Source organism: Channa argus, chromosome 11 (genome assembly GCF_033026475.1).
Source record: "Channa argus isolate prfri chromosome 11, Channa argus male v1.0, whole genome shotgun sequence".
Lineage (NCBI taxonomy): Eukaryota > Metazoa > Chordata > Actinopteri > Anabantiformes > Channidae > Channa > Channa argus.
Genome location: NC_090207.1, coordinates 21,457,314 through 21,571,588, shown reverse-complemented (window position 1 = coordinate 21,571,588; position 114,275 = coordinate 21,457,314). Strand labels below are relative to the sequence as shown.

The window sequence follows — 114,275 nt, the reverse complement described above, 5'->3', positions numbered from 1 at the left end:
CACAATCGTCTCAGTGACCTTGATGCAGTTTGTGGCAAATGTTTATGTTTATGCTACAACATTATGCATATTGAGCAGGGCGAATTTAAATAGAGGACACAGTGTTTTTCTTTTAGAAAAAAAAACAGGCCTGTGTATTTGTGAGTTGCTGTTACCAAAGTTTAAACACATTTTAATTATTTACTTTTTGAATTTTGCATATTATCATTCCTGCTTAGTGAAAGTTGGCATTGTGCCAAAAAGAAACTATTTTACTTTTAAAGATACAACAAGGCCATCGTTTAAATTCTAACAACACCTAAAGGAGGACATTGTGTATTCTCCTAGAAAAGCAAGGACACAAAGTTAGTTTTTTAAATTTGGATAAAGTATCAAATAAACACACTACTACCAAAGACAAAAGGTTGATTAAAACCTATTTTGATCGCTCACTCCGCTGTTAAATTTAGTCCTGCAATGAGCTGGATGTGAGTGATCTGTTGACTTCTGGCTGTCCTTGCTTAATAGCATCTTGTCTGAATGCATTCTCTCTTTCCTGGCCATGTCAGCCTCTTGTGAACCAACAGTAGAGAGCAGATTTAACTGATGAGAATGCTCCGTGCACTAAAATCACTGGAGTGTAGCAAACTAATCAGTATCCAACACAGCACGATTGTGTTTTACAGTGGTTTCTGTCCACTTTGGCACCAGGTCTTCTCTCCTTCCTACCTGTGTTTACTGCATGGGTAAGGACCTGCTACTCTCAATTTAAAGTAGCAGCAATCCATATTTTTATCTCAACACCAGATAAAGTGGCTAGGTATAGCACGAAAGTTGCCACTCATGGTGATACAGAAATGAAACTTTTGTGAACATTCACTGAGGAAGAGCTTGTCCCTCTAAAACTCTGCTGGGAAGCCATGTTAAAATACTGTCCCCTCCTCTCTATCACGCTGTCAAATCCTGTCATGTTCTTTAAGTCAATGAGTTTGCTCAGCCATTCTTTACATTTGTCTGTGTATAGATTATAGACTGCCATAGGGATGATGTTTCTTTGTTGCCCAACACAGTACGTAGGATCTTCTGTGTCCCTCAACAAAAAGCCAGTGGAATTTTTCCATTTGCAGTTCAAGGTTGCAAAAAGTAAGCTGCATACCAAACAGAAGTTTATGATGCTTTTCTGTTTATTTCAGCATGATAATTTTCACAGATAGATGCCAATTAAATGGCAGAAATACAATCACCACAATGAAAGCCATAAACAAACTACGCCTTGGTTGTATGAATTCATCCTCACTATTACTAAACTTCCAATTTGTAATTTCTTAACACACTTTCTACAAAAGTGTTTATTCGTGATACACAGTACCTTGTGATTGTGAGTTATAATCAAACAAGAATATAATCAGGGACTACTGAATAGCTGAGTCTCCATGTTCAGCATGTTGATGTTTAATGTTCCTGACAACCTCTCTAGTCACTTGTTAGCAACCACTAACATGTAAAATAAAAAAAAAAAGTGGGATGATTAAGGATGATTTTATGTCATAGAAAAGAAAGTGAAAATCTCTTGACCTTGCATTACCTACAAACCCTATTTTAGGCATTTAACCAAAAACCCACTCAAAAAACCTGTAGACTTCGGGAGGAAGTAACCCAAAATGCAAACATGACAATTTCTAGGTTTTAGGTCTCATTTCAACAGAACTCTACTTCACTAAGTAAACATTTCTTACACTTTATTCTGCTCTGTTTATTGAAATTTGTGAGACTGTGGAGCAGTTTGGCATCTTTGTATTTATTGTTTTTACAGCTTAACTGGATTGAGTTAGCACATAGTGGTAAACAAAGGACCAGAGTAGTTTTCTTAGGTGTTGGTGGAGATGAAAGCAGAGCCACAACAACATGCAGTGCATTCATCAGTCCTCTGAAAACACAGTTACAGATGAATATTGTTACATATGTGCTTAATGCATAAATAAGTAACATTTTGTTAACGTTTTCACCAGCTTTGGAAATAGCTAAAAGAAAATTCAGCAAACAAAAGAATAAAACTTTAGTCAAATATTTATAGGTCACAGGCAACATGGGGGTAAAGAGGTGCTGCCTCACGGCTAGAGGGTCAGCTGTAGCCTTTCTGTGGGGAGTTTGGTTGTTCCAGACCTGCTTGTTTCGTCCAGGTACTCCGGTTTCCTCCCACAGTCCAAAGACATGCATGTTAGGTTAATTGGTGACTCTAAATTGATCGTAGGTGTGAGTCTAAATGCTTGTGTATTTGTGTATCTCTATCTGTTTTGGCCCTGAGATAGACTGGATACATGTCCAGGGGATACGCTGCCTCTCCCCAAGTGACAGTCACCAGCCACCAGCCACCAGCGTCCCTAAACAGGATAAGTAGGGCAAATGTGATTAAAGTAAATTTAGAGGTCATCTGTCATAAACACACTGCTATATGGCTTGAATATACAGTGCAGTTACTGTGAAACCTACTACTTTGTTTTCCAAAAGTGCAAATCTAAGAGATTCTACATGGCTGCACTAGACACATTTCCAACAACAGATGCATATGGCTCTATCCTGTCTGTGTCCTCCTGCTGAATCAAGTGGCTTATGTAGAAACACTTAGTGGGATGACTAAGGTGCAGCTGGCAGTGACCCAGGTTAATATGGTTAAAACACTTGAGTGCCAGTGTCTGCAGTCACAGAGCCACATGGGGTGCTGAATACAGAAAGCAGAACAGAAGTCTTCAGAGAGTCTTATGAAGGAACGCAGGGGGCAGTGATACTGTAGCTGCTGTATAAGCAGCGGTGCACAGTGGCTGAGGTGGCTGTAACAGTGATTTCCCCACAGTCTGACTGTTTCTGCAGAGCCTGAATCAAATCAGCAGCTTTCGTAAAGGGACTTGTGCAGCAGGAATCCTAATTAAAAACAGCATACAAAGCCAATTATTTGAAATGCACTTGTCATATAGAGCTGAGAAACAAGGGAGCTGAAGGACTGGAGAGGAAACAAATAAAAAAACAGGTGATGAGAGGAGTTGCAGAGTGTGACTGGGATCATAATTCATTAAAATCTTTGTTAAAACCGCATTTATGGCACTGACTTTGCAGAATGTATGGACCACCAACCCCTCCTGTGCTCTTCAGCACGTTAAGTGTGTTGTAGAAATGATGAGGTCATGCTCTTTGAAAAGCAACGCTCAACCCCACAGTGCACTGCTCCTCTCCCGCTCTAAGACTGGTATCCAAGAGGATTAAAAATAAAAGCTCTTAAATCTGCACTCAGAAAACCAGAATTGATTTCATATTGAAGCGCCGCACCATCAGGGCTTTTAAAGAGGTTTTAGAATATTCTCGATCATGTTCATGTACCAGATGTCCTTTGACCAAGAACTGTGCAGTCTATAAAGGTTTTTTACAGTCACAGCTGCCATCTGGTTAGAGCGAAACAAATTGAGTATATAGCTAAGATCCTCTGGTGGGCGTCAAGTGGGATCAAAGTGCTCTGGGCAGCCTGTGCTACGTCTGGGCTTGCTTAATCAAGTAAAAGTGCACAGTGAGACTGAATATCTTTGTATATCTTTGTGTATCTTTACTTGAGTCATAATTCATTTTGAAGTAGAGATAAGAAGCAGGAGCAGTGGGAGGTTACAGTATAGTAGGGATGCGTAGATGAGCAGAATCAGAAATCTATCCTGTTCACTGTGTATTTCTTAAAGGTGTGTGTTTTTAGCTGTTTAGTCAAGGATGTGGGCTGCATTTGGAGTTTTCTTTTTTTTTTCGAAAAAAAATAAAAAGAACTTCTGTTGTACATGTAGTTAAAATGGAAATTTAAATGAACGCTCTCTCTCTTCCTGGAGGGTTTAATTAAAAATAGGTCATTTATTTGGTGCAGGATATGTTTGTTGTAGCTCTAATATGATGGAGCTGAAACTCTGGCCAAGCATGTGATTGATGAAGTGATGATTGGGCCCTGAGTTGGACCATGCATGTGTGCAGGAGCATTTGCATAACCTATACTGTATGCAAAGTGTTTGTAAAGCATAAAAGTATGTTATTTCACCCTCAGAGGTGAAATAGAAAATGTTAACCTACCCATTACGGATCAAATCGAAAAAAACATGTGTTAACACATCTTTGCACACATTTTCACAGTTCACTGGCTGATACAGGAAGGGGGGGGGGGGGGGGGCTGCGTGTGTTCTGCTCTCATAGTCGTGCTGTTTATTTTATCCTGTGAGCCCAATACAGCTCCTGAATATTCATGATTGTGCCTCTCAACGTCAGGACGCAGCGGAGGCTCTTCCTCTCCCTGACAGAGAGCGGAGAAGCTGAGAGCAGAGACAGCATGCCAGAGCATCGCTCCCACCGACACCGAGCATCGACATCGTTTGACAGCATTTGAGGGCAAATCTGCTCTCAACTCGCCCTGCTCTGCGCCGCCGACACGGGAAACAACGATCGACTGACGGAAGCCAAAACACACACAGAGTGTGAGAGAGAGAGAGAGACAGAGCGAGAGAGAGAGAAAAAGAGAGAGAGAGAGTGTAAAAACGCCGCCTTGCTTTTGGAGCTTGCACATCAGCTCCTCGGGTTCATATTTGCAGAGCGGGACGGGGTCGAGTGACCACAGCGCCTTTGAATAAGGAGATGCCACAGCAGAGCAGCAATTGCCGGGAGATGCTTCGACATCAGCGGGTATTGCAGTGCGCTTCCTGTGATATGGACGAGACATATTGGGGCTAAGGAAGTGGCGACTTATCACGGTGTGGAGAAGAGATGTTTTGCAACTGCCGTAGGCTCCGCAAGAGAGGATGAATGTCCACCGTGGCGTCATTTGTCGCTTGTAACATGTAGCTCGAACGACGGGCAGAGGGTGTGCAGCTGTTTCTCGGCTAGTGAAGCACGGAGGAGCCTCACTCACCAGCAGGAGTCGAGCACCCAGGACGCCAGCAACCTTTCCCACCTTGAACTTCTCTGTGACGGCTCTGATGCCCCGGCTAAGCGGCGAGCGGAGCCTCCTGAGCTGTCCGTGGTGCTGAACGGATCCGTCAGCTGCTCGGGTCTCCACGACTTGACCTCCCCAACACCGAGCGGAAAATCGCCCTCCTGCTACACACTGCAAGGTGGCAAAGCAGGCCAACACACAAGGACAGCTGCTGGGCTTGACTGAGTCAGCCAGACAATATTCTCTTTCATGGCTGTGGCACGCAAAATCAAAACTTTGCTGACCGTTAACATTTTGGTGTTTGTGGGGATTATCCTGTTCTCGGTGTACTGCAGGATCCAGGACCGATCCGAAGAGCTCATCCAGATAGGGCGTCTTTCCGACCAGAGGCTGCGAGCCAGGAATGGCAAAGTTTCCAACTTGGTGGACAGACAGTCTATTCTGCAGAGACTGGAGAGGCTGGAGGATGTGGTCTACAATCAGTTAAACGGTAAACTCAGCACACTGACTAAACCCATGACCTACCAGTAAAAAGATAAATACCAAAAACATATCTTATAAACAATTTAAGACAACCCTCCATAATCATCTAGAAAAGTCCATTATGGCATGTGAAATCCCAGAGGCGCGTTAGTGAGTGACTTATCTAGGACCTGAAGCATGACTCATGCTTATTTTCCTGTCACCCTGTGGTCTAACCACTTTTGCAAAGCTGAGAAAAAGCAGCCAATTTTGCACATGAAACAATGCCAAGCATGTGGGGAAGTGAGGCTCTGCTGTCTCTTTAGCTCTAATCCTGCTTGTTAAGAAGCTAATGAAGCGGAGTGATGTATTACAGTGCAATACTTGCTCGGTGCTTATGCCCTTTGTGTTGCTAGACTTTACTGGGCTGTTACTTTAACAGCCTATCAGACTGTAACACCTCTAACCCATAATTGACTTGTTGTTAACTTCACATAAAGTTATACCTTAGAATCTCACTTGGAGAAAAGTCTGTGTCTCAGCAGCAGCAACGGCAGCAGCAGCAGCTCGTGTCATTTCACTGGAGGCGTCACTGCTGAAACATATCAGATTTAACAAGCTGTCGGAGTTTTGAAGGAGATTCTAATGTAAAAGCTCAATAATGGTCTGACAGACTTGTATTTGTCACGTGGCCATTAGACTGTGGGGCTGGTTTAATCTTTAGCAGAGCAGCAATCCTTAAAATCAAGTTATGTATCGTATGATATCATCATTTTTTGGCTAATCCAAACAATTACACCTCATGATAAAGATACTGTCTAGCATTTAATTGCCAGTGGGGGTTTTTTTCCACACAGAAGCTTGAAAAGATTGATTTAAAATCAGTACATTACAGGTTTTTACATCATCATTAAGGGTAAATAACATTGCAGCTTTATGTCAAAAGTCCTTTTCACATCACAACAAGCATCATCCTCCCACAAGATTACATCATATTCACTGTTTCCACACATATATAAATATGTATTACATTATGTAGTCAAACTTTAACTGCCTTCTTAGATAATAGGTTGCTCATCAGAAGTCTTGTTTGTCTGATAACTAAATAGTCCCAAATAAATAAAATGTATATTACAAGAACAATCTGAAAACATTTCCAGAAATATTAATAATTGTGGTTCCACTAGTCAATTAACTCACAATGAAATGATCTCACACTACTGTGACTGATTTGGTGGTGAACATGGTGGTATGGCGGTTTGACAGTGCCACAAAATTGCTTCGCTACATTACAGCAAAATCAGATCATCTTGCATCTGCAAGGGGGTTTGACAGACTTGCTGACGAATACCAATAACTCAGATTATTTCATCAGGTGCTAAATTTGAGCTTTTTGCAAAGTAGAAACTGGCATTTTAAATTTGAAACATCTTGTCATCAGGACCAGAAAATGAGAAATGAGCATTGTCCCCCCACGTATGATGATGAAACATGTTGTCAGAGTTACTGATTGATTTCTCATTTATCAGTAAAGTCGAGCTCTATTCACTAATTTACTGATCTCTCCCAGGACATTCTCACTTTACCATCTTTCTAAGTTACAGGCTACAGCAGCTCAAGATCATGGGGGACTGTGAGGAATGGGGTCTCTACAGGAGGAGGAAATTTCGGCTTGTGTTGTTATATTTCATTCTCATTCTGACGTGACAGACCTTTGAGTGTTTGCTCAACAGTCAGTAGTTGAGGACTTTTTACAGCTTCATGGCCCCAAAAACGGTGCGACTGGGGATTTTTTTTTTTTTCTGCCTGATCTTGTTATTATGCTTTGGCAGCTCTTTGAGGGTCACTCTGTCACTTTGAGTTATACTTGGCATCTGGCATCCAGCCATCAGGCATTGCATTTCAAAAGGAACAATGCATCCTTTCAGTCACTTAGCTTTATATATAAACAATGCAGCTAAGCACGTCAACCACGTACAGTGTTACTGCTGCGGGGCAGGAACTCATTGTGTCTGCAAAAGGCCATCGACTTAGTGAAAACTATTTGTGAGATAATACAATGAGGTAGTCTCAGCTGGAAGTGTATATAAACTATGTCAATGCCTCATGACAGTTTTAAAAGGCTGAATGTAAAACATGAATCTTAATTTTATATGGTAGAGTATAATTCATACATGACTTTTTCTCCACGTGGCTCATTCTCTTTTAGATATACACAATTATACAGCTGTTTTTTTTAAGCCAACATGGCATAAGCCTCATAAATTATTCTCAAAAGGACTCCCCTTTTTCAACACAGTCGAATTCAAGGAGCTGGGACACAATTTGCAGGTCTTTCACAAGCGAAGAGAGTAATAGTCAATTATGGCCCAAAAAGTGGAACAAGCCGCAGCTTCACAAACTAAGTGCAAAGCTGGCGCAGTTTCTCATCTTTCAGTTAACATAACGGCATTAATGAATAAAAGCCTCCTGTACGTACACGTGCGTTTCAAGAAGCTCTTTGTAAGTAATCGTGAGGATGTTACATTCAGTGTCAGAATGTGCCGCAGAATTTGAAATCGAGCCTCATAAGCATTTGCTCAATTTATTATTTTCGTAAACGCAGTTTTTATAAATCACTTGTTCAACATGCATGACAAATTCTAAATTGCAATTTGCAAACAATGACTATGGGCACAAATCTCTTCCTATGAATTTCAGCTCCGAAACAGAAAAAGGAATTAATTGCAGTTGCACCATATTTTTTCCTTGACAGATGCAATGTGTACCCAGGAGTGCACACAGGCTGGAAACGTTTGCTGCCTGTCACAATCCCTGCATGATTTGTCTTGTGCTCTTTAATGGCATACTTAATCATATCCTCAGATTCCCGGTCACTGCTCCTTTTTCTGAATCATGCGCCGACCACAAATTGTATTCTGTGACCATTGGGAATAACGATGGTGAGAGGAGGACTTAGTGCGCCAATAACTATTACCATGTCCGGTAGCAACATGAAGTAATTGCCTATTCCCTCTGCTGTTTATTGCTTACCAATGGCATGCTATGGGAGCTGCAGCAAGGTCCAATTAGATTTAAAGGACATAAACAAGTCAGAGAATTCCTCTTTTACGGTCATCTGATGGATGGTCACCAGATCCGGAGCAACAAAATACAAGTCAAGCTTTATCTGTGGCGCATTCTGTGTAGAAATGAGCAATATGAGGGTTTTCAGCCGTGCTGCTCTGCTGTGGATGCCACTGTCTTTGGGTAATCAGATGACAGGGCTTTAAGCTTGTTAACAAGCTTATGAAGCAGCATTTTGACCTTAAGTAGTGAATTAGAACCAGCAAATACCTCCTCACTGGTATCTACCTGCTGAAGCCCTGTGAGCCCTGACAGGTCTAAATGAACAAAATACACAAGATTAGCTGCCATCATTGAGCTACAGAGATAAATAGAAATACCTCGCCATATTTTTGTTTCATTAATTGGTTGCAAACACTGTTCTATAGTGACTTAGGTTTCATATTTCCAGCTTCTTGATTGCTGAGAAAAAGTCTTGGGATGTAAGGGGACACTACATCCCCATTAAATGAGTTTGCCATTTTGGATTGAAAAGTTGTGTTTAGCTGATTTCTCTGGCCGCAACCAACCGATGTTAAAATGGGCTTCACTTTCCAGGCTAATCCATATCTGGTGATATGGACTAACAAATTTCTCTTGCTCACTTTGTTAAATTACAGACAATAGCTTTCTACAATGATCTGCAAACGCCCATCGTGTCCTAAAGTCTGAGTGTGGCTGTCACATAATCCCCCTCCCTCTTGCCACTGGGTACATTGCTCTGCTCCTCACATGGTAGAGTACTTTCTAAAAATACTTTTAATGTAGGGCCCAGCTAGAAACCTATAGTGTGTACTACAGTCATTGTCAGAATGAGTATTGTCTCTCGAGCATTCTTACTTGTATTTTCAAGTCATTCATTATAATACTGCAAGTCTTGGAATAAGCACTGACAAATGGGTTTAGTAAACTTACAGTAATGCTACAGGTAAGTCCGGTTAGCCAAGCATAGCAGTGTTTGCAGCCTGTAGAAGACCAACGCACCTCACATTGTTGTAGTTGTATTTTTGGTTTTGGATACAGTAAAAAAGAACACTGCGATAAAAATAGCAATTCATCACTCAATACTGCTTTAAAATATCAATAAATTAACAGACCCTCTCAAACTTAAGTTGGCTTCAGTTCCGATGAAACTGCCTGACTTCTCTTCAGATTTCCTATCTTTGAATTTAAAGCTAATTACAAAACAAAAACATTATTTTTCTATGCAGCTGAACTGCAATCACAAATCAAATTTTCCATGGGACATAATTGCATCTGCACTATTTTCTAAGTACAAAATAAGACCATGGCAATTACCATAAATTGCAGTTGAAAATTTCTCTAACCTTAACCAAAGTGCTTTTGGTGCGTAAACATAACCACACACATGACTTTGGAGTCTGTAGTGTGACAGAACCACCACCTACCCCAAGCTACTCGGTCCCTTTTCATTATTAACTATAGTGCTTAACTTATCACAGTATAAAAAAACAACCACAGGTTGCATCAAACACAATCATGATTTAATTCTATTTGCTACAGAAATGTAATCTAATGCAATCAGTTCAGTACTTCAGTGGTGCATGTCACATTGATCTAATTGTTTTGCAACTTACTCTTACACTGAAGCTTTTGTCATCAGCCATGCATGTCACTCCTGGCCTTCTCCCAGTGCGTAGGTGCTGATGGGATGGCACCCTCACAGGCCCAGCTGCAGCAGCAGATATGCTTCTTATCTATGATGCCCAATTACGGCTAAGAAACCAATGCTGTTTATGTGCTAAGCCTGCTGGGGCAAAGACATGATGAGAATGTCACACTCTCTCTCTTCCATGCTGACACATACTTGATGCTCTGACTGTATCTTAATGATACACATTGCAGTGTGCTTATATGTTGTTGTGCGCTGTGTAATGGCGGCAGCTGCAGGGACAACCGCATGACAGCACCATGACGCCTGCTGAAATTAAATATATTCCAATAATGATATGTAGATGAGGTGCCGGTCGACCAAACAGTCTCAGAAATAGATAAGAATCAATTCTGCTCAGCCTCGAGAAATCATGGTAATGAATTCAGCGGCTCACCTGACAATCAGCAGCCACAGACAATAATGGCAATTTCAGATGGAGCGAGTTTTTTGTTGGCCTAGAGTCATGCGGTGATTACATTACCGACATTAATGATGATTTCATTTTCATTTCATCAATGAAAATGCAGCATATAGGCCACTATGCCAAACTAGAATATTAATGATGTATGACTGTGATGATTTTCATTGCTTTTCTTAATCCATATTTTTATTCAAATGTTGACAAAATGGAAAAAAGAATTTTAAACGTCTTTAACCAAGGTTGTAATCAGGCAGTCATAGCAACCACCAATAAATATAGCGATTGATTTTTTTGAGCTGTGAATCATAGCACATTATTTGTCAATAGTACCACTGTTTCATTTGCTTACCTATATGTTTTGGAGATGATAACAACCATGGAAAGCTTTGCTGAAAATAATAACATGGTCCTTAATAGCTTCATTTAACCAAATACAACACTTACAAATGCAATACTTTTATATTAAAAAAAAAAACATGGACAAAACTTGGCCCTTAAGGATAAAAGACCTTCAGTGTTTGTGCCTGTATGCTTGGTGTATATGCGTAATCGTGCAAGTTCTTTGAAGGATTTAAATTTAGCAAAACAACAAGTCAGTTCATTGTTTAGAGATAATTTAATGTTCGTGTGCTTGCAATTTTCTAATTAGAGTTTTTGGCCAGAAAGTTTATGTGAGAATAAAACAACAAAAACAACAAACAACAACAACAAATCTGCCAGTTGCTGTAATTAGTGGCAGTTCTAGAATAAATGCAGCTCCTATGCCAGCTCTTAATATTTCATAAACTTGTTTTTGGCTTTGGATGCTTTCAACCTCTAGAAGTAGTTACTGCATTTTTTCTTCTTCTTGAAATGTTCTGTAAATCCCCCACGTTTCCCTCACCATCAATATTTAAAACACCCCTGCATCACTTTGGACACACGTAAATCCACTCGTTCCCCTAAATCATTTATTAAAAATGGGGTCATCTTTGAATTTGAGACTCTATCTTACAAAGGCCAATTCAGACACATGCCGAAGGTTGATACATAATTTATTGCAGTTATGAGTGTAATGCATCACGTCAGAGGAGTTTGGACAAATGAGGAACGAGCCGTGACACAGACGTACACTCAGACACAATGAGATTCAAATTGGCGTCTGACATTGTGAGGATTCCCATCCAGCTGACGCTTTGTATGGATATAAAGCCTGAGTGGAGGAAGCAGATGTTGGACTGTAATTGCCTTGCAGTGAGATGATGAAAGTGCTATGGTGCTGTTTGGAGTGTGAACTCGTATCGGAACTAGTAAATGAACAAATACTTTACGGGAATTACTTGGACATTTTAGAATCAGGCAGTCAAATTCCGCAGGTCTGCTACAGTGTGTGTTTAACATTCATTAGGTCTTTGCCTTAACCTTAGTCACAGCAGTATGGTGAGCAGTGTGGGTTCTTGGTCAGTGTCTTAACATAACAGCCAACTTTCCAATTGCCTTTATACAACATGTCCCACTGGATCATGTGTACATACATTTTTAACACACGCAGCCACAGAGGGAATAGTGAATAGCTTTTAATCCTCACAATATGCAGCATTCACGGTCCAGTTCATCCTTTCAAGATATGTATTAAAAGCTTCTACTTTTGTCTGTAAGTAGTCCATTGGTAGATAAAAAAAAAAAAAGAAAATGTGGAAAAGTAGCGTTTGGGTTGATAAAAATAAAGCATGTCAAATGTTTTGTATGACTTTCTTGTTTCTTCTAAATATACAAGAGATAAGGCAAAAGGGAGAAAAAATAAAAAAATAAATCAAAGCCAGGCAGAGCAGTTTAACTACCTCAAATTACCTACCAGCCATTATCAAAATCGTTTTTTGGAATCAGCAGCTACATAATAACACATCCCTGCAAGAGATCTTTAAAACTTTACATTTAAAGCCTCTAAACAACATCAATTTGCTGGAGCAGTTTTTTTTTTTTTTAAACCACAAAAACAAACTCCATTATGAGAACGTTTATTTGGGACCTTTAAACTATATTCAAGTGCTACACATGGACAGCAATGCATCAGATTTTCACCTCTTATTCTGGAAGTATCCATAGCAGCAGCATCACTTCATAAAAGAAAATAGCACAGTGACCAGAAAACAAAGCTGCTTCCAAGACTCATGCAGAGACAGAGGGGCCCTCCAGACATAAGTCTCCGGCGCTGAGGGTATCTGTGTTATTGTGTGACATGAGCTGCTATGCCAGATGGCAAGTAAGTGACATGAAGCCCGCCCATACTTTTCAAAATGCCACCACATTGCCTGGTGCAAGGCATTGCCCTGGTGCAGGACATGCTAAATCCCTCTCGCGGGAGGGTTTGCAGCCATTCAGCTTGAATTACAAATCTTCAGTAGCACCCAAAGATTTGAGGCCATCCAAATATGGTGATTACTCCGCACTTCCTGCAGGGGTGAAGCTGAGAGCTGAGCTCTTCATTGGTATGCGCTGTTTACTTACTGTCTGTGTGCCCATCTGTTGATATGGAGAACAGACGCAGCTCGATTTTTGTGTGGAGGCCACACTGAAAACTTGGCTCGCATAACAATTATCTGACATTATCCTGCAGTTTCATGGAATTTTAAGTAGTCAAACAAAAGTCAAAGTTGGCAGAGAAAGATAATATGAAGAAGAAGACTGACAGCATTTAATTTTAAAACAAACTTTTCCAAACTCTGTAATGTGGAGGGGCTGTAACTAAATAATCAAAAATGGAGAAGGGGGGTCAAAAACCAAGCCATAGAATATTTGTGTCACAGACTATAAGGATTAATTTTTTACGATCATCTCTGTATTTCCACTGTGGCAGTGGGACTATTAGCTGTGAATTTAAGGAAACAGTAGATGTGGATCTTTTTAGTTTTAGAGGATTTTAACATTGTCCCTCTAGTGCACCATTTTTGTTCAATGTTCTTTATCATCACAAAAGTAAAGCTGAAGATACAGCATCACATGAAGGTAACCTACAATTTAATGCTTTTTCAGCAGAATCCAAATTGGTTTTACTAATAGCTAAAGTGAAAATATTCTGGTGCTGAAGGCTCTCGCCAGCCACAGAAGTGCCGTCAGTGCCCTGTTCTTTAATTCATTAACGGTGCTTATAGACTTACTATTCATTTAAAGTCTCTTGGTTTGAAACTTAAGAGCAACTGGATTGTTCAGTAAACACCAGCACCATTTAGCATAATTTTGCCAATTGCTAATTCTGTTCTTAATGTGCAAACTGGGCTGTTTAAAAGTTATTGTTCCATTAACATATAAAGCTTGAAATGGTTGAGCAGCTATTCAAGATGGTGTTTTTCTGCATCGAGGGAAGAGTGTATGCTAAACATTAATAGCCCTGGAGATGGTCTTGCTTATTAAAATTGACCTCCCCCACCCAATTGTTTTTTTACAGTCCCTTAGTGCTCTAAAGCTACGAATAGGGTTTTTTTCCCTCCAGGTTTTTTTTCTTTTTCTTTTTTGACACTGAACTTCATTTTTCTATTTCCCTTTTTGAAAATGTCACTGTCACAGCACCAAAGTGATGGCCTGTTAAATCACAGCCATGAGTCATTTTAATGAGAGCAGAGGGATATTTTAAAGTCTGACACATTAAATCTGGTGCTGAATTTAAGTTATAGTAGACTAAAGCAGCCTTACATGGTGGAGCTAACCTTGGATTAGCTCCTATTCTCCAATAAGCACGCAGACTGGTGATCTGGACACTTTTCTGGATTTTTGGGGGAATTAAAAAAACCCTGCATTCAACAAGAACTATGTAAATATTCTCATCATGGTGGTGCTCAGACTGCTTCATGATGCTTCTGTAATTTGGATTTGGATTAGAGGGTGAGTGTAACATCTGGTGACTCCCTGTTGGACTAAAGGTCTCTGTGTTTTTAAAACCATTTGACCAGTTTAATTTAAACTACATGGCAGTGATGCAATATAAGCATTTTTGTTAGGAGTGATTGTCTCAATCAAAAGGATTATTTCTTCTCTTAATGAGTTGCTTTGGTATTTTCGTCGGTATTTTGATAGCAACAGGTATTACCGGTTATGACAATTTTATTTAAACATATGTGTTGTATTACTCAATTTAAAGTGATTTGTTATTTATTACGGAAAATATACAGATGAGTGACAATTTTAGAAACATGTGTTTCTCAACTCAAACATATAAGTTAGCATAAAACCTACAAAAATTAAATTATAACTTTATATTTTGAAATATTATTTTTAGAAAATAAAATGAAATACTATTTTACTATTAACTCTTAAAAAATGTACTTTTAATGTTGAAAGCTTCACATGAGAATGTCATACACTCACACAAAAAATCTTCCAATCGATTGTTGATTGACAGGTCATTCATTTATTTGATTAGCTTAAACGTTGACAATACATTAAGATTGTGTGACTATTTATTTATTTATTTAGTATATATATATTTTTTTGTCCTTTCGGCTTATCCCGTGAGTTCAGGTCGCCACAGCAGATCATTGTCCGCATGTTGATTTGGCACTGTTTTTACGCCAGATGCCCTTCCTGACGCAACCCTCCCCAATTTCTACCGGGCTTGGACCGGCACTGCACAGCCAGGGAGGGGAAGGGGCTGTTAGGGGTTCAGTGTCTTGCCCAGAGACACTTTGACATATAGCCGGGACCGGGGTTCGAGCCACTGACCCTGTGGTCCATGAACGACTGCCTTATCAATGAAAGCTAAAGACGCCCCTTTATTAAGATTTTGTGACAATAATTTGATTAAATATTTAATGACAGATCCATAATTTCTTTGTTCTTCAATGTTCACTGCAGTGAACTACAGAGTTTACAAGAGACTACTGAACAACTGAGGAAGTGATTCTTGACACAGCCCAGGACTTATTTTCATAATCCTTACAGTGTAAATATCCCAAGGAAATTTCATTCGAGGCCAGGTATAATCATAATCCCTCTCTTGGTGGATTTCTGTCAGTTTTTCTTTCAGTCCTGACAATTTCAGCCCCGCTCTTCTGTTTGTGACTTACAGTTGTGCTCTTAACTGTAAATTCTCTCTGCTCTCTATTGTTGGCACCTGTACCGGTTTGTTTCTCAGCTTCTGCTCTGCTCAGCTCTGTGATTGCTGTGGGTCTTTTGCAGCTTTTTCACTGACAAACAGTGTATAAATGGCGTTGGATGAGCCCGGTGTACAGCAGCTTACAGACCCGTAAGCTGCTGTACACCAGTCTCCTTGTGCTGGTAGAGAATGCCAATCAGCTGCCCCTCTGCATGGCCTCTCGTCTCACCTGTCTCTCCTTGTTCTCCGTAAATATGTCTGCCTCGACACATGGCCACATACATCTGTGTGACTGTCATTCTGCTGTTTTCTCTGAAGGTTTGGCAAAGCCCATGGGACTGGTGGAGGGGCCTGGAGGCCTTGGCCAGGGGGGTGCTGCTGCCACTCTAGGAGGGGACAGTCGTGATGGTGAGGGGAAGTATGAAGAGTATGGCTACAATGCTCAACTCAGTGACCGCATCTCCCTGGACAGGAGCATCCCAGACTACAGGCCTAAAAAGTATGCACATCTTATGTTTCTTCTCATTTTCTGACACGTACATTATCCCTTCAACTACAGCAGTTGATGGGCTGTATTTTGTTAAAGACAATGTACAGAAGGACAGTTTGGACTGGAAATTGTCATTATCAGCAAGCATACCGTGTTCTTCCATTCTTAATTTAGTTTAATTTTGCTTCATTGGTGAATCTCTACAGTATTTACAAAACCAAAAGCAGACTGCTAGTACACTTTGTGGTATTGAAGATTTTTGGATCTTATAAAGAAAAACACAGAAAAGGTCAAAAGTGCACGGCACATGCACGATTTTGTGATGCTTTTAAAAAGAAGTCTGAAGAGATTCCAAGGGTGAAGAAAAGCTGGTGAATTGTGGAAAAATAAGTATTTTAACCATCTCTTCCCTTTAGGAAACATAAACAGATCAAACATTGGAGTGAATGGTTGCAATCCAACAAAGAACTGTCTGTATGCATGCAGTGAGGTTTTTCTACGGATGTTAGGGACAGATTGGCGATGGATGTCATAAAATTGTCGCAAAATGGAAACCAGAAGAGTGTACTTTATGAGTTTTGATTTCGGGTGCTGTCTATTTTCCTCATTCTAATTCATCATTATTCTGGTCCTCATATGGAAACACTTATAGTTTATAAAGGTTAGTTTTCCTATTAAGCACAAAAATGCAAATACCACCCTTGTATGTGTAATGGCTGCCGGTGGGGGACATTTCTGTTCACCCGGTGGTTTATGGTATTCATTTTGTACTGGCTACTCTCAGTTTCCCAGTGGCACATGGCATGTTGTAAATTTGTTCAAACCCCAAATGACCTGTGCCAGAGAACAGTGCACTGTAGCAATGCAAACACATTCAGTTTTTGCTAAAACACAATTTAAATTTAAAGTACACTTCTGTCATGTTTGGCATTTATTTCACAATGGTCGGCAACGTTGCTGTCAGCATTGCTGTCAGCATTTTCACTGGCTGATGACTGTGAAGAATTAGTTTTGTAACCCCCTTGGTGTTGTGTAGAAAAGTCTTTTTGTGCTCCAGCCTCCAGGACGAAATGCACATGAATATATAAAACATGCAGAGTTGTCAACTATTACTCCTCTTCTCAGCGCCTGCTTCACCTCTGTATCTCATTGAAGAGATGATTTGAAAAGACCATCACAAGCCGCACCCTATGGGTCACAAGATTGACAAGAATAGCAAACAAATGTTTATTTCCCAAAAGACAAGTTTCTGTAAGAGTTGTTTAGATTCTTTTTGTTTCTCATTAATCTACACTTAGTACCTCATCATGACAAAGTAAACAGAGAATTTTAGAAATGCCTGTAAATGTATTCATAATAACAATTTTTCCATTAAGGAAAATCATTAAAACCAAACAGCTTCGCTGCATTCCCAGGGAAAAACTGTACTGCTTTACTGAAGTCTGAAATTTTTCCTTAAACTGCCTAAGAAGACGTTTCAGATCTATTAGAAGTGTATAAAAACAAGTTACAAGTTTTCAATTAAGTTTAACTAAATCAAGAGAAACAAAGATAATTATCCTTTAGAATTTTATAGTGGATGTAAAGGGTTTTATTACATTTTCAAGGACATGTGTTATGCATTTGTTCATTGACAACAGTCCTACAATAGGTTACCACAAGGACGCCTCTTGTCACCTCCTTTTGTCTCTTGACTCTTACTACTCAGCTTATAATGGTACCTCGTGAAACTCCCTGTTCACAAGCCATTCTTACTTGTTGTTTGAAGGTTTTCATATCCTTCTTCTGTCTCATTGCCTAATTCCACTTATTCCATGCTTTTCTCTGTTGTCAATCCAGTTCAGTCAGTTCGGCCACAATATATCTCGGGGCCTTGGCCAAGGAGAATCAGAGAAAAGTAAAGTACTGTAGACCCCCCAAATCCCAGCATGAAAGGACATGGACAAGATTATGATTTTAGTTGAACTATGTTATAATGCTGCAAAAAAGAATCTTGAATTGCTTTATTGTTTTATGAAAGAGACACCCATCTGCAGCTTCAACGGTCCTTTTAAAGTAATTTTTATATTTAGAAAGTCAACTATAGCTGTGATACAGTGACTGCTGTGTTAGATGGATTGGAGAGCAGGGTAATCACGGCTGCCAGTGGCATTTACATTACACTGAACAATGGCGACAAGAAGGGATACTGAGAGGAAATCTGATGGCTGAGAGAGCTTTCTGAAGGCTTTAGTGGGGATAAAAATTCATTTCATTCATGCGGCTTTGTTCCCAGCTCTTTTTTACGCCCAGAAAAATTAGGCAAGAGTGTAACGAGGAGGAGAAGTGTGAGTAAAGAAACCCTTGATAAACCAGCTGAGAGTGCCTCTGGAATAGTAGGGTTTTGGGAAATGTTCTTTTTATTCAACAAATTCAACAACAATGGGATGTAAAACAATGGCTAGTTGGGGGTTTGGTAAAGTAGTTGTTGCTTGTTTTAAATAGAGTCGACTTTGTTGTGTGTGGCTTTACTGCTAGTTTGATGGGTTGTAACTAGATTTTGCAGGATTGTCTTTTTACACTCTGTGCCAGACAGTAGGACTCCTTCTACCTCCTGTCTGATACAATGTGTATGTTTCGGAGATATATAATAGTGAACATTCATTTACACAATGAAACCCAAACTTTTACGCCTGACACATGACTGTAACTGCCAGCGTTGGTGTGGCACTAGTCAGCACTAAATTGAATGGCAAGTTATCAATAAGTGTCAGACCATGGATATGGTTTGTATGCCACCTACTACCTACTGGTATAGTTAATTATTAACAGGACCTGTGGGAAATTGGCCACATCTAAAGGCCATAGAAAATAAGAAACGTGCCAGAGTGGCTTTTTTGACTGAGGCTTTTATGGGTAGGAAGTTGGGGGGGATGGAGGTCAACAAAACATTGGTTTGTGACCCAATTGTTAGTCAATGTTGTTATTTTCAACTTATATCATTGTTGTGTCTGTCGTTTAATTCTACCCCTGTCATTTTTGGGGACAGCCTAAGCAGAGTGACTTGTCTGCAACTTTACAGCTCCATGAGCAGCAGACTGCAGTGCACTGTGTGTTCTCACACCTGTCCATCAAGGTCAGCCTACATTTTCCAAACTGACTCCTATACACCACATTGAAACACCACATTGTAACTGTGCTTTTACATGACGGGTGTATGGTCCTAATCTCTTTCATGAGAGAATATCAATCATCACATAGTGGATGAAGCAGTCAGTCATTTGTATGTCCCCCTGCAGCTTAACACGACGTCATTTGTCATCAAAATAATCCAGTCAAGCCAGTTGGTTACCTGTCAGTTTGCATGACCGGAGCAGAAATAAAAGACAATCTATTCATTTGTGTTTAGAACAAAATTAACTAAACCCATGTAAAAGTGTCTCACGTGAGAACCACTTTGTTAGTGTTTTTGTAACCAGAATTTCTACTGGGTATTTGAATAGCATTCTTAAGTAGTGCATATGTGTCATAGTGTCATACATGAGGTGGACAGATAGTCCATTCTCTGCTCTTGCATCTCTGTGACTGTCACATTCCCCATGACCATTTGTTTCTGAAAGAACAAGTTTTAGCATCTACATTCACACCCAACTATCCCCACTTTATTGCTATCACAGTGCAGCACTGTTTTTTTGACACACTGCTGACAGCTACTGACCCTTGTTATCTTTGTGTCTGCTGTTACTGTATTTCCGACAACAGGACTTGAAGCCTTGCGGTGTGGGTCTTCTTTTTTACTCTTCACATTTTTAAAAGTGAAACTTGTGCACAAACCAGGCAAGAGTTTGAAGAACATAGCATGAGGTCTGTGCAAGCAAATCTCACAGAAAACAAGTAATAACAAATTAAGGTAAGAGTATGAAAATGCCCTTGCACAAAGTCCACTGCTGCTGCAATCCTATGCCTCATACAGTAGAAAGGACACTTGTACTTATTTCATTTCTAATTCTGATACAGTAATGACGTCCTGTGGGCAAAAGGTGACTGCGGCACTGCAGAAGTGAGGTAAAATGCAGGAATCGGGCACCTTCTTTCTAATGGGCTTTTAATTGAACGGGAGTCATTGAGCAGAAAGGACTGTGATGACTACAGGGAAGCAAAGTCTAACTGCATGACTGAATGATCTGCACATCCTCAAGTCTCTCTCTTTTTTCCAAACCTGTCTGTGTGCAGCAAAACCAGTTCATAATAATTATAGCCGTGATTGTCTCCCACACAAAAACCTGTAATCCCTATTCACTCTCTGCTAGCTTGTATTTTTTCTTTTGCCCTTCACTTCTGTGACATTCTTAACTGAGATACCAAGGGACTTACGTAGGCTTTATATTATGGTGACTCTGAGCCTGCCATTCTGTGTCCTTGAGAGGCTTAGGTACAATAACAGCTCTCTGGGCCGTGAAGAGAAAAACAATAAAAGCAGACAAGCTGGTAAGATTACCGATGCCCACAAACCAAACAGAAAGGTTTTAAATGTTACTCGTGTCACTCATAAATAGAAAATTTCAATTCAAGGCATCAGACCTGTTTTGCACCCTCCAATTCCCCTCCTGCAAGTGGATTCCTATTCAATTACTTCTAATCTCACCTCTATCTCTCTAGTCACTTTGCTGAAGATCTCATTTTTATTTTGTTAAAATTGTAGTTAAACCTACAACTATATTGAAGCAGCTGCTTTGTTTCCCTGAGGACCCTTCGACTCGTGTTTGTCTGCCTGTGGGAGGGCGATAACCAGAAAGGGAGGCTTACCTCCACTCCTAAGCGATTCTGCAGAATGGGGATCGAGAGGTCTCAGCAGTGCAGGAGCTCGCACTGCAAATTGTTGCTCTTTCCAGTTCTAAGGTTTATCTCCTGGATGGGGTATTGGGTGGGGCGGAGAAATGACAAGGCAAACGATCATCTTTTCCAGAGAAGCGTGTGCGGATTGGAAAGTTGCTTTGGTGTTGCTGGCACTGCGTGGGTTACGAGAGGTTAATGTGAAATTTCACAGCAAATAAGAGCAACCAGCAGGGAAAAAGTCAGAGGGAGCGGCTGGGGCTGCAGGCTGGTGGAGGAGGAGAAAGGGGGAGGTGTGATAGGAATAGATCTTAATCTGGCGCTCTGTTACTGTCAAAGCTTTTTCCAGGTCAAATTATGAACGCTGGCCAGTGAGCTCAGTCCCATTACAAACAGATGAGTCGATCGCTCATCCTGTTACGGCTTTACAAGGCTTCCCTGCTGCTGAAGACAGGTATAAATTTAAGGTTGAACGATGCCCTAAATTGGATCCAGTAACTAGGGCAATGGAACTACAATATCACTTTACGATCTTGACACTGAAATCCAGCTTTGCGCTACATCTCAACTAGAAGTGATGAGGCTGCCTTCCCCCCCTGACATCCCCAAGATATTACTCTGGTAATATTCATTAAACACAGCCTCTCTCCCGCCATATAACGGAACAGGAGTGAAATATACATTACTTTGTTTTGCACAGATGCCATGCTATGGCTGTGTCTCTGCAAAGGAGTGCCACAGAGCAAAAGATAAAAAATAAAAAAATCCCAAACTCACTGCCAGATTTGTCATTGTATTTATAGACCTGGCATGGCTGATTGAGAGAGGCAATAGAGAGAGCTGTGAGAGGGAACAAAGGAGTTGCTGAGGGAGAGCATAAATGCAGGGAAGGACTGAAATGATACAGCGGAGAGGTTATCAATCAAAACACTTGTGCATTTACCCTTAAGAATAGAGAGCAGGAGCGCAGCTTAAAGTATAGATGTACAGACATACACAGCATGCTTCATCATAAACACTCTCCGTGGTTTAGTTTCCCTTTTATTACTTCTGCTGTCAAATGCGTGTGGGCTGCAGTAATGGAAGTGACTGATAACAGCGCGTGAAATTAAGCTATCCCAGTCCAGAACACCAAGCACTATATGCAGCTCATTGTCATTCCCGTGCATGAATAGATCCTGTTTGGTTACTGTCATGTAATAAATTACACGAATAAAGTTGAGTGCTCCCCACTTACCTGAAGTTTTTTCCACATATGATGACGAACTCTGCACTGTTGCTGTAGGATACAGAGAGCCACATTATATCGAGCTTACTGTTAGAAAGCATATTTCTGCCATATAAGAAATAAATAATGCTGGGGAAACCTGTGTTACTAAGGTCAACTGAATATTTAGGCCAAATGATCATCATCTGATAATATGCAAGGTTTATTCCCAGTCAACATGATTTTAGCTGTAACTGTCTTTACAAATGGCAAGTTGATCAATGTGACAATCATTAACATTTTGACATGGACAGTGGATCACAGGACATGCCTCCAAAATGTAATTATTGTACAATTAAATCCACAGATGTTGTAGCCACCATAGCAGCTTTAATTAACAAACAAATCTCGGCCGTTGTCCAGCTATAACTATGGAAGGTCAAATGTTTTTCGTATAAATGTAATGTTTATAATAACCTAATACAGTAAGTGAAAAACACTATTTTCTCACCAATTTCAAAACTTCAGTAGCTATTAGCTGTGACATTGTTAGGTTCTGTCGGTTTCAACAAGTTAGGGTTTGTAAAAAAGTCATTTTAGAAAAAAAAGTCAGTCTTACACCCGACTCAAACTTCAGACTCCTGTGGGAAACTCCTGTATTTTATTATAGATCCAACCTCCTTGTGACAACCTTTTGAGGCTCTAAATATTACAGAATTATGTGTACTACAGCTGCTAGCTGCCACCAAACTGTAATATGTGTCTTTCTCTAGTACAAACAACCTGTAGTGGTTATTAATAGGACAACAGTCCTGTCAGTTTACGACACACACATTACAGCGCGGCGTGGTAAGCTAAGTGTCATCAGTTCAATATTAATATCCTGCTTGCTGTGAGACAACCACTGATCCATTGGAACACCTTGCGGCAACAGTGTGCTTTTATGAAATAAGTTGAGAAATTAGGTAAAAACAGACAGCTAAAACTGCATGGGATTGTGGCAGGTGAAGTTCTACTTGTCTCTCATATGGTTAAATGTGCATAGTCACGAAAGTAAGGTGACGGGAAATCGTAAAATTCGTTTTAGAAAACCTTCTTACTTACATTTCTATTGCAATACCCAAAGCATTTACTATATAATTCCACAAGAAAATTATGATAGATGCCATCTGTTGTGTCTTCCTACATAATTGCTAGTTCCTTTCTTGCCAGTTCCCATTGTTGAAAGGTGAGAACTTGCCAAACATGCCTGCCACACACACACACACACACAAACACACACAGATTCTGTCACACAAACCAGTGGTTGTGGAGTATGAGGAGGGTTCCAGTGGATGGAGAGAGGAGGATGTAACTTTAGAACCGTGCTGGGCTCCATCTGCTGTGTGGCCGCCCCCCTGCGGCCTGACCCAGTGGATGCTGCTGACTCAAGCTGACAACCCAGTTCACTGGGATATCAGAGCACTGAGCACCAGTAGAGTTCAGATGGTTCACAGCAAGGATGGAAAATGAGCTAACATGCAGCTTTTGAACAAAACATGTTCAAGGTAGCATTGGCACACAAGCCTTTCTACTTCAATACGAACACTACTAAGTGTATAGCTACGAATATGATATCATAGAGAGAAAAAACCTATAGGTTACATTAACATTAAAGCTGAGTTTTGAAATTGTTATATGCTACAATAAATACATTTAGTGACTTGTCATTTTTGATTGTATGCAACATCACGATTGCTTAGTCTTATTATGTGAAAACAAGGATGCTCTTTTCTGTAGCTAATTCATGATTTATGATGATGAGACAGTGCACTTTTCAATGAAGAGCAGATTATTAAAAGTGAATTTCTGCCTCACACATTGCCTTTATCGTCTTTAATAATCTGGAAAATGATGTGAGACTGATGCACCCTGACAAATCAATATATCATGTCACTTCAGTATGTTTTGTTTTGAAAAAGACTAACAGAGCTAAACATAGTTTACTGAAGCTAAATGGAATTGATAGGTCTGTTTACACTGTAGTTGACTTGTGTCAATTTGATATTCTAACTCAGTGTCAGTGGTTTATTATAGGGAAAATCTCGTGTAAATAATTCAACCACAACTATTATAATAGCCACCTCATTAACCCCACTTAATGGCATATCACTGCTGAATAACACATTTGAACATTTGAAAACGAGGGAAAACAAAGGAAGATGTGAGTCAGGTTTTTGTCAGCTCTTGGGTTCAGAGCTTAATAGAAGCTGTGTGAAAAGATTCTCAAGATTTTGTGTGTGTGTTTGTATGTGTGTGTGTGTGTGTGAGTGTTTGTGTGTGTGTGTTAACAGTTGCCATAGGAATCAGCAAAATGACTTTGTCCAGTCAACACTGTTATTTCTGATTTCAAAGTCACAGCATGTCTCTGAGAAAATACCGTATTTTACTGGAAATGACAGCGAAGGTTGACAGACTTGAGAACAAAGATTATCAACAGTGGAGGAGGTACAAGGTTGTGACTGAGGGTGTGAGCGACACAGACAGACCAAGTCAACATTTCAAGTCAATTAATTCATTGTATTAATTGAATCAGTAAAGTTGACAATGTAAAGGATTTTATATCTATATTGCATATATATATATATATATATATATATATATATATATGTGTGTGTGTGTGTGTGTGTGTGTGTGTGTGTGTGTGTGTGTGTGTAGTGATCTGGCCCACTTCCTGTTCTGGACTTTTGCTTTGTAGACCTTTTTTCCACTTCCTGTTCCCTGTTCATTTCATCCAGCTTCACTACTCATCACTACTCCTAATTGTTTACACCTGTTCCCCTGACTATTTAAGTCCAGCCTTGCCACCAGTTCCCCTTTCAGATCGTCTGCATTTCTACTGAGACTTTCTAGCCCTCATCGTTCCTATCTATGGTAAATGGTCTGCACTTATATAGTGCTTTTCTACCTATTGGCACTCAAAGCACTTTACACTGCTTCTTATTCATACTCACATTCATACATCGATGGGGGAGGTGCTATGCAGCTGGCCAACATTCACCGGGAGCAACTAAGTTGGTGAACCACAAACTGCGAGATTGATGGGCAACCGCTCTACCTTCCTGCGCCACAGTCGCCCACTATCTATGATTCGGACCACTCTACGTTTATCGACCTGACTCTGCCTGTCCCCCCTTTTGTAAGTAACCGCTTCCTATTGACTCTACTGTTATCTGTGCATGTGGAATCAAGATTATCTCGAGCCCTTGAAACCACATGATTGTAAGGAGAAGATTTATCATGTCATGTCTATGTTTTAATGATGCCATGGTCATGTTTTTACCAAGCTATGTGATTATCTGACTAATACTTTATACGGAGCTCAGACAAGTATCCATCATGTGTTCAAGTATTCCATGGTTACCTGTATTAAGTATCAAGGACTTCACCAAGTAAATATTCACTGGAAGTATTCTCGTGTATACCAATGGTAGGAACCAAGTTTATGTCACGTAAGAGAATGGAATCCAGAGCAAAGACTATTGCACCAGCACCCTGTATCACTAAAGGGATTTTGTAGTTTTTGATAATGTGTCCTCTCTCATAGGCTGGATTTCAGCACCACCTAGTGAGTCGGAGGACTTGCAACATCTCCATCCTGCTTTGCCAACTATATTTTATAATAAACTTTCTATAAACCAAGGGATTGTGTCAAGCGCCTTATTGGGTCCAACCCTAAAACTAGTTTTCAACACAGTTGGCCAAGTATCAGAACTTGAGAGCAGACCGCAAGGTTCAATATTTGAGCAGAGCCCAGAAAGAAATGTGATGTGTAGTAACACCAGTGGAGATGCTCTGTCCCCACTGCTGTTCTGCATAGGGCAGAACCCCGTCGACCAGATCAACATAAATAGTTACGGATATCGACTATGGAATAAAGCAACCATCAGCAACCTCCTCTACATGGATGACCTCAAGCTGTGTTCCAGGTTTATGCCAGTGAATGAGACATCGACTCACTGATCCATACCACCAGGATATACAGCTACGACATAGGAATGTCATTCGGTTTGGATACAAATGGATAAGTAGAACTGTACTACCAGAAGACAAGATAGCAGATATTGAGGATAGACAAAGTACCTTGGGATCCCACAGGCAATTGGTAACCATGAAGAGGCCACAAGGAAAGTGGCTACTACCAAGTACCTACAACGAGTAAGGCAAGTCCCGATTAGTCAGCTGAATGGGAAGAACCAGGTGAAAAAGAAGTCCAGGTGATTAACACCTACAAAATCGCTGGCATAATAAGCTGGCCAAAAGAGGAGATGGAGGCCACTGACTTCAAGACAAGGAAGCTCCTTACAGTGCATGCAGGGTTCTACCCCAAATCCAGCATCCTGAGACTGTACAGTAAGCAGAAGCAAGGAGGCCGTAGATTAGTGAACATCAGAGCCACTAGCAAGGATGGAAAAAACAAGATCTATGAATACATCAGGAAGATGACCCCATGTGAGGATGTGCTTATAAATACCCCAGGCAGCAGATACCAGAGGAGCAAGGGAAAGAGCAGGTATCCTCATGGAAGGACAAACCCCTACAACCCCTGTCAGAAAAAAAGAAGTGACTGATACTGAGAAATCCTACCAGTGGCTGGATAAAGATGAGGACGGTGAAGGCACAAGTGGTACCGTTGGTAATAGGAGCACTGGGGGCTCTTACCACCAAACTGGGAGAGCGGTTCCAGCAGATTCCAGGATCAACATCTGAGATCTCTGTCCAGAAGTGTGCATTCCTAGGAAGAGCTAAGACACTGCGGAGGACCCTCAAGCTCCCAAGCGTCCCAGCACCCGAGCTTTAAGGAAGGAATAAGACCGCCCCCAAAAATAAGGGGCAAGTGGGGATTTAATTAAAAAAAAATAATTGTATATAAATTAAAAGGATTTCAATTATAGATACTGTACATGTACCAAAGAAATTAACATGGAGTCCACATATGAAAGCAAGAGAAGGCGGCAGAGAGACCAAGACAGATGGTGAGGGGTGGGGGGGGGAATAGAGGCTGAGCAGGAAAAAGAGGACACAAACACATTTATAGCACACATCCCAGTTTTAAGTAATTCTCTGGTTTTACTCAGATTTCAGCTTGTTTACTCATATTTCAGTGCATACAACTCTGTTGAAGTTGAAGATTGTCAGACCCAGGGATTTTTAACTTCTCCACATTTATTCCTTTCCTAATCAGAGTATCATAATAAAGAAGTCTAAAATCACTTGGGTTTTGCTGAATTCAGCATTTTGTCTGCATTTAGTTCCTTTATCTTAACGTTTGTAATTGAGAACAACTGTGACTCTCCTCGGTACATTTACTGTCAGTTTGGGTATAAACTACACTAATGGCTTGTCTAATTGATTGTAGCTTCCCCTCAGGATTGGTGAATATGTTCAATAATATGTCCAATCCTGTTTTAAAAACTTTGGTTCACGGATACAGACCTGCAAAACATCAACTATTAACTCTACTTTGTGTTTTGTGACAGCCCACATTAACTGGAAAAATAAGATTTCACACTAATAACCTAAAACATAAATGTGTTAGGTTAGCCTATATGGTTGGCTGCCACAGTCTTTTTAAACATTTTGAAAAGCAAGAAAATCAGTCAACAATGCAAATATTAAGTGATACGGTCAATATATCAATACTCATATTCATTGCTTTGTCATATGACCTCTGTCACATGGGTTTTGGTAACGATAGGCAACAGAAAATTGTTTGACAATGGCCTTGAAATCTAATCTTCTGTTGGAAAGTCCCCTGCTTTGTCCCTTTGTCCCCCTGCCTCCTCCTTACAAACCTTTCTGTCTTTAAGCACTACGTGACAGTATCATGTTTGCTACTGATGTCACAACATATATTATACAATACATAAGCTATGGATCGATTTTTACAGCAGGTGAGTCTAGAGAATATATATTTTTTATATTATTATTCACCAGTTTCACAGATTCGTATGTGCCCTATCTATGTAATATATGCTTTTTATCTGAAACCCAGGCAACAGCTTATAAAAGTTCTAAATTTAACTAAAGAAATCCTGGTTGTGTGCATAGGCTTAATCATGATGCTACAGAAACCTATGCTCAAATGTTAATATACTTCAGTTTTAACCACACTAAATAATGAGCAATCAAAAACACTGAAGAAATACATTTAACATTACATGTATTATACTTCAATTAAATTCAAGGTTAAGTATTTAAGTTTTACACATTTTCTCGTTTTTTTATACACTAACCATTCTTTGTTACTTTTATAACAAAGTAATGATTTGTGTTAGCTGACTGTGCATTGTTATTATGTTAGATTTAGGTTTAAGTTTGCATCCCCTTACATGCTATTATAAAATAAGGTGGTCCAAACAATGTGTATAAGAAAGGCATAGCAGAATATTGAAAATTAAATTAGCTTGCATCATTCTTGATAAAATTGTTTTACTGTTTTTGCCATTTTGAAATAATGAGGATGCACATTTTGACCCATACTGTATAGTAGGGTATTGCTACTGTACCAAAGTCTTCTGATCTTGAACCTGAAACCTGAGTAATACATTCTTTTTCTCACTCTAGAAAAGTGTACTTTCTGCTCAATGTGTGATTTCAGCAGTAGTCACAGTACAGTATAGAACATCAAGGTCTGAGAGCTGCAGCTTTATCATCAAATGAAATTGGGCCTTCAATTGAAATATGAGGAGGGTGCTATTTTTGCCTTAGAGCACATAGAATAAAAGTGATTCAGGATGCATCCCTTTGTTTTTGAAAAGAAATGTAAGGCTGTGCACCATGGGAATACACTGGCAATGTGACACCAAATGTTTTACTAAACTTTTAGACAGATAAAAAGCATCAGGCATGAGGCAGATTTCTCAGTACATCCTCCTAATAGACGTCCTTTGGACTTTTCTAACGTGTATCTGGTTTGCAAGTTGCCAGTTGCAGGGCCATGTCACTGCACGTGCCCAGTGGCACACCTAAACACAGGGCAGCGATTGTTAATGTTATGAGTTACAGCTTTGATTTTTCTCCAAAATGTCTGCTGTGAGAAAAGGTGTGTGCTGCTTCTGTGAAAATGAGCTGAGGGTAACACTGAGGTCCTTGAAGTGGCTCCAGGAATCCTTGATGAGGTATCAGTGAACCATGAGGGAGTTCCTAGGGACCATAAAGGGATTTCCTAAAGAGTTTGTAATGAGGAGATTTCAGAGACGTTTTAGAAAACTCCAGGATGTATCCATAGAATAACTAATTCGTGTTTTACACATTGACTATACTAAAGTTTGTTTTACCATCTGTATAATGCCTGTGGGCTTTAAGAGCAGCTGCTTAGCTTACCTTAGCATTAAGACTGGAAACAGGAACAAGCTCACAGGTGTTGGATTTTCAACAGATTTCATTTAGATATTTCATCTGTTTTCACTCTGTAATCTACACTAATCTTCTGGTTGTTCACCTAATTTTAACAGACAAATTAAGAGTCGTATCAATTTTTTTTAATTTAACGCGTAGTAAGAGTGCGTGTGTGCGCTGTATGTACGCTCAACTGTGTCATCTAACTGCTGAAGTGAGAAGCTTGCATAGGATGTGCTCTTCACATTGGACAAGATGCAGTTCAGAAAATGTAAATTGATTTTCCTGTGGCCAAAGATGTATTACATTTATCTTCACAGATGTAAGCAGCTGACATACCCAGAAGACCTTCCTCAGATCTCTGTGGTCTTCATCTTTGTGAATGAGGCTCTGTCTGTGATCCTGAGGTCTGTCCACAGTGTGGTCAACCACACGCCGGCACACCTGCTCAAAGAGATCATCTTGGTGGACGACAACAGTGACAGCGGTAAGGCCTTTGGCTCAGCACCTTAAAACTGACTTTATTTTCATTGTTTAATTGTTCCCCGTCTGCATGTGTATCCTCTCTGACTTTAAATCATAAAACCTACCTCATCTGCAGTTTATCACTGTCCGACGCTTTGGGTTTGCTTATTCAGCTGAGACAGTCCTGCTATTTATCATGTTTTGTCTTCCCTGGTGGTATGTCAACTAAATCATCATACACAAATGGGGTATTTTTGGACTCCTGGTACTGACTATAGTTTCTCTTCATGTTTTCATATGTACACGTGTGTTTGTTTTTGTGTCTTAAAGGATACCTTCACTGATATTGAACTTCTTCTAGTTCTAGTTTGGGTATTAAATATATATGTGAATGCCATTCAACTTTCCTTTGACTTCCCTACATTAGAAGATCTCTATACTTGTAGTTGAAAAATGCCTCCATATGACATCACTAAAAAGCAACCTACAGTTCAGATGATGTCATCTTGTTGCCCACACGCAGGAGTTTGTAATCATAGCCAATCTGCTTTTCCAGATATCCCCCAGATGACATCACCCAAACTCCTAATGATGTGAAACTCCTCTGGGTGATGTCATCTAGAGGAGTCTTTCAGCTAGAAGCACAGAAGCATTTTAATAGGGAAGTCAGACGGAAGTTAAAAAACATTAATGTACATTTACACCTGAACTAAAGTTATAGAAAGCAAATTGTAAATTGGTGAAGTCGCCCTATAAGTTGGAAAGATGGAGAAACCCTGGGGGTGGAAAGAGAAAGGGAAGGATATGTCTTGTCCTTTTCTAAATGGCTGTGTACTAGTGTCTCCATGACAATTTGGGCAAATGCCTCAGTTGCTTCCGAACCATGACGCCCACAGCAGCTGACAATGCTTGGTTCTGTATCATAAAAGCTTTCCTGTTTGGAGAGGGAGGGACAATGAGCTAGATTCCAGACGACACATGGCCCTCCTTCACTTGGCACAGAGAAACATTTCTGCTTCCCTCAGGCTGGAAGAGGAAAAGGGTGCATAAATAACATACTGAAAGAAGGCCGAGCAGGAGTCGCTTCTGGCACATCACCTCTAAGGCTCCAACTGCCTCCCATTAAACAGTGAACCGATAAAAACCAGTTAACAGATTAAACCGGGTGGCGACCCTATAATCTCATTGTATCGTTGTCAGTCTGACAGTCCTATTTTCAACGTGATACAATATTTTCTGACGGAATTAAATTTGATTTCCTTTAACTACTTCTCAGGTCCATAAATTTGTATTGTTGTAAAGGTGTATTAGACAGTGAAATGTGTTGCTAATAGTAACAAAAGAGAAACAGGATAGTAGGGCCCTACTCCATCTCCTTGTTGATACAGTATGATCCATCACATGCTGAACCTTTGTTGACGTAGTTAAAATAATAAACGCATAGAGAACAATACGTGGCCAAACAGATCCAAGATTAAAATGAGTAATGCTTGATGTTCTAATCCTGGATCAGATTATCTGGTTATGTTTGTTTTACAAACCCTCTTCAGAATTGGATTAGAAAAGTTCCATTTTTTTCATCTAATTTCACCTGAGCTCTGAAGAAGACAATCTTCAGATGTACAAAAAATGGCAAAAGATGGCACAATGGACCAGCACCTTGTTGGATTTATGCCATGAAGGCAGTTCTGAAGAAAAAAAAACTACTAGCAAAGTGATAAAATGTATTTTCTGGCTTGAGGTTAGTGTAGTTTGCCCCTACTGCAAACTGTAATGAATGATAACGTTAAAAGCACTGGCCACGGTTTTGACAGATATAAAGAGACAAGATATTTTCCTCAAATTAGGTTAAAACTGAAGCTTAAAGGATGCTGAATATTGGATTTATTTTTTCCAGGGTGTCACGAACAAATGAATGAACATGATGAAGGTAACACACCTGCCACATTATAGTCACATTAGAAAGTCAACAGTAACTGTTCAAAAAATAAATTAATTAATGCAGGTTTAACCATTTGCAAAACAGTAAAGCCAACATAAACTGCTCATCAAAAAAGATTACTGAACAATTTTTTTTGTTTTTGTATTAAGTAACTGGCTTGGTTAGCAAATGACACAGTAACTGCCTGATATCATTTGTGAATCACAAAGTTGGCATTCCATTCCCACTAATTAAACCTTGGAGATTCATTCAGTTTGCCACAATAACACTTCAGGCATGGAATCACATCAGAGCTGTCTCCACCCAGAAAAAGTGGCAAATTCAAACTGATGTTCAAGCCTCATCTTAACAAAAAAAACAACAACCAAAAAAAAAAAAAACAGAAAGCTGAACTCATTTTGCAGCTGGTGCCTCTGTCGATTCTTTGGTAACCTTTGCTGTAAAAGCATCAGAGTGGCAGCTAACATTTAAGGTGCTGTGTGTGGTTCACTCACATCTTTTAATGCCTGCTTACTTAGTGCATCCTTGATGAAAGGTCACTATCTGCAAACCAAAGGACACAAAAGTGGCTTTTACTCTGTGTTTATCAGTGATGATAATTTGTGCAGATGTGTTAGCTGTTTCTTGGGATCTGCTCTGCTTTGACGTTAGACAATTAACATGCAGACTGGACTGCTTGACCTTTTCAGGATGGCTCCGTCTGTCCCCTTTCATTTAAACAGAGCTCAGTGAGATGAGTGGATGTACAGTCACACTCACTCCTGGCATAATGAATCATGCACAGGAAGGATGTTTGTCACTGCAACACATTTCTTTTGGGACAGCCGGTGACATTTATTGGTGACTGAGGGGCTTTATTCACAGCAATGGTTCCAGAGCAGTCCGAACTTAATTCCCATTCCCCTTGATGAGCTGTAAGATGACTCCAGCTCACTGTTGTTCAACATGTTAGCAGCAAGGAAAGACTTAATGAGGCCTACCAGATTTCATTCCAGCAAATACCACCACAAATTGATAACTTAATGATTCATATAATGGAAACAGGATATAAACTAAGGACCAGCTAAGTACAATCTTAATTTCAAGTAGAAGTGAATTACTTTAAACTTGGAGTGCATTAAATTTGATTTGAGCTTCCGAACGGAGGCTTTGCTCATTGACACAATTCAAATTGGCAAAAACTTAAAACTTTCCGTATAGGGTAACGGCATCACAGTTAACACGTCGAAAGCAATGAAGAGGGTCAAAAAAATATGCAGAGAAGATAAAAACTGTTTAATTCATGTTAGAAAGTGCAATGTATCACTGAGGGTTGTTTTCATAATTCGTCTGCCAGTGATTCAGAGAAAACCAAGCTGAGCTGAATTTTAAATAAGTGGCTATAACGATGTTAAGAGTAGGTTAAGGGTGGAGGAGTCCGAAAATATGAGCCAATTTACCATTGTGCTCTCTCCAATAAATGTGTGAGAGGTGCATCACCTCTATATTGCTGACATGCAGCTTCACAGATTATTTCTGCACAGGTCTAATGCCCAACATTTCCCACTTACTGATCAGTGAAGGGCATATACATTGTTATTCCTTTAACACCAGGAGCAGCGGTACCATTTTACTTTGGCTACAATTTTTTTTTTTCTTTTTCTTTAAATAGTCAATGAACATAACATTACCCGTAGTGATTCAGTTTGTTCAATAACATCACTGCTTTTAATCAATCAAAGCAATCGATTTCAGACCTGTTTTTTCTTTAACATTGTCTGCATTCATAAAGCCATTACTAAGATAACGTGGGCTGTGGGTTGTGTATCAAAAATCCACCTATTGTGGAAGGATGTAATTCAAGCTTTGCAATACTTATGTTAATTCTAAGACAGGTTTAAATGTTCTATAACCGTCTACTTCTATCCATAACACAGTAGATTCCATATTCTTTTAAGTAACCCCTGCACTCGATGTTGCTCAGTCTACAGTATTCACGTTCAGTTCTCAATATGATAATTTGTTATTTATCCTCTGCCATGTTCCACTGCCAGTCTTTAAAATGTATTCCCTTCTCTATAACTCTCCTCCCATGGATGCAGTCCAGTGTTTTATTTGTTAGGATCAAAGGGGAGGCCCATAACTTTTCTTCCTCCTAGCAAAGCCCTGTAATTATTACACACTAATAGCTTTTATCATATTGTAGCTGCAGGGGAGGTGCCGATGATAGCGTCCGATTGCACAGGTTTGAAATCCTTAACAGTGCAAGTAAAAGCAAACTGCAAAGGTTTTTGGTCCCTCAAAGAGTTGCAATGCAGCTTTAGACCCCCATCTGGATGGGAATTCAGTGAAGAATGAACCTTAATATTTATGAGATACTTTATGTGACATTAATACTAAATGTGTAACGTCAGCTCATTTGTAGCCAGTCACTCTGAATTTCTCGTACAGAAAATTACAAAGAAAAGTTTGATGAGTCCATGTCTCTGTGGATGGAGTGCTGTATTTTAGGATCTTTATTTAATGTGTATTAAGTTACATTAATGCTTCTTTTTTTTTTTATTATTCTTATGGTGGAACATAATATAACATTACCATCATTTAAAACCTGAGGTTCCTTCAAAATTCAGTAAGGGAATTATTTGCACAATGTACTTAAAATACTGTAACAGCAGAGGTAATTTAAACAGAACAAAAAAATGTTTATATTCTTACCTGATTTATTATTTCATTATTGATACTATTGCATCACTGTCAGCTTGACCAGAGCAAAATGGTTCAAAGGTTCACAGAGAGAAACTGGCAACACAATTAAATTCCCTTTGACCTTGGTGTCATCTTTGATTCAGAACTAAATTTAAAGGCTCATGTGGGGCCTGCTACATGCCTGCTACATGCCTGCTATTCATTTATTTACATATAATTTATTTTTATGTTCCTTTCTTTCATTTTCTTTTGTCATCTTTCTCATCTTTTATTCATCTTTGTTTTTATCTATATTATTATCTAAAGGAATCTTTATTCTCTTGTAATAATGTATCATTAATTACAATGTTTCATTTATTGTGATCTTTTTTTATCTTTTATTTGTGTCCATTGGTATCACTGTCTTATAGTCTTATACTTATTTCTTATTCCACTTGTTTGCTCTGCCTTGTTTATAACTTCTTTATTTGCTTGATTTATTTTTGATCTCTCTTGTTCTGTGTTTGTAATTATTATCACAGTTCTGAATGTTTTTATCTTTTATTGTCTTTGCTTGGTACACCTTTCTTTAATTTTCAATCATCTGCAAAACATTTGCAAGAGGAGAACAGTGCATGAAAAGATGCAGATTTTAATCTTCTGTATACTTACAGTCAAAATGCTGTAATCCTAAATCACTGAGCTGCACTGCTGTCCATTTGTTGATGTTAAACTTGCTGTATTAGCACTGAAACCCACTGAAATAGGACGTATAACCCACCCACAGTCAAAGACAGAAACCAAGTTTCTATGACTCAGTGGGTGTTTTAATTTGGTGTCAAATTCTCACACTTGTTTACGTCTACGGTCAACGCTTCCAAATTCACTCACTCTGCAGCAGTCACCACAATGTGTTAAGCTTCTGCTAGAAAAAGACTTCTGACAATCCTTCCACCCGCTGTGTTTCCTCAGTCACACAGACAGGGGATTAGACTGCCATGTTTCTTACTTTCACTGGCAGATTTATTTTCAAAGTCACAAGCTAGGTGTGGATCCGGCTCAGATCCGGTGTGCCACAAGCATCCTTATTAATCTCTTCCTCAGAAAGTGGCACGCTCAGCAGTAACCCAGAGGAGAAGCTCAAACAACCATCTATCCTCCAACAGAGCACAGACAGCAATTTGAGCAACTGGCTGTTTACCTGGCGCTCTTTGTTTCCATTGATGAGAGCCAGCCTCATGTGTTAGAAAAGAGAAGCAGAGATGTTACAATCCAGCTGGAACAAAGAAGCCGGTAGTAAAACGCATTAGCTACTGACACCATATAGCAACCTGTATAAGTATTGTAACCGTGAGCATTGTCTCATGAAGACTACTGAAATAAATGCAGCTTTTCTTTATTTATCCTCACTTTTTCTATTTAAAAAACAGAGTGTTTATCTTGCTACTCATAGCAGTTTTGTATCATTCTAAATGAAGCTGTCATTGTGTGCATAATGTTGACAGTTACCATTAACTTTGGGTAGTAACATGTTAAGATGTTACAGTAATGTGACCACCACACTGAGGGTCAGCTTGTTCCGACAACTTTGGTCCCTCTGAGCTCATAGACTGGTATCATAGTCTTTGACATGAAGAGTTCATCACTGGAAGATAGGACAAGGCCATTATTTATAACCGAGTGAGCAGCCGCACTGTCAGCCTCCCACAGCTAACCAAACCTAAGCTAAGCAGTTTGGGCACTGACAGGGTAAAACTGTGCATATAAGCGCAGGCCATGTAATCTCCAGGATATGCTGCCCATCACATGAGACTGTGATGCAGGTGGACATCTGAAATGCTTTACAGTGTTGCTTCACAGTCCCCCCTTCGCACACACATTCATGGCAGCAGCAGTTATGCAAAAAGTTCACTTTGACCCATCAGGAGCACATTAGGGTTCACAGTCTATAGCTGTGGATGTAGATGTATAGGATAGCTCAACATATGAACATGAAAGAACTGGGAATTGCACTACTGACCCCGAGGTTCAATTAATCACACAAACTGAAGTCACCTTAATATAAAGTATCTACAGTATAGTGGAAACATTAGTTTGGTTTTTGAAGTACTACTCAGAAAACTCATGTTGTGATTTTATTTTATTTTGTTTTTTTTATACCAGATGTTGCTTATTTGTCCTGCTCTTTAAACTGTGCATGGTTAGCTTGACACAGAAGATGAGGGAGGATGACTAGTTTCAATTAAAGAAGTGAGATTTCCAGTATCTCAGAAATATTCTTTACATGTTGTGTGTGTACTTAGTGGGCTTGCTAATGCTAATGCCATTTGAAACTGTGCATGCAGGAATCAGTGGGATGTGTTAAGGTTGTAGGGGATCCCTGCAACCTTGTGGCTGTAAGCAACGCTAACAGCTAGACAGCCTTTAAACTATAGGTTGGGTGTTTGGTAAATCGAAGGTATTGTTCTCCTGTTCCTGTGTGGGTGTAGAAATTTTTTTGTGATGAAGCTGTCTTGAGTGACAAGAGTATTGTTAAGTTGCTGTTAGGTAAATATTAAAGTACTAGATAATTAAGAAGTAAGTAGATTTTTTTTTTTTTTTTTTTGTCAAATAATTTATTCCACTTTTTAATTCCCTTTTAAATTTTAGTTAAAAATAATCAATGAATAAAATAAGATATTGTTATTATTGTTTTTTTTTGTTTGTTTGTTTTTGTCCATCTGGCTCATCCTGTGAGTTCAGGGTCGCCACAGCGTATCATTGTCTGCATGTTGATTTGCCCGTTTTTACGCCGGATGCCCTTCCTGACGCGACCCTCCCCAATTTCTACCGGGCCTGAACTGGCACTGCACAGCTGGGGATGGGAAAAGGCTGTTGGGGGTTCAGTGTCTTGCCCAGAGATACTTCGACATGTAGCTGGGATTGGGGATCAAACCACTGACCCTGTGGTCTGTGGACGACTGCCTTTACCAACTGAGCTGCTTATTGTTTGATAAACCAAAACTATACAACATCACTCTGTATTATCTTGGAGACTCATTATCTTCTCTCACAGCTGCCTGGAACTGTCTCATGCTGGCACTTGGAGGTTATGTAAAGGAGCATTCTCTCTAATCTGCCCTTTTTAGTTGAGCTGAAATTCAACCTGGACCAATATGTGAACAAACGCTACCCAGGCTTGGTAAAGATCGTGAGGAACAGCAAGCGGGAGGGCCTGATCCGAGCCAGAATACACGGATGGAACGCGGCCACAGCTCCTGTCGTCGGCTTCTTTGATGCCCACGTGGAGTTCAACACTGGCTGGTAAGAAAAGCTCTTGTTCTACATGCAGAGGTCCAAGCTGTTTCTTTGTCCTTTCTCACCTTTGTCTTTTTGGTTTGCTTTTTAGGTTTTTAGTACAGAGGGATGTCATGTAAAATGATTACAGTTGACATATGCAGTTCACCCTAAGCATTATGATGCTCTGCCAGGCCAGTTTTAACTGTGACAGCACTTTTCAGCAATATGACCCTTATTATAATCAAGGATTTATTGTTAAGGCCTTTTTTCTGTCTCTTGTATCTCCTTTAACATTGTAATAGGCTTTGGTTGTGTGAAATAGAAGGACCTGATAATACGACCTGTTCAGCAAATACACACTTTGAACAAGATCGAGAGACAAACTCTGTGAAAGGAGAGAGGGAGTGTAAATAAAGAGGAAGCTCAAATATTCAGCATTTTTACATTATTTTTCTTGCAGGCTTTTGGCTTATTTTGTAATATGAAATTACTTCTGGGAGTCTCAGTCCAATGTCTGTCTGATGCTTAAGTTTACCAGCAAGAAAGTCACTCAAATAGATGTAATTGGCACCTAATTTGAGCCTGTCATGCTGTCAGTGTTTGAAGATGAAGTGTAGCTTTTGTTCCCTGTGAAGCTGCCTAGGAGGCAAGAGAGGGGGTGGGGGTAGGGGACAAGGAAAGATGAAGCAAGAAGTAGAAGAGGACGGATGGAGGAGCCCAGAGACACATTTCGGTCATAAATTGCTTCCAGCATCCCTGAATGCAGTTGAGCCGTTTTGGCTGACTTGATGCTGAGGTTGTCAACACACACTGTATATTCACATTGCTCTGATTGACACAGTTTGCCCCAAATGTCATGCAGTTATGGTCATAATTCAGTCAATTCTGAACTATAATTATGGGACATTAACAAGTTATGTCCCATGTCTGTTGAGAATAAATGTCCTAAAATCTGTTCAGATTTAATGAAAAGAACTGTACAGTAACTCAAGGCTCAGCCCATAATCATCAGGTTCAGATGTTTTCCTCCGGTTGTTTTCTAGCTTGTGTTGTCTGGACAATGTAAAGAAAATCTAAATTGCAGGATGACTTTCCATAAGGCTTTTTTTTGGCTAAAAAATGCAGTGTATATACAGAAAATGAAACCAATTTTACACATTCCAACAACCCATGAAGGCCTTGAAATGAATACAGCCAGAAAACAATACTGGTGACTTGAAAACAGGGTCCTGTTACAAAGCTCGCTTTGTGATGAATCAATCCATCAAACTTTGTTTGTGCAACTCCAAGTGCTCTACAGATGACATGCAAAATATATAATATAGAACATTGTGAAAGTAATGCACAAATAAATAATATGGAATAGAATATTTAAAATGATTTTAATCTAATTAAAACAGATTTAGTAAAGTAAGGGGGTATATAATAACAAAAAAACAACTAAAAGTTAAAATATTAAATACAAAAATAAGATAAAATACATAATATGAAACAAGAACACAGTAAAATAATACGATGAATAAAACATGAGTAGAAGGAATAGATTCATAAATGATACTACTCAAATACTAGGCTAGAAATGTAAATTTTGAAAAAAAAAAAATAAAACGTATTAGCTGATATAGTATACAGTATAAAAAGCTCACCGTGTCTACCTTGTTTTAAAAGTATGGCATTCTGTAAAAGCAGAAAAAGTCAGGGTGAGCTTGACCCTGCTTAGAAAATAAAACAAGCATAAACACACTTTTGTGGATTAGTCACCCACCAACCACAGTAACCTTGTGACCCTTGCAGAAGGATGATTTGATTTGTCTTGATATTTGCCTCTTTGCAGGCTGTTCCGTAACATGAATATGATCTGCAGGTCTTGAAACTGTGTGCGGCCGGCTGCCCAGACAACAGGCAGCACTCGGGTAGAAAGGTGCATTACTGATGATAATTGATACTTTGGTGGTTCTCTCGTCTGTTTCCTCATGTTCAAGCTCAAATAAAAGATGTACCTTTCATGTCCCACATAACCTATTCACTTTCCATAGATTTCCTCCTTGTCAGGTCTTGTGCTCCCCCCCAAACACACTCTGTTTCAACACCTGAGGCTTTGTCTGCAGATTTCCTGAGTCTTAAAATCAGTTCACCTCCTCACCTCGCTCCACCCCACTCTGATCCTCCTGCCTTTGTTTTGTGTGTACGTGTGTGTGTATTTGGTGCTTCTGCTTTGCTTTGTGTGAGGTTTTATTTGTAGGAGTGGAGGAAAACTTGAACACAATCTCTGTGATTTCACTACAAGTAGATGTTGGGTAAAAGGATGTACAGTAACAGCGGTGGGGAAGACTGGCATCTACAAGAAGTATGTTGTGTTGCTTAGATTTTTTTTGTGTGTGTGAGTTCATCTGTTATCCTCTGTGTGTCTGCAAGCATTCAGTGCTGCTTCTCCGTTCAGAGATTCAGTTGCGATATCTACACCATCTATTTGTTGGAATGGAAGAAGCTCCCTATTTATCACAATATGATTATTCACCATGGCACATACAGTGATAAGTGAGATGGATGGTTTCTGTAGAGGTTGTGGTGACTCTCCCACGGTGACCTTGTGCACACTGCCTTTGCATACTAAGCCAGAGACAATTCAGCAATCTTTCAGCTACAGCACTGCGGTTCATTGGCATGGCGTTTCCCCTTGGGGTGCTATGCATTTGCAGCTGAAATGTATTGCTGGTTCATATTACTATTAAAGCAAACATAATTCCATCATACTGGATATTGCACTTGACAGCAGTTTCCCATACTCACATCATGTTGGTTTACGTAGCATTGAGAAGCAAGTGGTTTTCATTATAGAAGTGACAGGATTATATTTTCACAGCTTTGATCTAGTTTAATATGAGGATATATATGAGGAAATATTTGCCTATCATTGATGCAGTATTGCATCGGCCAAATGTTCACAATGAATCTCCTCTAAAGCTTTATATCCATATGTCTTTGAGACACAGAATGTCCATTCTGCTACAAACATGACCAGTTTCCTGCCACATAACCTGTAAATAAACAGGATTAATAGCAGGAAATGGGTGCATGTAGTAATTAGGGCTGACTGTATGCCACACTTCAACCACAAGGCTGAACAGGGAGGAACAGGGAAATTGATATTTATTTGGTTTTTGAAGCCCCTGCACAGTTGCAATCTTAGGTTATTAACGATTAATCATTAGCAGTGCAGCAGCTGCTCCCTGCTGAGTGTGTGCTGGAGATAAGATTGTCATTATGGGGAGATTGTAATGAAATGCATGCTTCAGAAAGCAGCACTTTGATGAATGTTGAATGCTCCACTGCTATGTGTCCTGGTGAGTTTATCTAAGAATAAGACAAACTGGTGGAATTAAGAAAAGTAAGAAATGGATAAAACCAACCTCCGCCTCCTGTAATTATAGGATTGTCGCAGCCAAGTTTCACATCACTTTCTTTGTTAATATCAAGAAGCTGTTTCTGCTTATTCTGCTTATTCTGCCATGCAGGTGCAGTGGTATTATATTACATTCAATAGTACATAAATTTCAGGGAAGGCTGAAGAAGTTTTTTTTTTTTTTTAGCAAAAGTATATCATGTCTTCAGTCTTTCATACTATGTCTCGCAGTGGCTTAGTGCTTATATCTGTCTGGAAACATGAAGAGAGGCTGCAGTCATACTGTGTGCTTCACAGAGCACAGCCCAGGCAGACCTCCAAAACCACAGAAAAGACAGAGATTTATGCCATCTTTACATTTGTATCATACCCACCACATTCTGAGGAAATGCATTTAGAATCTCTATGGAATCTAATGTTGTATTGTAGGAACCTTTTCCAGTTCATGCTTCTGTATTCCACTTCTTCAAAAAAAGCCCTGATGCTGTAATGAATTGAAATGCTGCGTGGGTACCCTCACTTTCTATGGATTCCACATTTTTTTAATAGAAGGTAGCAGACCAGCTAATATTATATATGCATTCAACATGCACGTCTGAGCTGCTCTGTGAAACAGACAAGCAGGATTCACATTTAGAGATTTAATGTGCTTAAAAATGGCTAGAGGCTCTGCAGAGATATAGCTACCTATTTATAATATAGATAGATATATAGTATATATCTCAAACAGAATTTATTTTAAAATAAGATGTGTCCATGTTTATCATGGCATACAAATAGTATGTTGATGTTTGGTCATGTGTTTAAGTTTATCAGTATTTTGTACACATATTTATTATATATGATACTCACACAAATACCCCAGTTATCTGTGTGTATATATAAATGACATCCATTGCAACTGATGTCTGTATTCAATTAAAATTTTACTGCACAGGATTGTTTGGCTCTAACTTAAAAATAGTTTAAATATGTTATATTTATTGCACAACATGTTTATGCATATGTCCCCAAACTCAACTGTGGTCACCATCCCCACTGTACATTTGTGGTATTTAGCTTTCTAATTGCAGGTTTAGTAAGAAAGAATAAATTGCATCATGGGCAAATATATCATTCTCAAAATCAAAGTCGTTTTACAATTTTCGCAAATTATACTGTATGTGTATATTGTTTGTGGCTCCTGAGAGAGCTGTAAAGGATAAAAAAAACAAAAAAAAATACATCAGAGGAAACAACTCTCCATACCAGCAGGTGGCAGTAGTCTAGTTTCACCATTCAAAAAGGAAAAGCAGATGATAGGACCTCTCCTAAATCATGCTGATTAGCTGCTCTCTAGTTTCTTCACGTCATTGTGAAAATGTGCTTGCACTGGAATGTTTGGATGAGGTAGAGATATAAAAATGATTCATCAGGAGACTTTGTGCTCTCTTTACGTTGCTTTAGTCACCTATATAAAACGGTCAATCACTGTCCTCCCTCAACAGTGGTGTGTGCAACTGATTCAACACACTAAATTGGTTGAAAAAGGACGGAGCCACAACTACTGCCAATGTGCAGGAAACGCCGCAACAACTCACCAACCTCTGGTCACTGGCTGACAGCCGACATTCAGACAAAGTACAATTTGAGATGGGCAAATTGATCCTGATCAGTGATACCACAGAAGCTTTGGATCGGTTAAGTTTCAGAGAGTTAAATATCATCATGATCATTCCCAGTTTGAGATGAATTAACCTGGATGTTTGGATACAGGTCAGACAGAGAGTGAGACAACATTTGAGGCTGCAATGTTAAGTCATACAATTTGGAATTTTCCAGTGGTATTTATCCCAGATTACAGGGTGAAATGTCATCTAATTTCACAACATACTCAAGAGCAGGAGGCGTGCAGAAAACGTACAAAATTAGTTTACTAACATATACCAGTCTTAAATGTAAAGGCGGAATAAACAGTACCCTGGTAACGTGCAATGTTTGAATTTTAAGTCAGTTTAAGCATATAAAAGTAGGTAAATAAATCAAGCACTTATTAGAAGGGCTCACTGCAGGGAGAATCCACACCAATCTCCAAGAAACACCAACCACACATGGTAAAAAGAACCCAGCAACACTGCAAACTTGGATTATATACTTCAACTCCCTAGTATTGTGTATGTCCACCACTCAGTGTTACAACATGCAAAGAAGAGGGGGTAAGGATGTGGCGTGCTCCCCACAGTTCCTTCCATGATTCTACAAAAGGATAGAAATAGAATTATTAACACTGCAAGTACAGCTTACACAGTTAAAAGCAATAAAACTAAACAATAAAAACAAACAAAAATATAATTTATTCAATGTAGAGAAAGTTAAAAAAAAAATACACATTCGTTTAAAACAATGTTCAGCTGGATCCAAGCTTCAGCATAAGCAGAACAGCCAACTGGATTTGTGTCCTTCTCAAAGGCTTTTTGGCCTGGGGCATGGGACAGGACTGGCTCATTGCAGACTTAGGAGCTTGACATGGCTCCACACAGCAACACACCCGAAGACCAGAGAGTTCAAACGGCCATTTAGCAAATGCAGCCAGAGAACGGCTCCTACAATTTGCAGTGTGCCAACATCAAACAGTCTTGCCAGGCTCAAACAAAGAGATTGGAAGTTAGACACACCTGCCTTAAGAAAGGCAGCCCTACCTCCCTGAAGGCCCTGCACAGCAATGGGCAGTGCTTTCTGTGCTCTATGGACTACTACCCTTCGCACTTGTAACGCACTAATCTGCTTGTTTAATTCTGCAAATTGTACATATCCAGATATGAAGATCTGTCAAAATACCAGTGATTGTGAGAGACAAGTACTCAGGGTTAAATCCAAAGGGGTCCTACTTCACTTTAATGCACAGTAACACAATTGTCAATATGTATTCACAATTTTGGATGAGTCACTCCTGGAAGGAGAAAAATCCTATTGCAATGTAGAATGGAGTATGATTGCGAAAGATGTGGATGAATAACCCTCTCAGTGTTGTGCAGAAGAAATGGCAGATACAGGAAGTGGAACGACACAGGCTCATCTGTCAAAACCACACGTGCCCTCATTTCCAGAGCGTCTCTATCTTATCAGCCTCATGTATCCCTGAGGAGCTGCTGGCTGGCTCTGGGGTGGCTTGGGGGTTCTCAAGGACTTAGGGGAGATGAATGGTTCAGAGGAGACAGTAAGGCAGAAAAAAAGTGTAGAGGTAACCACGTCAAATTAACCACATCACGAACTCTACATTCAACAATCCAGCAAGCAAAGGGCCTATTGCAGCATACTGTGCACTATTTGTTGGCCTTCAGACCGATAGGTTTAGGACTGACTCAGTAAAAAAACTGTTTGTCTGATGGCTCTGACACATCAAAGGATTTCAAGAAGAAATAACACAGAAAAGAAATCACTCAGACCACAAAGTTATTTTGACTGTCAGATCTATTCTATTGTTTTGCATCAAAGAGAATATGAGACATGAACGATGTCACGTCGGTGCACGGGTGATGTGACGAGGATGTAGTGCAATGTCAATACGACTGATGCCTGCTTTTCATACACTTTGATTTGTTTCAATATTTATTTTTCATGTACACTAATCAACCAGCTAGTTCATGTGTTGTGTGTGTCATATCTGAGAGTTTAGTTCTTTTTAGTGGCACCGAATTTACTGAAGTCGAAACAGGTGTTTTCATTGACAGAGAGAATACTGATCTTTGGGTTAATCACAGTCAGCAGTCGCCCACCTTTGAGATGAGGATAGAGGATAGTCTTTGTTAGTGTGGAAGCTCTTCAGTCTTAAATCTCTAGGGTAAAATTTGTTATGACACAGGCTTTGGGAATGAGAAAGATGGGAAAGCTTTGCATAATTATAGATGTATTAAGAAAGCTGGATATGGTGCCACCACCCAGTTATTCCAGTGCCCAGTCCCAGTACTGCACTGAAGGAAAAACTGTATTACACAAACAAGCAATATACAAGAAACTTTTGAAATATGAGGGGCTTCTGTCTAGCCACTCTGCCATGAAGCCCAGATTGGTGGAGGGCTGCAGTAATGGTTGTCCTTCTGGAACTTTGTCCCATCTCCACACAGGATTCTGGAGCTCAGTCAGAGGGACCATCGGGTTCTTGGTCACTCTTACTATAACCCTTCTTAACCAATTTCTCAGTTTGGCTGGGTGAACAGGTCTTAGAGGAGTCAAGCTTCTGCCAAACTTCCACTGTGCTCTTGAGAACCTGTAGTGCAGCAGTAATTGTTGCAGCCTTCCCCAAATCTGCACCTTGCATTAATACTGTTTCTGAGCTCTGCAGGCAGTTCCTTTGACCTCATGGCGGTAGCTGTTTCAGCTGTAATGCTTTCTGTAGAGAGGTGTGTGTCCTTCCAAATCATTTCCAATCAATTTAATTTACCACAGGTGAACTATAGTCAAGATGCTGAAACATCAATCAAGAGAAATGGGGGGCACCAGAGCTACATTTCAAGTGTTGTTTCAAGAGTCTGGACACTTGGGCCTTTTTATTTTTCAGTATTTCCTTTTCAATAAATATACAGAGACATTTCTAAAACTCTGTTTTCACTTTGTCATTATGGGATACTGAATGTAGATTAAGAGGAAGAAATTTAATTTTATTAACTGTAGTATCAGGCTGCAACATACCAAATATTTAAAACGTAATAGGGATCGATAACTTTGTGAATGCACTGTACCTTCTACTGTTTTTATTCGCCCACCTCTTTGCCCACAATTTAAAAAGAAAAGTCCTAAATGTGCTTTGGAGTAAAGACAGAAGAAGCCATCTGCCAGTCTGTCAGAATGGAAGCTGTACTACATTACTGTACCAACCACTCTCAAGTTGTCATTATATGACAGCTTTTTCTAAGTACTGCATCCTATTTTACTGCCATCATCCCATGTAGTTCAATTTGGTTCCATTCCCTCTGTACTTTCTGTTCTCTACCTTCATGTGATAAGTAGTAATTTTGCTTCTGTAAGATAAATGGCTTCTACTTTTTGGAGAGAAGTATACTGCGGGTGAAGACAGAGAAAAAAAGCTGGAGTGTGAGAGTAATCTTGAAGGATACATTTATCATTGTATAATTGCAGCATTTTTTTAATTTAGAAGTTCAATGTGTGAGATGTGAGGAATTGAGCATATCAAGGGTTGATTCGAAGTGGAGATCATCTCTTGGCATAAGGAAGATTAGACAAATGTAGCCCGTGCCAGCAGGAATTCAGTTTCACTCTGTACAATATGGATCCACGAGGAGGGGGTTTCTGTAGAATAGGGGGTTTAGGTGTGGCATAGATGAAAAACCATTCCAGTCACCAAAAGGCACCAAAAACCTGGATTATTTTGTCTTGTGTACATGGAATGTCTAATTTTTGTTGTTTTGTAAGATTAAGAAAAAAAAAAAAGGTTTGGTCTGTGTTGGTGCAAATTAATAGTGGGGAATAAAGTCCTTAGAATGTGTGGTTAAGAAAAACTATCTTAGTAATTGTTAAATACAAATGTAATTTTTTTTTAGGTTTCTGCATCTTAAGGTCTTTGTTTAAAGGAAACAGGTGGTAATATTCCATAAAGAACTCCACCTACTTCTCCAGCCTACAACATTCTTCATAATAACAAACTGTAACACGTTGCCCATGTTGCAACAGTGTGGCTTACTAATGGGAATTTAATGATTTTGGCTCGATGGAGCTCTGTCGTACAGAGGGTTAACCAATAGCAATGTCTAGCTTTACATTTAAAGTCCGTGACACACCAAGCCACCAGTAGAAGTCCTTGGTCTTCTGTTCCCCTTTGTGAGGCAACACAACAGTCAGTCTTTGAGGTTGACCTGGTGTGTCCCTGACTTAATACTTTTTAGTTAGATCAATTAACTGCTTAAAGACCCACCACCATTTTGTCTGTGACTAGTATGGGGTAAGGTACAGTCATTTAATGCAGCCTTTCTTAAGCATCTCTAGGGTAACTGCTGAGCTTTAATCTATGTAGGTATATTATTGAATTTTGGACAGTCAGGGGAGCTCAGTACTTATCAAACATGACCACATACATGTATGAAGACTTCCTCCTTTTACTGAACTCAAAGATCGATAACCAAATTCTCTTCTGTCAGAGTAATCATCACAATGCTGGTTTCTTTATTGTAGGTGGTATAGATCTATAAGAAAAAGTGCTGATCTGTAGCATCGACTGTAGAAATGTAGTTTTAACTTAATGTTTTATTCTACCCAACTACTACAAGATTTTCTTACTGTAACTACTTCCATTCTTGTCAATATTCATATTTTATAGAATTACTTTAAAAATAATATTGTCTTGAAATCTATGACAGTTACTAGATTACAGCAGTCACTTTCAAACCTGTTTATGATTTTTCCTTAGTGACTTATGACTTATGAGGTCTCCTGACTATGTTTAACTTTCCACAGGCCAAAGATTCAGTGCTAAAATGAACTAAGACATAGGATTTTATTTAAGTGTTAAAGTTGGGACAGAGGAGTTTATTGTTCAGTTGAGTTTCTTGTAAATTGCCCTATTAAGAGCCACTCTTAGCCTAGAGAAATTTTGTGAATGTGTCCCTGTGATTTTCTCTAAAACACTGAATGTCAGCCAAATCTGCCCCAGAGCTAATGCCATGAAATGAAGACTGTATTGTGTAAGAAACAACCCACCACACGATGGAAAAAAACAAAATTTTTCCCAGGATCACACCAAACCTCCCTTTTCAATCTGAATGTGTTTTTATTATCAGATTTATCTCTTATCAAGTCACTCACGAGTTTAAGTGTCACATTTTTTACCGTTTTGTTTTCTTGAGCAGGAGATAAAAATTTGATATGATAGGATTTGTTGTTCAGGTTGAAATTCACTTTTGCATTTCCTTCACATTATAGATAGTGGAGGGAAGGAGGATCCTGGCAATTGTTTGGAGTGTTGACTAAAAGCTGATTCAGCAGACTGCATCTTTGCTGAAAGCTCATGTAAATGTAGCACAGGAGTGGAAGTACAGACGATACTTTTCTGCTCAGTATGTTTCAGTAGATATATTCTGCACAGAGTTTCCTGTAAACCACATTCACAGCTCTTCAAATCATTCATATTACCAGGTCCTTTTGGACTAGATTTGTTGCAACAGTATTACAATAATAATACTTGAAACCTCAACAGGACAGAATAATGATATGCCCAACTTTAGATTTTGCACTGTAAAAGTCTCGTCTTTCTTTTTCAGCTTTTGCCGCTGTGCATGATTGATTTAAATTCTGCTCTTAACTCCTGTCTCTTCTCTTATGCAAAGGGCTGAACCTATACTGACCCGGATGAAGGAGGATCACACCCGCATCATTCTGCCCGCCATAGACAACATCAAGTACAACACCTTCGAGGTGCAGCAGTACGCTAATGCCGCCCACGGCTACAACTGGGGGCTTTGGTGTATGTACATCATTCCTCCGCAGGAGTGGCTGGACAAGGGCGATGAGACAGCCCCTATCAGGTGAGGGCCTAGGTGTCCATTATAGATGAGGATGTTTGATGAAATATGGATAGCCTTGGGAAATGACTTATTCATGTGTAGAGCCATCAAACTGAGGTTCTCCGTAGACCAGCGTGCCCCCCAAACACACAAAAAAGCCTCCACCTAGTAAGCTGTCTAATTACCATGATGAATATCTTCATTTTGATGCAGGATCACAAGGCCATGGTGATGTGGTGTCATTAGTGTAATTATGTGTTGAATATGAGGAGGGCTTTCCATTATACAGTAGCATGCTGATTGGAGCACCGGTTTATATTATGTTTCTGTATAGTTCAAGAATTGACTATGTGTGTCCTTGCTAAAGTCTAACTGAATTTTAATACACGGAGAAGTCTGACAGTTTGTACAAACTCTACCGGTGGAGAACAGTGTTTCGACACAACTTTGTGCGGTGATATAAACACACAGTCCACAACAATGACATACTGGATGCTGTTGGATCAGTCAGAATGCACATCAAGGCTCAGCAACAAAGATACAGGGAGACCACAGAAAGTGGACAGTGTTCAAAAGCGGCAAGACCTGCAAAAATTGATGTGATGCTTATTTATTTATATATTTATTTATTCATTTATGCTCACTGGTACTATTCTGTATCTTTGGCTGGACTTCAGTATAGAATACATATGAGGCAATTATGAGCAAAAAGCCCAGAAACAAAACAGATAATTATAGTATGGACTGTGTGTGCTGTGGTGTTTTCCTGTCCAATAAAATGTCCTTTAACTACACAGTGTAGCTTCCTGCAGGTGGAGGGTTCACTCTCCTAGTTCTCCCTGAGCTCAGATCCCTCTGATGAAATGCATAAAAGAACATCAGTGGAGGAAACAAATTCATGCTACTGAAGTGTCATATGCTTTGGCTGGTTGATAACTCTTAAAGAACTAATTGAATGATTCAGATGCTGTCTAAAGGAACTGTTTTAATTTACTGTGATAAAACTGGGCCCAGTGCAGGAGTCATGTGTACAAGGTCAAGCCTTGGCTACTGGGGCAGGAAGAAGCTCAGTTGCTGAATTGTAGATTTGGCTATTGGTCTTGTTGAACTGTCACTGCAGTTATAAATCTTGAATTCATACCTGAAGATAAAACACGAAAGGTTTCAAACCATAATGCTTCTTTTAAAATATTTCAAATGCAAATTCAAAATTCAGAAGCTGAACTGTAGCCCAACAATGGTGCACAGTCAGTATGTTCAGGGCTCTGAAACCCTTCAGCATGTTTAGGAACAATGAATAGTTTAAACGAATATTGCAACATATTTTATTCACTGTCCACAAAAGTGTCAGGGTCAGTGTCAGAACGGCAGCTGCCGTCGGCCTTCTCTTGTCCACATTTAAGCGATGCAGAAACGAAAGAGATGTGTCGTCAACACAAGCCATCTTTTTAAACGAAATCGTGTCTATTACAAGAATCACGAAGAACAATGTCCTGATAAAGACAAGCAGTTAAGTGAAGGAAAGGCCAAAAGTTTTCAGACAAGTGAGATGTACACATGCAAACTCACTTTTACACAATTAACTGGCTTAAACATAAAAAAAAAATAATTTTCAAGTTTGATAAGCACAAATGAGATACAACAAGACAAAGGAGAAGCATAGAAAGCATAAACAAACAAACATATATACTGTAGAATCCTGGTGGAGGACAAGCCACAGGCTAATGGAAACTCAAACTTTATGTATGTTTTGAGGTTGATGCTCTAAAAGAGACCCCCAAGTCCTTTGCCACTGAAGCCATTTGGACAATTGTGTAAAGTTAAATTTGTTGGATTGTATCATTTAAAGCCTCAACTGCTGCAGTTTATCCAACTTCCAGACATGTAACATACTGATGCCTACTGCCAGAACGTCTAATATCCCAAACTGCCTTGAGCTAAAACATTCATTCAACATACTGTCTGATTTTGACCATGGGCAACAAAAACTGAATTCCAAACCAGAGTTTCATTACCTCGCTTTGTCCAGCAAAGGCGAAGCAATAACAGTTTTATTTGATACAGGGTGACTCATAAAACAAACAATGGGATGAACGTTCATGCTGTGGACCTAAATATTGGATGTCTTATCAAAGCTCCATAAACACTATGTATTACTCAGTATCAGCTGCTAGGCTTAAGATAGCAGAAAGATAAGACAACGGCTTCAGAAACTGCAGAGCTGGTTCATGTTTTCCTATTGACACTTTGCTGCGAATGGACAGATCGCCTCAAGGGCTGGCTGAAGTGTGCCGGCTGTGCGGCTTGCTATTGGAAATCATTCTCCCACTTGTTTCTTAAAGGTTTCTTCCCCATCAACAACAGAGCCATTCAGAGTCACGACTCAAAGCCTTTTCTGTCTGTTAGCACACATTCAGCAACAAAGCGAGCAAAAGGGTACAAGAAGACACAAAACTGCCATATTCAGAGCTCTGGGGATTACAGTCATTTTTGGGAATAGACAACAGAGTGATTTTGAGGGGAACTACAGCATCTGTTAAAAGGACAGATTAGCACAATAGTGGAAATGGCCACCATGGGGTTTTGAAACAACAAGATTCTTACATGGAAAACCTTCTAGGTAATTGTACTGTACCGTAATTGTAACGGTTTGCACTTAAAAGAAACTGCTTTTGCATAAGGGATCCAGTTTAAGCAAAGGCATGAAGAAGCAACATTTCTGATGTGGTATGTTTGAGGCAGATGCAGTAATGTAATGTACTACTTGTAATGAGGTTTCATCTAAATCGGTAAGTCTCTTATTAAGAACTGAAGGTTTGCATAGCAACCACATATGTCATGAAACTACCAAAAATATGAGACAGTGACAACACTCCAGTTTAGAAACTGCTAAATAAAATATCAGGCATGACATTCCATATAAATAGAAGCCTTCACGAATAAACTGTTCAAAACTGTTTATAGTTATTTTCAAATTCTTGCTGTATAAACCAACTTTTGGAGAAAAAAGGGCATTATTTAAAAAGATTACATGTAGAATGAATATAATGAATGTTTCTGCATTCCTCTCATAACTACATTAATACTAGCTGCCATTTAGGTGTCATTGTAGAACATGACAGACATTCCTTTACTGCTGGACAGCACAGGTGTGTAATTTCAATAGATGTCTGGTGGCCTGAGGGCACTCTTTCATGAAATATTTCGTATACAGACATTTCAGCTGGAAGCCTTGAGGCTATCATACAGTTTTTAATATAAGACTTCAGACAAGCTGGTCAGTTTAACGTTTTTCTACGTTTATTTTACATTCGGCCAAAGTATCATCAGATGTTCTATACTGCATCATGCAAGCAAATCATCTGGGGGTCCTACATTAAGGGGTGTGAGGGGCAGACTGCCCTGCAGACTGACCATCTGTACACTAAAAATAACTATATTCAAATGAGAAAGTTAAGAGGGAGATTGCACCATCAATCTGTGATGTCTTAGGCAGCCCAGAAGTTATATATGTGATCCCCTTGTTTTGGGTTTTTTTGCTGTGCATGCTTTTACTCACGTTGACAAAGCTTAAAGACGTAGTCTGTGTGCAGTGCATGTAAGTGATGATGATGGTTTCGTAGTGACAGTGAGAAAGCAAAGGCTTACTGTGTCATTTACATGTAGAAAAAAGCGTCTGGTGTCTCTGTTTTGTGTTTCACAAATAAATGATTGCAGGGTCACACAGAGTAGACTCTGAGGCTGCACTGCATCAAAATCAATGGAGAAACTGCTATCTATGTCTACTATGATTCATCTTTCTATGTGGGATTGTTTAATGTTTGTAACTCTTGAAAAGTGATTGTAACTCTTGAAAAGTGAAGTGGATGTTTTTTTTTTCTTTTCTTTTTTTCATTTTTAGAGGAAAAGTTTCTAATTATTTTTTAATTGGCTTTAGTTTATTGGCTCCACTAAGGGAATTATTATTTCATGCCTTAATTTTGCATGTTTGATAACCTTGCAGAACAGACAAATGAGCCACAAAACTTTGCTTTAATTTGTGCCCTTTTATTCTTCCACTCAACATTACCAAAACATAACGCACTATAGCTCCAGCTATTGCTGTAGCTTCATTGTGAGAATTTTTCTTTTACAACATTATACCTTACCTTGTGTTGAAAGCCTCGGAAACATAAATAATGTGATCAGCCAGAAGTTTCAGCTTCATCATCACAGGCGCCTAACTTAAGGTGCTGAGTCTGTACTTAAACAAAGAAATGCTGTTTACATTGCCAGGAAGCTGATTCTAAAGGGAACACTCAAAGAGCTGCACAAAGTTTGAGCTGCACAGAAAGGCAAGGTAGGTCACCTGTCAAGAGAGGAGAAAAGATGAGGTGAATGGGGCTGAGTCTGTACTGTGTCTGTCTTTTTATCTGCACAGCCAGTACAAATAATGGCACTTGAAAGCCTACCTGACACTAGCTTATAATTTAAACAAGACTGTAAGAGGCAATGTGAGGCTATAAGACTATGTAAGTCAGCAAGCTTGACTAAATTTACAACTTGTTTATTTTTGCAGTGTGGAATAAATGTGTTTAGGGTAATCAGCAAAAAGAGCACCAAGTGCTGAAAGACAGCTAAATGATGAGAGTGAAACGTCACTAATGAATTGTTACTGAAGTGATATATATTACAGCTTTCTATTAGTAATGACCCTGAAGTAAACGGCTAGTGTAGCTAAACATACTGTAATAAAAGTCAGTTGACGTACATGTAAAACGTTGCAACGAACAGTTTACCACCCTTATATTCATATGAGATATAATATAAAGTAAAGATTATTCTCAGCAAAAGGGTGGGAAGACATCTGTGGAAAAATGTTAATGGTTTAAGTGGATTTGCATCTTTTCCGTCATAGGAATTTTATTTTGATATTCATCCAAGATTTAAAATAACACTGCTGTGATGATCCACACAGTGTTTTATGTATATGGGATCTAAACCTAAAAGCACCTTTCTTTTTGGCTCACACACTCTATGGCTCAATGTACTGTCTTAATAAAGAGTCCATTAATCATACTGCAGATTCCACTTTGACTAAAAAATGAAGTGGCTGACACACATTATCTTCATTTGTGCATATTTGTGATATTATATGGAGAAGTTCTTCATGAGTCATCTCTCAGAGAAAAAAGAAAGAAAGAAAGAATGAATAAAGCTACACACTGGTCACTTAGGATAAAAAAGAAGCTCTGTATGAGTGCTTTTTAGTATGAGTGGGTGGGGTGAAGGGGGGGCTTTGTCCCAAAGCACTTAAGACCTGACCAAATGGTACTGAAAAGCAGCCCTGGGGGGACAGCAGCTAAAGTGGGACCAATTTTAGTAGAGGTGGAATATAATCACTTCCTTTAACAACAACACTCTGTTGCTCTCACTTTACCAAATTACCTTGACTTTTTTAAGTATTTGTAGGTTTTTCCACTTAAACACTAGCAAAGCGTACAGTAACGTGTGAGATTTCCACTCAAAATGCCTTTATAGATTGTTCTACTGGATAGGGATTAGGGTATTGGTGTTTTAAAGCTGTGCTACAACTTGGCATCTTCAAATGGCGACAAGAGATTCCCTGGAAATCTCGAAACCCTCCCGCATCATTTTGATTGGATAGAAGATAGTTCAGTGTCAGTTACTGTGGCTGCAAACTGGGCAGATTAAACATTCAAATCGGTCTCGAAGGAAAGCACAACAGAATACCGAGAAGCAGATGCAAAAACTGCAGTTACAGCTGCAGTGTTTCTTCCTCATCATATTACCATATTGACTATATCTTAACCTTGTGTGCAGCATGTACAGTCCATTATAGAGCAATAGAAACAGACAAGAGTCTCTCCATGCTGTGCACATGCATTATCCACACTTTCAGCAAACTCAAAATCGCATTTTATCTGCAGTAAATGAGCTCTTCCTCCCTGCTAAGTGGTTCAAAGATGCTTCGTTTCATCCCAGCTTCTCAAAGCATAAGTATGTGCTTGCAAGTTTCTAAATCAGAAAGCAAAACCAATATTATACGCTATGGACATTTACATTAAGTTGATTTATTGGTCAGTGATAAGACTATACACTAAAACGTTTCAAAATTGTTCAGAAAACCTTACAAAACTTGCAATGCCTTCTATGGTGATTGCATTGGATATTTTTGCATTCTCTACATGTGTATAAAAGTTAGAGCCTTGATAATAACATTCATTAGATGCTGTCTGTCTCTGCTCATCCAGAACTCCAGCAATGATTGGCTGCTCCTTCGTGGTTGATCGGGAATACTTTGGTGAGATTGGTCTGCTGGATCCTGGCATGGAGGTCTATGGAGGCGAGAACATCGAGTTGGGCATGCGGGTAAGGAAGGAGCCACAGATTATTATGCATGCTGCTGTTAAAACGAATTCAAATTAGAAGGAGAGTTTGATAAATAACTTGAAATGTAGACTTTTTTTTTCTTTTTTAAACTGAATTAAAAGTCACTGTGTTAAGCTGAAGATGAAATTGCTCACAGAATTGCTGCAAGGGAAGTTGGTTTTTAATGAGGCATTCCTTCAAAGCTGAAGGGCTTTGTGTGCCGTTGTACACCAGGAAAGCCACACAAAAAGCTATAATTACAAATTCAATATTTGAGGGGGTAATATTTAGCCCTAGTTGGAATGATTTGTGAAATCTATATTCAGACTTTGGAACAGCTTATGATGAGGTTTTTTAAGTTTTCCAGCCAGAGGGATACAGCTTCAGATACAAAACCCAGGGGCATCAACAGAAGCCATGATTAAACTTTGCAAAGTTTCTTAGATGGGAGTGGGGAAGAAAAAAAATCCCCTTAATGCAAATCTTCAGCAACCCAAAGGCTCTAAAGCCTGTATACGGAAAATGTAAATCTCTTTCGCTGCTGCTTTGAGTTGAATTTAACGCTTCATGTGAGCGAAAGGCTTGTTGAAGAATTGGTTAGCGTTTAAATTCAGAAAATGTTTCTCTCCAGCCGAGTGGAACCATTCTGAATCTAAACGCACTCCTTGGGCTTATTGGAATGAGAAATGCTTAAAAGATCCCACTCCTTCATTTAACGTCGTGCCCACATCCATTTCAAAATCTCAAGACGGCTTCAACGACACCTCTGAAGTGTCAGCTATCTTTTAAAAAAGCACTTGAACGGAGAATGGATGTTGGTTTACAGATTTCTGCAGTGCTTTATTGAAGCCAGGGACATTTATAGACGTTGATTTCAGAGCGTCTCATTATTGCGCATAGAGTGGCTTTGCCCCCACATCAGTAGCATGTTTTTTTTTTTTTTTTTTTTTTGGACAATAATGACAAAAAAAAAATCATGTGTCTATATCTGATAGTTATTTTTTTATCATAGAGCAATAACTCATTGTAATGTATCATGTGGCAACTGCCAACAGCCTCCCCCAAGGTTACACAGTGTTTTCTCATTCTGCAGAGCGGCTTATATGTAGCTAACAAACCGTGCAACAGAGTTAGACGAGGTTCGTGGGGGAGATCAATGCAGCTACAGCAGCTAAATAAAGTTAGAACAACTCTATTGAACTGTGTGATATAGTGCAACAGCAAACTGCTTTTGGCTCTCACACGCACAAGGTCCTCATTGACTCAATGTCTTCGACTATGAATATTTACGGTTTTTGTTTGATTCACAAAGTAAAGAGAATATGCCACACTGTCTGTGAACATAATGCAGCGCAAATGCAATTACCGCTCCTCCTGTTTGGCCTGTCCGTGTGGAAATGAAACACATGCCACAGTGCATGTACAAGCCTGAATAGATCTGCAGTCAACAGCCAGCTTCCACCATTCATATTACACAGGCGCTAATGGAATGGAGATGGGCTTCTGGCGAGTGGATGGCAATTACTCCTCTAAGGCTACTGTGGCTCGGGAAGCTCATTGTAGTGCCGGCTGAGGAGTTGCCATTTGGGATCGGCTTGATTGACAAGAACATGTTTAACAATTAGCCAGGGCAGCTCACAATAGCTGAGCCTGTCCAGGATCATCTGGCTACAGGGGGCTGATGAAAGGCAGGGTTCACACAGAAAGGTTATGGCATATTTATAATTTACTGTCCAAGCTTTGGCTTCTACAGCTTGCTCTGGGTAAAACGCTCACAGCATCCAAAGAACTGTTCTCTTTTGTAAGCAGGTAGGATGCTAGGATGTGAAGTGTGTAGCACTGCATGTTGTGTTGTTTCCAGGAGAAAGGGAATACAATAAAGGAAAGGCACAGGAAGATAAATCACAGGTCTCACTGCAGTTTTCTGTTTGTTCTGGTATGTAATAATTTATAGAGTTAGATCAGTAAATGAAAAGAAATGAACAGAGAAGGGAATAAAACTGCAAAGACAAAGGGAACGGATATGTGAAGATGCTCTGCAGCAATGATAGATAAATTATTAGTCCCAAAATTACATAGATCTATAGATTGACATCTGAATAGACAGAAGGCTTCATAGCCATTACAACACTAAATAGAATCAACTGGATGTAGTCAGACTGCAATTAAAATGTCTTTTGCCCCGTTTGCCAACATCCCTGCAGTTTGATACTGTATCTTCAGCTTTGTAAATGATTGTAAATGGCATGTCTGAACAAGAACATCCCGCTTATGACTAGGCCCCGTTTGCAAACAGAGAAAAATGGTTGGGGACAGAAATCATGAATTCTGCCAGGAGTGTCAATATGAGTTTATCTTGTAATGTGTCTCCCACCCCTCCTGTTTTGCTGAGTCTTTGCTGATATAGCATCTCAGTAGACCACAACAGTGCTTTTATTTCCATGCGGTGGGCATGGGTATTATACTGTGTTAACTCTGTCCACAAATACGCCTGTGCATACACACACACACACACACACAGGCACACACACCTTTGGTACACCTTGCTAGTACCCAGTTCGACCCCTTTTTGCTTTCTCATTTCTTCATGGCATAGATTCAACAAGGGGGTGATGACACTCCTAAGAGGTTTGGTTCTATACTGATGTGGTAGCATCACACAGTTGCTGCAGATTTGTCAGCTATGCATGCAGGATTTAAATAGTCTCTTCCACCATATCCCAATAGGGCTCTATTGAATTGAGATCTGGTGACTGTAGAGGCCATTCGAGCATAGTGAACAAATGTTCGTGTTGATACAAGGCAGGATGGGTGTATGTTTTCATGTTGTTTACAACAAATTCTGACAATAATTGAGATTCATCAGACCAGCCTGTCTCGCACCAACAAACATGCCAAGATTAAATCACTTAAATTAAGTCACTTATATTTCTTTCCTGTTCTGATGATTGACAGATGTTTAGAAAGTATTACGTCTTTTGGAAACATCTGTTCTTCTTCAGGTCTCTACCCAAATATTTTAAGTGGTTAAGTCTGCGCCCAAGTTGAACCAGTCAAGGGGAACATTTAAAACAACCTTAGACTTCATACACACTGGATGAGGAGTTTTTAAAGAACACCAGCAGTCTTCTTATTCCTGCTGCCGAGAAACTCTCACCCCACCATAACATGATGCTGCCACCTCCATGTTTCACTCAAGAGATACAGTAATATTAACCAGATGAACAGATGCTTGGTGTTTCGCCAGAGTTCAGCCCAAAGAGTTTAAATGTGGGTCATCGGAGCAGAGAATCTTTGTCCTCATGCACTTAGAGTCCTTTAGAGAGGACAGAGGCTTCTGTCTAACGACTCTACCATAAAGATCTTATTGATGGAGGGTTACCGAGATGGTTGCCTTCTGCCAGGTTCTCCCATCTCTGCAGAGAGATTTTTACGTTATGTTATGTTTTTTCCCTGACCTAGGTCTTTTTGTCATGTTTGGCCAGACGGGCATCCCTGCCACAGACATTGGTGATTCAAGAATTCTTCCATTTCACAATTGCTGAAGCCACTGTTCTCCTAGCAGCAATATAAGCCTTAGAAATTGTTCTTATACAGTCATCTGTGCCTCAGCACAAAATGGTACTGATGGTCTATACAGAACCATTGCAGAAAATACAGAAAAATAGACAAAAGTGAAGAGGTCTGAATATTGTCAATGCCAGCACTGTTTATGCTAGCTATATATATATATATATATATATATATATATATATATATATATATATATATATATATATATATATCAGTTCTACTATTAACTAAAAAACTTCTCTATAGACTCTGATACATCAATTAGTCATATTGGTCAATTAGTCAAATTAGTCATATTGGTCTTATTTAAGTAAAAACAATACTTTGCAAGAATTTCTTAACATGTGACACTGTGTGTTACAAAGAGATGATAAACTAATACATATTCTAGTCCCTTTGCAATGTTACAATTACAACAATTTTATCAAAGCAATTCAACATGCAACTATTTTTTAGACTAGCCTGGGTATGTGCTCACTTGGCCATCATGAAACTATGCAATCCACTTTATGAAATCGGACTCATTTTCATAACAGTCCAATCAGTCAGTCCATGAAACTCAAGTGTGATCTCATGGGGTGGCCTGCTTGTCTCGATGACATTTATTAAACTCACCAGAAACTCCTTTCAGAAGTAATGAACCAAAAAATTATTCTATTTTTTTTTTCTTTGAAGTCCTGTCTCTATAACCACCTGGGCTGGGCCTCGAGGCATCTGGTCATAATCTCTCAGAAGTGAGGAGAATGTAGCTAATTAAAGTCTAGCGGTACCAGCAGCTAGATGGGAGTGGGAAATAATTACACTTCACGTGGTCCTCCCTGCATCCCAAGCAGATGACAGTTTATAATACAGTTCACTAACATTATTATTTTTGGTTTTGATATGTATTTATTTAGATCTTTTGTTTTATCATAAATTGTATCGCTATAGATAATTCACACATATTAATAGTATAGTGGTTTTTGAGCAAAGGTTTCCACAAGTGGAGGGATGTGAGGCAAATACTTGTGAGGTGAATGAAGATGATACATGCAGGTGTCCAGAAGAAAAGTTATTTATTACCATAGTAATTATTGACCTAAACACGGGACCAATAAGTTGGAGCTGCAGTGGCTGTGACACACACCATGAATCACTTCAGGGGGTTTAAGACCCTTAGTGCTTTATCATAACTCTGTTAAATCTCACATACATATTTTAGATTCTGTGAGACCCTCCCACGTCATTCAGACGGTCATTGAAAAGAAATGTCCAAAACTGTCTACAAAGAGATGCTTCTTCTAACAAAAGTGCCTGAGGATTAAGTTGAAGTTTTTTTCAGTATTAAAGTGATCCAGGGAGATTTCTTTGTACATACAGGGCTGCACTTCAAACAGGAATTCCTAACTGCTGAGGTGGTATAGTTTTAATAGTGCTAATTTATCAAAATGTAAACAAATAAATCAGGCTCACGGTGTAGCTCACCGCTAACTTTGTGACTCCAAGCAACACAACAAATCAAAACCCCAATCCTCCAACCTCTGTGGCATAAAAAAGATTTTTTATTTTATTTATGTATTTGTTGTATTCATGTTATTTACCTGTTTTTACTTTTTACCTACAGTGTGTAGGATGCATCAGTTATTGTAACAGTCACCAGACATTAAGCCCAGAGGCCCACGTTATGCTGTAGTGTTATTCTGCCCACTACTCTTATATCACAGTCCATCTACTTTTGTCAGATCACAATGTTTCTTTATGAAAGAAAAAGAAAAAACTCAGTAGGCATTATTTCTGGCGTCACAATAACAGGTGCTGCTTCAAAGTGGCTAGTGGTGCAGTCAGATGTTGCTTTTAGTTTATTCTGAGAACATCTGCCCCACTGATACAAATTCCAAACCTGGACACCTCAACACACTTGCTTAACCACACAAGCCATCTGGATTTGTAGATACAAATGGATTCAAAGAAAGCTGGCACACACCAGATGTTTTAGTTTGTTAAAGGACAGCAGTGCATTTTATTGTCATAGTACTCTTATACTACATTATTGATTGATTAATTTGTGCTCTAACTTGAATATTTCTTGTTGCCCCTTCCACAATTGTGCAAGAAAGAAATTAAACATGACATTTTGAGCTGGTGAAAAGGATTTGTGTGCCAATGGTAATGGATTTAAATACAAGTCTGGTTCAGTGGGTAGTGGTTGCTTTCCTTCAGTGTCATGTTTTAAATGCATTTTGGTCTGATCTGTGTGTTGTGATAGTTACTACGGCACACACTCCCACACACACACTACAAGAAACACAGCCTTTTCTTTTCAGAGATAGACTTAAATTAACCCAGACAAAAGCTTTAGTAATGTTATATTGATGAACTTTGACTAACACTGTGGCTGCTACTAGTTAGTGGGAACTTTGTGTAAGAGTTCTGTAAGCCAATGGTAGGGGCTGACACTGATCCTGTACAAGAATTAATACAGGAAATCTTAATGTCACTTGCAGGCTACAGTGAGTTATCATGGGCTGCTGTGATAAGGCCTAAGCAATGAACTTACTGATAAGCTTAGTTCCTTTGGGAACAGTAACGCTCTCTTTCTACTCATAATATAACCCACCTCTCATACAGATCAGAACAGCCAGCAAAACCTAGTGTTTCCCTTGGACTCCTCTTAGCTGCAGCCATCACAAGACTCATCACAAGACTCATCCACAGAGAAAGCAGTCACCTTGAAGAGGGCAGGGACGTCGTTATGAGGCAGAATTAGGCCCCGGCCATCTGTGGACAGCAGCCATTCTGGCAGCTTTAAAATCACCAGCGTGCCCATGTCCATCAAGCAATAAATGACAAGGGACGCTGACCATATGTGGGTCCTTTCCAAAACACTGAGTCATTCCAAAGATGAGAACAAATCTTAGGCCTCTGAGGATCTCTGATATTACGCTTTAGCAAATGGTAGTAGAAAAATGTGGGCATTTACTGGACAGTTGCCATACAGTGGAATACTGTGGGAGGTATTGACAAGCTTGTACAGTAGTATAATTTATTGACTACATACTGGGTTGTAGGGTTTTTCCTCTGTGATCACAGAATAAGGAAACACATCCAAATAGCTGCTGGGTAAATAGCAGTTCCAGTCCTATAGTAAGATGTTCTGGTAGCCCTGGTCTGGACATTATTTCAGTCTGTCTTTTGTATTGACCACTTTACCTGGGCATACTGTCTCTGGTGTACAACTAAATTATTCTTGAGTGCCACAACATGGGAGGAACTATCTTCTCCATCAATATATACTGTGTAAAGATAACAATAGCATTGGATATTGATTGAGCATTTGTCTTTTTCAATGCCTGCATTATTTAGAGGCTGAATCAATCTGATAAGGCTTAATGGACTCAGGTTTACTTACCCCATGGTTCATTACTGCATGTTGCAGTCTGCATCCATCTCGGGGTGGAGAGACAAGTGAGAATAGATGCAGCTGTAAGACAACTGTGTACAAGACTCAGATCAGTTATTGTTTCAGAGGAATTACTGCAGCTATTGAACCACTCACTGTCAGCATATTGTATGGTAAAGGGAAGCATCTCTACATAGGCTTTGTGATGATGTGAAATTTATCGTGGGATTTGCATTCAATCAACATGACATATCAAAACATGTTCATGAGTTAGATTTATCCACCATGTGAGCCTCTGCATAGATCATTCAGGACTTCTGTTGTCTTGTTATTACTGCAGTTGCTAAACCAGGCTATATATCTGTAATGTACACCCCACAGACTATGTGGAAAAGCCTGCGTTATATTTACAATTTAACAATGACATGTAGTCTGAAATGGCTGTGAAGGATGACACGACTTCCGGAGCATCTGCATACCTCTGAGAATTGCTGCTTTGGTGTTCAGGGCCAGAGGAATAAGTAATTAGACAGACCTTGTCAGCTTGCCTATTATCCATGTGAATCATAAACTTCATTAAAAACCTCTTTCCCGAGTGACTGCAGATACTCCCACTTTAATTTAAGCACATTTTGACAAGGTAATTAAGATATTTTCAGATGATTTGTGCATTTCACATCCTTGTGCTTTTCAAGACAATTGAATTTTATGGAGAAGCATCACATGCTCTCTCTCTGGACAGTATCATCACCAGGAAATACAGCAACACTTAACAAGCACAGATTGGCTCGTCTTATTCATTATCTGAGCATTAGTTAATCAGTTCACGTAATTGCCTCTGTTGGATGTCCCAGGCAGCCTGAAAACTTGAAATGATCTGAAAAGACCCAAGTGTTTGAAGAGCACTAGTTCGCACTGATTTGGCCGCACCAGCAAATCGGCAGGCATATCAAAGACCAAGGGCAGCAACTGGATGGAATAAGCTTTTGACAGGCACGGTTAAAAAGGCCTCGGCATCTCTGCATCAGCATCTCTTCATCCTCCGGCTATAGTCTGGATGAATGAGGAGAAGAGGCAGGAAAAGAAAGACTTTAAATGAAGTGAAGGGATATGGGGAGTGGCTCACATACAGACTTAATGGAGGAGGGAGCCTTCAGTTTCCAACGCTTTCAAACATTTTTCATCATCACACAAGGTATGAGAGGAAAGGAGGGGGAAGAAATGAGCATGGCACTCCTCAACCACTGGAGGAACTACATTTTAAATTCACATATTCCAAAATAGAATCATACTGTATACTGCAGTTATAATATAAGTTGTTTACAGCAATGGAAATACACAAAACTCCTCACCAAAAATAGTACGAAATCTCAGGAAATAGACTTACTTGCTTTGTGGCTTAACATTAATTTGCAACATTGATATTGTACCGTAAACATGAAGGTACTGTCAGCAGCAAAGACAAACCTTTGTTAATAAGGGGTTAGTAACCACTGTAAATCCTCATTTAGGCTGCATCACATCGGTCAAATGTGGAGTGTGTTAAATAGGAGCTCAGGTTCAGGCTTTGTGTCATCTAACACACGGACATCACAGTGACTGAGAGGTTCAAGTTATACTTTGCTAGGGGTTCCTATTTCCACCACCGCTAAAACATGAGAAAGAAAAACACCTTTTACAGAATGACTGGTTAAAACTTCTTTAATAAATAATACATTGTTGATATTCGGTCCTAATTAGCTGGCTTGTTTTTCTTTTGTTAAAAATGTGAATTTATTATTTATGGTAATTAGAGGCCCCCATTTGCTCTTTTGCTGATGGAGGTTGATAAGTCATAAATTATCAGTTTACATTTAATTCTTTAAATGCCAGTGTGAAATGAAAGCGCTGTGCTTTATCACATAAGAGTGCTTCAGATTCTTTCAGTTACAATTCATGAGATAAAAAACAAATGGCATCTCAATTACTGTTAGAAATGGATTGATGTCATGAGACTAAAAGCGTGTAGCACAGATTAGAGTGTTTGTCCTTCACGTTATATTGTGCCCTCTGTATTTCACCGTTAATACTCTTCATACTCACAGAACAGCTTTGAAAAATGACTCGATACCATGTGATATTCACAGCTTTCACATCGGGAAATTAGTGTTGGCGTGAATAAACATTGCATACTGCAGATATTGACACCAGAGCTCCGTGCGTATTTAATATATGTTGCTTTTTCTGTCTTCTGTCTTCTGTCAGTACTGGATGTTTCAACACATGACAGTGCTCTTAGGCCATGTCCACGCTGTCCCATAAAATCACTCGATACTTGCCATAATGTGTTAATGTCTTTCTATCTATGACCTTTATAAAGGATAACAAGATATATATAAACACTGTATGCAGTCTGCTTGGCTTGCACCCTCAATCAGCATTTCCTGGCACTTCTTGAAAACGGGTGAGACATTGGGGATATTATGCAACAAAACAACACCCCCTTGGGTATAGAGATTGCAGAGTGGCAAGCCTTTCAATTAAAAACAGCAACATGTAAAAATCCCTAGACACAACTGAATCCACACAATTCATTATCTCAAATGGATACAGCAAGTCTATGGATGGCTTTCCTCCAGGTTAATTATGAAAATTCCCGTGTGACTTTGGAGGACATCCTCTGACCTGAGTCTGCGTAAATCAGTCTAACTTCACTCTTGACACTGTACTTAAAGCGTTTTTTGTTTTTGAGTCTTCAGCTCACCAGCCTGGCGCCAACACAACATTGAATAGGAACTTTGTTTACATGAACGTAAAACTGCCATAATCAATAATTTCATACAAAGAAAGGATCAAATGACCAAATGCAATACGCTATCGCCCATTGTGACAAATCCATTATGCTTTGGTTCACTGTCACAATCAGACCCGGCAGACAACTGTTTTCAGCAGAGAGGCCCTCATAAATCCCCTGCACACTCTCTGCCAAGCACTGAGTGCAGATAGACAAAGTTACCAAGTCAGTGGTAAACAAAATTGAGCATTTTGCAACTAAAGAGCTTGAAAACTAAAGAGCTGGATTTCAGAGCTGTGAGGAGATTGGGAGTATTGAGATTACTTTCATGCTGTGTTCATGCTGTGTTATTTTAAATAAATGCAAAATGTTCCCAATATTCCCCTTATAAGACAGAAATATGCCAATGTTCTGCCAGTGTACTGTAGCATAAAAGTTGATGGATGCAGATTTATGGAGGTACTTTTGGAGACTGTCTAACTGTAAAATACTATATCACTATCCTGTATACTATAGGAAGTTTGTAACAGCTGTGCTAAGTGACCAAAAGTTGCGTATTACTAGTTTGTGACGTTTAGCAGCTGTAGTGAACATAAAAATGTCATGGAAATGTTAAGCGGGAGGAAGTTGGGGTAGATTGATGGGTCAACAAAGGACAACACTTTCCCACAGGAGAACAGAGTTTTAGTCACGTGTGAAACTACTGCTACTGCTGTTGTTGTGACACTACCTGTGTTTCTTTGTTCAATTTTCAAGATCAGATTCTGTACCTAAATTAAGAGATTTTTTATGTCTCTGTGCTTACTTAATCCAACCTCCATGTTCACACAGATGAAATCCAGTTTTTGGCTGTTTAGAGCGAATATTTGTGTTACACCATCTTTGTGTCCTTGTAAGAGACAGTGAAACCAAAAGGGTACATTTCCTATTGGTTGTATGAGAAGGCTGGAACAAGCAACCTAAATGGGCCTAACAACTGATCAGAGAACATTTTGTACAGTTTCTAGCTTTTGAAATCTATTTATGAAATCTTTAGATCCTGGGAGAAACATCATGACTGCAGCTACAAAAGAAATAATAAGAAGAAATAATTTTTTGATGTGTAGGTGGTTTTATGCAAGTTTACCAAAAGTGAAAAATACTTTATAGTTACATGCTCATAATTTGTGCCATATACAAAAGGAGCATGTACCGTATGCATGTACAGTATATTCATTTGTAGGTGTGCTGCTTTGCTATTTGATAATACCATAATTCTCAGCCCTAATAATGAAGTATTAAAGTCTATAATTGTTTGTGAAGGACTGGCCATCCCCTGGCATTCTACACAAATGCTTGTTGGACAGCTGAAAACAATGGTTTGCCTGTGGTACTCAAGTACCAGGACTGAGAGCTGTCGGATTATTGCCTTAGCACATTAGATTCTGAAGGTAGCACTCACACTCTCAGATGGCAATCTGCATTAGTTTTTAAATGTTACTTAAGAACATTGAAGATATATATATTATTTTATGTATTTGTGGTGAAATTATTTCTAGTGTTTCTTTGTGTGTTAGAGTAGAAACAAAGCCTTCACAGAGTTTCCTAAAGTTTCTACAATCACAAGGCACCAACCAGCTGAGAGGAATAACAAATAAATGTAGCTGCTTGAAAGTAAAGCGATGAGTTATATGAAGTTAATTCCCAGTGTTCTGCCAACAGTGAAGTAATGACACACTAGTAATTATCTTTTGCTCCATATGGAGAAGAACAAATGAACAGAGCAATTAATGCAATTTTATAGTGTTTTGTGAAGGCACATAATGAGAAGGTAGACTGGCAGTCAATTAATGCCACCCAGTGAACTGGAGAGGCTGCGGCATTTCTCTTTTACTTTAGGTGCTCTTTTGATAAACGGTGAACAGCTCTCAAAGTTTGTGACCAGAATGATAAAAGGTCTGTTCAAATTATTACATATTGTATTAGTTGTTCTGATTAGTGTGCAGGTTTGACAGCTGTGGCTCAGGAGATAGATGGTCCACTAAGTGCAGGGTCAGCAGTTTGACGTACATCTCCCCTGGGCTACATGTTGAAGTGTCTTTAGGCAAGACACCAAACCCCAACTTGCTCGTTTTGTGCGCATATAATGTATTACGTTGAAAATGCTTTAGATAAAAGCATCTGTCAAATTACTAAATGTAAATCAATTGATGCAAAATGTATTTCTATTGATATTTCTGCAGCAAGATCAATAACATTCTCCAGTATTGTGACTCCAAGACATCAATAATCTTATGTGTGTGATTGTCCGTTAGCTGAAGCATATAGAGCAGTAACACCGATGTCACGTACAGCAAATGAGGCGTGCACATGCTAAAACATGTAGGAAATAATGGTACCCTGGTACTGCAGTGTCTTCTTCTTTTTGAATCGATGAATACGCCCCCCATGAATCACTAGGGCCTTCAGTGAAAAGCAAAGTAGGACCAGACAGACTTTCTCCCCACATATCTTCACAGCAATGCAAATACATTAGCTGACACAAGTGGAGATGAACTCTGGTTGACCCCAGGCTATTACAACACTCATTTGGCCACATCTCAAGTTTCTGTTTGTTACTGAAAGATCATTTTCATCCAATCTAGTGACCTCAGTACATACTTTCATCATCTCAACCTTGATTAGTAGCTGCTCAATGGCTATTTCGTCTTTGCCCTGTTTTCCATTTCGACCACTGATGGAGAAAAAGCCTAATTGGTAATGTCAGCCTTGGAGTTCCAGTAGTGGCTCCACTGGTGGGATTGAAAATAAGGGGCTATTTTCAAGGGTCTTAACAGAGCCAGAATACTCCAACAGAAGTGCTTTTTGGATCATCAAACAGCGCCTGAAATCTCCTCCCTCCACGCCTTTGTGATGTTGAAATTGGAGAGGAGGCAGCGTCCAACCATTTCTGTCACTTTCCAAGACCAGCTGTCTGACATTTACTTCTAGCAGCCATTAGCCATCTGTGCAGAAGAGAGAAAGTAAGCTTGGATTGAACCTATATCTGAAACCTTTCATTCTTTACACAGTCTATTGCTTTTTGTGTGCACTTTGCTGCAACAAATGCTTTGTCTGGTCAAAGGCCTAGGATTCCTTGCAGCATCAATATTTTCATTCACATTTCATTTCATTCTCCAGGTGTCCAACCATGCAGAACTGAACTTTATGCCTGCTCGTGGCACGCTAGTTGGAAAAGGTGCTACGAATCAATTAAGTGTGAAGTTAGCAGCAGTTGACCTGACTTGGTTTAAGATCACCTGCAAAGAAAATTTACTTTGGATGCACAAATGATCACTGATTATTATTGTTTTACATGTTATTTCAGAGTTTTCATGACCCATACTAAATGCTTTTCACCCAGAGTATTTTTTCATGGAAATGGACAAGATGTTAAACCCAAAGCCTGTCTGAATGCCTGTCAGCCTCTTTGTGCTCCATTTTCCCAGTTTATTGATTGTACTGTGCAATGGCGCTGATGGAAATCTGTTTACTGCTGTTAATAGCTTTTATGCATTTTATGGCTTATGTTTTCTGTAGCCCCGTGGAGCCTGTCATGCAAATGGTCGGGCTGCAATTAACTAACTACATGTACAGAGACAATTAAATTAAATTAGCAATTACATTACCACTACATCAAAGTGCTCTGTGTTAAGTGCTTCCTCTTAATGATGCAGGCTGCAATTTTATGAAGGGTCAGTGCTAAATGGACTTCACAAAAACGCAGTCCTGAGGACCTGTGTGTGGGATGTCATAAGAAGATGAAGATTAAAACAATCTTATTTGGTATTTAGATTGGATAATTTCCATAATATTACATATTTAAAGGCACCGTGTTTAACTGCAGCATTGGGATTGTTTTTGAAGCTGTCTCCCCCTGTGCTTGCTTGTTTACAACCTTTCGTATTTTTTTTAAAGATCTCTATTCGTACATAAGCCAAACCTTTATTATCCATGGAAATGGACTTTGTTGTATGCCTATGTATTTACATTTAAATTAAAACATGTATTTCAATTCTACTAGGAGTAGCACATAACCAACCCAGTTGGCTTATTTTAACGATTTCACTTTTATTTCAGGAAAGTCATTAAGAGAGGTGCTTTTAACATTGTTTTTACATGTACTTCAGTATGAACACAAAAGCCAAAGCGTGTCCTTTATTTCAAGGGGGAACATATCTGACATTTGGTCTGGTTTGTTTTATTAATGCTTTGACTAAAGATCTGGTTATGAAGATACAGACACACACACACACACACAATCTGCTGCGCACCACCTGTTTTTCCCTCAAGAAGTCAGATTGGTGATTTGCTCCCATCCTGAAAAAGGTCACATTATCACTGATGATCCACAGAGATATAGTTTAGTTCCTGCAGATGTTTTTCTAGCAGGTTGTTTGATGTTAAATTGAGGACAGAGTTATCACCACCTTCCTCCATTTTCACCTCATCACGCATATCTCTTCACTGAGAAAATAAAGGTTATATTTTAACATGGTGTTATCTTATACACCCAAATGCCCCTTCTTCTTCGTTGCATTTTTCACATGTGCAGGAAAACAGTAAAATATATTCTGAAAACATTGTTCAGTACAATGAGGTGTCTACAAGACCAAATTGTGAATGTACAAATTTAATACCATTATATGTGGTTTAGATTCACAATAATGCTGCATTAAAATTATATTTTCTGAAGTTGATTTCATTTGGATCACAGGGTCTACTTATAAAGACAAATGTGTTTGTAAATTCAAAAATCTGCACCGTGATTTAGCTTGACTCTCCTGGATGCTACTGTATTTTATCATCTTACTGATATGTGACGGGCTATGTTTAGATGCCTGCTATGTCTGAATTGCCTCCTTTTTTCAAAAACTCTTCATTTACCAGTATGAATGTTTGGATAACCAAATTTCAGAAGGTCTTGCTGAAAGATAGAAATTACTTTTCAGTAACATGGTGAGCAGAGGCATTTGCCAGCAGGCAAGGCAAACACTTGCTTGGGGCCCCAGGCCAGTAGGGGGCCCCCGAGGAATGACAAAAGTTAAACTAAGTACAGCACTGTTCCCAATGACACCACCAGTCGCAGACCTCCTTAAGAGGGCCCCGACTCTCACCCCGTTGCAAGTAGCGCATGAATCACTGTAATCAAACAGGTCTAATGACACAATGAAAACCAGATGACGTAAATTAAGAGGAGTTATCCTTCCGGGAGAGATAAAAAAGCAAGATAGTTGTAAGTAGAGCAGTGGAGATAATAATAATAATAAATGCTGCTAGTGTAGCTGTAATTATGTTGAAGAGTCACCAGAAGTCAACTTGTTAGCTTAGCTAGAAGGCTGCAAATAATCCACTAACTCGGACAATACTGTCTTTTTCGCAACAATTTCTTTGATGCCAAGAAATTTGAAAAAGTGTACTATAAATCATTATGTTGTATTACTGTGCATTATTGTGCTGTGGGCTATTGTGTGCATTCTATTGTATTTTCCATATCTGAAGCATAGCGGTTTTATGATGCATACATTTTGCCTAGGGCCCCAACAGACTCTAGGATCGACACTGATGGTAACCATGCTTTCACTTCGCATTATACCGTCCACATTTCAACAAAGATGACCCCTGCAGCGTGTTGACATTTTCCTTAGTGTCCTTTAGGTATTGTTTACTGTTCAGATACAATATAACAGTTAAAATATAGATACACTACTTCTTTCAACCATTTACCTGCCACCTAGGATGTAATGTTTTTGGTTCCAGTGATCTATACATGTGAGGCTCTCCAGATTGTAGCAGGGATATGACAAGCACATAATCAGTCACACTAATCACACTGATAGATATTGACAGTCAAGGTAAACACCATAAAATAAAGCCTATAAAGCTGGCTCACAGACAGTCTCCCAGACTCTCCAGAGGTAAACTGGGAGCTTAGCATGTAAATAGGAAGCTACAGGAGCTTGTTTTAATCGGCCATGTTTTCAGAGCTGATACTCATTTGGAATAGTTCCTGTTCTTATGCAAAACCAACCAAATTGCAGATGATAAAAAATTTTGCTTTTTTGATGATCTCATGTTGTGAGATTTAATCAGAGCAAATTTATAATTATTAGGATGATTACAGCCACACCACCCATCACTATTATCAACTGTGTGGCTGGTACAAAACCAATGATGTGCAGTGGAGTCTATCTCCAGTAATAAAGGAAAAACATTTGACACTTAATATAAATGCTTTGTTTTGTACATTGTGTGTTTACACATCAATATAAATGAGATTTTTTTTTCCTGCTGCTTTTGTTGAGTGACACTACAGCCTGATGTAAAGAAACTACAGACTGCTTTGCTATCCTAGTTAGCTATTAGGGTTTCTGACCTTCTGGAAATAGTGGTTAAGAAAATATTGATCTTCAATTTGCTTTTAGTACAGCCAATGTGCTAACTACAATTACACATATACACATTTTCAATTATCCATGAGTGCCCTCATGTATACACAAGCACTTAACACCCCGAGTTACTTATACACATACACACTATTGATTTCAAACAGGAAACCTGGATAAAGAAAGAAAGACGGCATTACACAGAGCCGACTTTTATAAAAAAGGTTATAAGTAGAATCTGCAAGGACTTAAGACTAACCATTAAAGTGCTGTTGCACATACACCCACATAAATGCACCAATGATGAAGGCTATTCCGAAAAAAAAACAGCACTTGTCACAAGCAGCACCAAAGCGGGTAATATCTACTCCAAAGTACTAATGGATTTTTAGGCCAGGGTCACTGTGGATCATCAGCAGTGAAGATGAGGGGTCAGGCAGTCAATACATGTGTTTAAGCTCAGGTCAACCTGTGAACTACAGTCCAAGCCCAGCTGAGACATTAAAGTGTTTCGGAGTAAAAGAGAATAACTCAGGGCAGATGCCTCACATGCTTTTATTAATGTTCAATTAAACACAAGCTTTCATACACCCTTGAGCATTACAGAAACATGTAAATTATGATAATTGGGACTTGGGTAAATGTTTGATAGTGTCTCATTTCCATGAATACTGCACACTTGGCCATATGGCTCAAGGCTTACAGCTTCAAACTCCTTGCCTGCTCACAGAAACACGAGTGGATACAACTTCCTCTGGTGAGTTAATGTGCTTTTTTTGTTAGCAAATGCTTTGCTTGCCTGAAGACAGCAGGTAACCCAACTGAATTAAAGCCCATATGTTTGTAATATGCAGTAAGCTAGGCCTATTTATTACATAACACTTTAAAGAAAAGTAATACGCATAATATTGAATGGGAAGTTTTTACTGAGTAATTCCTGAATGTCTCTGACTTTGAGCTACTATGTTAATGTACATATTGATGAACTGACATTAAGTTATTACAGACAGTATGTTTCCCATTTTCAACAAATCACTTTTAAATGCTAAAATCTCCTGTGAACTAACATTTCCTGTTTACCAAAGCCTGGTGTAGCAGTCTTATTCGTCTATGTTATAATGTCCCATTGTTGTCCAAACACTATTAAAAAGACATCAGTGGGTCACATTGTTTGCCTCAGTTGTTCTTCCTTCATTACAATGAACGAAGGACACTGTAGTTTATTTTGAGGCAGTCCCACATCCATAGTGCCACTGCCAGAAATATTCACTAGAACACCAAATGTGCATTAACCTTGGAACAAATCCATAAAACCACAGTTGTTTGCACTGCAGGATTTTTTGCTTTTGGTCATTCTCCATTTGTTTTTGCGACATGGGAGTCGTTTCCAGAGAAACCAACACTATGCTTAGAATCATGTTGAATCATAAATGTTGTCCTGAATGACCAAAGAAATCTGTGCCTCATACTCAAAAGCCAGTTAGTGTGTCAGTCATAGCCAGTTGTACAGCACAATCGTGATTTGATTCTGACAACCTAGATTTAATCCTCCTAGCTTGGATTGGAATTACTAATAGATATTTTAGCCAAAACATTGCAACATTTCTAAAAGGCAATTTTGGAGTCTCCAAATTCATTACCACCTTGGTATCCATCAAGACAAACAGGAAAATATTTTTACTATTTTCTTTCTTAGCAAACGTTCTGCATTTGTTTTTTTTTCGGCTGTAACTCTGCTGTGTTTTCATTTTACCAGGCACATCTGCAGGCACACATTTCCGTTAAAAACAAACCAAAAAATTAGGCATGTTTAGTTATTGCAGCTTCAGTTCCAATGCTTAAAATTTGTCAGGCTGTCCTCAGGTAAAGTATGATAATGTCATTTTTTTGTAACAGCAGCCAAATTGACCAAAAGATACAGTACATATGAAAATATTTAGCAGCTATAGTGAAAAAAAAAATTCACATCGTATTAAGACCCTCAAAAGTCCGTCAAGAGGAGGTTAGGATAGTTGGATGGGTCACAAAAACAAAGGACCTTCATACAGGAGTCTGGAGTTTTTGTCCAATTTTTGTGCACTGGGATACTACTGTTGTAAACTACTATTGTAATGTATGTCGTATGTAATGTATTGTATGTCATGTGACATCTTCATTTTGTGCCTAAACCTAATTTGTCTTTCTGACTAACCTCAACCAAATCTCTACATTTGCAGTTTTATTTTAGCAGTTCTAATTGTTTAGGGAGAAAAATCACCAGCTGGCATTTCAGCCCAGCCTTATTTCTGAGGCTTCAAATACAGACACCTTGTCAAGTCCTTTGGTGTTACATATTGAAAATAAACTTACCCCATTGCATCCGTATGAGAGGGACAGGGCTGTCAGTCAAGTGCATTAGAAATCCCAGTGTGTCAATATTTGATGGCTAAAGCAACGACTTAGAGCTGGTCAGGGTGGTTGGCTGGTACAACAAGACACAGGACTTTCCCACAGGAGACCATGGTTCAACTTCTGGATGAGACATTATCCACTTTAATGATGATTGTTCCACTACATTACAGACATCTATGTTACAGTAAGGAAATAAATTTTCACTGCACTGTATGTAGATTTTAAATATTTTATATTAACTTAAATTTAAAATGATTTTTTTACTGCCTAACCCTGTTGTGTTTGTGCATAAGGTCAGTCAAACCTGAATGTTACCACGGCTGTAACAGACCATTCCTTCCATGATGAGAGGTTCACAAGGTGGGCACCATTGTTCCTGTGGTGTCAAATAGTGGCGCTCCTGGGATGTCCAATAGTGACGCCAAAGGACATAACAAATGTCCATATTTGATGTCTCAGGAAGCGTCATTATCTGCGGCTGTGAGATGCGAATGCGTTGCCCATTTTGGTGCCAAAAGGTTTCACTTTCAACAGACACTTGCCTCTCGTTGCAGTGGCCCTTTTTCAGCAAATGGTTCTATTGGTTGTGAGCAGGCAGCGACAAATTAACTTTCTGGATGTAAAATAGTAACTGTTGTAATCTGCTTCTTGATGAAACATCAGAGAGAACCAAATCATCTTCAGAGCATTTGCATTTAGCAGACATGTTTAGTAGTTTGTTAAAATACTCACTAATCACAGAAACACCTGCAACCAGCATGACAAGTTTGTATTTGTTGTTCAATAAAACTCTTCTAACGTGATCAGAAGAATAAAATTGAACACTAAACTACCAAATCACTCCAGACATGCTTTTTGTGAGTGTGGTATGTCCTTCAACAGAAGCTGTGCTTGAATGTGTACCATTAAATAAACATGCCTTACCTCGTCTCTGGACTTGAATATTGTCCTTTGTGTGTGTGTGTGTGTGTGTAGGGGAATGTGTGATGAGGAATGGAGGGGTTCTTTTTAGGTTCAGTGAGAAGTTAATGGATCAGTACATCTGTTACGGATTGTGGCGATAATCATTAAGAAACTGTGGGTGGTGGAAGAGCTGCAGTTTGTACAGCTGGAAGGACATTACCATATGCTGTGGCATTCTGATGGTGTTGCCTGTATCTAACTGCTGGGCCACTTTCCGACAGCATGGCATAGATTTGCTAATTTGCATACTGTATATGAATGAGGATGTTGTTTCGCAGAGTTTTTGAAATTCAAATCTTTTGCCGCATTGTGAGAAATGACTGTTTTACTAACATATGACTGCCTGTCACTATTTTTTTACTTTTGGTATGTTGGTTGAGTGTCACAACATCCATCAGTCCACGATCAATCAATAATGTTTGCTGTGACTGATGTTTTTCAAAATGACCTATGTTCACAGCCTGGTTTTATATATCAAACCTCCTGTCATACACACAGCACTCAAACTATCAGGGTTTTGTGGTTGTCATAGGCAACTCTCAGGACTTTTGTATTAATGGGTCATAGGCTTTCACAGCTGTTTATCACAAACCATTTCACTTGCTTCAGCAGACAACAGTGGACAGCAACAGTTACAGTAACCGTATCATCACACACGTGCATTTCATAATAATGAAAGAGTAGCGAACCTAAAGGAGATGTTGTAGTGTTAAAGTAAATTATTTATTTCGTTCTTTAATTGTGTAATAGTCATTGAGATATTTATAATGAATATTATGCTAAATTATGTTAGGAATCATGATTAAAGGAGGTTTGTTAATGGCATTTTAACATGCTCTCAATAGTAACATGATATGAATATCTTTATATTTTTATGCTTAAATTCCTGCATCTGCATTTCAGAATCAGTGGCAAGTCATTAAAATGTTAAGTGGGTTCCCTTAAAGGTGCGACTTCACCAATTTTCAACTTGCTCTCTAGGGATTTAATTTAGGGTGTAAATGTACATTAATGCTTTTAAACGTCCCTCTGACTCCACTATGTTAAAATATTTCTCTGCTTCTAGCTGAAAAAATCCTCTAGGTGATATCACCTATATGATAACTCTATTATATCCATAAATAACAAAAATGGTAGAAATAACAAAATATAGAAAATCACTGGCCTCATCTTTTAGGTGATTTTTTTCAGATGGAATCGTGTGCTAACAATTCATGCTTGTGGCAGAAACAGCCTTGATATTTCCAAAGACACTTCTAAAGCCATGCTTACAGCAGAATCTCCTTTGAAATTCTGATGGTCAATGTGGTGCAAAGCCTCATGTTAACGTCATTTTCATGAATACATTGCTTTTGTTTTTCACTAATAGGCCCATGTGGACTTTTTTTTTCTGGTGATGTAATGCTTAAAGTTAACTGAGTCTGATTTAAATACACACGTGTTGGCAGTAAATAAGAAAGTGCCCGATTTCCACCAAGACAGAGGACATAAAGCCTCCTCCCCACTGTGTTTATTTAAAAAGAGCTCTGTGAAGAAATTCCTGTGGAATTGAATCAGATTCTCTTTTTCATGTCGCTTTGTTAGGTGTGGCAGTGTGGAGGAAGCATGGAAGTCCTGCCATGTGCCAGAGTGGCCCACATTGAGCGCACCAAGAAACCCTACAACAATGACATAGATTACTACGCAAAGCGCAATGCCCTGAGGGCTGCTGAGGTGTGGATGGATGAATACAAATCCCACGTCTACATGGCTTGGAACATTCCCATGAATGTAAGTTCTTCTCCATCTTACTCTAGATTCCTACTCTATCTCGTTCAATCCCTAAGCTCCTTTTTTTTTCTCTTCCCTTCTCACTTGCTTATTCAGACATGCAGCTTGGGAGACATTAGTCAGTAGAAATTCAAAATTCAGATTTCATCCCACTTGACCTTCACACTGGCAGCAGAGCACAGGCAGAGCATGGAAACCGTTGGAGTCTCATTCCAAACAGATGAGAGCAACAGAACAACCATATTTCTAATCAGTCTATTTTCATACACATTCATTTAGCTTAATTACTTTCAAGGATCTTTTGAGATGGGCTGGAAAATAATAAACAGCTACTCTCATTATTAAAGAGAATATTGAAGTCTAATTGCCTCTTCTGCAAAGCAGAATGAGATGATTGTCAGTGAAGGACGTCAGTGTAGGACTCCGAACACCATTCAAAAACAGCTCGCTGCTGCTCATGACAAAATTATGCATGCAGTCACACACAGGTCTGATGTGCTGCGAACACCAGCATGTCACCCAAAAATCTGGCATAAACATAATTACATGCGAATTCACTAAGTGTACGTGTAAAGTGGCAACTGGGGAAAGGTTGTGACTGTTTTTTTTTTTTGTGTGTGTGTGTGTGTGTGTGAGAGGACATGTTGGAAAGTGGGGGGGGGCATCTTTGACAAACTATCCAATCAGGCCACATCCCTTCTCCACTATAATTACAAACACAGTGGCATGGCACATTATTACCCCAGCTGTCCCGTGGTGCAGAGTTATTTTGTGTACAGTACAAAGACCTAACGCTACGATTATTCCATCTACCTCCTTCCTTCTACTGCAAACCCACCAAACACACAATCACATTCTTGTGATTCTTGTTATTGTCTGAGGTACCTGCTGAGAGCACAATTACTTTGGTGGGGGACGGCTTTATGATTCCCCACAGTGGCTAGCCCCAAGTCCAAATACCAAACAAACTCACTGAAATTGAATGCATTTGTTGGGAAAAAATTGGATAGTTCCAACTAGAATTCATTATTAGCAGATGTTGAATGCGAGTTCAGCAGCTGGCTGTAGACTCCCAGCAGAGAGGGGAAACTGATGAGCAGCATTTTCCTGGAAACACTGTCTGGCAATGAAACAACTATGATATGAGTGTGTGCTTGTGTGTCTTTCTTCGGTTGTGTGGACTATTTTAGTTTGAAACCATTTTGCGTTGTGAGGACTTTCTGATCTTTCCGGTCTTTAAAATCATACCTTAAGGTTAAGATGTAGTTTTTGTGCCAGAGAACAGGGGCTGGAGTTAGGCATGTGTTTATGATGTTAAAGGTTAAGGTAGGTGCCTGGGAGATGCATTATGTTAATGAGTCTCAAAACTATAGAAAGACAAGTGTGTGCCTTTGTATCAGTCTCTATTGGAAGTTTTTTTTTTTTTGCTAAAATGTTCATGCAGTTTTTACATAGTTATGCACATTTCATTTGAGTGTTTCACTGTATATGCGCATATTAATGTGGACTTTGCGTGTGCGTGTCTGTGTGCATGTGTGTATCATCAGGATTAGGCTTCTGTGCCAGGCATCCTCCTATCAATCTGGAGAGCCCCCTCCATGTTGCAGGCAGGGCCGTGAGGGCTCATAATTAAGCAGCTGATTAGAATTTGCTCAGCACAGATCATGTTTAATGAAAGAACAATGAAAGTCCCCCATGACGGGCACATCTATCTCTTAACTAAATGCTTGATGCGTCCTCTGAGCACCTAAACACTCTTCCATCTTCCATTACTTAAGCAGCTCCTACTCTCACTTGGTTCTTAAGTAAAGTGCCCGCTGGCTAAGAATGTTTCTTTGTCTTTGTTTTGTCCCACTTGCTGACAGAACCCGGGGGTTGATTTTGGAGATGTCTCAGAGCGCTTGGCCTTAAGGAAGAGGCTGCAGTGTCGGAGTTTCCGCTGGTACCTTGAACATGTCTACCCAGAGATGCGAATCTACAACAACACCATCACATACGGCGAGGTGAGAAAGATACTTGCTAAGTATTATTGAAACTATATCTTCATTTTGCTCATCATCATCTGTAATTCTATTAGAGAGCGGTGGTTTATAGAGAATGCATAGTGAGAGCGAGAGCTAATTTGATTCCATAGATAAATACAGAAAGAGAGAGGTAGTAAAAATGTATTAATTTGTGAGTGATGCATTAGGAGAATTTTACTGTAACTGTCTTTATTGAAAAGCATTCGTCTGTGACAGAGATGTCAGCCACTAGCTGATATTGTATCTTCTTTAAGGCAGATACACAGTTAATGACTTGAGAGCTGATTATGACTATGATTCGGATGTGATGACTAGTCAGACCTCATAGGTTCAGGTCTACTCCAGTCTGGAGAAAGTTGTGAAGCGTCTCTGGGTAGATCCTAGTCTTAACACTCAGGGGCTTCCAGTCTTTCTCACAGGTCTTTTAAAAGAAGTTTAGTATTTATTCAAAAATGATCCAGAATCTCCATCCAGGATCTGACTGCTGCTCTCAGCTTATTTCAGCGCAAATTGCACTATATATAAAAAGTGAAAGATGACCTGCGCATTGTTTTGGCGCAAAAACAAATTTGCAAGTATTTGCAACTACCTTCAGAAATATTTTGTCTTTACTGACCATTCATTAAATGTTTTTTTCCGCAGTTTACTCCGTCATCAGGTATCTGCACTTTCCAGACAGTCAAAGACTAGAAGTCTGTGAAGTGTGAACTATCCATTCTTTGAAAGTCTTTACCAGTCTTCATGTGTGAACCCAGCTCTTATTAATCCAAAATTCTTTTTCAAGGATTCAGACAGATAGGTGTGGATAAATCGTCACAATACATAGCTTCCCTTTCAAAGTTTTTTAAAGAAAAGAAATATGAATTCACTGTAACTGCTCAAAGGTTAAGGTGTGTTGTTGCTATAGCGATGCAGCATCACTACACAGGATTAGGTGCAATTACCTCATAATGAGTTTTAATTAAATACATAGTTTTCCATTCCAACGTGATTGTTTTGGGCTTGGCTGTGCACCCAACACAGTGGGGGAAGAAAACATTATTATGACATGTTGAGGAACTGAACACACCCCAGGGTCAGACACTTTTTTGAGAAACACCATTTTTCTCATGTCAATTTAAACAATGAAAAACAAATGTATATCAACAAAGAATGCTCTCCATTGCACACAATTAAATTCAGAATACATAAAAATTGACCTTTAGATTAATCAAATTTGTGCAAATTTACTGTCGCCTGCTTTGGCTCTGGCACACCACCAGAATTTCTGTGAGCGGCACCTGCTTAAGTCGGAAATCAGTTACCTTGTGTAGCCACACAGACGCCACAGCAGAAGTGACTCTCATCTGTCACTAGCCATCAGCACCACGCTCAGCCATGCTGACCAGACCAGCCAAGCAAAACCGTCCCTGACAACAGCGCGATAGATATATCACAACCTGGAAGCCATACGCCTTCAAACCACAGAGAAGCGAATCTCATGGTTAATGCACACCACCATCTGGAGGTCTGGATAAGAGGGAGAGACAGGGCTGGAAATGGTTACTGCATCAGCCAGTATCCTATGGTCATCATTTGTGTGAAGATATAAGACTGAACAGGCCACAACAAATCTGGTGGTAAGAAGCCAGTGTAATATGGACATAGGAGTGTTCCATTTAATAAACTAGACATATGGAGCAGCCAGTAATCAGGAATCACTTTTTGAAAAGTGGGAGAAACAGTGTCCTAATATGCACAAGGATCTGATATTTGCTCGTAGTGTGAGTTAACAAACAAACAGTGGGAATAGTAAACTGTCTCATTTTGTTGTTTCACAGCCTAAAAGGAAAACACTAAGCTTCCAGCTTGATTTACTCAATGCAGATTACAACATACAATTGAAAGAAACTAGTAACTGTAAGAAAATCTATAAAGACTATAGACTGGAAAACTGCTCCCGCTTTAATACTTTTAGGAAGCACCTTTTGCTTTAATGTGTTTGGATTCTAGCCTTGAGTGTGTTTAGATACTTTTCTGCCAACTTTGCAGTCCTTGATGGCGTTATGTTTGCCCACGGTTTCTTACAGAACTGTCTATAAATTGGACGGTGACCACTGGCGGACTGCAGTCTTCAGGTCTTTCCATAGATTTTTAGTAGGAATTAAGTCCGGGCTCTGACTAGGCAATGTGAGGACATTCACCTTTTTTTCCTTTAGGTAATATATGGTCCATTTGGCTTTTTGCTTTGGGTCACTATCATGTTGAAAGGTCTTCTCCCTATCTTTAGAGGCCAGTTGGTTTTCCTCAAAAATTTGATTGCACTTGGTCTCATCTATTTTTCTTTCTATTTCCGGTCCCTGTTGTAATGTAACATTCTCTGAATAGGATGCCACCACCTCAGTGCTTTGTCGTGGGTGTGGCATTCTTAGGATGGTCGTATTGTCTTTCTCCCAGACTATACAAGATTGTTCCACTGTATCGAGGCCAAAGAGTTTAATTTTGGTCTCATCTGGCCGTACTAAACGTCTTCTGCCTCCTAATTATAGACTTAACTGTGCTCCTAATAATGGAGAATGGTAAATTGTCTGTACTTATATAGCGCTTTTCTACCTATTTGCACTCAAAGCGCTTTACACTGCTTCTTTTTCACCCATTCACACTCATACACTGATCGGGGAGCTGCTATGCAGCTGGCCAACACTCACCAGGAGCAACTAAGTTGGGGTTCAGTGTCTTGCTCAAGGACACTTCGACATGTGACTGGAGGAGGTGGGGATTGAACCAACAACTGTGAGATTGGTGGCTTTTGTACCCATCTCTTGACTTGTGCCTTTTCACAATTTGTCTCTGAGCTCTTTTGAAAGATCCTTGCCACCAGACATTGACATTAATACCTGCCACACGAGTAATTCTGGCAGCAACAGAGACACTCACGTAGGGATGCGCCTCTTCCAAATTAGGTTATTTCTTGATGAATTATTTTTCATGGGCTACTGAAGCTGTCTTCTTTCTAGACCGACATCACTGAAAATGACAGCAACGACTACCCAACTATGAAATCATAATGCTTTATAGAAAGCAATCTTCAGGGATGTCCTCATGGCCACTTACTGATCTGCCATCTACTGTAAAGTTCAACCATCTTCTCTCATCATCTCTTCCTCATTTTAAGGAACATTATCTCATGTTTTTTCTTTCAGGTAAGGAATAGCAAAGCCAGTGGCTACTGCCTGGACCAAGGCTCTGAGGACGATGATAAAGCCATACTCTACCCATGCCACGGCATGTCCTCCCAGGTCAGAGCACGCCTACCTACACCTGTGTGTTCCTGTTCACTGCTGTGTTCATCAAGCTCATCAGACAATTAGTCATTGATTAATTATATTCTTCAGAGAGGCAGTGTATTGAGTTGATTATCCCAAAATAACAGTGTTATTTTCTACATGACGTTTACCGGTGAGAGATATTATTGTTCAAATAGATGCTCGTGCTTAAACTAAAAAAACAAGACATTCTGCATTTTACTACTTGATGATTCTCTTCAAGATCATGTCTTGTAATTACTGTCCTCTTCAAACCCCACAGAAATAAATATAACATTGTATTTAATAAGTAGTGGTAGCAAAAACACTATAATGAGAAGTATGTTTTCCTAATTGCTTCTCATATACAGAATTATTCTGTAGACTCCCACACACATATTCTCACTAAAGCACTCGAGTGAACAGCTAAAATACACCCAAAGCACAACATAATACTAAACACTAGTCTATTTATGAAGTATTCATAATAAATTGTGAATACTGTGAATTATACATCTATATTCAGGATTTAAATAAAAAGAAATACAAGTACATTGCCCATAAAGCTGGAATAAAATATTGTTTACCTCTTCTCATGAAATTATTGTGACAATGTGATTAATTCTTGATAGATGCAGTGTGCAGTATATCTTCTCAAAACTTCATTGATCAACCTCTTCCAAACACATCACAGTAAAAATTTAAACACAATTAACTTTTGAGAAAAAGAGGAATGTGTCTGAAAACAAAATTATTCCAGCTTTATGGCCAACTGTGTATTTTTACTTAATGAAGGTGCATTGACCCCTAAACAAGCTTTGGAGGTTGAGTAGTTGATAGATGTCATGCTCGTGTTGTGCTCCTTCGTGTATGTGGAGACCTGAGCTGTGCCATCGAAGGACAACACCAGTGCACAATGCTCTATGGGTCCAAATGCACTATATGAACAAATAAGGTTTTTTTCAGGTTCTGTGCCTCAGAGCAACTTTAATAGGAATGAATGGGTGCCATGTTTCTATTCTGTATTGAGTTCTTTTTAATACATCCTTGCAGATACACTGTTAACTGGCTTATTAGCATGCTAACAACATATTAAAAAGCCCGTAATATGCATAAATTAGGGTTGATGTTTTATTCAGGGGCTCTGCTGAAATAAGGGTATTTGATTTTCTATTTTTAAAAGTGCTTATCTATCTTATAATTGCTCTTTATGCAACAACTAATCTAATCAAATGAGTGAAACTTGTTTAGGTTTGTGTCAGCTCCTTTGTCTTTATAACCCCCTAAAGCAAACCAAGGCAAAAAAAAACTCAAATAAATACAGTTATTAAAAGTAAAGGAAAGAATTCCCATCCATCCATCCATTGTGTGCAACTGCTGGGGGCCAGAGCCTATTCCAGCTGTCACTGGGCGACAGGGGGTGTACACCCTGGACAGGCCACAGGTCTATCTCAGGGTCAACACAAAGAGACATACACAGACAGACAATCTAGAGTTATAAAATGTATTTAAATATAAAGTGTTATCCTCATACTACCAGCATAACATCCTCTTTTATTCCCCAAAGCAGGAGCTGATTTAGCTCAAAAAATATTTGTCTGCCAACTATTAGGTTTTATGAATAGGTAGTGTACAGTGGTTATATGGCAGATAGATGTGAACGAGTGTCACTAAATATTGCAAGATCTAACCACATTATTTTCACTTATTAAACATGTATTCCAGAAATGTATCAAAGAGAGTTATGGAAACCTTCATCTTGATTAGATGAATTTGACTTCAAGTGAACTAATACTGTGGGAAAAAGAAAGTAACCACACATATCTGTCTAATAATGTATCATTACCTCTCACACTGCAAAAAAGGGGGGGTGAGTTCCTTTTCCACAACATTTCATGAATTGAAATGTTGAGAAAAATCTGGGACACACAAAAAATTGAGAATTCACATGGACTATTGTTACAATACAGAGAATGCCGTATCATATACTGTAATTTTGCATTACATACATAGTAAAACAAAAATATAAGACTATCGGCAGTTTCATATTACAAGGAACCAAACTTTCATGCTGCTTCATCTTGGGTTTAAATGCGTTTAAAAGTTTCCATTGCTTAATAACACTGAGACGAGACTAAAGTTCTACAATAAGGTAACAGCATGCTGTGAGTGTTCTACTATAAATGGTATAAATGAGCTGTGTGATTTCCAGTCGCTTTATCTGCTCGGTAGGAAACACTGAGAAACTGGGGCACTCCTAGGTGAAAGTGCATGTAACAATATTAATATGCAGCTGGATGCTGCTGCTGATTAAAGAAAAGAACATCAACACTCAGCATAACCTTTACTTGAATAGATACCAGGACAAAGGAGGGGGTGATCTGGGGGGGTGATCTGTTTTTCTTTTTTTGTATACTTATTTTTCTTTTGAGGAGTGAAACAAAAGCTAATTCTGAAGACAAATAATGCAATCATGTGTCTTACAATTTCCAACTTTCCTAACTGCCTCTCTTGCTGGTGAGTGACATGTTCATTATCTATTGAGTGAGGGAGTATTAATAGAAGGCCAGCACGGGCCTCTCCTTTTTTCTCCTACAATGAGCGCTCAGTGGGGGCCAGTAATGTAAAGCTCCACTGGCTCTTTTAATCCTGATCACTGGGGGAAATAAACAAATGGAGATGGATTTTGTGTCTTTGTATCATTAGATTACAGCGATGATGGACGTTACCGTAAGCTAGCTGAATTCAATTTCATGGGACATGCGCATTTCTTTTTACCATTGCTCCTTTTACTTATAAAAAAATATAATTGCCATGAATTAATCTTTTTTTGTGCTTCTGAGGGATGAGTCTGTCTTTGCCATCTCAGTGGAAATATAAATTCTAGGTAATACCAACCATAGTACAGTTAACTTTGCATCCCTTTGCTTGGAAATGGCAAAAAGTGTAAGATATTTTTTAAACATAATATCTAATGCACATTAAGCTATTACAAATGTTTTTATTCATCATCAGAAGAAAAAGTCAGTGTATAAAAAGATTATACCATCATAAAAGCTTGCATGCCTGGGTAGGACATGGTAAAACATTTTCCCTATTCTTTTTAAACCATTCCTGTTCTGATACTGGGCTGCTTTCAGTCTTTCTTCTGTTTTATGCAGAGTTCCAGTGCTTGATGTAGATATACACCCGCGAAATATCAGGAAATCTTCGCCAAGTTTGACTGTAGGAATGGTGTCCCTCTCCTCATAGGCAGATTTTTTGGTTTTGGACCTTGCATCTTCGCCACTGCATGCTTCCTCTTTATGCCTGCATTGCTGGCATTCCCCTTTGGCCACACCCATTCACACATCCTAATATATTCGCTCTCCCCAAGTATTTAAACCCACTTTCAGTCTGTCATTGTTACACCATTGTTTATTAAGCCACTTGTGCTGCTTGCTGTCAACTCTGGTAATATGGAGTCCACGTTGCTCTGCCCTTTAGAGGCAGTGACTGTATACTTTTGATTTAGTTTGAGGTTTAACCTTTTGTATTTGCCTTGTTTCAACCCTAAGAGTATTTTTTTGTTTGTTTGTTTTGACTTTCTTCCTTACCCAGTGTCTTGGGTTTGTTGTTTCCAAGAGTTACATATGTACAGCCTTTGTTTGAAGAGATGGTTAATGGAGAATCATTGAACTATTCACCAGCCATAAAGATCTCTGTGTATTAACTCTGGGAAGCTTGTTTTAAAGCCTTTTTACTCATCTACCTATTCAAGTTTGCACTTGAATTAATTTATCTAAATGTTACAGTACAATGTGGCCAACCCAGGCCCAGGCTGAAATCCTCAGAAAATACAGTTGACTATTGAAAATGTGACCTCTCAGTTGCCTCCCACCACTGGAGGGGTACAATAGTCAGCCTGAATCTTCTGCTTTTCTCACGCAGTGGTTGTTGATTTTCACCCTGCAGGCCTCCTCATTCCCCACTGTGTAGACTTGAGTGGCTTACATTATCTTGTTGTTTACAGGTCACACACATTTGTGGGAAACAGCAGAGTGGGACAGCTAGTCAAAGGTGTGTAGGTCTGTTAAGTCTTATTTAGAGGCCACAAGGAGGGTGTTTGAAAGCAGTGTGGTTGACAAGGTGCCATCAAGAGTCTGAAGGAATATGCAATGGCATTCTGGACAATCTCATCATGATATAAATGGTATAATGATGCCTTGTTTAATGAATTTTATCAAGGATTGTGCCCATCTCTGAAAAATGAGCTCACTGCTCAAGACCTATCTGTGGACCTGCAGAGACATGTTGCCCTTGCAAGCAGATTCCCTCAATTATAAAGTAAGGTTGTTGTTTTCTTTGTTGACCATTACTATAAAGCCTCGTTTACGCAAGTCTCTTTCCCGATCTCCTCCGGACTTTCTCTGGAGTCTGTTGTGAAATGCAAATGTCCAAGTGTTTACATGTGTAAAACAAAAACTCTGACCAATGTCTGGATCCACTTTATTCCACTGCTCAATTTATCGTTATGGAAGTTATGCCTTGAAAACAGCTGAAGCTGTGCCGCAACATATGTTCCGACTTTGCAGCTTTCACAGAGGTCCTCAGTTCTCATCAGCATTTTTAAAAAAAAGTTTTGTCATTTGCTTGTCATTGTCATTTTCCTTATTTTACAATAACTATATCTTTGTAGTATTATAGACGGCAAATGTGGCCTAGAAAAAGAGAAGGAGCGATCAGTAAAGCTCAGTTGGTCATCGAAGATGACCCCCAGAGTGCAAACAGGAAGATCTGGTTGTTCAGTGTCAAAGGCTGCAGACATATCTAGTGGGATTTGAATGTCTTTAGTGAAAAAAATGGCAAAGTCATGATTTTATTTATTTTTTTGATGGATGGGGGATGATGATGACAACCTTGTCCTGGTATCTTTCAGTTTTTGCTTTGGTGATGCTGTGAGTAAAAAGATGCAAGCAGGGTTTGATATTTAGCAAGACTAGATGGGGGCCTTGGACTTGTGCCACTTCTTCTCAGCACTCCTGAGCATGTTGCGTTGTTCACAGATCAGGTCAGTGAGCTAGGGATTACAACAGAGGGACAGCCAGATTTTGAAGACAAGGTACAAAGACTTTTCAAACAGGTTGAAAGTGTGATGCAGAAGCTGTCAGTGGCTGTGCCAATTTTAAAGAGAGAGAGGACCTTTGGTGAGGGTAGGGTTGTAGAGAGAAAGAAAACAGATCAGGACGAGGAAACCTGAGGTGGCTGCACTACATTACAAGTAAGGAAGAATTAAGTGAAGGTCTTGGAAGAAAGACTGAGCTGAATAAAGAAGTGATCCAGGAAATGCAGAGGAGTGACTGAGATATTGTTTGTGATGCAGTTCTGGTTAAGAATGAGATCCAGGTGGTTGCCAACTTTGTGGTCTATAGGAGTGGGGACCAGTCTCAGATCATATTCAGCAGTGCAAGCGTTTTAACAGCCCGAGGTTTGTCTAGGTGGATGTTCATGTCTGAGGATAATGAGAGGAGTGCTGTCTTCATGCAAGTGTGAAACCAGTATTTCAAGCTCATCAGAGAAATTCTCCAGCTGGCCCGCTGGTTGTTAGATCACACTCACACGTGTGTAGACTATAACTGGTATAGTAATCCTGATGGCATGAATGATGAGAGTCTCCAATGATGAGACACTATTGAGGTGAGGTAGGGTAAAAATTCCAGGTGTCAGTAATGAGAAGTCGAATCCTACATCTCCATCCTGTTGGGCCAGAAGTGTGAGAAAACGTAAAATTAGTGGAGAGTGCAGCTGGGGTGGCCATGTTTTGGAGGTTGAGCTTGGTCTATAAGTGCCAGTAGGTGAACTACAGACTATGTAGCAAAAGCTGAAATTGAATCAGTCTTGTTGACTGCAGACTGGCAGTTCCACAGAGCAAAAAAAAAAAAAATAGGTAGGAGTGGAAGTGATCTGGGCGGTGTGCAGGTGGGGGAAGTGTCATGTGTTATGAGTTATGTCATTTCAACATTAGAAGATCCTGTATAATAGAGGAGGAAAATTTGTGTTTCAATTACAAATGCAAACAGCAAGCAGTAGTCTGTTAAAATAGATAATGTTCCTCCTTGGATATTCTTTGTCTGTTCAAGAAATTTCTATTTTCATGCCATCAGTTAATATGGATGATCAATAGCCTATATAAAAGATATAGGCTATATTTCAAACTGGTCTTGGACTATGTGGATATATGCAAGTGCACATACTATTTTTGACCATGTAGGTGTAGCAGCAAAAAGTGCAAAAGGACCGCTTTAGGGTGAAAACACATCAGAGTGTAGTGGTTACTACACTCCCAGCCTGATTTCATGGCTCTGAATCTTGTGTCAAAATGAAGCTCAACATCAGCAACCCAATGATAGATGTGCAGAATATCTCAGGGGCAGTGGCTCAAACTTTTAAAAAAGGCATTAATCAGTGAAAGGCTACTTTAAAATATTTATACATTATACATTAAATAATGACATCTAGAAATACTTAGAGACATAATTATCTCCCTGATAGATGTTGTAAACAGAGTGTGGCCTCTGTTTTCCTAAAGATGTAATGTCAGAGTTCAGCCAAAGGCAATTTCTTTTCAATTTTCCACAGGCCATTTTGTAGTGTCTCTGCCTGATTGGCCATTTTCCTGTCATCACAGAACATGTTTGTGCTAGTGTGGGAGAAGAAGCATGGCTTAGCTATGTTTATGTTGATTAGGTGCAGCAGTGCTCATTTTGGTCAAAAAGCCAACGTACGCAGGTTCAGTTTCCAGATGACTCAATAAGAGACTTCATCTGACCCGTAATTAGTTAAAGGTCCAGATCTGTGGCTGGCCAGTAAAGCAAAAGCTTGGGGAGAAAATACCATCAGAACCCACAATGGCAAGATGTAAAAAATCCAAAACAAAAATTAAAACACACTGGTGGCAGAAATAATGGGTGTGTTAATGAGATTGGTTTGCTTGTCTTACATTGTCTTACAAGTATTTCATTTGTTGTTAACAAATATCACACGTGCTCCTGAGAAATCTACTGTATTCAGAGCACAGCAAAAGAGACCCCCTTTCCACCGTATTACCAATAACTGACTGAGCACACATTTGTTGTGCTGCCACATAAATAGAGCGCTCAGACAAAAGCAGAAATATAGTAAGTATTATCCTTGTTGCATTTCCATCTGCAAGTAATCCTAGCTACAGTACTGTATGTATGGTGCATTCAGGTGCATGGTGCTGATAGACATGTGCATGCTAAGGTAGCCACCTAAGTTCCCCTATATGTCTTCTTGAGGAGTTGGAGGGTCATTCAGATTCCGATGATACATTATACTGCTGTGTTGTCACGTGTCTTCTCCCGAGGTCCAAAGCTTAGCCCTTTGTAAGACATCAGCCATAATCTGTAACCTAAACTTTATAGGTGGGTGAGGTACTAGTAAGGTAGACATGTGGAGATTACCTCCCAGTGAAATTTCCAAACGCTATTTTATTTACTTTGTCACAGCGTTCCACCATTAATGAGCTAATTAAGGAACTCATGATTAGCTTGACCTCCAAAGTGGCTGAAAAACTTTTACAGTGGCAGCAAAGCAATAGAGCGTCTAATGTTGCTGCACAGGTTAATTGGCTTGGCAGAATCATTTCCTTGTGTTATTATTTGTTATGGTCTCATTTTATATGTATTAGCATATAAAAGGCTGTCAGACTTAGCTGTAAACAGGTATCAGTGGGGTTTATATGGGGTCTTTCTTGTGACCAGTTACACCGTGGGTGAATCTACTTAAAAATTATAACCCCAAATCATGCAGAACAGCCATATAACATGTTTTTGATCAAACAGCCTGAAACAATGACCTTGACAAACAATAGCACACTTTCACTGCATTCTGTGGACTGTATTAATTTGAAACATGATTGTGTGAACATCTAACAAAGAATTTTTACCAGCATCCCTCTGAGTGGCTTAACCACCAACACTGAACCTTGTGAAACACACAATTTGGTGCATCATTGTTTTCCTCTTTGTTCCAAGCGCCACTTACTGCAGCTCTAGTTTCCTGCCATGTTCTAAAATCAGATTAGCAGGATTTTTACATATTATAAGTGATTCACAACCATGCTCAAACAGGGAATGTCCAATACAATATTAGATGTGTATACTATGAAATGTGACGATTAAATTTATTTACTGGTTTGTAAAGATGTGGCCAACGTTTGTAATGGGGCCAAGATTTGCTTGACTTTGATCTTATTTTTATAATCAAACCTCCAGAAAATGTTTCCATATTTTAAGAAAAAACGAAATGTTGCATTGTTGATAAAACTGTTTGAATAGAATCACATGTTTCTATTACCTTAAATCTTGCAGGATCTTGAAAAACATAACATAACATACCCCTATGTTTTCTTAGTAAGTAGTGTGTATGTGTTTTAGAGTATTTGTATATGTGTGCCTCCCCTCAAAGCAGGGCTGCTGTCATACCGAAGACCTCCCTATCTTTTGCATCTCATTTTTCAGAGCATCACTCCCATAAATAATAAATGCAGTCTCTACTGTATCCTTAAGTAATGGATACGTATTATCACAGAGGCTTTCATGTGCAGGATTAAACAGTGAGGGATCAAGTTTTGGTTTAATACTCCATCCTTAATAATAGGTAGTACACATTGGTGTCTGTGCAGTGTTGTACACTGGAATAGTCAGTAAATGTCATCCATCCATCCATTATCTGTAACTGATTATCCAGTTCAGGGTCACAGGGGGCCTGGAGACTATCCCTGTTGTCATTGGGCAAGAGGCAGGGTACACCCTGGACAGGTCACCAGTCTATCTCAGGGCCAACACAGAGAGACATACACAGACAGTCAACCATTCACATACACACATATGGGAAGTTAGTGTCATCAAGCACCAAAGCTCTAAACTAGGACAGAAGATATACTCAACAAACGCAGGACATGGCGTCCTACTAGAAGACGACATGTTTCTCACCTGCGCACTCTCATCCAGACCACTTTGTCATCAGCCTCTTTTTGTCTTGCCCTGTGGAACTGCCAGTCTGCAGTGAACAAGGTCGGCTTCATTCCAGCTTTTGCTACACAGTCAGCTGTTCACCTGATTGCACTTACAGAAACCTGGATCATGCCCCACCTGCACTCTCTGCCAATTTTTCATTCTCTCACACTCCTCGCTCATCAGGTCGGGGGGGTGGGACTGGACTTCTCATCAATGATACCTGGAAGTTTTCCCCAACAGCACCCCTCAACAATCTGTCATCTCTGGAATATCATACCGTTCAGATCACAGCACCGATTACAGTCCAGGTGATTGTGATATATCAACCACCGGGCCAGCTTCTGCAATGAACTGGACATGTTGCTGTCCCACTTCCCTGAAGATGGCACTCCTCTCATCGTCATGGGAGACATGAACATCCACCTGGACAAACCACAGGCGGCTGACACGTTTGCTCTTCTAAACACGTTTGACCTGAGTCTGGTCTCCACTCCTCCGACCCACAAAGCTGGGAACAACCTCAAACTAATCATCGCCTGGAACTGTACCACAGACAACATCTTGGTCACTCCTCTGCATTTATTGGATCATTTCTTCATTCAACTCACAGTCTTCATCCCTAGACTTTCGCAGTCTCCCACCACACTCCGCAACTCTGCCCCCAACACAGGCCCTCTCCATCCTCGATGCAGATGCAGCCACGGACAGCCTCTGCAATACACTTTCATCGTGTCTGGATTGTCTCTCTCGTCCCTCAGCTTCTACTCAGTGGCTCACCGAATGGATCCGTGAACAATGCACCACCCTCAGTAGTGCTGAGAGGAAGTGACGCAAATCCAAGACTCCATCTGCCCTTGCTGAGTATCAGGATCTGCTTGGATCTGCTTGTCACCAGGGCAAAGATCGAATACTACCAGGAGAAGCTTAGCAACACCTCGGACACCAGAAAGCTGTTCTCCAGTTTCAAGTCACTCATCTACCCACCTCCACCTTCGCCATCTACCTCTCTCACTGCTGACAACTTTGCCAACTTCTTTACCAATAAGGTGGCAGCCATCAGCTCCAAGTTCTCTCCTCATTTTTAATCAGCCAAAAAGGACCCATGTCACACCACTCCTCAGATGTCTACACTGGCTTCATGTAGCTGCTCGGATCAGGTTCAAAGCTCTGTCTATTGCTTACAGGGGGGTTAACTCAACAGCTCCTGCTTACCTCAACTCACCCATTCAAGTCTACAATCCTTCCTGCCCGCTGCGGTCTGCCAATGAACGACGTCTGGTGGTCCCAGCACCGCACAGAAGACACCAAGCAAAACTTTTTAGCACAAGGATCCCATGATGGTGGAACGAGCTACCAAACTCTGCACGCTCAACAGACTCACTCCCAATATTCAAAAAACTGCTGAAAACAGAACTGTTCTGCATCTTCCTATGCTCTTAAATCTAATAATAAAAAAAAAAAACTTCCTTTCTGATCTTTCTTGCACTTGCATCTTGTGAAATGTGAACACTTTTCTGATAGGACATTGCTTTGATGTTTTTTCCTTGACTTAGATTTTTGCTTGCTATGTACCTCACTTGTAAGTTGTTTGGATAAAAGCGTCTGCTAAATGACTAAATGTAAATGTAAATGTAAATTAATCTAACAAGGTTTGATATTCAGCAGGAAAGTAGATGTTCTATGTTAAGTAAATTCAGTCATGAATTTAAATCTAGTAGGTTTTCATATTTACAAATAAATGGCCTCCGCAAAACACAATATTTATATATTACATGTACATGTATGTTTTGCTTCGTCAGAAAAAAATATGAAATATTACTTTTCAAAATTGACGGCATTACATTTTTCCCATGCTGACCACTGCCCAACCCGTACCAGATGGTATTAAAGTTGTGGCAGATTAAGCAGATTTGGAAAGTACTTATCAGACCATACTTACGGCTCAGGAAATCTTCTATAGACATGTGATAGAGAGCAAAATCTGGTGGACACATTTTAAATACAGGGAAAGTCTCTCCAGGGAGGATGGTCAGAGTAGACAGCTGTTTTCCTTCCCACTTCCAATTAACGGTTTATTTTTTTTACTTATGTATTTAAAACCTAAATAAATTGTGGCTCTGTGTTCACCGTGTAACCTCTTTTATTTTGTAATAGTAACAGCAGTGGCTGGGTGCATATCCGCATGATCAGAACTTGCTGAACCTCTCGGTTGATTTCACTTTTGCATTGCGTAATGACATAACCTAGGTCACAACTGAACCATAATAACGGCCTACTAAGAGCTGATACTGGAATGATGTGATTCTTTCCCTAATTAGTGTAGGATGCAATTAAAATACATAATATCAGTCAAAACAGCTTATTAAATTTTACAGTGGCTAAAAGTAAAGCTAAACATCAGTTTGTATTGTAATCTTAAAACTGTGGAAGACTACAAATAATTAGAAATACAAAGTGCAAAGGGAAAGCTATCTGGTGAAATAGCTGAAGGAAGCTTTAGCTAAAGCTAAACTTTGAGGCAGCACAGCTCCCCACACTTGGAGGAGATTTAACAGCATACCAAATTGCCTGTGGGAGGTACTTTCTTCTACACAGACAATGAGTTTTGCATTTGAATTAAAAATTTCAGATTACTGTACATGAAAGAGGATCAGCCACAACATTAATACTGGTGGTCTTAACAATGTCGCAGGGGACAAGGGTCCTCATGAGCACTCTAAGCAGTCTGCAGCTACACAGCAAAATGTGACACACTGAGTGCAGAGAAGAAGAAGAAGCAGTGAGAAGTACACAACTCAATACTTATCAAGTACTATTAGATTATGTTCATTTTACTTAAAGTACAAAGATAAAATTACTACACTAAGAAAACATTGTATTTTAAAGAATACAGCCAGTGGGTTGAATGGCCAATATTTTTTAAAAACAAAATAAATGGTCGGTATATTAATGAATTAATTACAAGAAATGTATTTGTTATGCAGTTTTCCATCATCTATTATGTGTAACTGTTGCAGGGGGATGGAAATCCTTTTTTCCTTCACCTTTTCCTGTAGTTATTTCTGACTGCATTTGTAGGGCAGAGCAGCTAAACAGCATCACTGCACATCACATTCAATTTTCACATTGAAGCCCATTTTCACGGATGTCAGGGTGCTCTCTAACAAGTTGAGTATTTGTTTTTGAAGCTGTGATTGCTTCTGCAGTGCTCGAGTCTCGCAGTGTAACACATTGTTTATCTCCATGTTCCAGCTGGCTCGCTATTCTACTGAGGGGCTCCTCCAGCTTGGACCGCTGGGGTCGACCACCTTCTTGCCTGACACAAAATGCCTCATCGATGATGGCAGAGGCCGTACTCCCAGCCTGAAAAAATGTGACGCAGTTTCAAGGAGTTCCCAAAGGCTTTGGGACTTTACACAGGTAAAAAAAGAAATGCATGACCTTCCTGATTATGATTCAAATACACTTACTGTGATACTAGCTAAAATAAGACAGTGATACATATGTTACAGGATCTGGTATAATTTTAGAGTTATTGTGTTATGAGATATTAGTATAAACTCTTCTCAAAGTTACCATGGTAAATTGGTGAAGTGTCGTATATGTTCATTGCAGAATGGTCCAATAATCAGCAGGGACACTGGTCGGTGCTTGGAGGTAGAAATGTCCAAAGATGCAAACTTTGGCCTTCGCCTGGTGGTCCAGAGATGTTCTGGTCAGAAGTGGATGATACGAAACTGGATTAAGCATCCCAGGCACTGAGCCCAGAGAACAATCTATGAGACAGTTCGGGCAGTGTTTCAAGTCGCAGTTTGATCTCAAACTGTGGACACTTTAGAGAGGAGCAGGAACTCGTGGTGCTAGTGTGTAGAATTTCACACTACACACTGCACTGTGCACTGAGCTTCCCTCCAGACACAGAGCTTTCTAACAATGAGTCTTACAGAAGAATATGATCAATTTATGTGTTCAACTGAGCAGTGCGTTCACAGAGACCTTATGGCAAGCTGCAGCGTTCGACACACAGTATTTGGCATCCAGCTACATGTATAGAGCAGAGCAACAAAGAAACCTGCCTGTAAAGGTGGTTGAAAATCACAGTAATTATTTTATTTCTATTGTAAAACTATCATCTTTGGAGATGAGAAAGAGTGTGTGCGAGTGTGTGTGTTTTTTGTTTTGTTTTGCTTTGTTTTTCAAAGTGCATCTGAGCTAATCAAAAACTATAATTGCCATCAGTTGCCACGTCAACGTGATTATTTTGGGCTGTCATTTGGAAAATTGCTGTGGACATATTGCGCTGCCATGGCAGGACATGTAATAGGCTTCGAAGGGACTGCCTGACAACTGACTTGGAGGCATTTCACCTCAACTCACACAAGCACCTACAGTTCTTTGTTTCTTTAGACTGCATTGCTGACTGTAGACAGGAGCAATCACGTGCCTTTTTTCTCATGTTTCTGCTTCATCTGACCAGGGAATGTCAGTCCCAAAAGCATGTACAAAATTATTTGAAAGTTATTAATATATGAAACAATGTATAAAACAGTTTAATGATAGTAATATATTGTAAAAAGTGCAAAATTGATTTCCATCCTCTGGTAACAATTAGAATAAATAAATCATTTTTTTTTGATGAAGCCTCTCTCTCTCTCTCTCTCTCTCTCTCTCTCTCTCTCTCTCTCTCTCTCTCTCTCTCTCTCTCTCTCTCTCTCTCTCTCTCTCTCTCTGTGTGTGTGTGTGTGTGTGTGTTTTTACATCATTCCCATCATTCTGTATGAACTTTTGCTCCCTGCATATACTTTGCTGTCTGTTACATACAAAATAGACAATTTCTCTTGTACTATTATAAAAAACAGCAGCTAGCAACACCAGTACAATTGCCTGTCTTTTGTTGTGCTGCACTTACAACTACCTCAAGCCTCCATCAGGTTTCTGGCCCTGTGTACTGTAATTGTTCCATCCCACCCACTGAACAATAAGTCTTCAGAAAGCATTGAAAGCTTTCCAATTATTATTCAGAAAGAAACTTACTTTGCTTGGTGCTTTTTCCACGTCCAACAAAAGAAATTTACAGCTTTATTTTTTAAGAGAATTATTTGAGTCAAATTGTCTTTTGAAATGTTCTCATATCAAACATGTTCCAGAAACACCCACAGTATATTTCTAATGCTGTAATATTATTAATTTTTATTGATTTTGGCAGTGTAGTTACAGCACCATTGGCAGTTTATGTACTGGTCCGCTTTCCGTCCACAAGGGTTATCCAGTCATTGCTTAGCAACTGCTACAAGGCCCTTAAAACTTTGGATTTATTTGGGATAGTGATTTACATTTCAAAATTAAAAAGCAAGCTTAACCTGTTCAGTGTTGTGCTAAAGGTGGACTTTTATTATTTGTTTTGTTAGCTTTACTTCCTGTTCATGCCTCCTATTGTTTGCTGTGTTTCCTGTTCCCTGATGAAACACAGCTCTCCCCACAGTTCCCTTCCACTTTGTCTGTTTTGTTCGCCTTGTTCGCACTGTTATCACTCACCTGTTCAGATTCACGTTATGCTTCCGGACAATGAGCCCTCTGGTTTTGTTTGGCAGCCTCACCTGCACCCGTCTGCCCACCTGTCTCCCATTGGTTCTTCTTGTTTTGATTTTTGGTCTGATGTTTGGTTTTCTGTTTGTTTGCATTAAGATACCTTGTTTAGTCTTTGCTGGCCCCTGTTTGTTAGTTTCTGTCTTAGCATTTGTTTCTGGTTATCGGTTTGTGCATGTTAGTCTGTTTCTGTTTTTGGCTTGACGTCTGGTCATTTGTACCTGTTTGTTAGATGATGTTTAGTATTTAGGTTTATTCATTTGTTTGTCCCTATCTGTCAGCTTTCTGTTTAGGCAATTACTGTAGTTAGTTACTCATTTATCTTTAGTGCACTGTTTGTTTTCCTGATTGATACCTTTTTTTTGGCAGCATTAGTTTGCTTAGTTTTCCTATTTCTTTCTGCTTTAACTATTTAGTACCTATTTGTTATCTGCCCAGTTTGTCTCTTCCCTTTTAGAGTGAGTTCTGTACATTTTATGTTCATTAATAAATTATTTTTAGCATTATCCCACCTCTTGCCATCACCGCCTTCACCACCTTCTCAAAGCATCTGCCATGTTAAACTATGCATGGGGGTGTTACCAGAGCACCAAACTGTTTTACAATGCGGTGCCATAAAGCGTTGCAGTTTTCACCAGACGTCTCCGGGATGAGATTCCAAAGTTACATATTCCAGTAATTCAGGATCCAGACTGTGGCAAAGGCAGATTTGACATTTGCCTTATACAAGTTTGTGTACCATCAAAATGATTTTGAAATTGGTTTTAATGTAAAAAGTTTGAAGGCTTGAAGTGAGAAAGGGCAACTTCACCAATTTTATGTTGCTTGACTTTAGTTCAATTTGACAAACTGTCTGGGGAAGCAAGTGAACCAAGGCTGTAACCTTTGTATGAGTGACCAAATAATATCAACATAAAAACTCCTCCAGATGACTGGATCTGTATTTTCATAAAGGGAGAGCAGACAGGTATATACAGGTATTTACAAACTAGGAAATATCAAGCAAGCTTAACGTTTGAAATCTGCCTTTAAAAGAGGCTCCGTACAGCTACCAAAACCACTATTTCCCCACTTTGTGGTAGATACTGGAGCAGCACAGGCTAATATTGAGCAGCAATGTTCTTTTGTGATATTAAACATGAAAACATACTGTTCAAAAATAGTGAAAGTTAAGGAAGATTGAGAAAAATGTGTGATTTAACATTTTCTTTATATTATTTAACTATTATCTGACTAACTAGGTCTGGACTGCAATACAAGAACAATTCCAACTCTTTATTACAGGGTCTTTGACATGGCAGAAATCTCATCACATTATTTTGGTGACCCACCAACCAAATACACTTTATTTTATAGCAGGCATTTTTACTTGTTGAAAAGTTTGTTAATACTGACTTTAATCCAGCAGTTGTCTCAGTAGCTGTGACCGTGAACCAACACACAAAATTCCAGGACCCTGGAACCAGCTCAGCTAAATGTTATTTAATGTCATCGGTTACTGTACAGCTGTGTTGCAATGAAATACTAAACTGTCTACTGTGAAAGTAGAGCATTGGCAACTGGTAATAAAATGTCTATTTTCCACTTAACTAAAACAGTAATAATAATGTGCATTAAGTTGTCAGAGAGGATCCTCAGTCGTCTATTGAGCCATGGCAACTGTTCTTCTTTCTTGTTAGTTTGAAACATTTCGCTGCTCATCCAAGTACCATCTTCAGTCACCTCATTAACTTTAAGTATTTGTGTTGGGACAGAACATGCTTTAACACAGGCATTACACTGTAGCAGGATGTAAACTACAAAGTGTCTGTCTTGAAAACACATTTGTTGTGTTCACAAGCGGCGTCTTCATGTGTCCAATTTATTTTTTCCACCATTCTCAGGGTCAGATATACTGTCCATTTTAAAACGCAGTGGAAAGTGAAAAGTCCTTCTTGCTGGGCTTAGTCATGCTGTAAAACCTGAATATTCCAAATTCCTCTTTTAATTTGGTTTCCAGCTGGTTTAACCTGAGAGATTGCCTGCACTTGCCACCACGTCATGCTTCTTTGCCTCTAATCATTTCATATAAGCAATGCATCATCTGTGTGTCCTCTAAACGAAGACCACTCCAGCCTTCCCAAGGTAATATCTTATTCTGGTCTTCGACAAGGTTTACAAAACACAGTGCCAGTGCAATGTCTCATGGCCCCTTGTCAGGAAATAGCCTGAACTGGAAAATTATTATTCTAGCCATATAGGTTTCCCGAGACTTAACACCTGCAGAATAAAGTTATTCCACCTGATAGAATGAATGGCTTCACTGGGTTACAGCTCTGTGCCACAGAGGATTTCCTGCAGAGTCCATTTACAGCAGGCTCCAAGGAACAGTGGTGTAAAAAGCAGAGACAAAGAGCTGCTGTGCTGTATGTGGCTTAGCTGCAGTTACATGAAGTGCATGCATGTGCTTGGTTGAAAGAAAAAAATGCCTCCAGATAAATTGTGTAGCTTTAAGGATAAAAACATGGTGTGGGGACGAAGCGTGGATTAACATTTGATGCTATGATTTAGTGTGCGAAATATTATATTTGTGCAGGATTCATGCAAGTGTGTATTAGTGGTTCATGCTTGAGCATGAGACAATAGCCAGTGAGCTTGTCACAGCAGGTGAAAAGGAAGTTTAGTTTGCAGTGAAGCTTTCATCTTCATTCAGATTGGTTGACAGGGTGACAGTGAGTGATGGGCTGTGGGCGGGTGGGGGTAAGGTGTATGTGACAGGCAGCTGGAGATGGGGAATGGGTTTGGGGGTTGAGGAAAGTGGATGGACAAGGACACCACATCCATCTCTGGATCATGGGATCCTCGTTCTTTCTCATTGTGATGCTGACAAGACTCTTTTTACTGCTGGGCCACAGCCAAGAGGGAGAGGTGACTTCATTATTCAGACAGCAGCAGGCTGGGGGGTGGAGTGAGCATGTGTGTCTGTGTGTGTGTGTGTATGTGTGTGTGTTGCTGGTGGTGGGGTTTAGTTTTTTTATTTTTGCTTTCAACACCATCAGATAGAAGTGTTGCAACAGGCAGAATTTCCATGGTCAGACCAATTCCCTTGACCACCACGAATACTGTTTGCACATGTACTCATAGCTATGAGGGAAGCAGGAGAGTAATCAGAGGTTTATTTATCTGCAGAGAAACTGACAGCAATTACTTCCATGTTTGAAAAGCACACAGACCTGGACAGATAGCCAGCTCAATAAGTGCAAAAGTGAAAAAGTTTTAATGAGCAAAGTTTGAGGGGCAAACACACAAACCTGTTTAATCATCTTACAGAAGGTTAGTCAAAGAGGCAATGCTGATGATGTCAGATATACTGTAACAGTAATGATCAAACTCCCAAGTTAATTCAATTCTTAAAAAAAGAAGAATTGAATTTTTTTTTACATAATAGAATGAAAATGACCTTTTGGCTCTGTCTACTTAAATCCATCAATAAATAAAACAACTCTTCATTTCTGTGGTCTGGATACCAGCCAGGTTTTGTGAAAACTGTGTGTGGAGAGTTCATGTAAAGATTAGATGTTGTACAGGTTATGAGCCCTTTTTGACCTTTAATAGTGTTTTCTGTATAGAATATTTCACCTCATCAATAGTCTTTCTCTAAGATGTGCAATGTTAACTTTTTTCTTGGACTCACATAGCACTTTACATTGTCAAATTGTTCCCTCTTTAAACGTTTGCTTTTTTCATGGACGAAAATGGGAACACAAAAGAATATAGAATAGACACAATAAACACTCTCCTACAGCAGTATGCAGCTGGACCCCCTTTTGCCTTCAGAAGTGCCTTAACTGCGATCAGGTGAGTGCGGAGGGCATTTGAGTACAGTGAACTAATATTCATGTTTAAGAAACCAGTTTGAGATGGTTTTAGCTTTGTGACATGGTGAATTATCCTGCTGGAGGAAGCCATCAGAGAGGTCCACTGTGGTCATAAAGGGATGGACAAGGTCAGTAATAATACTCAGTAATGTCATTTAAACCATGCTCAACTGGTACTGAGGAGCCCAAAGTGAGCCAAGGAAATATGACCACGTCATTACACCAGCACCACCAACCTGAACCGTTGATACAAGGCAGGATGGAGCCATGTTTTTTTGCTGTTTATGCCAAATTCTGACTTAATCATCACAGAGTGTCACAGCTTAGTCTTCAGACCGGTCAATGTTTTTCTAGTTTTATTTTGTCCTCAATTGTAGCCTCAGTTTGCTTTTCTTAACTGACAGGAGTCGCACCCCGTGTGGTCTTGTGCTGCTGTAGGTCATCTTCTTCAAGGTCCAATGTGTTGTGCATCCAGAGATGCTCTTCTTCATACCTCAGTTGTAATGAAAGTTTTTTGAGTTACTGTTGCCTTTCAGCTCACACCAGACTGGCCATTCTCCTCTGACCTCTGGCATCAACGAGACATCTTGCCCAGAGAACTGCTGCTCGATATTTTCTCTTTTTTAAACCGTTCTCTGTAAACCCTAGAGATGGTTGTGCTCCAAAATCCCAGTAGAACAGCAGTTTCTGAAATCCTCAAACCAGCATGTCAACCAAAAATTATGGCACATAAGTCACAAAAATAATTTTTCTTCTCCATTGAGGTGCTCGGTTTGACCTACAGGAAATTGTCTTGACCATGTCTTCTTGCCTAAATGCGTTGAGGTGTTGCTGGGGTGACTGTGGCACAGGACGGTAGAGCAGTTGTCCACCAATCACAGAGTTGCTGGTTCAATCCCTGACTCCTCTGTTCACATGTCGAAGTGTCCTTGAGCAAGACACTGAACACCAACTTAGTTGTTCCTGGTGAGTGTTGGCCAGATGCATAGCAGCTCCCCCATCGGTGTAGGAGTGTGTGTGTGTGTGTGTGTGTGTGATTGTGAGTGCGAATGGGTGAATAAGAAGCAGTGTAAAGTGCTTTGAGTGCCAATAGGTAGAAAAGTGCTATATAAGTGCAGACCATTTACCATGTGATTGGCTGATAAGATGATTGTGTTAAACAGTTGAGTGTATAAACTATTGAAGCAAGAAAATCACCATTCATTCCTGTGACACTGTGGTCCCATGAAATTTTTACTTTCCTACGCAGGAGCTTATAAGAACCAAAGATAAAACATGTATTTTAGTATTAAGAGTTTTATTAAGTATTAAGGATTTTTATTTTCCCACACTTGCATTCATTATAATGAATTGTTGCTAAAACAGTGACCCTCTGGAAGTAAAATTAGTGAAGGCTGAAGAAGAAAAAGCTGGCTTATAGCACAGCACCCACATAGGATCATAAAAAGGTGATTGTTTGGGCACTTTAACAACCATATATATTGTCAAATGGACAAAACTTTCTGAAGATTTTCAAACCCACACTTGCTCTCATGACTCTAACAAGAAATCTGCTATTGACAGCTAACGGTGAGATCAAACACCCGGCTAAGCAGTTTATCTCTTTGTTTCTATGTGTCTCTCTTTAGGTGCACGATGCAATATCCTAATCAACAATAATTGCTTCATTCTGTCAATCCTGCAAAAGAGGCGATGGAGATTTCACACAGTTATGCTGTACAAGCTGAAGGGATAAGAGAGTGCAGGGATCGGGTACGTGGCTGAACAGCTTGTGGATCTTATAATGAGATCTCCAGAGATGAGCAGCACAGTAGCTCCAAGACACAATTAGGCCCAGCGTTGCTCTGACTCCAAGAAAGAAGTGTATGCTAGGCAGCAACGAGATAGCATGTGTCTTAGGGTTTGTGTGTGTGTGTGTGTGTGTGTGTGTGTGTGTGTGTGTGTGTGTGTGTGTGTGTGTGTGCACATGCATATGGGTTTGCTTGTGAGTATCCATTTTTTATGATCTTACTGTAACACAATGATCTGTTTCCTCTGACTGGATCACATGATTGGTAAATTCGAATGCATGGTGTAATTCAAACTGATTTTGTTGTTCTGTATTGCTTTGGTTATTAATTTATATATATTTATGTGTATTGATGATTTTATTTAGTGTAACATCACATACTAGCTCCAGACAAAGCTGGATTAGAAAACCTAAAGAGGAATCACCCAGATAGAGGAGTAAGTCTGTCTGCACAACTATGAAACATGGGCGTGGCTATAGCTCAGTTGGTAAGTCGTCCACAGATCTCAGGGTCAGTGGTCCGATCCCCGGCTATAAGTGTCAAGATACTAACAGCTCATTACATTCCCAATCTGTGCAGAGCCGGTCCAAACCTGGTAGAAATTGGCGAGGGTTGCATCAGGAAGGGGATTCAGCATAAAAACTATACCAAGTCAACTTGCAGATGATGCCGATCCTGAACTCATGGGATAAGCCGAAAGGCCAAAAAAACCCCTATGAGACATATTATTTATTACATGTTACATGATATTTAACCTCCCTCTCATCACTTCTAAAGTAAAAACGAATGTTGCTATATTGTCTTATTAAATGTTTTTTTCTTGTTTTTTTACAACTTACATTGTAAAGTCACTTACTTTGTAAATGTGTTGCAGTTCAACTTCTGCATCCTACAATCATACATTGCACACTAAATAGCTTGTTAATCAAATACAAATAACAAACCAAATGTGATTCAATCATTTAGCAGCTGTGTTGACTAACAAAGCTATCCATTTTTTTTTAATTTAGATGTAATGTGAGTGAAGCAACCCTTTAACAGAATTTCAAATATACTGGAATAGTGCCAAATAAGCTGACAGTGGCAGATAGGTATTTTGTTTTTTACTAATTCAATAAACAATGAAACACAACTTTCATAATCCTAGTACTGAAGTACAAAAATTGTATTAATTAATAGATTATTCATAAAAAGATACATTTCAGACTTTCAGCAATGCTACTGTTCCAAATATTATTGCTTTTATGAGGCAAAACCAAATCAAGCTCTAAATCCATCCACTCCACTCCTTACCCTGTTTATGGTCATGGGGCCAACACAGAGAGCCAACCATTCACACTCACATTCACACCTACAGGCAAATCAGAGTCACCAATTAAACTAACATGTTTCAAAGCACGGGGTGAACATGCAAACACATAGAAACACCACAGCTGGAGGAGGGTTCAAACTGGGGATCCTCAAGCTGTGAGGGGGCAACACTAACCATTCCACCACCATGCTGCCCACCAACATCATAATCCTTAAATCCAAACTGTGTTATTTATTTATATACTTTTTTACATGTATTTTTTATTTGCCAGTATCTTAAGTTGAAGACAGGTCTCAAGTGAATAATGCTACAGTGAGTCAAAGTCAAGTCGAATCTCTCATCAGTGTTATTCAAGCAAGTCTCAAGTCATTAAAATTGTGCCTCGAGTCTGACTCAAGTCATGTGATTTGAGTCCCCCATCACTGCTATCCCCTCCACATGGTCTCTAGTCCATTGATTTGGACATCTGCAGACCCTAAGCTCAAACTAGCCCAAGTGAGGCAAAAACTATTGCAGGCTTCAGAAAAACTGCTGTAAACCAATAAGGTCTGAAGTTGCCTTTAAGCCTTGATTTGGAAATCGAATAGAGAAACAGGTTTGATGTGTTTAGTGGTCTTAAATTTATTATGATAGAAAATTACAGGTTCTCTGCAATGCATTTATCAAACTGAGTTAAGGAAGCTCTGGTTGGTAGAATGACTGTTGAGTTTGTCTGACATTTAACAGAAACTTTAAGAAATAGTAATTTACATTCAGTGGCAACTGACCACTGACCACTGAATAATCGATGATATTTACAAGAGCAGGAGAAATTACATCAACATTGATAGAACTTGTTTTCTAACCACACAGGTCCCTGGCATGCAAGTTTGATGTGCAGGGAGTTTTTATTCCAACATGAGTTCAACTGCACCTGGCCAGATAAATATTAAGTGTTTGGCACAGTATGGATCAGCAGCTATTGCTGATTCTAATATCAACACAAACAAACCAATGGCTTTACAAATTTACAACCCAGGCAGCGCCAACATAACCCTGGTTATTTCCACTGGGTTGTGTAAAGCAGCAGTAGAGTAATAAAATATGAATCTAACTATATAAACTTGGATGATCTACTTTAAGTTGGACTAGCCAATATTTTTTCATAACAACGGGTGACATTAATGATAAGTCTCTCACAGAGATGCCCAGCAGTTCCCCTTAGTTTTAAGGAGGTTTTGGCAGTGTTGTGGTTTCCAGGGGCACAACTCTACCTCCTTTGGTTTGATAAAAGCTGTAGCAGACTGCCTGCCAAACATAATTGAGCAATGTAGTAACTAAAGAGCCCGTGTGTGTGTGTGTGTGTGTATTGATAAAAAAAAAAAAAGCTATTTTTTTCTATTGTGGGTTTAATTTTATTGACTGGACTTAACATTGCTTTAAATTAATGCTTGTTGTGATGTCAGTTTTCCTCCTGAATGTGTAAACAATATTAAATGTTAAGTAATGCTTTCAACATTTTCTGCAAGTGGAAGATCCCAGAAAAATAATGTAATTTATTTTAAACACCGGATTCAGATATTATCAAATCACTCGATAATCATTTGTGGTTATCAGCATGACAGCAACGAGCCAGTGGGATCCAGCTGCACAGGTTCGGGCATGAAATACAGTGGGTTTACTGGTCTGGGGTTCAGAAAGAAAAATACAGCTGATCCATGCTCTACACACTAAATCCAACATTGACACCTGCCAGATTTACTGTGGCTGCTTTAAATACCAAAATCACCTGTGTGATATTATTAATTTTAGATTAATTTGATTAATATACTGTATGCCATCAATAAATACATATGACTTTTAAAGAACATGTGTAACAAATATTTTCTGAGTACAGTGATCCCATTATACATCATGTTACTCTTCTTTTCTAAACAGTCGATACAGCGAGCATTGAATGCGACAGCAATTTCCTTTTTATTCTGTAAGTTTGTATAATACAAGGTTATATATAATGTGGAGCTGAATGCATCTCCACATACATTCATGTACACAGACATAAGCACCCAGTATGTGGGGCCCAAAGGGTTGCTTTATGCTAATAGGCTCCATCAAGGTCAGTCTGTCTTCCTGCTGCTTCCACATCCCTGTGTTCTTTCCACATTGTAGACAGTGATGACTTTAATGGTGCTATTTCCAAAACAGCACAATGACTTGAGGGGGGATCCATTACCCATAGTAGCATTTGCTGCAGCAAATTACCTGAGCTCTTTCTGCAGCTTCATTCCACCAGAGGTCTCTTTCAGTGTGTTTCCTGCTTTGGTTTCTGATTACACTTAATCTACATATCAACATACCAGTCTGTCAAAAATGCCTCTATGCATATTATCAGTATCTCTGTTGTAGAAAAAACTGAGGCTCTATATTGTTAGACTCTCAAAAAGCAGCTCATAAATTAAAGCTACGTTGAGCCCGCTTCAAATCCTAAAACCAGAAAGAGAGTTAGCGTATTTCCGATCCATAAATTCCCTCAGCTGTAAAGTGATGTTAGTGGTTAAGACAAGCTCAGGACAGTCTTTTAAGCTGTGTAACGTGCGATAATGTGTGTCAAGTGCAGGATTTTAACTGTGAACTGCACATTGATGTGAGAGGGGAAGCACAGCAAGAAACTGTAATGATGAAGCTCAATTTTGGTGTTAAGGATGATCGGGATTGGTATTTCTGTCACATGCCTAAAATCTTGTTAAAGCCACACGGTGTGAGGCTGAGTGGTATCTCTCTGGTTTTACCCAGTAATGTGCACATGAAGAGAGGCCAGTTTTTTTGAAATATTGCCGTGGATGATGACCAATTTGACTTTGATATACACTTCCCCTAAGCAGGAAAGAGTCAAAGCCTTCATGTCACCGAAACTAATATATGAGCACATGTGACTGTGTGTGCAGTGTGTGAATAAAACCACGATAAAGATCATGCCGGGAGCCGTGGCCTGGCGATGGATGGCTGCACATACTGTGTTTTGTAGTCCTCTGGTGCCTTTGTGAGTTTGCTGGTTTTTAGTTATACATTTAATAGATTCCATGTGTCCTTTGTAGGGTCACCCGGAGGAAAATGAACATTATTCTTTATGTATACTAAAACCACTGAAACTAGCACCGCTACACGCTGCTCCTAATGTATTCTTCTCAGGCACACTGTTTACAGCTGCACCTGTGCTCATGGAAAAAGTGTCTAAATGTGCACTTTCCCTGTGCAAGAAGGACGTAGACACTTGCAAAACGAAAGAAGTCAGTTTAAAACATTATATCAAATTACTATTTTTGTCAAGTTTACTTAGTAGATTTGTCAACTGATCCCACTTTGTTTGAATAACTTAACAGCTGTAGACAAAAAAGTTGAATAAACATTTTATTGTTTTAAGAAATGTTAGATTTAGCATTTTTGTGTGTGTTTTATTTAGTATTAGTAATGATGTTTTACTGGTACTCATTTTTCATTTTTTACTCAATTCCCAGCTTACTGCGCTTCTAACCTCTACAAACAAGTGGATCGTGGCTTTCTGTGTCTCAACCGGAAGCAGAAAACCAATAATAGTTTATTTCATTATGTGGTGACAGAGGCCTTTTTTGGAAACTTTTATTTGATTGTAATTAATTATCAGTATCAGCAATATATAAGCTCAAGAGATATTTTTTTAAATGCATCTAACTTTTGTTTCTAGTAAATCCAAACTCCAAACAAGTTGTAGTCCTTAATGTAATGCTCTACAATGAGTTAACTATGCTAATAATATGTTATTATTATTATTATTATTATTATTATTATTATTATTATTATTATTATTATTATTATTATTATTATTATTATTAGCGTGATTGCTGAACACATGCATTTGCTGTAGGAAGTGCCCATTCTAATTATTATTGTTGTTGTTGTTATTTAAAATGGTATGTCTTGTTGTCAAGCAGTTATCACAAGTAAAACATATGTTAAAGCTATGATCTACAAATAGAATGTAAGTGTGATGTTCGTGTCAACCAACATCATTTTTTTCACACTAGAAGGTGAATATTAACTGCAACTTGGATTGTTATTGTGTAAAAGCACAAAGCAAATAATCACTACTACTGTACATACATTGTGGTTACAAAGAACCTAAACCTCTTTTAAGGCTCAAATTGATTTCACATAAATATGGCCATTGACAGAATAGGTTTCGGCACAGTGTGTGCACAGATGAGCCCAGGCTAATCAGCTGACCTGAAAGCAGCACATAGGACTTGATTTACCTGATGGAGTAAAATGAGTTCCCTGTTAATTTTCTAACCCACAAATCCAGAAGTATATTGATGGATCATAAGGGAAGTATTGCAGCTGAAACATCCATGACTGCATTCATGGATGCAGGAGAGCTGTCATTTGTATTTGCTTTTGTGTTTTCTGAAAGAGAACCGTCACTGATTTTCTACAGCTACTAATCTGAAATTATTCTCTGAACTAAAAATAGTAGGAGAAGCTGCCTCCACCTATTCTACTAACCTGAGGTCCTTTCAACCAATTAGCAGGTTGGTTAAATTTGCAGCACAACCCAAGGATCCTATCACTTTACATAGGTTGATCGTCAGCAAAAACTACTGACGCAGGTCATGTGGAGGTGGTGCAAAAATGGAGGGAGATAATTGAATTGTCACCATAGCTCTGCTGTGCCATACTGTACTACCTCTTCAGTGGCCGCCCTCCAGGCCTTTAATAACACGGATGAATGGAATCAATCTCATCATACAGTGAAGTGTTAAGGAGACTTACAGGCATTCCTGCATCTGGGTGTGCAGGAGTGTGAGAGGCAGCTAATGACGTAGATGCAACTGGCCAGATGACCTGTCCAATTATGACCGACTTCCTAAACAAAGAATCTTTAGAGTTTCTTTTTTCTTCTCAACTCTCTGTATTTGTTTAGTTTTTCAGTAGATACCTTGTGAACCCCCTTAAGTCAGTATACCAGCCCACACAAGCAAAGCAGAGTCCACCAAAAGCTTTACTGTCCACAGGGTTTCCTTCCATCAGGAGAGGTATGAAACCATAATAAAAATCATGTTTCCTGACTTCTACCCTGCTTTTCAACACAATAAAGCCTTATCTCTCTGAGAGACTCAAAACAACGCTCTCTATCTGACTCAGCTCGGGGAAAAACCACCTCCAGATGCTCTCTGATGACTCTCCTATTGTGGGATGCACGGGTGAGTACAAAGAGGAGGACTGCAGGAGTTTGATGTAAACCTTTTCTTGTGTAGATCTGAAGTTTGCAACTTGAATATTCCTTTCCCAAAGTAAAGGTGTTACTAAGCACGGTCTACTTTCCACTTCAGTACAGTGTACAGTGTGTACAGTGTGTACAGTGTTTTGTGTTGTCATTTTTGAATTGTGTAACACACGTTGCCTATAGTGCAAATAAATCTGAAATCTGAAAATATTAAAGGATGCCTTCGCTGATACTGAGCTTGCTTCTTTTGGTTCTGGATTAAGTAGTACATGTACTTAAATGCCATTAAACCTCTGTTTGGCTTCCCTATATCAAAATATCTCTCTTCTTTTTGCTGACAAATGGTTCCAGATGACATCACTTGGAGGAACCTTCAGTTCAGATTATCTCATCTTGTCGCTCACACTATAGCGGTTGTGATCATGGTCAACCTGCTTTTCCAGAACTCCTCCAGATGATCATCTGAACTTGTAATGATAAAAAACTCCTCCGAGTGATGTCATCTGGAGGAATTTCTCGGCTAGAAGTAGAGAAATATTTTAATATAGGAAAGTCAGAGGAAAACAGGAAAACTTCAAGGTAATCTACTCTCCTGCATTATGTCCTTTGTTGTAACTTTGGATTGAAATTTAAAGCTGCCCAACCAAACTTTTATATTAACAATGGAAAACCATGTGTGATTGGGTCATTTAAGGTGATAAACCCACAGAAAATAATCATTAAGCTTTGTACTGTGTTGTGTCTTTCAGCTCATTGTTTTGGTTTTTGTTGTTAAACTGTCACCAAGGGGCCAAAAATATACTTATGCAGGATTAATGTTTAAATATTGTGTTTACCAAATAGTTCGGTCATGATTTTTTATATAATAATTTCTGAAAACAATTTTAACAGTTATTATCATGGAATTGTTTCATGTTATCAACTTCTCTAATTTTTGTATAGCATTTATTTATTTGTAATTCTCTTGTTCATGATTCTGTGTCTGTAAAGCAGATGATGTGTGATGCTAAGTACAGTAGTTACAAATTCATCTTTCCTGGGAGTAGTAAAAGTATCAGTAGTAACTGCTGTAGTCAAAGTATTTTTTACATGTTTGTGCAGGTATAAGAGACAACAAATTCATTGTGCTGATATTTCAAGGGTGTAGATCTGATCTGCTATGTATTATACACCACTGCTGTGGCATACAGTGGTTGTGAATAATACATAGCAGATCAGATCTACACCTTCTTGTGAAAATACTAAATATTCCACCAGCTGAGACTCCCATTTGAACTAGTGGACCAAGCATGTGTCAATATGAACATGTATTCGCTCGAGATATTGAAAGAATACAAAACAACTGCACAGACACACAGTCCTTCAGAATCCATACCAGAAATTGAAACCTGTTCTTTGCAAGTTTCCATTGTATGAAAACAGGTAAAAGGGGAGGGGGGAAGTTGAGTTAATCTCAGAATGGTTTATCAATCCAAACATGCAGATGAGCAAGGAAGAAAAAAGCAATGCAAATGTCAATCCTCTCCAGGATACTTGAAGCTTTGTTTAAATGCCAATCAGAGATTGGCTGAGGAGAAAATGGAAATGAAAGCTTAGAAAACAACTCTCAACAGATGTGAATCATCTCAGAAGTGGATTTAGAATATTTATTCAAATATTCAGTCTTAAGATTCCTTTTTGCTTTGTTTTCCCTTTTAAACTCAGAGGAGCACGGGATAAGTTAGTTGCGTGCATTTGTTCTAGAACTATTTCATTTTATTGTTGAGGTGGTTAGGGTTATGAAATATATAACTGGTCTTGGTATGTCACTTTACAGTGTTAACACAGACACAGTATTGATTTGACCTGTGGGTTGCTTTCATTTGCAACTATTTGTCCTGTCCAGACATGAAGTACTCACTTCTCTCTCTCTCCACTCATCTTTGAATGCAAATGAGCCTCCTTTTATCTTTCTAAATAATCAGCTATGTCTGTTCAAATGTAGGCAGCTGCTGATGCCCTTGATGTAGTTCTTAAAGGGGACATTTGCACAACAAACATGAATGACACGAGCAGTCCTTACCTCTGGCGAGAAGGGCATTCAATGTACAGTCCCTATGAAAACAAAGTTTTCAGACTTTCGAGAGGAATTTCAGAGTAGTCTGGTAAACTGAGGGGCAATCTGTCTCAGGTTGTCCTTAGAAGAAAGGAGAGCTTTTATCTTGTGTATCTCCACGATAACCTTTGCAATCAGTCGGTAAAATACATCACTTGCTACCTCCCTGATGGAAAATCAACAATTAATCACAGTTGCTGTGCTGTGGAACAGATGATTATCAGCACTGGGAGTATATCACCATCTAAACTGAGCCAGAGCTTAAAACATATCAATTTATTACCTGTACTCGCTAAAGCAAAAATGTGCAAAGGACACACTGTACCCAGATGTTCATGTAGTTCCACAATGCGAATTTGACTGGCTTATGAAAAATCATTTCAGGCCCCTAAAATCATTCTATAAATAGTTTACAGAGCCCTTACCAACATGTAAGCAAAGAAAGGATTGGTAGCACTTTAGATACATCTCCCTTACTTAGCATTTGTAAGTGCAGCACCCAACCCATGTAGCTACTTGATACAATTTAAAGGGTGTTGTAGTACTATGGGTGGGGTCCTGGGTACTTTTATTTATGGTGTGCTGTATTAACCTGTTTTAACAATAACCTGGAAGAAGGTTTTTCAATTGAAATATAAGGTATTTGCCTCCACTTTGCATGAAATTACAGTTTGCTGACATACTGTATAAATCCCACCAAGAATGATGTTTTTATTTCAATGGCCAATTTTACTGTTTTATCTATTTTATCTACACAACAAAATGCATGAGTAAAATCGTGTACAAAATTAAAATAAACTAATTAATAAATGATTTCGAAATTTATGTGCCACTTTGTGTTGGTCTATCACATGAAATCCAATAAAATCCATTTATGTTCGTGGTTGTAATGTTACAAAATGTGGAAAATTTCAGGGTATATAAATACTTTTTTAAGGCACTGCAACTGGTACAGGTGTACATGTCACAAGTTCATAACACATACCATGTTGTAGTACGCATCAGGGCATCTTAGTAATATCTCTTTATTTGAGTTACAGTTAAGTGTAACACATTCATGGGAATATAACACTAATAATTTACATACATTATTAATGGTGCACTTATATATTTTTATATACATTGTAAACATGGATTTCTTTGGAGAATTAATATATAGTAGGGTATTTCATGGTACAGTTTACTCCTTAGTGTGTGTGTTGGGGGGGTTGTTATGGGACAATTGAATATAAATATATATAAATCCATTTTGTGCTTTACATGGAAGCAGCAAGATTTAACCCTCACTCAATCTCATTTCTATTCCCCAGTGGTTCTTTTCTGTTCTTTCTGTAAACAAAACCTAGAGTATAAAGTAGTGTTAATAATGAGGCCTTCATTTATAGTAAAGTAGCTCATAGTTCAGCTGACAGTGTTGATCAAAGCATGAAGGACCTGCCATGCACTCAATAATTACAGGTGCTACCCTGTCATTGTCTGTTTGGTGGAACAGTTTGGGGAATACTGAATACTAATGCATAAAGACTAATTAATAAACCTAAATTGGATAACAGTTTTATTTTTAATTGTGTTTACTCCAGAGAGAGCATTCACTCATTCGTGTGATTCCAGTTGATAGTAGAGTTTATTGTTTTTTATCTGCCAGTTAATCACTTAATGATTCAGCCACACTCTGACATTTACCTCACTAATGAGAATCTTGGTTTTCTTGTAGCAGCTTCGGTGAAGCCATGCTGGCCACACTATCCAGTCAGTAGTGATTTATGGTTTGTTTGTTTCATGAGACAGAAAAAAGGTAGCCTTTGATACCCACAAACAATTGTGGCACCGAGTGCTCTTGCTTCAAATTGATTCTCTTCTGTATTTGCTTTGGAAAATGCACTTTCACAATCTTAAAGATCAATTGCTTTTCAGTCTCATGGTCTTCAGACAAAAATAAAAATAAATAACTGTGTGGTTATAAAAAAAAAAAAAAACACGTACAGCTACAACAGAGCATGTACAAAATAATATTTTCAATGTAAAACTATTAAATGTGTGGGACAGACATGGTGATTTGTAGAGACAACAAAAAAAGAAAAACCATTGGAGTCATAAAAACATAAATTGTGAACATATAACCTAAATAATGACACCGAACATTAAAGTAAACTAGTGCAAAACGATCTGACAAATTTGTTCCAGCAAAGGTAAAACATTTGCCACAGGTCAAGGATCATTGGGCAGACTGAGAAAGTTTTCTACCAATTTATGACATAATCACAAACTTTTATGAAATCAATTTGATGTAAAATGTTTAACTTTGCAGGAAGCACAGAGCTGCCACCTCACTGACTGTGGCCTTTATATGTGTAGAGTTTGCATGTTCTCCCCATGCTTGCGTGGGTTTCCTACAGGTACTCTAGTTTCCCCCCACAGTCTAACAAACATCAAATCTAAAATTGCCTTTAGGTGTGAATGGTTGTGATTCTGTGATAAATGCTAAATGATCTGCACTTAAATATTCCTTTTCTACCTATTGGCACTCAAAGCGCTTTACACTGCTTTTTATTCACCCATTCACACTCACACACTCACACACACACACACACACACACTCACACACCGATGGGGGAACTGCTATGCAGCTGGCCAACACTCACCGGGAGCAACTAAGTTGGGGTTCAGTGTCTCATTCAAGGACACTTCGTCATGTGACTGGAGGAGCCGCCGATCAAACCAACAACTGTGAGATTGGTTGACGACTGCTCTACCTTCCTGCGCCACAGTCGCCCTTGATAGATTGGTGATCTGTCCAGGGTGTCCACTGCATCTCGCCCGATGACAGCTGGAATAGGCCCCCAGCTCCCCTGCGACCCACATAGGATAAGCGGTGACAGACGGATGGATATTTGACTTTACCTTAGTGTCAAGTCTCAGCTTTAAGTTGAGTATCTTTACATCAATACAGAAAAAAAAAAACTCTGTGTGGGAAATAGCCCTTTTAACACATTGCAAGGGGGGTAATTGGACACGTCTATAAATGTGTCTTGGGTTGTTGTGCAGTGTTTGAACATTATTGACAAAAAGAGCTCACATGTCGCTCAGAGTTGAGAGTTGCCATTTAGATTGAGGTGGATTGAAGAGGTGACTGTGCAAATGAAAAATCTATCTGCGAGGTATCAGAGGTTGTTGGGCACATTGTAAAAGAGCAGGTGCACGCAGGAAAACTAGAAAATGCCAACCAACTGCACTGATGAAAGTGTTACCTTGTTGGAGTTAAAAAAAAAAAACTAATGAGGATTCATGGTAATGTGCAAGGATCTCAAAAAACAGAAATGCCAGGCTGCACTTCACAAAAACATACAAAAAGAAAATAGATGAGCTTAGGAAGTTTTTCTTTTTAATTGAAAAAACAAACATTAAGCTCTGAGTCAAACCATCTAATTTGTAATTCTTCAATTTTGCCTTTAATGAGTGGGATTTAATGCTACTATAGTATAAAAATGGATAGCATACAGTATCTTCACCTGGCTAAAAGGGTCAAACATAAAATGAAAAAAGAAAAATGTCATTGACACATTTTAAAATTCTAGACACTCTGTTGAAAAAAGATGACAACATTTTCTCTGCAGTCCTGTCAACACAGACTCTCACCCATAGTACAGTTT

At 39.2% G+C, this 114,275-nt stretch overlaps 1 protein-coding gene across 2 annotated transcripts; it reads left to right on the top strand.

Annotated features, from left to right (window-relative positions):
• The first annotated feature begins 4,194 nt into the window (after positions 1-4,194).
• Positions 4,195-95,626, top strand: galnt9 (polypeptide N-acetylgalactosaminyltransferase 9). 2 transcript variants are annotated; one of them, XM_067521765.1, is made up of 11 exons: positions 4,196-5,417; positions 15,977-16,157; positions 29,868-30,034; positions 37,747-37,921; positions 48,617-48,814; positions 55,048-55,165; positions 76,233-76,418; positions 78,284-78,421; positions 81,625-81,720; positions 93,999-94,166; positions 94,362-95,626. In XM_067521765.1, the coding sequence occupies exons 1-11, from the start codon at positions 5,177-5,179 to the stop codon at positions 94,506-94,508; spliced, it is 1,815 nt and encodes a 604-aa protein (XP_067377866.1). In that variant the 5' UTR covers positions 4,196-5,176; the 3' UTR covers positions 94,509-95,626. The 2 variants fall into 2 exon arrangements, with proteins under 2 accessions (XP_067377868.1, XP_067377866.1); XM_067521767.1 differs by lacking the exon at positions 76,233-76,418 and having other exon boundaries at positions 4,195-5,417.
• Positions 95,627-114,275: the final 18,649 nt, after the last annotated feature.

What these genes read in the sequence shown, in the direction of transcription:
- galnt9 (XM_067521765.1), top strand. Translation starts at nt 5,177, where the DNA reads ATGGCTGTGGCACGCAAAATCAAAACTTTGCTGACCGTTAACATTTTG. An exon ending in CTTGGAACATTCCCATGAAT is followed by an intron (nt 76,419 to 78,283) that starts GTAAGTTCTTCT and finishes ACTTGCTGACAG; the next exon opens with AACCCGGGGGTTGATTTTGG. An exon ending in GGCTTTGGGACTTTACACAG is followed by an intron (nt 94,167 to 94,361) that starts GTAAAAAAAGAA and finishes TGTTCATTGCAG; the next exon opens with AATGGTCCAATAATCAGCAG.